Source organism: Odontesthes bonariensis, chromosome 10 (assembly GCF_027942865.1).
Source record: "Odontesthes bonariensis isolate fOdoBon6 chromosome 10, fOdoBon6.hap1, whole genome shotgun sequence".
Lineage (NCBI taxonomy): Eukaryota > Metazoa > Chordata > Actinopteri > Atheriniformes > Atherinopsidae > Odontesthes > Odontesthes bonariensis.
Window position 1 is genome coordinate 10,634,449 of NC_134515.1, and position 144,179 is coordinate 10,778,627.

General features: G+C 41.6%; 4 protein-coding genes and 1 long non-coding RNA gene across 7 annotated transcripts; 2 read left to right on the forward strand and 3 right to left on the reverse strand.

Moving 5' to 3' along the window:
- The first annotated feature begins 11,427 nt into the window (after nucleotides 1–11,427).
- snphb (syntaphilin b) lies at nucleotides 11,428–52,338 on the forward strand. Of its 3 annotated transcripts, XM_075476216.1 has the most exons (6): nucleotides 11,428–11,561; nucleotides 24,189–24,322; nucleotides 36,034–36,213; nucleotides 36,725–36,832; nucleotides 38,180–38,326; nucleotides 38,430–52,338. In XM_075476216.1, the coding sequence occupies exons 2-6, from the start codon at nucleotides 24,273–24,275 to the stop codon at nucleotides 40,426–40,428; spliced, it is 2,484 nt and encodes an 827-aa protein (XP_075332331.1). In that variant the 5' UTR covers nucleotides 11,428–11,561; nucleotides 24,189–24,272; the 3' UTR covers nucleotides 40,429–52,338. The 3 variants fall into 3 exon arrangements, with proteins under 3 accessions (XP_075332331.1, XP_075332332.1, XP_075332330.1); XM_075476217.1 differs by lacking the exon at nucleotides 36,034–36,213; XM_075476215.1 differs by lacking the exons at nucleotides 11,428–11,561; nucleotides 24,189–24,322 and adding an exon at nucleotides 28,092–30,685.
- Nucleotides 52,339–53,310: 972 nt separating this feature from the next.
- sdcbp2 (syndecan binding protein (syntenin) 2) lies at nucleotides 53,311–75,020 on the reverse strand. The gene is made up of 9 exons (XM_075476218.1): nucleotides 74,876–75,020; nucleotides 68,779–68,830; nucleotides 68,070–68,166; nucleotides 64,457–64,557; nucleotides 63,194–63,358; nucleotides 61,239–61,414; nucleotides 57,737–57,908; nucleotides 56,459–56,550; nucleotides 53,311–54,891 (listed from the first exon to the last, which is right to left on the reverse strand). The coding sequence occupies exons 2-9, from the start codon at nucleotides 68,827–68,829 to the stop codon at nucleotides 54,837–54,839; spliced, it is 909 nt and encodes a 302-aa protein (XP_075332333.1). The 5' UTR covers nucleotide 68,830; nucleotides 74,876–75,020; the 3' UTR covers nucleotides 53,311–54,836.
- A 1,317-nt stretch (nucleotides 75,021–76,337) lies between these two features.
- On the reverse strand, nucleotides 76,338–87,024 carry fkbp1ab (FKBP prolyl isomerase 1Ab). The gene is made up of 5 exons (XM_075476220.1): nucleotides 86,860–87,024; nucleotides 86,685–86,732; nucleotides 80,954–81,066; nucleotides 79,193–79,353; nucleotides 76,338–77,706 (listed from the first exon to the last, which is right to left on the reverse strand). Exons 1-4 carry the CDS (start codon nucleotides 86,894–86,896, stop codon nucleotides 79,225–79,227), a joined length of 327 nt encoding a protein of 108 aa, XP_075332335.1. The 5' UTR covers nucleotides 86,897–87,024; the 3' UTR covers nucleotides 76,338–77,706; nucleotides 79,193–79,224.
- Nucleotides 87,025–91,615: 4,591 nt separating this feature from the next.
- Nucleotides 91,616–103,922, reverse strand: nsfl1c (NSFL1 (p97) cofactor (p47)). Its single transcript, XM_075476221.1, has 9 exons — nucleotides 103,797–103,922; nucleotides 102,962–103,062; nucleotides 102,750–102,824; nucleotides 99,050–99,215; nucleotides 98,834–98,929; nucleotides 96,632–96,741; nucleotides 96,363–96,500; nucleotides 96,006–96,176; nucleotides 91,616–92,603 (listed from the first exon to the last, which is right to left on the reverse strand). The coding sequence occupies exons 1-9, from the start codon at nucleotides 103,896–103,898 to the stop codon at nucleotides 92,441–92,443; spliced, it is 1,122 nt and encodes a 373-aa protein (XP_075332336.1). The 5' UTR covers nucleotides 103,899–103,922; the 3' UTR covers nucleotides 91,616–92,440.
- Nucleotides 103,923–114,203: 10,281 nt separating this feature from the next.
- On the forward strand, nucleotides 114,204–115,543 carry LOC142390194 (uncharacterized). The gene is made up of 3 exons (XR_012770434.1): nucleotides 114,204–114,294; nucleotides 114,428–114,550; nucleotides 114,894–115,543. It is a non-coding gene; the product is annotated as an uncharacterized LOC142390194 (long non-coding RNA).
- The last annotated feature ends 28,636 nt before the right edge of the window (nucleotides 115,544–144,179 follow it).

The window sequence follows — 144,179 nt, forward strand, 5'->3', positions numbered from 1 at the left end:
GAGGTCTGACTTTTTCCGGGAGAACGACAGACACATTTAATGTTTACCTGACAAAAAAAACAACCAACAGCTGTATGTTGTTAGAAAGCAACGGTTTGGTGATGCGGCTCTGTCACAAGGCAGATTTAAAAGTCAGTCTGGGAGGCAGCTCTCACCTCGCCTGCTGTGTTAGTGTGTGGAGGACACACCAGACATGCTGTTTGTAGCTCATATAAAGCCTATCGATGAATAGAAGATGTTGAAATAATCGTTTTGTTTCTATCAACAGAAAAAATCAACTGAACACATCAAAAACCATGGAAAACATGCCCCAAGCACAGAAAAGCTTAACAGAAAATGGGTTTTGTTTGCTACAATTTAAACATGATACTTACTGAATTACTTACAGATTCCATCCATCCATCCATCCATCCATCCATTATCTTCCGCTGGTCCGGGGATCGGGTCGCGGGGGCAGCAGCTTGAGCAAAGAGACCCAGACGTCCCTGTCCCCGGCCACTTCCTCCAGCTCTTCTGGGGGGACCCCGAGGCGTTCCCAGGCCAGCCGAGAGACATAGTCTCTCCAACGTGTCCTGGGTCTTCCCCGGGGTCTCCTCCCAGTGGGACGGGCCCGGAACACCTCACCGGGGAGGCGTCCAGGAGGCATTCTCACCAGATGCCCGAGCCACCTCATCTGACTCCTCTCGATGCGGAGGAGCAGCGGTTCTACTCCGAGCCCCTCCCGGATGACCGAGCTTCTCACCCTATCTCTAAGGGAGAGCCCAGACACCCTGCGGAGGAAACTCATTTCGGCCGCTTGTATTCGCGATCTCGTTCTTTCGGTCACTACCCACAGCTCGTGACCATAGGTGAGGGTAGGAACATAGATTGACCGGTAAATCGAGAGCTTCGCCTTCTGGCTCAGCTCCTTCTTCACCACGACGGGCCGGTGCAGAGCCCGCATCACTGCAGACGCCGCACCAATCCGTCTGTCAATCTCCTGTTCCATTCGTCCCTCACTCGTGAACAAGACCCCGAGATACTTGAACTCCTCCACTTGGGGAAGGATCTCATTCCCGACCCGGAGAGAGCATTCCACCCTTTTTTTTTTTCCGGCCGAAGACCATGGTCTCAGATTTGGAGGTGCTGATGGTCATCCCAGCCGCTTCACACTCGGCTGCGAACCGCTCCAGTGAGAGCTGAAGGTCACGGCCTGACGACGCCAACAGAACCAAATCGTCCGCAAAAAGCAGAGACCCGATTCTGAGGTCGCCAAACCGGACCCCCTCGACGCCCTGGCTGCGCCTAGAAATTCTGTCCATAAAAATTATGAACAGAATCGGTGACAAAGGGCAGCCCTGACGGAGTCCAACCCTCACAGGAAACATGTCCGACTTACTGCCGGCAATGCGGACCAGACTCTGACACCGGTCATACAGAGACCGAACAGCCCATATCAAGGAGTCCGGCACTCCATACTCCCGGAGCACCCCCCACAAGAGTCCCCGAGGGACACGGTCGAACGCCTTCTCCAAGTCCACAAAACACATGTAGACAGGTTGGGCGAACTCCCATGCTCCCTCCAGGATCCTGCCGAGGGTGAAGAGCTGGTCCACTGTTCCACGGCCAGGACGAAAACCACACTGCACCTCCTGAATCCGAGATTCGACTATCCGGCGGATCCTCCTCTCCAGTACCCCCGAAAAGACCTTACCAGGGAGGCTGAGGAGTGTGATCCCCCTATAGTTGGAACACACCCTCCGGTCCCCCTTTTTAAAGAGGGGGACCACCACCCCGATCTGCCAGTCCAGAGGCACTGCCCCCGATGTCCACGCGATGCTGCAGAGGCGTGTCAACCAAGACAGCCCCACAACATCCAGAGCCTTGAGGAACTCAGGACGGACCTCATCCACCCCCGGGGCCTTGCCACCGAGGAGTTTTTTGACCACCTCGGCAACCTAAGCCCCAGAAATGGGAGGTCCCACGTCCGAGCTCCCCAACTCTGCTTCCTCATCGGAAGGCGTGTCGGTAGGATTGAGGAGGCCCTCGAAGTATTCCCCCCACCGACTCACGACGTCCCTAGTTGAAGTCAGCAGAGCCCCGCCCTCACCATACACGGTGTTGACGGTGCACCGCTTCCCCCCCCTGAGCCGCCGGATGGTGGACCAGAATCTCCTCGAGGCCGTCCGGAAATCGTTCTCCATGGCCTCCCCGAACTCCTCCCAAGCCCGAGTTTTTGCCTCAGCAACCGCCGAGGCTGCGTTCCGCTTGGCCTGTCGGTACCCATCAGCTGCTTCCAGAGTCCCACTGGCCAAAAAGGCCCGATAGGACTCCTTCTTCAGCTTGACGGCCTCCCTCACCACTGGGGTCCACCAGCGGGTTCGGGGATTGCCGCCACGACAGGCACCGACCACCTTGCGGCCACAGCTCCGGTCGGCCGCCTCAACAATGGAGGCACGGAATATGGCCCATTCGGGCTCAATGTCCCCCACCTCCCTCGGGACATGGTTGAAGCTCTGCCGGAGGTGGGAGTTGAAACTCCTCCTTACAGGGGATTCCGCCAGCCGTTCCCAGCAGACCCTCACAATACGTTTGGGCCTGCCAGGTCTGACCGGCTTCCTCCCCCACCAGCGGAGCCAACTCACCACCAGGTGGTGATCAGTTGACAGCTCCGCCCCTCTCTTCACCCGAGTGTCCAGGACATACGGCCGCAAGTCCGATGATACGACTACAAAGTCGATCATCGAGCTGCGGCCTAGGGTGTCCTGGTGCCAAGTGCACATATGGACACCCTTATGCCTGAACATGGTGTTCGTAATGGACAATCCGTGACGAGCACAGAAGTCCAACAACAAAACACCACTCTGATTCAGATCGGGGGGGCCGTTCCTCCCAATCACGCCCCTCCAGGTCTCACTGTCATTGCCCACGTGAGCATTGAAGTCCCCCAGCAGGACGAGGGAGTCTCCCGGAGGAGCACTCTCTAGTGCCTCCTCCAGGGACTCCAAAAAGGGTGGGTACTCTGAACTGCCGTTCGGTGCATAAGCACAAACAACAGTCAGGACCCGTCCCCCCACCCTAAGGCGGAGGGAGGCTACCCTCTCGTCTACCGGGGTGAACCCCAATGTACAGGCGCACAGCCGGGGGGCAATAAGTATGCCTACACCTGCTTTACGCCTCTCACCGCGGGCAACTCCAGAGTGGAAGAGAGTCCAACCCCTCTCGAGGAGGCTGGTTCCGGAGCCCAAGCCATGCGTCGAGGTGAGTCCGACTATATCTAGCCGGAACCGCTCAGCCTCGCGCACCAGCTCAGGCTCCTTCCCCAGCAGAGAGGTGACGTTCCACGTCCCAAGAGCCAGCTTCAGTAGCCGAGGATCAGACCGCCAAGGTCCCTGCCTTCGGCTGCCGCCCAGCTCACATTGCACCCGACCCCCATGGCCCCTCCCACGGGTGGTGAGCCCGTAGGAAGGAATACTTACAGATTGTACTGTTTAAAGAGAATGAATTCGGATTTGATTTCATGAGGGTTTGATAAACTCTGTGTGTGTGTGTGTGTGGGGGGGGGGGGGGGGGGGGGGAGGGAGCTGGTGATGTTTGTGTGCGCTGCAGATTCTTACATAGACAGCTCTGCTGTGCTCCTGCAGAGGGCGCTCTTTCTGCCGTCTGACAGCACAGGAACCGATTCCAGTACAGTGGAGGGGCATGACTGTCTGCTCTGCCCTTTATGAAATGCTGGCATCTTGTTAAACTTCAGTGTAACACTTAGTTTCACAGAACCTAAGTCTTCTATTCTCTCGAGTTGACCGTACATCTAATTCTGCCCTGAGAAGTTGTAGAGATGAATCATTTGTACGTATTTGCACTCAAATGATTTATTATATAGAATATTTAATGCTGCAATATCAAGTAACACTCACTTGCCAATATCAAGTAAATTTTACTTACCATGAAACACAACAGTTTTGAAGATATTAAGTAACATTTACTTAATTAAATCTAAGTTTTAAGTTATATTTAGTTAAACAAATTAAGTAAAGTCTACTTGTTTTTCGTAGGCAGGAACATCATTTTACTCAAAATTTTAGTAAATTTTATATATCTGTAGTATTTGCTGTTATGAAGTAAATTAGTAGATTTTAACGATACACTTTCAGAGTAAAGTTTATGCAGTATTTCTAGGTTTATGTACATACAACTATTAAACATTTAAATTGTATGAGGAAACCTAAGTAAAACTTACTCTTCCCGCATAATTCATGTATTACGTTAATAAAATGTTTAATTTTACTTAAGAAGCTCTAGTTCTTACTGAATCTTAAAAATACGAGGTAGAAATTATGACAGTTACTCTAATAGAGATCACTTTTTTCAGTGTGAAGGTGAGCCCCTGATATAATCCTGTAAACGGCTGCAGGTCCACAAAGTTTAAAAAAAAAACAGATTCATCTCCACGTTACTGTCTGGATTTAGGCATTGGAACAATGAGACGGCACTGCTACCGTTAGGTGGTGAGAAGCTGCTTGGATGCCTCTGAACACACGAACATTTCATCGCCACAAACGCAGCCAGCAGGCAAACTGCTGGTGATGATTTGGGAAATGTAGAGCTTAATTGGAAACAGAATTTTAGTTTAACGGGTTACTTGAAAGGTTATGCTGCTCCCGGTGAGAGCGTGTGCAAGTCTGTATTCAATATTAATCTAAAAAAGGAGAGTCTCCAGCCAAGTTTAAACGATTAATCTTCGAAAACAGATATTCTGAGGAGAACTTCTGAATCTCTGAAAGCTCTAATGTTCGCTTCATACAAAGCAAAAATTTTTTTTTTTCATTCCATAAGACTCCTGTATGATGTTGTCTACAATCTGTTGATGGGATTTCTTCACAGTACCAAAATAGCATATTGTCAGTGTCATTCTGACATCTTGGCAGGCATGCAGTTTTGTATTCTGCACGCATAAAGGCAGCTGATTGTAAAAGCACCGGATTTAACCCCATGGTTTTGTTGGAAGCTTGGAGTAAAAACGTTATGGCATTGTTCCGTTGCCATCTTTCCTCCACTTACATCTTCACACTTTGACACTGCAACATAAAGAGATAAGTAACACCCATCAAAACTGTTTTGTCTGAGAGAAAATAGACTCTTTTATTCCATGAAATGGTATCCATTTTTTTTCCCCCAGCCAGAATTGGCATCTGCTGCTCCCAAACAATCAGCAGTAAGAGAACAAAGCAGTAATGGAAACTGTTTGTGTAATATGAACAGAAAAGCTTGACATGTTATCGAGACCACCTGTAGCCTGTAATGAGCATCACGGCTTTCTTTTTAGCCTCACATGTGCCCAACTAACTGCCTTATTTTTGCTCATGAGATGTTCCTTTCTGAAGGTATTTGCTTTCCTTTATTTCACCAGCTGGGCGGATGGAAAATAGATAGAAAATAGATTTAAAATAGATGGAAAATAAATGGAAAACTGTGTTCATGAACGTGTAAAAACAATGAAACCGATAAGGCGGTATTACAGTGGCTGTAAATTAGTCTTTACATAACTGTTTTGCTTAAAAAATGCTAAAAAGTGTTAGCAAAAGGGTCAAATGAACTGTTATTATTGATGTTAGATGTAAGAAAATCTCTTTATGTCCTGGTTCAAATGTTTACACCTTAAAGGAGAAGTTTGTTTTTTTGGGGGTTTTTTTAGGGCTGGGAGAGTTAACTCGTTATTATCGCTTTAACTCATCGATTATTAGCGCCGATAAATATTTTATCGCGCATTAGCGCAGGTTTCATTATTTATTTTATTATTGTAAAAGTCTGTTGCTGACAGGCTTTTATTTTGTAAAAGTCTGTTGCTGTCTGCTGCGGAACCGGAAAAGAAAGTAATCTTCAAACATGAAGAAGGGTACGGAACTTTTACTCGGCCATTTTCATTTTAAAGTTCTTCCAGGCGGCGGAGTCGACAGAACCAAAGTCATCTGTAAACACTGCCAAGTTGAATTGTCTTCTCAGCGTAGTAGTTCCAGTCTAAAATATCACTTAAAGGCAAAACACACAACTGATAGCAGCAAGTCATTCAAGGAAACAGACAGTGGAGCGAGGCTTCTACATAAAAACTACAGAAAGATGCTGATGTTAAAAGTGTGTTTGCACAACAAATGTTATGGCACTTTCATTCATATGGCAGCACATTTAAAATAAAACTAAATGCTAAAGGCTATACACTACTTTTGAATGAATTTTTGGATTTTGCGTACAAATGCGATTAATCGTGATTAATCAGGGAAATCATGTGATTAATTAGATTAAACATTTTAATCGCTGCCCAGCCCTATTTTTTTTAAACTTGGACCTTATTTCTGGCACAAAATATGTTCATCTACTCACCGATAACAGTTAGATCACTTGAGATCCGCGTATATCCATATAACGGGAGAGAACAGGGCAGAGACAATACAGCCTCTAAATAAGGCATTATCTGTCTTTATTTCACCAATACTTTAAGACCAATGAATGAATGAACGCGTACTATTGCACTGTTAGCTCAGAGCTGCCGTGTTGTTATCCGGGGCTTTCTACACCTTTTTAGCATCGATTCGTGGACGTGCAGCGGTCTGTTGTTCTCTGGCCAGCTGTTCCTCTCTCTACTTCTGCATCCTTTTTTCCAGGAGCTCCTCATCCGTAAACTCTGGCTCAAAACAGTAAGGACGTCCATCGTACTCAAAGTCGTCATCCACGTCGTCAAAATCTGATAAATATCCTGCCATGTTGAACAAAGCTAGCAGCAGCAAACTCTGTGTGAAGTTAGCCGACCATTCAGATAGAGAATGCCTTGTTTAGAGGCTGTATTGTCTCTGCCCTGTTCTCTCCTGTTATATGGATAAACGCGGATCTAAATATCGTCCAAAGGACGCAAACTTTCACCAAAATGTTATCGATGAGTAGATGAACGTATTTTATGCCAGAAATAAGGTCCAGGTTTAAAAAACTGAACTTCCCCTTTAACAACTTCTCTTTAACTACTGATCTAAGCACATTTTAGCTCTGTTGGTGGAGTTATGGCACTGGTAAGTGTCACGTTGGGGGCCAGTCAGGTGGTCCACGTAAACTGAAAGCCTGACAATATGGCTTTCAAACAAAGAAATTCAGGAATTAATCCAAATCCCAGTAAAGATTGCACTTCAAACCTGAGCGAAAGTTAGTTTTAGTCACAACCGCAGTCTCTCATTGGTCCTGGAGGCCCATCTCCTGATACAACGATGATGTCAGTCAGGTTATAAACATCCCTGCACCCGCAGCAACTTGATAAAGAAGGAAGAGACTCTTTTTTTTTTTTTTAAACATATGTTTATTGCACATTTTGTTCATTTACAAATGGTGAACAACATAGAACAAGAATGTACATACAAGAAAAAAAAGCAACGATAATAATAGCAATAATAATTATTAAAATGAAATTAATAAATAAATAACTGGAAGGAGAAAAAAATATATATATATATAATAATTTTTTAAAAAGACGTTTTTAACCACAAAACAAAATATAATTGCTTGTGTAAGAATCATGGTGGTAAAGAGATAAATAAATTAAAAATATGTGAATAAATAAATGCGTATATCTATATGTACACATATGATGCGTATATGTAAAGGTCTAAATGTGTATACTAATTCAGCTCTTCATTCCAGCCATCTACTTCAATGTCATTTTTCTCAAGGAAATTACAGAAAACCTTCCAGATTTTTCAAAACTTGTCAAGCTTATTTTTTGTGGTGTAGCTCATCTTTTCTAAAGCCAAGTAAAAAGACATCCCTGTTAACCGTTGTGAAGTAGTACAAGGTTTATCCCTTTTCCATGAACAGGCTATACATCTTTTAGCTTCCAGAAAACAAATATTGAGTAGGGATTTTGGAAAATTCTCTATGCCCTTTAAGCAATCCTAGGAACAGAACCCAGAAGCAACACTGCTGTATTCCTGAGGAGATCACACACTTTGACCACTACCAAGAGTGATCCCAAGTAAGAGGCCTTTGTATCCGGGCTGAGACATTTTAGAGAGTGTATGTATCACCATGACCTCTGTTCTCATTTCCATTGCCTCGTACATTTAGAATTGGACCCGTCGTAGTGTTTATTTTCTTGTTACTGCTTTGTCGCTTGGGATTGTTGTTTTTTTATCTATAGTGGAAGACAGAAGACAAAGTATCAGTGCTTCAGATTCATACAGCACTGCATTCTGACACCATGTCTAAGAGGAGTATGGACCACCATCTGTTGTAGTTTACATTGATGTCTCTACATTTTTTTTCCTTTTGCAAACTGGAGGGTAAGGAAGATTTTTTTAAATTATAATAATGCGATGATTTATTAATACGTTGTTTACGCTTTGGAGGATGATGAAAAACCATGTATATATCTGTCTGAGGGAAGCAGAACACATAAAATACCCACATGGAGATGCTGGTGATAAAGTGACCTCTGCTGGTGGAGCTGTAGCATTACAGGCAGTGGACCTGAGTGTTTTCACATAATTTATTACATCTTTACTACACAACACATCAGGTTATGGTGAAGGCACTCCAAAGCTTTTGAAAATCACAATCCTATCGACAAAAAGAACACACATCTTCCATGCAAAAAACATGTGTCTTTAAGCCACATTTGTACATCCATTTATCCATAATAGACTAAATTAAAAGCAGTAACAGATGGACAAAAGGAAAAAAAAAAACTTTTTTATGACAATGGGATGCATTAAAGCAAGCCTTATCCACTGAGGCCCCCCGCAACAACCTACATGTGACCTACAGGCCAAGCTTTTTCTTATTGTTCATTGTTTACTTTAAGGCTTCCTTAATAACACCGCTTGATAGGAGAACTGAGAAGAGGAAGACATCCAGGTTTCACATTACTCAGTGTGTGATATGCAGATCTCTGACTATCTTCTCAAGAAACTAACAACATATTTTGCCTCAATACCTGGATAAAGATCTGAAATATTACATTTAACTACCCACATAAATTACATAGTTAAATGCCCCGCTGTAGCTAAACTATGTCTACTTTGGCACGATAATGAAAATAATTGTTTTTCAATTGAATTCATGTAGTTACTTGAGAAGTTTTAGTGGTTTGTGTCACAAGTATTGACGATATGTTTAAGCTACGAAGATGAACAATTGAATTCTCTCATGTCTTTACTGAACACACCCTTTACATAGTTCCAATGCAGGCAACAAAGGGAAAGAAATTAGGACTGTTTTTCCCTCGCAGACCTTTTTCAGCTGAGGAGCACTTTCACGAGGAGCATCTCTTTAAATAATTCCACATCATCTCTTTAAGGAAGGTGTCTGGGTTTTGCTGAAGCCCCTCTAAAAAGAGGATTTTCTATGCTTTATATTATCTGTGGAGCTTTCATCTTCATGTTTAAACTATAACTTTAATCCATGTGAGACAGTCTGGAGGGTCAGTTTAGGGAATACAAGGTGTGAACTACAGCAACTAGCTGAACTTTTTCAGGAACAGAGCGCACGCAGCTTTTGGGCCTGGTGTTTAAGCTACGAGTGCAGACAGAAAAGCCTGAATACTGACAAGAACCATTTCAGTGAACCTTGTGCTGTGTGTTCAGGCCTGCTATTACCATGCATCATTGGTATCAGGAGCTCACAACTGGACATCTTTAAGTACATGTGTTCTAAAATGTGTTGCTAAACATGTTCTGAACGGTAATTTATGATCAGATCTGTTGTGTATACAAATTAACACAGAGCCTACAACACGAAAGAAATGCGAGACAAATACTATTAATTTGTGATGCCGCAGCTCAGTGTAAGCATTCCTCTTCTAATCCAAAGATACAGGCTGTTACAGTTTTAGCAAGTTGTCTTGACCACCTCTACATGCCTAAATGCATTGAGTAGGCGGCCATGCGATTGGCTGATTAGCTGTTTGTGTGAACAAGCAATTGAACTAATAAAGTGGCTGGTGAGTGTGTGTACATATGTATGTGTGTATATATATATATATATATATATATATATGTATGTATATATATGTGTATATATAGGTATATATATAGGCACTTTCAGGACAAACTGAGTTAATTAAGACAAAAACATGACCTTGATAGCGGGGTAATGGAAAAGATCTTAATGGAATAGAACAAGCAAAAATAAAATTTGAGATAATCAAAGTTCTATCATGTAAAAGTTTATTTGGAAGTAGAACTACATCTTCATTAAAATCAGACGATTGATATTTTAGAACCCCCTCCATCACTTCCAAATTTGACAGTAACAAAACAAGTTTGTGCTGGGGGGATTGTCACCAGATAGGAGACCACACACACATATTTTGGGACTGCCCAAAGTTGAAAAACTATTGGGAAGGGATTCAGAAAGAAATATTCTCTATATTAAACATTGATTTACCTCTGACCCCACAATTTCAAATCACAGGAGCACTCCCTAAGGGAAGATGGGAAAAAATGAAGCTGCATCTATTACATGTCCTATTATTAATAGCTAAGAAGATGATATGTGTCTTGTGGTTAAAACCGCTCCCTCTCCCTCAATACCCCAGTGGCAGGAGAGAGTGAAAAGGGTTTACATGATGGAGAAGATAACAGCACACCTTCATCTCAAGATGGACATTTTCTCAAAAAGATGGGCCCTGTAAGCAAACACTTAAACCTGCCAATGTGAAACATAAACAATCTATGCTATCTCAGAACCGCCCAAGTGTGAAGATTGTCAGAAACAGTCCAATGACTGAGTGTTTGCCAAACTGTTATTTCTTTGATTGTTCAGTTTATACATTTCTTGAATAACATTGGAGTTTTCTTTTACATATGTATGTAACAGAAAGAAAAATCTGTTGTAAACTAAAAGATATGAAGATGAACAAAGTCAATAAACGATGAAGAAATTTTTTTAAAGTAAAATGGATGAACATTTGACAGTGAGAAGCAGGAGATCCTCCAGCAAATAAAGATGGACATGGACAGACGAGGACTTAAGCAAAACTTTCACAAATCAAGTGTGGTTGAAAGAAATTACGCCCTCTGCATAATAATTCAGCTCATATTTGATCAGTTTTCATACAGGTGCTTGGTTGTTGTACATGCAGATAAAATGGCCCTTTGTGGGCTTCATTATGTTTCATAGATTCATTCATTATGTTTTAATGAATCTGCACCCCCTGTAGAATAATTCAGTCTGGATCAAAGCCGTGAAATGGCCCTTAATGCCCATCCCTTTAATTCGAAAATCGGAAGCTGTGAATCGGAAGCCAACTTCAACGTCTAATGGCGTATCCCTTTAAAAACAAATCGACGTAACGTGACGCAGATGCATTCGTCCAAATACCCTTGTGCGTCTCCTCACCCGGTACCCATCTAGCGCACCTCCTGCATCCCCCCCTGGACCCACCCCTCCCTCCCTACTCCGCTCCACTCTTTCCCCGGGCGTGTGAGCCAAGATCCCCGCTCCATCAGGAGGAGCTCTTGGCGAAGAACTACGGGGGAAACGATGACAATCGAGGCGATGGAAGCGTGAACGGATAAATAACGCCACAGAAATTAGGGGCGCAGGTGAGCGAGTCCGATTATGTTCTGTTCATTGATGCCATGGGTGCCATTATTGGCCGCGGCAGAGCAGTTGTTCTGTGGAGGACAGGCAGTGGTCTGCATCAGTGACTACAAATAATGGACGCATGGAGTAACCGTGCAGAAAAGGTGCGGATTGTGGTGTTTATTTGCAGCTGGTTGTTCAGTAGAGGGCCTCCACAGGCGATTTCCTGTCTCTGTTTATTTTGGTGCAGCTGATGGAGGGATGCTGCGCAGTGCGCTCCGGCAGATGTTTGCGCGTCTTGTCATCCTGTGCGCCAGTGTTTGAGCGTAAAAGTCTGAGCCTGTTTTTTTCCCCCTTTTTTTCACTATTTGCAGCGTCACTACAGGCTATATTTAGTTATACTTTTCTTTAAGACTAAAAACGTCTCAGGCTGCTTCCTTGGCTGCGTGTGAGGAAGCGGCTCGCTGTACCTTAAACACCAAGTGTCATCCATGTTTGCACGCAGCAAAGTCGTGACAGGTTGCCTGGCGCTGCAGTTTGACCTTGCAGCATTTCTGGTTTTCAGCGAAGAAGCCTGTGTCGCACCTGCCGGATAAAGAGTCACTTCATTTTGTGTGTGGCTTTTATTGGAGTCATATCGGCTTTCTCCAGCTTCAGGGAGGACGGACTCAACGTTTGTTGATGGCTGTTTCTTCCTGTGTGTGAAAGCTAAAAGCTGAGATATCTTTTTTGTTCATCTGAATACAGAGTGTGAAAACATAAAGGACAGAGTTGGGATGAATAGGCTACTGTCATATAGCCTGGGTTCTATGATTCTATATGAGTTGTAATGCAAAATACACACAGATTGTATTAAATTATTGGATATAGACATTAATGAACGCACTGTGGGAAAGGGGTTAGAAGGCCCCCCTCCCTTTTTGTTTTTTCTTTAGTAGAAAGATAAATTAAATAGAATGAATGACTGGATTAAGTTTTAGAAAATGCATGGTTACGCTGTTTTGTTTTGGGGTTTTTTTGCCTAAGGTGCCTGTTTATTTATTCATCCGTCCCTCATTTGGAGTGTTTTGTGTTGTTTTAAATCTGTTTAGTTTTTTTTTATGTTTGTGTAGTTCATCTTTGTGGTTGTTTTTCCATCTTTTCTTATTTTTCGTTTTGCGGTAAGTTTGCATTTCTTTGTCGCTTTCTCTCCGGTTCTTTTGTGACTCCTGCAATCATCAGGCTGACAGACCCAAAGGTCCCTGACTACATGGGTGCTAGGCCCCTTTGGCCTGTTCAGGAATCCCACCGTATGAACTCTTTCTTATCAATGAGCTCAGTTACAGTCTGCACAATGTCGCCACACAAGGGCGAGGAGAGTGAAGTCAAAGCTCTGAAGTCAAAGCTCTGTGCCGGATTCTGTCCTCTGTGTTCAGGACACCTTTCCTGTTGCAGCATGGCCGTCTCGTCAGCTGCAGACTCCCTCCCTCATCCTGCTCCCTAGCCTTCTCAGCCAATAGTATCGCTCCTTCTGCTCACATTTGTGGCGGACACACTGTCGCCATGGTGACGGTCGTTTCACAGCATGGCGTTAGCTGAGATGCACCTGCTATGGGAAATTCTCTAATCCTCCTTGTGTTGGTTCGTGATTACAACCAGAAACAGAATCATGGATCGGTAAATGTGTGTTCTGGCAGGATGACCTGCTTCTTTTATTGTTTATTTCTGCAAAATATTCTTGTTCATTACTCTTGAGTGCTGAGCTTGTGGCTAAGAAGTCCCTGCTGGACAGTTGGTTGTGAAGATAATTACACCATTTAGCTCGATGGCAGCTTTTGCTGCAGAGGATGACGCAGGATGTCTATCTGTGAGCAGCAAATATACGTCCCTGACCCTATCTATTGCAGCTGTTTTCACTATACGATTAATAGGCGAAGGTTTTACTACTAGCAGAGTTGCTGGGAGGGGAAAGATGAACGAGCTGGTTTGGGAGCACCAGACATTTGAAAATGGCTCTAGGCTTAATGAGACAGAAGAGCTTCCTCTATGATATCAGAGATGTCTTTTGTCCCTAACTGACAGATTGTTATACATCCAGCTGTGAAGACAATCGTCAAGCGAATGCAAATATGAGCCAAAAAGAGAAAAAACACATCACTTAAGCATGTGTTTACATGTGAACATGTACAAGCTGTTCATGAGGCAGCTTTATCCTTGTTTAAAACAGGTTTGTTTGAACTTTTTGGGGCGAATTGAAGTCTGGTTTCAGCTGCACCACAGTATGTTCACTGTCTGGCTGCTGACTGTATTTGTCTGCTGTTTTGTGCTCAAACAGAGTTTAATAAATGGACCAGCAGCCTGTTGCTAGAAAAACAGCACAAAACTCTGTGTGAGTCAGAACAGGAAAGGTAAGGAATGTAAAACCAAAATAAGTTTATTAATGCTTGTTTGGAGTTGAGGGATATTTCATAACACAGCAGGTCTCTATAGGCACGTCACATCGAGCAAGTCTAACAACCCAATCCCCATTTCTATCACACGAATGCTGAGCTGTCAATCTTTAAGCTGCTACATTCAATATGTCTGTCCACACAATCACACTCTATTCAGCTCTTCTTAGAGATGTAATATGACAGAAATCCAGTCTCCTTCCCAACTCATTACATGCTGCTTGGTTAGGGACCCTTTGCCTTTGTTTTCTACACCCTTTATCTGCATTTTTTTGATGGATCTGCTCTGCAGCCACACTGATCAAGGCTGATGTTGCTCATATGTCTTGTAGCACATAAAAAACATGCTATTGAGATGTTGACAAGGTTAAAAACTTGATGTTTTTTGGAGTCTCTACTTCTACCTCTTTCTTGTTGTCTGCTGTATGGGACACACAGAGAGGAGAGGCCATGTTGAAACGAGTACATTGATGTATTTGTATAGATTACCGTCATTGTTTATGTAGAAAAGAGACCACGATGCCTTCAGATTCATGTCTCAAAACAGTTATGGTAACACAACACGCAGCTCTTAGAATAGCAGCTGTTATCCTCGTCAGCTTGGATAAATTGGCACTGCATGGAGAGAAATGAGTGGATCAATGCAGGTAGTCTTCAGTTTCCACCCACACTATAGATACAGAAGTAAATATTGGTTTCCTGTTTTCATTGATGTTCTTTTCTTGTCCTGTCTTTGAGTGAAATAGTTCACACAGAGGGTTGTAATGATCATGTAGGCCGCAGCCCCCCCTGGCATGCTTTCAGTCACTGCTGCCTGACGAGTCCACAGTGTATTTGGTATTTTGGGCGTCTGGCCTGATTAAATGCAGATCAGAAGTGCTCTTTACCCAAAGACTAATGAGAGCTAAATCCTATGCAGTGAGTGGGTGGAAGGAAACTGTGAAACAAACCCTTAATAGCCCCTGCTGGGACTTGAATCAAAAAAATTAGACCAAGTCTCTTGGTAATAATTGAAGATATTGTTCATATTTGAATACAGATACGCTCCTTACCCCTCTTTATTCTCTGTGATGGTTGATTTATAGTCCGGTAAGAGCTGTGCAGTAGCTTATTGCTGGGCTCTGCAGGACGCTAGCTGAGCTGCTCTGCATTCACTGCAGCAGTAGGGTGACTCTGCAGGATTGGCCTGATCTGTTTATGTCGTTGGAAAAAAAGAAAAAGAAAAATCACTGGATAAAGTCTATGCTTTCATTCGCAGCCTGCATTTACTGAGTGTTGGAGCTATTTATTCCTTATCTTCATTACTTTGAATTTTGTTCAAATTTATTCTTGGGTTACTTTATATTTTGGGGGGTTATTTACAGAGTTTATTTTTAGGTTAATAATTTTTTGTTGTTTGTTTTTTGTTTCTTTGTTTTAAATTAGACAGGAAGAACGGTGGGTTCATTCCCTATAAATATAGGGACTGGTATAGGACCAGGATGGAATGGGATGGGGCCTGTGGTTTTTTTTACCAGAGAAAGAGAAGAAGCAGAGGACAAAGGAAAGTTGTATCTGTATTATTTGCTTGCTAGCTGGAAAAATAAACCGACAATCTGTAGGTATTGGACATTGGACTTCTTTTTTGCCTGCGTACAAAACCCAACCCCAGTTACATAGTCGGAGTACAAGGATGTCCAAGGAGCAATCGTCTTGTTGGATGGAGTTTATATTCTGTTGTCCACTCTGCTTGAGTGCTGCCTCTTTAGTTTATTCTATGATTGACAGAGTAACTGACATTGCACAGCTCAGCTGCCTTTACTGCAGTCTATGTGCAGTCCACATGTTCCAGCATGCATTTCCAATGAACCGCTTGAAACAATGCCAACTCTTCATCAAGCCAGTGTTTGGATCATTCATTCATTTTCATACCCGCTTTAACCTGTTCCAAGCTGTCCCAGGATGAGAGGCAGGGTACAACCCGGACAGACAAACAAGCGTGCATACTCACACTAAACCCTTTAGTCAACTTAAGCCCTATTCGGACGGGACTAGTTCAATGGGGGGACGTATGGTAATGTTGGTTAACCAGACGACGCCAGGGAGAAGAAATGACCAATTCGGACGGGACAAGTAATCCCTGTAATATTCATCTAATATGGGAGGAGTTGTTGGTTACGCACAACCGTCACATCCTGGATGCTATGCACGTCTTCATTTCACTTCCGTAAACCCCATCTGTAAACAGACATGGCGCCGACCATGCGTGCTTGCAAGCAGCGCTTCATCCAGAACCTCCATGTTTGCAAACAGACACACCTAATTGTTTCTCTCTTTAAAAGGATGTGACGACATATTCCGTACTTATTACCGAAGGTCGCATTCGCACGGGATTAGTATTACCTATGGTAGATACTCCGGACCGTTTCACAGGAGGTAGAATTCTCGGCAAAGTTTACCGACATACTCCGCTATCTTTACTGACATGGCGCGTTCAGACGGGACTAGATTTCCCGGTTATTATTACTTTACCCCAGGTCCCCCCATTAAACTAGTCCCGTCCGAATAGGGCTTTAGAGGCACCAATTAACCCAACATGCATGTTTTTGGACTATGGGAGAGAACCTACACGTGCACACAGGGAGATGCCAAAGCTCAAAGAAACCGTGTACTTGTTATTCTTGATCACCGGCTACAATATACTGTAGATTTTTAAGGGTGCCGTTGTCCAGTTGGGGATTTTGGGGCTTTTGTCTGTTGATTTTGCAATATTGCAACCAACAACAAATCAATATAGCGAAGTGACACCACTGTTTGCTGCTCTTTTTAAAACACAGAAGTGCTCTTCTGTGAGTGTCTCACTCACAACTCTGCAACACCACTTGTAGCTCAGGGGCCTGAGCACTGAAGCATTTCAACATAACCAGTGTATCTTCTGGTTATCTGGGTTAACTAACCCTAACAATAAGCAGTGTTACTAAGCAGTATCATGAGGGTGGTTATCAGCTCAGTATGTCAGCCCCGGTTGTCTGGCTCTGGATATGTGCACATTGATCTAAAACAGGTGGAGTCAGATAACCAATCACAATTGTGGACCTGGAGCTGCATGAGCTGAACATTACGCTAACTGTAAGCAGAAAAAAAACTGTAATACCAAACGAAAACGATAATTTGATTACTTCCAGGCTAATAAAGGCTGAAAGCAACACAGCTGCTGCAGCCAAAGCAGGAAGGACAGCTGGGGGTGGGGTGCACACTATGTCAATCAATCAATCAGTGTCACTTCCACATCATTAAAGCACAAATAAATCTGAAAATGTACATATTTTATCAAATGAATGTGTTGCAGGCAGGGATGGGAACCGGCTCCCAGTAGTTCGATTCCGTGGAATTGTTAATGCCTGCCTAACGATCCCGTTTATATGTTCCGCTGACGTCATGTGCACACTTCGTATTTTGGCTCAGAATGTTTCCAACATGGCGTCGAGGCAGAAGCGCTCCAAAGTTTGGTTATATTTCACTAAAAAGGACAATACTAAAGCCAGCTGCAACACGTGCAGAGCTTTGATCCCATCAAAGGGAGAAATACCATCATGCTGAAACATGTGACCACACACCATGCAGTTACTTTGCACGAATGTAAAGTCTTTGACACGCTGCTAAGCGGGGGAGCTTGTGGCGCAGCGTCTTTCGTCTCAAAAGTCGAAGGTAACGCAGCGCTCTCAAGTCTCACGCATTGAGCGTGACAGTCACGCTTTTCGGGCTTTTGTCATGCACTCCCGCCACACATTGTATTTCTCACTCTGAAAGAAAATTATAGTATAAATTTCTCTGGCGCGCCACTATCGCTATGGAAACGGCAGGAAACAAGCATGTCTGCCATGAGTCTGGACAGGCTCCCGCATACCTGTAGCTCCCCCTTTCATCGAGGCAGGGAAAAGTAAAATGACAGAAAATAGATAAAATGTCGGTGCATACTTGAAATTAAAGTTTTACTGCAACCAAAGCCATTTGTACTAAATATAAGTGGATGAGAATCGATAAGAGAACTGATAAGGAACCGAATCGATATTGATATATGAACAATTCCCATGCATAGTTGCAGGTGTATTCTTGAAGAACGTGTAAAAGATTCAGTTTTTCTTCTGTCAGATAAAACCGAATAAGATGACATCCATATTATAATGCTGTTGTGTCTCCATGCAGAATGTTTTGCCTCAGTTTGTTTCATTTGCCCTTCAGCAGGATAAAACTTTTAGGAACACACATTTTCCAAACATTAAGATTGGACTTCCTATTATATATTCTGAAAAACTTAATAAAATAGCACATAATCTGCTGATGTCATGACAAAAAACAGAAGATCTGTAGCTTAATGACCTCTGAGTTTAATATAGAGCCCCATTTGTCTTGTTTTCTCCTTTTAGCCGCACTGCAGACTGCAGTGACCAAACTTGGCTACAGTTCACATAAAAACACTAAATTCACTAAATTCCAACATTTTCCAAAGCTATTTTTTTCAGTTTTATTACACCAGGGTTCATGCTATTTTTAACTTGTTGTTTACGTGGAAATTATTCATAATCACTCATAAAATTCCCTCATATAAGGAACTTCTGTCATGATGAAATAAGTAAAGTCACCTTCACACTCATTACTTTAACCTTCTCCTGCTCTGCCCAATCCTGTGAATATTTATAGACGCAGTAATAGAAATTGCTGACTCTGCAGTGTATCTAAATATGAGAATGAGTCATCATCTCATCGAGTGGAGAGATTTGCAGCGCTGCGTTCATCCCACAGATGCATTTAAATCCAGATGAAAGCTCTTTCCTTGTGGAGTTTGGCACTTTGTGTGTAGAAGCAGGATTCATTTCAATAACCTACGACCCGGCAAATGATCAATACACATTTCTGTCATAGATAGACTGTAGAAAAACTGGAAAAGTCTGGTTGTTCTGACATTTTAAGAAAAAAAAGTAACAAATTTAAACCCATTTTAAACATTGTAGATACAGAAATATCTGACTGTAAATGTTATGATTGATCATAGCTTCACCTTCTTATGATGACCGATGTGAAAACTTGGCGACACTGTTTTTCTTTTATTAGTTTTGATGGTTTATTTAGCTGCTGCCTGCCTTGGACAGCACTGCCGAAAAAGAGATTTTAAGACTCAAGAGTTTAATCTGCAGGTTAAATTATAGTTTAAATAAGATTTGAAAAAGAACAGGGTCAGTAAACACAACACAACATGTCAATAGGCAAAGGGAAATGAGACGGCTTGATGTAAAAGTTGACGTTTAAAGAAGGAAGGACAAAAGTCTTTTTGAAATGATTTTAATGAAAACTGAAATTTAATTGTGTCAACCGCTGTCATGTTTCTAAAAAAAGGTTTGGAAGATCCACATCCGATTTATCCTTCTCTGTCTCTGCGGCTTTTCTAACGCTCACATCTGAAAAAGGGAAACTCAGAGGGAAACCTTCAGCACTAGTGTTCAACATGCCAGATTCATTTTATTTTAAACGAAACCGTTTTGCCCGAGCACAATCGAGAAATTTTGTGACTTTTCATCGTCCCCCATCCGACCAACTTATGAGGACAACTGGTTTATTCTTTGGTAAACTTTGTGGGATAAATGAAAACATTTGCTGTCAGCATTTAGTAATGGCATGATGGGTGAATAAGGGCACCGACTGCAAAGGACACTGTGCACTTCTCAGAGACACTGAGGGATCCTGACAAACAGCAGTATTTGAAACCCTCGGGTTAGAGCAGATTCCTCCGGATCATTGTTTCAAACTCGAGGCGCATAAATGGATGACTCAACCAATCTGGCAACCTCTGGACTGTGGGAGTCAGCATGTTCTGTCAGCACAGCTGTGATTAACGTTACATTACTTCCTTGTTAAAGGATTAATATAATGCTACAAAAACAATAAGCTTTCATACAGTGCTTATAGGTGTCCTGTAAACTAAATTGAATTACTATTGAGATGCAGTCTGAATCCACTCTGAATGCTCATAGATTCTTTTACATTTCTATATTTGTACGACACAACTTTAAACTTGAATGTTATATTAAAAAAAACAATAAAAAAAAGCTTGTGTGAGCTGATTTTTCACTTTTGAAGAAAGCCTCCTACTTCAAACTAAAAGCTAAGTCATTTTCATCCAGCCATAGCTGCATTCCCACTGTAGGAACCTTTGGCAGTTCCTATGACCTTTTCAGGAACGGGGCCGTTTTTTTTCCCCGCATTTGCACATACAGGAACTAGGGACCACGGCCCTCAGTTCCTGGAACCATTTCAGCTCCTTCTCCTCAGCTGGGTCTGATCTGGTTTCCATAGGAACACATCTGACGGAGGTGTTTGGTGGTCAGTAGCTACGCCCCTTGTCATGTTGTCACGGCTGAAATGTTTCCTCATACGACACGGACACAACCGGCGTGTGTTTAATAAGTTAAACTGAACTGTCCGAATGCGGCTTATGTCAAACTGTTCCTATCAGCAGATACTTGATGAGACTTAGTAGTACCAAAGAGATTGGATGAATAGTTTTGTTCCAATGGAACAGGAGGCAATGCAACGGTCACATTACAAGTCACCATCTCATCCTTCTTACGCAGTGAAATATTGACCACCTGCATGATATAACACGACCACAAACACAAGTCAGTGCTCCTTGTTGACAGACACCAAACAGAAAGCGAAGCGTCGGGACTCAGGATGAGCGACGCATACCTGCAGTCCCTGAAGAGCTGTCTAACAGTTTGTAAACCTCTTTTTGCTGACATTCGGATGGGATTAAGACTCCTGAGCATTGTGTGAGTCACACTTTCACGCGTACACGCCTCCTCCCTTCCTATGCAGTGGAAGTCGTGAGTTGTGTGTTTTCGCTGCAGTCTGCTCAGTGCAAACACTGCCCCTCCACCCTTTTCACACATTATGCATGTTTTAAGTCAGTCCCTCACTGTTTTACTCATATCACTTTGGCACCATAGCACCAAGCTGCAGGACTTTCAGGGATTCGTGAAGGTCACATTGTGCTTAGAAAGCTAGGCCACGCTGCAGCGTCTCCTCTGCTGCAGACATACAGTGAGATTAATAACTGTGCAGAGTTTGTGTGTGTGTCTGTAATCATGTCTGTCTTCAGTCTGCATAACATCTCCACCTCTTCTGCTCCTCCTCTTCCTGTCGTCCCATCGGCTTCCCCCTCTTTCACCGTCCTCTCTCCTTCTTGTACCTGTTCTGTTCTTTCTGCCTGGTCAGCGTACAGCCTGCTTGCGTGTGACATCTCTCTCAGGCTGTGATGGTGTTACATAACTTAGTAAATCCTGCATGCTTGTGCTCTGATGTGGGTTGATCTAATGTGTCAGCAGCTGGGGCAGGAGATCCTGCCGCCTTTCTGTGTCCAGTTCACACAATGCAGAGAAAAACTGTAGAAGGAATACCAATACTACACAACACATTGGAAACAATCTAAATCTTACCAAGTATATTTGTCTCATTGAGTGTCTCATTACACTTAATATAAGACACAACTGCCTAACAAGTACCATTTCAGTAAGATATAGGAACTTGTTTAAAGACAATACATCTTGAATATCTTCCATCCATCCATCCATTGTCTATACCGCTGAATCCGTCGCTCGGGTCCGGGGGGGGGCTGGAGCCTATCCCAGCAGTCTCTTGAATATCTTGTTAAGTGAAAAAGTCTTGAAAACAAATTGTTGTGAGTCATATTTCACATGAAACAAGCTTTTTTTTTATTTGAAGAGGTTTTTAAGCTATTTTCAAGATCACTTTTAACTCAAAAGTCCTAAATATCACATTTTATTTCAAGAAATCTTGACAAACCGATTTTCACTAGTTCCATTGGCAGATTTTTTTGCTTATTTCAAGCAAAAACGTCTTGTATTTGTTGTTTTTTTACTTATTTTTGGAGGGGCATTTTTTCCAGTGTGTCCTGCAAAGTCAAGCTTGCTTGAAGGTTCTTAGCTTAACTGTGCTTGCTCTGAGGGTGTCCTTTACACAGATGCTTCATTCTAAGTGTTAATGTGCTCAAATTGTAGGATAATCTTCTAAAATCATATCTCAGTTATTTTATACTCCTCATAACCAAATGCTAAACAGATCTATTCTATTAAAAAAGTTTTTAACGGCTCTCAAAAGCAAAACATCTTTATCAAAATAGTGACTCATGCAACCCACAGCCTTGACCATAGAATTAAACGTACCTCTGAATGTATTTGGAAGTATGATGATTAATTTACTCCAAAAAGGGGGTGGGAGTGGTTTGACTTTGCAGGAGGATCAAATGATGGACCAGCACTGATTGTTGATTAGCATTCAGCAGCATGCCTCGTCCCTTCTTTAGTCCAAACAAAAACCAGCCAGGCACATGATGCTAAACAGAGCATTCCTTGGAAGATGGCGCTCCTGTCCCAGCATGCATGGGACATGCATGAGACATGTTTAGGATATATGATTATACCAGATTTCCACACAGTATCTGGTCATCTTTTCAACATGTGGCTGATTTTATGGTGAAAGATAGATTAAAGCATATGAATAACAAGAAAGGAAATGAATAACTGCTCTCTGGACGATAAAAAGAGCTTTTTGAGGGGGTCATGGATGGCAGAGAGAAAGCACAGCTGATTACAGCAGGAAGCTGACTCCCAGCAGGTGCCTTGCATTTACTCACAAAGATAAACTTGGCACTTAAGGGTCCATCAAGTTGTGTGATATATTATTGATGAGAATAATCCTCCTCTTTTCCCTTCATGTGAATTTTCCTCTCGTAGCCCGCTTGTCCTTCCTGAAATAGACCGGATGTTTTTTTTGGGTTGGCATACATCCTCGGCTGTGGCAGGAATTTGCAACATATTTGCGTCGTCTTGCTTTTTAAACAGACTGAGTGATTGTTGGGTACAGACGGGCTCCATGATTAAAGGTACGAGACAATCTGCCTTCTGTCCTCGGTCAGCTACAGAATAAACTTTAAAGTTCTGCTACTCGTCTACAAATCACGGAACTGTTTAGGTCCAGAATACATGAATGACATGCTGGTAGAGTATAAACCCAGTAGAACTCTGAGATCTGCTGACTCAGGTCAGATAGTGGAGCACAGAGTTCAAACGAGACACGGTGAAGCAGCTTTTACACTGGAAAAAATGCCCCTCCAAAAATAAGTAAAAAAACAACAAATAGAAGACGTTTTTGCTTGAAATAAGCAAAAAAATCTGCCAATGGAACTAGTGAAAATCGGCTTGTCAAGATTTCTTGAAATACGATGTGATATTTGGGACTTTTGAGTTAAAAGTGATCTTGAAATTAGCTTAAAAACCTCTTCAAATGTAAAAAAAAGCTTGTTTCATATAAAAATCCGACTCAAAACAATTTGTTTTCAAGACTTTTTCATTTAACAAGATATTCCAGATGTATTGTCTTCAAAAAAGTCCCTATATCTGGCTGAAATAATACTTGTTAGGCAGTTGTGTCTTATATTAAGTGTAATGAGATATTTTAACGAGAAATGAAACAAATATACTTGGTAAGACTGATTTTTTTCCAGTGTAGCTGTTATGCTGCACACAACTGAAACACACTACCAGCAGAACTGAAATCAGCCCCAACTGTAAGCACTTATAAATCCAGGTTAAAAACATTTCTCTTCGGTGTGCTTATGGTTGAGTTTATATTTTTCTTTTTCCCCTCTTCTTTGATTGCTTTTAACTGTACTTTAATTTTATTCTTTTTTTTGTAAATTGCTTGTTTTTATGCTGTTCTTTTAAATGCCTTGTCTTTATGTAAAGCACATTGAGTTGCCTGTGGTATGAAATGCGCTATATAAATAAAGATGCCTTGCCTTCTTCCCTGCACCATCACAGTTAGATTTGGGTTTGAACCAAAGAGGCACACACGAGCGCACACACGTGTGCAGATGCAGGTGCAAATGTCAGTTCCCAACACTCACCTCAGCCAACAGTATTTGGCCTGAGATGAGAAAGATTAGCGTTGATTGGTTCGTCCTTTCCATAAGGCTGGGAGGTGATTGGCTGCTGAACTCTGATGTCCAGCCAGCTAAGTGTCAGCTTGAGTCAGCAGCTCCAGCCTGCACGCTGAAGCATCCGGAGCCTCAAACACGGGGGATGATCACTGCAGTTATTGTTGCCCACTCTTCTTTCTGAGTGTCTGTGTTCACTCACGGCTTATTTGTCTGTTTCCCTCCAGCCTCCAGGCTCTCGGAGCTGAAGATAAAAGGGAGAGAGTAAGAACAGAAGAAACACAAGGTTACACGAGAGCTTGTCTGGCTCCATGTCTGCCTCTGCTCCAGCCAATCGGAGGTCTACGTCGGGGTCTCGCCGGTAGGTTGTCAGCAAGGATATTTAACCTGTTTTTGGGTGCCTGTGTTCACTTGTGATATTTGAAGTAATTTTGCGCACAGTTGACTGTCAGGAACATCTTTTATTGCTTATTTGTCCTGACAGAGGAAATATTGAGTCTAAACGAAATCCATGTGTGCTAATATTTAGCCAGCAGATGTAGACAGAAACATGCACATAATATGTGCCAGTAGAGACTGATTTTATGTTGATTGTCCCTCTAAACCTCCACTAACAGGAATATGTGGAGTTGCAGCAGAGATTAGGGTCTTTAAAGTGCATTACAGCTGTAACTAACGGGCACTTTGAGACTGCAGTCCTTGGCAAAAGCCAGGTTCTTGGATCTGCGCCATATCCAAATTTGGAGCTGCACCACATTTAAAGGATTCTTCCTTTAAATTTGGAGCTGCACTTTTTGCTGCATTTTTTTTTTTTTGGTCTACTGATAGAGAGTGAAGCTAAATTTTCAGTTTATGCATCAATGTCGACTCTCACCTTTGCAGTTGAACAAATCTAATTTTAATTTTGGTCAAATTGTCGTGCTGTTTCTCCCAATATGAGATCACATGCCCACTGGGTGCCTGGCTGCCAAATGTGAGCCACAAGTTCACAGAATTAAACAGAAGAGGTGACACTGACACACACGTGTCAAAAAATAATTATAATTAAAAGTATCCAACCATTTCTTTCCTTCAAGGAAGGTGCTACTTCCTTACGTTGGGCCAGAGGTGACTGCACCCTGGAGAGGTTGGCAATCTATCACAGGGTACAGAGACGGATAACCGATGCAGGCTCACACCTTCAGATAATTTACAATCACCAATTAACCCACATGTCTTTGGACTGTGGAACGAAATGGGAGCATATGAGCAAAGGTTGAAAACGCAGACAAGGCATCATCTGACCACCAGCTTTGAGGCAGCAGGGGTTTTATTTTTTATATATTTATATGTATTTTTATCTGTTAAAATCATTGAACTTTTAATGGCCTTTTCTTTGTTAATATTTAGCATTTTCTCCAGTGTAGAAGAATAAACTCCAGAGTTACCACCCATTGCTTTGTAAACACTATTTCGCAATTTTCTCCTGGAGCTTTTCCAACAGTTTTGATGGAGTTCCCTTTAAACTCAGTCATTTTGGGACCGACTGACAGTAAATTAAAAAAGCGGAAGATTTTCTGTCTTTACTTAGCTTAGGGGGAGGCGCTTGCTATAATATGGATTCCCACAGTGTATTTACTTGGATAAGTGATTGTCTCAAATGCACTAAAAAAGTTAAACCACTGAATTTTTGACGAGTCTAAACTGATAATTGCAGATATGAGCAAAGCTGTAAAGGGACTCTCATATTATCAGTTTGACTAATCCGCATGTGTTTGCATTTTTCCCTGTTCCATTGCGGGTTCTCTTCATGTATTCTGGTATTTACAAAGTCATGCGCGTTAGGTTAATTGGTGATTCTAACCTGATCACCGGGGGCTCCGTGTGGTCCCGTGGTGACCTCTCCAGGGTGTCCCCTGCCTCTATTGCCAGATGGTAGCTGTGATACGCCCAGAAAAGGGTTTGCAAAGTTAATAACAGTATGAAATCGCTCTCATGCTTTTCTTTGTATACCACATGTTTGAATTAGTTCATAGATTTGGTGCCAATATTACAAGAAAATGTTGAATTAGTCAGTTAGTCCACACCATGCTCTATTTTCCCTCAACCAAACATGGATTTCCAGTGTTTATGTGAAGACCTCAGTGAAAATGGCTTTGTATTCTCATGACTGTGTCATTTTATTTAATGTATAACTACTGTAAACCTTACTCATATCATGTCTGATAATTCACACTGCAAATGTTAAAAACTGAGTCCCATATTGTGCTTGTTCACAGCTTTACAGTTTTAGTTTTATTAGTAGAATGTGTTTACGTGATTTGATATTAAAAAAAAAACACTTTTTCAAACTGAACTCAACTCTTGTTACTCTGTCTGTAACCCCCTGTTTTAGCTTTTGCTTCCTTTCTCTTTAAGGGCTTCCTCTTGGTCAGCTCAGTTAAAAAATGTTGTTGTGTTTCGTGCTGTTTCATTCATGTCATTCGGCAGGTATTAAATGTATTTCATGGTGACGTCATCAAGTCGAGGAAGACGAGCCTGGATCAGAAAGCTGCTTTCCTCTAGGCGGGAGTTCATCTCTCTTTGGTGCCACTTTGGGTTTTGTAACTTTGAGTGTGTTTTACTTGCACTAAAGGCTATATTACACTAAAGTAGACAGATGCACCCAAAAAGCAGAGTGTGACCTCATTAAAAAGGCAACATCGCAATCCACACCTGAAGGGCATGAAGCTTAAAGCTTCCAATGCAGCTGAAGGTCTTACTGAAGGTCAGTGCAGGACGCTCTGTCAACAACTTTTCCTGCAGAGAGCCTTGCAGTGAGATGTTGGATAAATATCTGTATGTGTCCCTCAGCACGAGGGCCCAGCTGCACTGATGCAGTAAGAGTTCTGATGCATTGCACATTTTTTCCTGCAGACTTTTTTTTGTTGTGGCTCAGCATATACTCTGGACCTGGACTCTTTGTCTTCAGCCCCAGTGGCATACAGCTGGGTGCTCTGTATTTGTGTCTTTATATTCCAAGGTTAAGGTTCTTCAACCATGGCTTTACAAGAGGTTAGAGTAAGGTTTAGGGTTGAAATTTACGGAAGCCCAGAGCGGACGTGGTACTTTTTTTTGATCGTTTTCTCGAGATAGCGAGTTAATTTACCGATGGTTTTCGAGGCCACTTTTTCTCCCCAGTCCGCCCCTTTTTATATATGTTTATATGTATTTATGGCAAAGGTGTATCCATTTTTACCCCCCTTTCCTTGAAAACTCACTGGAAAAAATGCCCCTCCAAAAATAAGTAAAAAAAACAACAAATACAAGACTTTTTTGCTTGAAATAAGCAAGAAAATCTGCCAATGGAACTAGTGAAAATCGGCTTGTCAAGATTTCTTGAAATAAGATGTGATATTTGGGACTTTTGAGATAAAAGTGATCTTGAAATTAGCTTAAAAACCTCTTCAAATGAAAAAAAGCTTGTTTCATATGAAATATGACTCAAAACAATTTGTTTTCAAGACTTTTTCACTTAACAAGATATTCAATCTGTATTGTATTAAAACAAGTCCCTATATCTGCCTGAAATGATACTTGTTAGGCAGTTGTGTCTGATATTAAGTGTAATGAGATACTCAATGAGACAAATATACTTGGTAAGATTTAGATTTTTTCCAGTGTGAATCAAACATGGAATGTGGAGCGTTTGTGTAACAGTTCTGCTGTGAAAATGCACAAAGTAAATCTCGCTGGTGTGACAAGCATTTGAAGAATGGAATCAGGTTCAACACACACCAATCACACCAATATCGTTTTCTCGAGATAATGACATAATGGCACCTCTCATGCATCATTCGGTAACCATGGAGACGGCCTGGTCCCCTCAGCTGGTCACTGATGAAGTTGACTATATCAGCAGGATCACTTTGGTGTAAACGCCTATTGAGCTGCAGTCAAGCCGGCCGTCTCCTTAAATGACGCGGGCTGATATGAAAGTTATCTCTACAAGACAAACAAGTTGTAATTTCAGCCTGTTAGACCTCGAAGTAAAATCTGATGCGACGCATCAGAAGTAAAATCTGATGCGTTGATCTATGTCGGGTTCTTTTTTTCAGCTCGAGTCCGATCTTTTAAAGGCTTTAAGAACACTGAGAAACTGATCATGAGCATTCAAGAAAAGACAGTCATCTCGTGGCCTCGAAAACCATCGATAAATGAACTCGTTATCTCGAGAAAACCATCAAAAAAAAGTTTATACGTACCACGTCCGCTCTGGGCTTCCGTAGAAATTAGCCATTCGGTTATTATGGTTAAAGTTAAGGTAAGGGGTCAGGGACAGAGATGAAACATTTCCACACACATTTCCCTCGATTCAACCAGCTGTTTTAGGGACTCTTGTTCAGATTCAGGTGTAATTTTAAGGCGTTCTAAACAAATTTATCAATTCAAGCCGAATTTCTGCAGCTGTGATGCAGAAGTTGTGGGGGGAAAAAAAAAATCAAAGTGGAGAAGAAACCCCTGCAGGATCTGTTCCTTTTCATTCTATTGTTTTATGTCCATTAGTGATTTCTTTTTTTTTGTCAATGTGCATTTTGCACGTCACACACAACCAAAGGTGAATGGAAGCAGCAACATCCTGCAGTCTTCTTACAGTTCAGCTAAAGTTTTTACCGTTTGAGGTGTACCGACGACAGAATAAACGGACCCAATTTAAACACGTCTGAAGACATCTTTATGTCTGTTGTTTTATTTATTCCTCTAAATTTGTGTCTGAGCAGCAGAGATCTGTTAATATAATTATTATTATGGGGCTGCGCGGTTACTGGTGGTTAGCACTGTCATAGCAAGAGGATTCCAGATTTAATTCCCAGCTGGAGCTTTTCTGTATGGAGTTTGCATGTTCTCCCCGTGTATGCGTGGGTTCTCTCTGGGTACTCCGGCTTCCTCCAACTGTCCCAAAACATCCATGTTAGGTTCATTGGTGACTAAATCATATGCGTCAAACTCAAGGCCCGCGGGCCAAATGTGGCCCGTCACGTCACTTTATGTGGCCCGTGAGAGCTTAAAAGGTCTGATTGTCTAAAAATCAATAAGTCAAATACGTGCAGTGACAGAAAACTACATTTCCCACAATGCATGCCGATTATGTTACGCGCGAAGTGACGGCATCCCGCCACTGGACTGCAATGTTTCCAAATTGATGCGATTTTCCTAACAAGTGGAATTGAGAAATACAAATGATGATCCCAAAATGTCCAGGGAGAGAAAAACTGATGCAGATGCCCTTCCATCTGCATCAGTTTTTCTGTTTAAACAAAGAACAGAAGGCGAATACGTGTTTGTGCTTCAAGGAGAAAAAATGGTGGCGGTTGTCAAAGCGTACGATCTACGTCGGCATTCTGAGACCAAACACGCAGCTGAGTATGCCAACATCAAGCATCAAGAAAAACAACAAACTGCCCAAGAATTAAAAGGCAAACTGCGATCGCAGCAGAATGTGTTTCGCGAAAGCCAAAACCGAAAACAATGCGGCAGTAAAAGCTAGCTTTGTTTGATATTTCAAGTTTTTTAACAAAGTAAACGTTATAACTTGTGTTTGATGTTATTTTTCTTTATTCACTTGGATAGTTTGATCATTGATTGATGGAGTGATGTGGGTTTCACAACCTGACAAATTAAAAGGATTTATGATATAATAACAGTACGGAAGCCCTAAACGGCCATATATACATACATTTTATTCCATCCGTTTTCCTGTGATAACGAGATAATTAATTTGAGATCTCGAGAAAACGATCATTGTTTTCTCGAGTTAACGAGTTAATTTACCGATGGTTGTCGAGGCCACTTTTTCTCCCCAGTCCGCCCCTGTTTACATGTGTTTATATGTATTTCTGGCAAAGGTGTACCCATTTTTACCCCCCTTTCATTGGAAACTGATTTTACTTCTTTTTTTTTTTACGACTCTTGTCTGTGTCCCTTTGCAGTCACGTTTCATGTCAATGTTTTTACAAGAGTTTGTTTCCTCACATTCATCGATTGAGTCGAAGGATCCTGGAAGAGCTTTGGTATTATTTACAAGACTATCGGCTCGAGTAAACTGTCCCACACACAGACAGGTAACAGGATTTATGGAGAGTATCGACATGTTTTCCCCTGCAGTTATTGAACTTCCTCGATCTAGTTTCTCGACACAGCTTAAAGGATAAGAAAGATCTGTTGTCTGACAGGATCAGAGATGCTCTTTGCAAACCAATCGCTGCAACAGTAGATGCTGTTTGTGTCATACTTTGTGTTTCCAAAGATTATTGGACATTTGGACTTATTGTAGTGGTTGAGTTTAAACATCGCTTTAATGCAACTGAGAGCCAGGGTGACCTTGCTATTGGCTGGTGGGCTGAAAAATCTGTATGCTGCCAAGATGTGTTGAAATCAGTGTTTTTGTCCAGGTGCCAAAGGCTATAGTTTATGTGCGGGCCACAGATTAATAAATGCTCTGTCTGCTTATATTGGCTGGGACTGTTTTTAATCGGACTGGCAAAAGATAATCACAGATGGCTCGGTCTGTAGCTGTGGTGTCCTCCTCTCTCTCATTTCTCCTCTTTCTCAGATTCAACCCTCTGAAGGCGCTGCAGCCCAAACGCCGCTTGCAGCAAATACTGGCGTCCTCTCCCGTGCCGGTGCCCAAGCCGGCTTCGGGATCGGGGACAGCTGCAGCAGCGGCCACGGCACCAGTGGCAATTCCGGTGCCTGCGCCCCCTGCGTGAGACATACTTCAGTTATAGTCTCAGAGAGCATGCTTCGTAGCTCCATAGCTCCACTGTAGCCACTAAAACCGACGCTGCAAAGTAAATATCCAACAAAGGCACAGAGATCACTTTTTCTGAGCTTTCTCTCGTATTATTCAGCCTGTCAAGCTTTCAATTCGAACTAGATTTGAAATATTAATGGTAGAAATACACAATATTGTTTTCACAATATGGATTACTGAAAGTTTCCAGCTGTTATTTTGTCAATGACGCCTGCACTGGAAAAAATCTATGTCTTACCAAGTACATTTCTAGTCAAAATATCTCATTACACTTAACATAAGACACAACTGCCTAACAAGTTCTATTTCAGCCAGATATAGGGACTTGTTTAAAGACAATACATCTTGAATTTTTTCACTTTTATCTCAAATGTCCCAAATATCACATCTTACTTTAAGAAATCTTGACAAGCCGATTTTCACTAGTTGTATTGGCAGATTTTTTTTGCTTATTTCAAGCAAAAACGTCTTGTATTTGTTGTTTTCTTACTTATTTTTGGAGGGGTATTTTTTCCAGTGTGTCATTGCTAGCTTTACTATGTATATGTCACACCCATGGATTCACGTTTTTTAGTTTCATGTTTTAGGTTATGTTTTTGTGTCAGTTCATGTCTTGGTTTTCCCTGCACCCTGGTAATTAGTTCACTCACTGCACCTGTTTATTCCCCTCCAGCTGCACCTTGTCCCAATCACGTTCACTCCCTATATATGTTCTCAGTCCTTTTTGTTTGGTCTGAGATTCTACCATTTCCCATGTTTCTTACCCCACGTTACCTAACCTTCCTGGCTTGTTTCCTTTGTTCCATGTTCCATGTTCCATGTTCCATGTTCCATGTTCCATGTTCCATGTTCCATGTTCCATGTTCCATGTTCCATGTTCTGCGTTCCCTTCGTCAAAGCTAAGTATTTATTTATCCCTTGCCATGTCAAGTCTTTTTGTTTGTTGTTCATAGTTTTGATTTTTGAATCCGGCCCAGCCGCGCCTTTTGTTTGTTACTTTGTTTTTTTTGTGAAATAAATCACCCTTTTGCCTTTGAAGTCCGCACCCGTGTCCTCCCTAAAAACACACACCCCTGACAGTATAGACTTTGATGTAAGGTGACCACTTTCTGGCACATCAGAACTGAAGAAATCCAAAGCTGAACAATACTAAATTATGGTTGCCACACTGGAAAAAATCAAAGTCTTACCAAGTATACTTGTCTCATTTCTTGTTAAAATATCTCATTACACTTAATATAAGACACAACTGCCTAACAAGTACTATTTCAGCCAGATATAGGGACTTGTTTGAAGACAATACATCGGGAATATCTTGTCAAATGAAAAAGTCTTGAAAACATCTTGTTTTGAGTCGGATTTCATATGAAACAAGCTTTTTTGACATTTGAAGAGGTTTTTAAGCTAATTTCAAGATCACTTTTATCTCAAAAGTCCTAAATATCACATCTTATTTCAAGAAATCTTGACAAGCCGATTTTCACTAGTTCCATTGGCAGATTTTTTTGCTTATTTCAAGCAAAAACGTCTCGTATTTGTTGTTTTCTTACTTATTTTTGGAGGGGAATTTTTTTCCAGTGCATGGTTACTTTTTTTCAGAGAAAGGTGAATTTCTGCCTATCCTGTTTGAGTTTTTTTTTCATTTTAATTATTACACCTCGTAGTTTTCTGTTAAATTCAGCATAAATGCGTGTGTTGTTTTGTCACCTCTGAGTCTAACCATGTGGTGGCACTAATGTGTATTTATTCATTTAAACACACAAACCAGAAAACTGGTACCCTTCATGTTGATTTTTATAGCATGGTGTTGTGTTTAGTGGCTACGGTGGGAATAGACACTTGCCTTTATACTGTAAAGGCATACTGTGATCACGAGTGATCACTGGTTCAGCACTCACTGCTCACCCAGCAGCATCCTGTGAGACTCCGGCGTCACCTCAAATGAGAATATGCTTCTTCTAAACCTGAGGTGTGGTTTATCTTGAGCAAAGTTTCCGTCTCTTAAAGGGGTATTCCTGCTCTCCACCCACTCACGCTCACTAATGCCTGACGCTCAGCTCCACCAGATAAAAACCCAAATGCCCAACAGGGTTTCCATTCCAGCCGATGGATGAATTCAGCCCTTGAACACTGTTTCGCTGTGTTTTCTGTCACTCCCCAGGCTCACTGCTTCAGCTGCTGCCCTTTGCTTGTTTCTGCTCTGTTAATGTCTTGGCTTTTGTCATATATTGATCTTCAAAGCACTATTGAGTCTTCAATATCTGGCGTCTTCCCTTGTTGTATCACACAGGACACGCTGACTCAGCACGGTGGCACAATTAAAGCGGATATTGAGATGTTTTGATACACTTATTTAAGCATTATTGGTTCAGTAAAGCAACACTAGAGAAGTGTGTGAACCTTGAATCATTTTTTGCATCACACTAACAACTAAATGACAACTTTCACCATCACAGATAAGGTTAATGAAGTGCACAAGCGAGACGCGGGATAACAGTAAACATCAGATTGGATATTATGGCAGAAGAGAGCTCAGAGAAAAAAAGCAAGATGATAGCTGAATGCAGACTTTTGCTCTTTGTTGTTATCATGAAAAGATCACAACCATAAGGATCAATAGGAGCAATAAGAAAATGAATGAGGACATGAAGAAATTAATTAAAGAATAAATGTGGAAATAAGAAGAATGCCGACGAGAGAAGAGAGAAAAACGTTCCAAAGTCTCTAGTGTTGCTTTAAATGCCCAGTTTACTGGAGAATGTTCGGAAATGCTGTCAGTGTCTGAACGTCAAATAAATAATCTAAAAGGAGGACAAGGTGAAGAAAATCATAATTCAGCTCTCACAAGTGTGTGTTAGTAAGTTTGAATGTTTGTAACTTAGTAAGTTGGTAAGAATAGATGTTGGAAAGTAACTTATTATTTATGAGAGCATGAATGTGTGTGTGTATGTATGGATGTTAATGTCTCTACACGTATGTAAGCATACATCTTAGAATGCCCTTTGGAAGCATGCATGTATGTATCATGGATGAATGGATGCACAGAAGTATTTTACTTGATGTTTGTATGTGTGCATGTATGTTGGGAACTTTACGACTTGAATAAATTGTCATTTTGATAACAGAGTGCTTTGGCGTGTAGTTTCCGTGTCCTGTGTGCAAACCGCTCATAGTTGCTCTGACTGGCCCTGCTTGTGCCCTCCTCCACCCACTGTGGAGGTCAGTGATTGGACAACAATCATATTCTGTTCAAGACCTTTTAAAATTTCAGATAAGCCAAAACATGCGACTATTTATCGAACAGTGTATGTACAACATGTATCGCAAATCAGTGAAAGTCTTGACAGAAGTTGCCCATCACAGATAATCCTTCCCTTCCCGTCTACCACCGATATACCTGCACTCCAATACTAAAATGTGTTTCTTTAGCAGGACAGTGGCAATGTCTTAAGGTGCAACGATGGATCTGCAGGAGGTTGGATATTGAGCATTGTTCAAACAGCAAACAGTTGAAGTCTCCTTGAAAACTCTTTGCAACATTTAGTGTGACATCATGAAATGTCTGCTACAGTCAGAGGTGGGCAGAGTAGCCAAAAATTGTACTCAAGTAAAAGTACTGTTACTTCAGAATAATATGACTCAAGTAAAAGTAAAAAGTAGTCCAAATAATTACTTGAGTAAGAGTAAAAAAGTGCTTGCTGAAAAAAACTACTCAAGTACTGAGTAAATGTTGAGTAACGTCTGATTTATTTGTTAACACAAGCATTCAATCAGACAGACAAAAATACTAAATAATCATCTTTAGGCAAATTAGAGTTCATCCAATTGATAAAATGAATTAAAATGAATCCAGCTAAATTCAAGTACTTCAATAAAAAATAAGAGACTTAGGAAATGTTTAAAATATATGTAACCTAAAAAACAAACATTAAACCTATCCACAGGGAGAAAAAAATAACTAATTTAGGAAACTTTCCGCTACATGTTTCCTCAAGTTAGATGTTGAGTTTCTGCTGAAATGTCCGTTTGTTTTGGTTGACACAGAAGACACATAATGTAGCTGCTGTTTTGCACTCTTTGTAAGGTAAACATGCTCACAGTATGAGGCCTCGTCTGTGTCTTCATTTCCCACCGTTGATTCTGACATTTTTCATCTGTTTCTTTGTTTGTTTGCTACGACTGCTAATGCTAAAGCTAACCCGTCCCGCCGCTGAGATTGAGTATGGTCACGTGACCAGACTGCACGGCTACGTCTGATTGGTGGAACACAGTCAGGTGGTAGAGCCTTTGGCGGAAGTCTCTCTCTGTCAGAATAAAACATTAAAATGAGGCGTATGCGGGGGATAAAAATAATGAGGCGTAGAACACCAAAGAGGTAAGAAGAAAAGTAACAAGCTCATTGTAGCCTAATGTAGCGGAGTAAGAGGACAGTTTCTGCTGCACAAATCTACTCAAGTAAAAGTAAAAAGTGTAGAGATTTAAAACTACTCCTAAAAGTACAATTTTTCCAAAACATACTCAAGTAAATGTAACGGAGTAAATGTAACTCGTTACTACCCACCTCTGGCTACAGTGCTTCAGTTTTCATCCAAAGCTAATTGTTTCACATGTGCCAAGGAGAGAGCCGAGTTCAATTTGACTATAAACCTTCAGAAGAAGAAAGACTTTTATGATGAGGTTTGGAGAGAAAGACTTTTTCTTTTTCACTTCATGGATGAATAATCCCAAACATCACTCAACCATGTGTCCTGAGGAAGTCCGCCCAGATCTATAAACACTCTGTTGCCCTGTGATGGCCATCATTTGTACTTTCTTCATCAGGTTGAAAATCTGTCTGTTTTTAATGATCTAATCTTTGTAGGAGATTTCCTCCTTGGGGAAATATTTGTTTGAAAGCTTGCTTGGAGTTAATTGCTCTCCTATGATGAGGCTGTTTTAAAGAATTGCCAGAAAGAGCTTCAGACCGGTTTTTCTCCATTTGCACATTGTATTTTAGAGTGTTACTTTACGTCTTCCAGTAAAGGCCTCATAGCTGCAAAGTGTTTTCAGTCAAAGTGAGGAGCCTCGACTATTAGTGCAGGGCCTTTTAGGGAGTCACCTCTCCTGGGCCACTTCAGTGCCTGAGTGCTTGTTGATATTTGACATCTGCACTGCCTGCCAACACATGCTACCAGCCTGACAGCTTTGCCTCACCTCAGTAACACTGTGCATGCATTCACTGCATGCACAGTGTATTATTCAGGTGTGATGCATGGTGCCATCCTCTGTGATTTAACACGCTCTTGTCTCTGCCTGGTCAGGTTTGACTACTGCAGGTTCATAGAGCTAGACTACGTTCCCATGGAGACAGGGTATATGGTCTCAATGCGCCCAACTAAAGGCTATGCACCAACCAAGTCGCCTACCAAAGGATACACCTCTACAAAGTCTCCTGATCGCCACAGCCGTTCAACAAACTCTCCCTCCACCCCTCGTTGCCGGTCTGTCCCGAGTCCCTCTTCTTCTACCCTACCGATCAGTGTTGGTCCTCTAAAGCATGTGAATGATGAAACCCTTTGAACTGCCGATGTCTCATGATGTCACGTTGTGGGAAAAATAATTGTTTCCACACCACCATGTCAAATCTGACCTTTTTGTGTCCTTCCTTTCTCTGTGTTTGTTCTTTTTTTCCTGCATGCCTCTTGCTGTTGTGTTGAATTGCTTTTGGAAATCTGCAACATAACTGCCAGTTCCCAGAGGAGCGTGCGTTCATGTTTCTCAGGCGGTAGTTGCTGTCTGCTCGCAGCCACTTTGACCTTTGTGTTTGTGATGTGTCTGTGTGTATCTGTGCTGTATCGGCATGTTAGCGGACATGGATTAAAGTCTGCTTCATCTCTATTTTCATCAACAACTACATGATGGTTTTGCTCAACAGCTCACTTGACCTCTGGACTGTAGTTTTATGACATCACCAGGTAGAGATGAACATGTCTATCTTTTATTTTGGGCCAGGCGGACACCGGCCACAGCCAGTAATAGAGATCCCTATGGCAACCCCTCCCTCAGCAGCGGCAGCAACTCAGGCTCGTGTAAGGGCAGTGATTGCAGCCCAACCAAAGGGTGAGGCCTCACACACTGCTTGGGTTTTTATACGATGAAGGATTTAATCTTCTTTGAGTTCCCATACACTGATTGATTGCACTATTTTCAAATCTAATCTGAAATCTAAAGATAGATCATTTGTACAACTTGTTTACAGACAAAACATATAGTTTTACAGTGTAAAAAGTGCAGCAGCTTAAGTTTTAAATTAGGGCTGGGAGAGTTAACTCGTTGTTATCGCGTTAATCGTTGATTATTTAATGGCGATAAGTATTTTATCACGCAGGTTTTTTTAAATTTTTTTCATTTTTTGGGGGGGCTTTTGTGCCTTTATGGATAGGAAAGTTCAGAGAGACAGGAAGCAGGGGGCCGTGAGAGGGGGAAACATGCAGCACAGGGCCGTCCGATTTGGTACTCAAACCGGGGCCAGCTGCAGCGAGGACTATAGCCTCTTGTAAACGGGATGCCTGCTCAACCCACTACGCCACGGACACCCCTGTTTTATTATCTATTTTATTATTGTAAAAGTCTTTTGCTCACAGGCTTTTATTTTGTAAAAGTCTGTTGCTGTCTGCTGCGGAACCAGAAAAGAAAGTAATGGGCGGATCCACCAAACTTGGAGAAGGGTACGGAACTTTTACTCGGCCATTTTCATTTTAAAGTTCTTCCAGACGGCGGAGTCGACAGAACCAAAGTCATCTGTAAACACTGCCAAGTTGAATTGTCTTCTCAGCGTAGTAGTTCCAGTCTAAAATATCACTTAAAGGCAAAACACACAACTGATAGCAGCAAGTCATTCAAGGAAACAGACAGTGGAGCGAGGCTTCTACATAAAAACTACATAAAAATGCTGATGTTAAGAGTGTGTTTGCACAACAAATGTTATGGCACTTTCATTCACATGGCAGTACATTTAAAATAAAACTAAATGCTTAAAGCTATACACTACTTTTTAATTCATTTTTGGATTTTGCGTACAAATGCGATTAATCGTGATTAATCAGGGAAATCATGTGATTAATTAGATCAAAGATTTTAATCGTTGCCCAGCCCTGTTTTAAATGAATCACTATCATTTTCAACAGCAGGGACAAGCTGTTTCCAACTGAAAAATTGTATTAAAATAGGAATAAAAATCTTATGAATTACCTTGAAAGCATCGAATTACAGCATAGCAACTTGACTTCTGATCTGTGCACAAAATCTAATTCATGTAATCTTTCAACCGACCCTCATTTTACTTGATCGAAGAGATTTTAAGATGATAGTTTACAGAAACTTTAGGTCTGATAACACTGTCCTATGACTTTTAAAACCTAACTTATTATCCTTTACTCTCATTTGGTTGTATCCTGTTTGTCCTAGACGTCAAAAGTACACATCGTGCACAGACAACCATGGCATTCGCCCCCCTCCACCAGAGCAGTACCTCACACCCCTGCAGCAGAAGGAGGTGTGTATCCGACATCTGCGAGCAAAGCTTAAAGAGACCATCAACACGCTGCAAGACAGGTGAGATACTGATCACCAATACTGCCTGAAAAGTTGGCTTTAAGTTAGTTTTTTTTTCCAAATTCCACATTCTGACCACTTTTCTCAATTTTCATCCTTTTAGGGACACGGAGATTGATTCGCTGCGAGGTCAGCTTTACAGGATGCAGGAGGACTGGGTTGAGGAGGAGTGTCACCGCGTAGAGGCTCAGTTGGCCCTGAAGGACGCTCGACAGGAGATCCAGCAGCTGAAAGAGGCTGTGGACACTGTCCGCGACAGACTTAGCGATGCCGGTGGGCTCAGCGGGGACGTGGGGGTCCAGAAGTACTTCCAGGACATCAACACTCAGAACCACAAGCTGGAAAACCTTTTGCTCAGCATGGAGTTGGCACAGGCGGGATTAGCAAAGGAGGGGGAAGCCATATCAAGCTGTAGAACCCGTGTTGGGGGTTCAGCACCAGCATCTGTTTCAGGGGAGAGTCCTGGGGGAGCGCCCAAACTCACAATAAGAGGGCGAGGCTCTTGCTCATGCGACGGCTCTCCAGCCCGTTCTCTGACTCGGAGCTCCACCTACACCAAGCTTAGCGATCAGGCACTGGCAGACCGAAATGGTAGCGGTACAGACTTTCCTTGTCTTTCAGGTGAAGGGACCCAGGATAGCGGTTTTGTGTGCTGTGGAGAGAACAGCGTTCCCAGCCGGGCCGACCTGCTGCTGGAAGCCGCCTTCCTCTCTGAGGAAACAGCGTCTTTACTTAACTCCTACACACAGACCTTTGCCCACTCTTTGCCCCATTCTCTTCCCAATTCTCTACCCAATTCTCTACCCAACTCCCTGCCCAACTCTCTGCCTCACACTTACTCCCACACTTTACCACATTCTTTCCCTCACAGTATGTCCCACCCAGTGCCACACACGATGCCGCACTCCTCCACCTACGAGAAGCTGTGCACAGGCGACCGGCTGGCACCCTTTCGATGCAGCCTGAGTGGAATGAGTTGCATGAGCCACCCCTGCTTGTCCCACCACCACTTGTACCTGCACTCCTTGAGAGAAACAGGAATTCAGACTGAGAGCTGTCCTATCCCTGCAACAGCAGGGTACCCGTCTGATCTGGATACTATTGCAGAGCAACGCACTTTCCGTTCTCAGGCCTGCAGCCCCACCTCCACCTGGATGTCTGATGAGGGGGAGGAGGATCTAGACTCCATCACCACCACGACTTCAGGGACTACAGCGACAGTCATGAGCACAGCCACAGAGCCAATTCCATTGTCCAAAACACCGCTTGTCCCTCCTTTACCACGGTCTGCCACCGTAGCGTTCTCCATGGAGAGTCCTTGGAGTAAGGAAAAGGATGGAGTTGAGGAAGAGGAAAAACAGGAGAAAGAGAAGGGAGAGAAAGAAGATTCTGCAACAGAGGAGCAAGCGGAAACAACTTTGATCCGACAGGCAGGGGAGGGACAGCAGGTGGAGGTGGAAGGTGAAGGTGCTGAAGAGGCGGAACCACAAGAAAAACTGTGTGAATTTGTGGGTACGTCACCAGAGACACAGGATGAGCTTAAGTTCAGTGTATGCTGTGGAGACAGCAGCCAAGGTGAAACAACACCCAAGAACCTGGTGGTGGTGGACGGGCAGCAAGAGGTTGTTCTATCAGCAGGATCCACCCAGACACAAACTGAGCTGAGTCCAAGCTGCGCTAGCTTATCTCCGGGTGCAGAACGGCCTCACACGTCCCAACCAAGGAGATCTACCTCCCACGAGGAGATAGCCGGTGTCACAGTTGTGGAAGTGCCCGTTGAAGATGATGATGAAGATGAAACTAAAGAAGAACAGGCCACGGGGGGCGCTGCTTCAGAGGACGAAGATTCTTCAGACTCTGGGAAAGTCCAAAAAAGCTACTGGAGTCGGCACTTCCTTGTTGATCTGCTCGCGGTGGCCATTCCTGTGGTTCCGACGGTGGCGTGGCTCTGCCGCGGTCCGGTCCGAAATGGACAGCCAATGTATCATATAGGGTCGCTTCTGAGAGGCTGTTGCACTGTGGCCCTGCACTCACTTCGCAGGGGAGGTGGGTTAAGGCATTACCCCGCGGGCGGGGGAGACCTGGGGGGATCACAGATATAAGAGGTCATCACCACTGTGGTCCTTAACTACGACTTCTCCTCTGGGTCTGGAGATTAATAAAATGCAAGGAGGGTAAGAGCAAGAACTTACCCTCTTCAGCAGGTTGATAGCTTCGAGGAGTGTTTGGAACAAGAAATAAAAATGTGCATCAGGGATGAAGATCTCTGACCGCTCAACTCTGTTCTGTTTGGTCCTGCTCCTCATAATCTCCCACTAAATGGTCCTTGCTGTTGCTACCAAAATTATTTGTCTACTGGCTTGTGCATACTGAACGGGCTGCTTGAAATGAATGATAAACAGTTGGATGTTTGAAGGTGATTGTTTTTTTGTTCTTAAATGCAGGGAAAATGTTCATTGATCTGTCAACTATCAGTTAGGACATGTACCAATGATCATGTTTAGTGAATGTGTGCATAAATACAATATGTATGTATAAGAGTGTGTACATGTATAACCAATTTACAACACAGGACTCTGCACATCGACCAATGACAGTGGAAAGATCCACTCTAACTTATGACTGCACAAACTTTCCGTTGTCCTTTGACATCTGCAAAAAGCCAGACGTAACTTATCTACTGTCAAGAAAGAACAATGTATACGGAGAACTCAGGTATGTTCTGAAGGTAAAAACACAGCCAACCCTGTGCGGCTGCCTCAACAAAGCCATCAAAGGTCCAGATCAGTTGAGCTGACTCCTCGGGATGTTTCTGTGTATGTCAGGTGCAAAGTGTACAGACAATAACCCAGAATCGTTCTAAATTTATGAGTCGGCTTATTTTTTTTGTCTGGATAGTCTGATTCAGCTGAGATTTTCATGGTTGTGGTTCCCCGATCCTGAGATACATTTTATGTTTTGTCATTTTTGTAGCCTTTAGCCCTCTTTGGTAACATCACAGGTGATCAAGTAGGACGAAAAGGGAAAACTCTCAGTTACTGACGGATAAAGATCTGTTGTGCAGGAGTAGATCGCTGCTTTAGTGATCAGCTGATCGCGCTCTTTAGTGGCAGCATGTTCACTGAGAAGTTGAATGTTACTCTGGGTACAGCTGACCTAACTGGATGCCAACTGTTTATTAATGCAGCTGTCACTACTGTTTATGTCCTGAGCAGCCATATTAGAGTTTGAGGTCAGGGCTGGTGAGGTTCCTCTGACTTTTCAGGGTTGGAAATCTGACTCTTCCAGAATTAACTTTCCGTCTTGGAAATCAGGAGCCATTATTGCCACCAAGTGGTCCTGATGAGTTAGCCTTAGGGAGGATTATTTTTTTTATCAAACCTTTATTTAACCAGGAAAAGGGTCCCATTGAGATTAAAAATCTCCTTTTCAAGGGAAGTCCTGGCCAAGACAGAACAGCAGCACAAACAAAGAACACGTCAATCAAAACAGACACGGCACTCAGATAATATTACAACAACAAAAAAGGCTAAAAGTACAAAGGTACAAATCATAAAATCAACAACAATTGCAGCTAAAACAACGACTCGATCTTTCAATTTGGATTTAAAAGCATTCAAAGAGATCAGATCTTTGACTAGGATGTCGAGCAGTGTGTCATATTCAACACTAAATACGGGCCAAAATGCAATAAAATGTTCATAATTACGCCGTCAATCGTGTGGAATCGTATAAATATGAGTGGTTTATTACCTCGGAGTGAGGATTTTGAAAAGACGGGATAACCTTCGGCCCTCCGCCCAACAACCCAAACATTTGCTCTGAGGCAGATCTTTCCTGTTTTTGTGGATACAATAGTTTGGGTTCATTCAATTGGTTGCAATGTGTCCCATTCGACATCTCTAAATCCTACATACGGGACCTTTAGTTTAAAAAGAAACGTCTATTTCAGCTTTCTTTTCAATTGACTTTGCAGTTGGAAGTGCTATTTCCTACAATTGCTTATCCAGAAAACCGTACAAAAAGGGATGTGATAGCTGGTGATTCGGCCTGCTTTGTCCCGTTGGCTGTGTTTCTACCCTAAGAGTGTTGGGATTAAATCTCTAACCAACTGAACAGGTTTTCCTTTTGTCTTTTCCATGTTGGAGCTTGAATGTGCAGCTAAAGCCCACACAATTTGTCTCTGTCACAGCTTTCCAAAACATATAAAACGAATAATTCAGCACTGATGGGAAAGCTTACGGTGTTTGATGAACTGATCGACACCACACTTATATCAGCGGGTCAAATATGAAGTCACCGTTAGTTTGAGGTTAGCTAAGTTCTGTCCAGAGATCACAAACTAAATTATTCAAACAAAATGAAAGTGTAAAAAGTTGGAGTTTTATGTGAAGAAATGGACTGGAACAATACCTTCTTCTTCTTTTTTTAAATGTGTGTCATTTCATGTTTTCTTTGTTTTTTAGCTCTGAGGAAGTGTTCAATGCGCAACATGCATATGAGAGTTCAGGGTGGAATATTTTCTATACATAATCATACAGTTGGTTCTTGAGCCCTGAAGCTTGGACTCAAAGAAAACTCACACTGAACTCGTTCAAAATGAATCTTTCTCGTTGATCGATAGAGAAGTCATACGATGATCAAAATGTAGAAACTCAGTTTGACACCTTAATGTAGATCTGAAGGAGGTGAGCTGTGTTTAGTCTGTGATCTGTGCTGTATATTTCTGCTAAACTTAAAGCTCTTGTGGTGTAGTCTTTAACTGTCACTCTAGTAGCGTGTACCTCAAATCCACTGTACAAGAGTTAGTCTGTCACTGCAAATAAAGCAGCTTCATTTCTTTAGAAAGAATCACCCTCAAAGCATTTTCTAAACATTGAGCGTGACGTTTTAATGGACCCTGTAAATGTACACGAGAAGATATTTGGTTGCATTTTTCGATTGATTTCTTTTTCTTTGTGTCCATGTGCTATTTCTACTGTTTGTTGATCTCATTCATCGAACTTTTTGTGTAATAGGAAGAAGTCAGAACATTTTCTTGAAGTGACTGTTAGCATCAACAGTACTGTTGCTGAAACGTTGAAAATCAGGATTCCCAATTTAAATCCTAAGGGCCATTTCAGACCAGGGCGGCAAAGCGTGGCGGAACAGAAGCGATTTTCACCGGCGGAGGTGAAAATATATGGAAACAGATCTGTCCTTGCACACCGACGCGGCGGTAGTCGGGCGGTAGCGGCGCGGAGACGCCTCCGTCCCGCGCTGCTTTTGGAAAATAGAACTCGAGCGGAATTTGGACGGCGGCGGCCGGCAGTGTCCCGTTGAAATGAATGGGGAATGCAGACAGGGCTGGAGCAGAACTACCGCGGCCGCGGACTGTCCGGTGTGAAAAGCCAAGTTGAACACACCGCCTGATAACCGGCGTAAGACTAACGTCGTTTCGCTGCCGGCACGCCACGCTCTGGTCTGAAATCGGCCTAAGTGGGAAAGAAATTAGCTTAAAAACTTGGCCTATGTTGTTCCACATTGGTCCCATGGAAGTTGCCCACCTGGGTTTGCCCAGATAAGGTGTCCATTTTGAGCCCATTCTCATTCAGAACCCATGCACTAGAGCAAAACCAGTGTGGGTAACGCACACGGTGTCCATATGGAAACTGTGGATTCCTTTTTCAGCCCAGTTACTGTATTACTCACTTAAGCCCTGCATACAAACACTGGCAAGAAATTGACAAAAGAACTAACTAAAAGAAAAAAATGATTGAAAGCTCTGAAAAAAAGATACAGGGAGGTAATTATAAAGAGATAATAACAGATGGATGCAGACACAGAAAAGCTGCACAAAGATAACCATACGTCGTCGACAAGACAACCTCGAAGAGATTTAAGAAAAAACAAAAACTGACGACAAGAAAGAACACAAAGAAACAGCAACTTTGCAAGGACTTTAAACAATAAAAGATGTTAAAGGAAAGCAAAACTACTACAAAAAAGACACAAAACAACTGCAGAGAGATGTAAAATGACTGCAAGGACTACAAAGTTTTCAGATTGTACAGCACGTCTTCCTCCTGTATGCTGTAGAAGGGGTCGCTGGTCTTTTACACTCCTGTGCCCACTTTAAGTTAAAGTCATCATCTGTCCATGAAGCAGCTGTTTTTACCCTAACCCTAACCCAGGGGCCTTTAAGTTAAAGTCACCGTCTGTCCAAGAAGCAGCTGTTTTTACCCTAACCCAGGGGCCTTTAAGTTAAAGACACCGTCTGTCCATGAAGCAGCTGTTTTTACCCTAACCCAGGGGCCTTTCAGTTAAAGTCACCGTCTGTCCAAGAAGCAGCTGTTTTTACCTTAACCCTAACCCTAACCCAGGGGCCTTTAATTTAAAGACACCATCTGTCCAAGAAGCAGCTGTTTTTACCCTAACCCTAACCCTAACCCAGGGGCCTTTAAGTTAAAGTCACCGTCTGTCCAAGAAGCAGCTGTTTTTACCCTAACCCTAACCCTAACCCAGGGGCCTTTAATTTAAAGACACCGTCTGTCCAAGAAGCAGCTGTTTTTACCCTAACCCTAACCCTAACCCAGGGGCCTTTAACTTAAAGTCATCATCTGTCCATGAAGCAGCTGTTGTTACCCTAACCCTAACCCAGGGGGCTTTAAGTTAAAGACACCGTCTGTCCATGAAGCAGCTGTTTTTACCCTAACCCTAACCCTAACCCAGGGGCCTTTAAGTTAAAGACACCGTCTGTCCATGAAGCAGCTGTTTTTACCCTAACCCAGGGGCCTTTAAGTTAAAGACACCCTCTGTCCAAGAAGCAGCTGTTTTTACCCTAACCCTAACCCTAACCCAGGGGCCTTTAAGTTAAAGTCACCGTCTGTCCATGAAGCAGCTGTTTTTACCCTAACCCTAACCCAGGGGCCTTTAAGTTAAAGATACCGTCTGTCCATGAAGCAGCTGTTTTTACCCTAACCCTAACCCAGGGGCCTTTAAGTTAAAGTCATCATCTGTCCAAGAAGCAGCTGTTGTTACCCTAACCCTAACCCTAACCCAGGGGCCTTTAAGTTAAAGTCATCATCTGTCCATGAAGCAGCTGTTTTTACCCTAACCCTAACCCAGGGGCCTTTAAGTTAAAGACACCGTCTGTCCATGAAGCAGCTGTTTTTACCCTAACCCTAACCCAGGGGCCTTTCAGTTAAAGTCATCATCTGTCCATGAAGCAGCTGTTTTTACCCTAACCCTAACCCTAACCCAGGGGCCTTTAAGTTAAAGTCATCATCTGTCCATGAAGCAGCTGTTTTTACCCTAACCCTAACCCTAACCCAGGGGCCTTTAACTTAAAGTCATCATCTGTCCATGAAGCAGCTGTTGTTACCCTAACCCTAACCCAGGGGGCTTTAAGTTAAAGACACCGTCTGTCCATGAAGCAGCTGTTTTTACCCTAACCCAGGGGCCTTTAAGTTAAAGACACCCTCTGTCCAAGAAGCAGCTGTTTTTACCCTAACCCTAACCCTAACCCAGGGGCCTTTAAGTTAAAGTCACCGTCTGTCCATGAAGCAGCTGTTTTTACCCTAACCCTAACCCAGGGGCCTTTATGTTAAAGATACCGTCTGTCCATGAAGCAGCTGTTTTTACCCTAACCCTAACCCAGGGGCCTTTAAGTTAAAGTCATCATCTGTCCAAGAAGCAGCTGTTGTTACCCTAACCCTAACCCTAACCCAGGGGCCTTTAAGTTAAAGTCATCATCTGTCCATGAAGCAGCTGTTTTTACCCTAACCCTAACCCAGGGGCCTTTAAGTTAAAGACACCGTCTGTCCATGAAGCAGCTGTTTTTACCCTAACCCTAACCCAGGGGCCTTTCAGTTAAAGTCATCATCTGTCCATGAAGCAGCTGTTTTTACCCTAACCCTAACCCTAACCCAGGGGCCTTTAAGTTAAAGTCATCATCTGTCCATGAAGCAGCTGTTTTTACCCTAACCCTAACACTAACCCAGGGGCCTTTAAGTTAAAGTCATCATCTGTCCATGAAGCAGCTGTTTTTACCCTAACCCTAACCCAGGAGCCTTTAAGTTAAAGTCACCGTCTGTCCATGAAGCAGCTGTTTTTACCCTAACCCTAACCCAGGAGCCTTTAAGTTAAAGTCACCATCTGTCCGAGAAGCAGCTGTTTTTACCCTAACCCAGGGGCCTTTAAGTTAAAGTCATCGTCTGTCCATGAAGCAGCTGTTTTTACCCTAACCCTAACCCTAACCCAGGGGCCTTTAACTTAAAGTCATCATCTGTCCATGACGCAGCTGTTTTTACCCTAACCCTAACCCTGGGGCCTTTAAGTTAAAGTCACCGTCTGTCCATGAAGCAGCTGTTTTTACCGTAACCCTAACCCTAACCCAGGGGCCTTTAAGTTAAAGTCACCGTCTGTCCAAGAAGCAGCTGTTTTTACCCTAACCCAGGGGCCTTTAAGTTAAAGACACCGTCTGTCCATGAAGCAGCTGTTTTTACCCTAACCCTAACCCTAACCCAGGGGCCTTTAAGTTAAAGTCATCGTCTGTCCATGAAACAGCTGTTTTTACCCTAACCCTAACCCTAACCCAGGGGCCTTTAATTTAAAGACACCATCTGTCCATGAAGCAGCTGTTTTTACCCTAACCCTAACCCAGGGGCCTTTAAGTTAAAGACACCGTCTGTCCAAGAAGCAGCTGTTTTTACCCTAACCCTAACCCAGGGGCCTTTCAGTTAAAGTCATCATCTGTCCATGAAGCAGCTGTTTTTACCCTAACCCTAACCCTAACCCAGGGGCCTTTAAGTTAAAGTCATCATCTGTCCATGAAGCAGCTGTTTTTACCCTAACCCTAACACTAACCCAGGGGCCTTTAAGTTAAAGTCATCATCTGTCCATGAAGCAGCTGTTTTTACCCTAACCCTAACCCAGGAGCCTTTAAGTTAAAGTCACCGTCTGTCCATGAAGCAGCTGTTTTTACCCTAACCCTAACCCAGGAGCCTTTAAGTTAAAGTCACCGTCTGTCCATGTAGCAGCTGTTTTTACCGTAACCCTAACCCTAACCCAGGGGCCTTTAAGTTAAAGTCACCGTCTGTCCAAGAAGCAGCTGTTTTTACCCTAACCCTAACACTAACCCAGGGGCCTTTAAGTTAAAGTCATCGTCTGTCCATGAAGCAGCTGTTTTTACCCTAACCCTAACCCTAACCCAGGGGCCTTTAACTTAAAGTCATCATCTGTCCATGACGCAGCTGTTTTTACCCTAACCCTAACCCTGGGGCCTTTAAGTTAAAGTCACCGTCTGTCCAAGAAGCAGCTGTTTTTACCCTAACCCAGGGGCCTTTAAGTTAAAGACACCGTCTGTCCATGAAGCAGCTGTTTTTACCCTAACCCTAACCCTAACCCAGGGGCCTTTAAGTTAAAGTCATCGTCTGTCCATGAAGCAGCTGTTTTTACCCTAACCCTAACCCTAACCCAGGGGCCTTTAATTTAAAGACACCATCTGTCCATGAAGCAGCTGTTTTTACCCTAACCCTAACCCAGGGGCCTTTAAGTTAAAGACACCGTCTGTCCAAGAAGCAGCTGTTTTTACCCTAACCCAGGGGCCTTTAAGTTAAAGACACCATCTGTCCATGAAGCAGCTGTTTTTACCCTAACCCTAACCCTAACCCATGCCTTTAAGTTAAAGTCATCATCTGTCCATGAAGCAGCTGTTTTTACCCTAACCCTAACCCTAACCCATGCCTTTAAGTTAAAGTCATCATCCGTCCATGAAGCAGCTGTTTTTACCCTAACCCTAACCCTAACCCAGGGGCCTTTAAGTTAAAGTCATCGTCTGTCCATGAAGCAGCTGTTTTTACCCTAACCCTAACCCTAACCCAGGGGCCTTTCAGTTAAAGTCATCATCTGTCCATGAAGCAGCTGTTTTTACCCTAACCCTAACCCTAACCCATGCCTTTAAGTTAAAGTCATCATCCGTCCATGAAGCAGCTGTTTTTACCCTAACCCTAACCCTAACCCAGGGGCCTTTAAGTTAAAGTCATCGTCTGTCCATGAAGCAGCTGTTTTTACCCTAACCCTAACCCAGGGGCCTTTCAGTTAAAGTCATCATCCGTCCATGAAGCAGCTGTTTTTACCCTAACCCTAACCCTAACCAGGGGCCTTTAAGTTAAAGTCATCGTCTGTCCATGAAGCAGCTGTTTTTACCCTAACCCTAACCCTAACCCTAACCCAGGGGCCTTTAAGTTAAAGTCATCGTCTGTCCATGAAGCAGCTGTTTTTACCCTAACCCTAACCCAGGGGCCTTTCAGTTAAAGTCATCGTCTGTCCATGAAGCAGCTGTAAAATCAAGATTTGTCGGAGCCTCCCGAGTCAAACATAGATCCAAAACTTCAGAAGAATTTTCTGACACTGAATTGCTCTTGTTGTTGAATATTTACACGACTTCCTACCCTTTGACATATTTTGCACTATTGTTCACTTTATGAATTTTAAGCAATTACTTGAAGTTGAGATTGTATGTGCGTCCAACGTGTTGTTTGTCCGCATAGTTCTGCCTGATTGTTCTGTTGCTGCGCAGTGTCAGTTACGTTTTATACAGTTCGGATAATGTTTAGGGCAAAAATGAAGCAAACATTTCTGATAGACCCTTAAAAAACACCATAACAATATATTTATGTGCGGTCCACATTGTAAAAACTATCCACAATAATGGTAATATCTAAAGTGCTGTTGGTAGCGGATGAGCAGAGCTTACGCTCTGTGGTTGAATAGTTTTATTGTCAGATGTCAATGACAATCATAACTCCTGTCTGTTAATGAAATCCATGAAAAGACTGAATGAATGTCTTTGAGACACACAGGGCTGTCTCTGTTTGCCCCTCTATCACCTTCCCTTATCACTACTCGTTTGTACTTAATGTGCTCCTGTTGCCTGCCTGTATGAAATATAAAGTGGATGAAGAGGCTGAAGCAATGTCCTGTTTTAAAAGAAGCCATATACTGCCCCCCCTTTGAGGGAGCAGGGGTTGGAATGTGGGATGTACTGTACAACAAAATGTCTAACGATGAAAGTCATGTGAACGATTATTACTGTATCAGAACTGTTAGCCTCCTGCTGTCATTAAACGCAGCCTATTGTGATGAACGCTTGGTGATTGATCGAAGGAAAAGAGGTTACATTTAGCCGACTTGTGAGGCAGTAATAAAAGGTTTGGATGTGTTGTGAGAAGCAGTATTTATCTTTTGTTTACTTCTATGCACAACGTATGTTGGGCTGTGATCATTTAATTTTATCGAGCCCCTTTTTGTAAAGTTGTGTCCCAATTTAATGAAATGTCTTATTACTGAATTACAAAGCCTCTGAAGTCTTGACACTTTGTTTTTCCATCCTTGAAACTTCCACAACTTGAGTGTACAAGGTAATGACAACACAAAAAGTTTAGTTTTTTCCTCTTTTGCATGTGGCATCGTCTTACTAGCACACGAGTAATTCCACCAAATAATGGTTAAAGATTAATAAAGGTCACATGTGTCCAATAGAAATGTGTGGAGACCAGAAGTGAGAAAACACCCCTGAGTTGAAGCTGCTTTGGACTGAGGAATGGGTTAAAATACCTCCCTGTGTCTGCATGGAGCTGATCAACAGTCAACAATCTGACACGTCCACACAGGCTAACAGGCCTTTTACACCAAGTATAAACTTTTAGACCAATTTGTTTCATTTAATTCTCCTCATTTTTGGGGGGGGACTTGAATAAAAATCTGAAGATGTTTCTTCAACTTTATGCAGAAACACAGGAATTCTCTAGAGTTCAAACTTCCAAACACCTTTTTTTTTTTTTTTTTTTACAAAAATCATCTTATTCCTGCTTGTAATCATTTAATATACTATGTATAAACAGTAGTTCATCTTTTTGAAAAGGGTTATTGCCTTGTTCATTCTTTCCATATTGTTTTCTTAAGTGATCGTGTGCACTCAGCTTATCATTTTATGTCCTTTGTGTACAATGATGTCTGGATTTGTGTGCATAAGTCATATTAATAATAACATTTTTGACACACAACTTATTATTATGCAAAAAACGAACCCCAAAAACAGCCGTTTGTTTTCTCTGTAGTTTCTTGTCTTATGTGTGAAAGTGTTTCTAACAGATGTTTAGACGGGCCTGTATGCATCACACTGTATTCACCTGTAATAATCATCCAAACCAGCTGTGGTTTGACAACATTCATCCTCACGAGGCTTTTCTCGCCCTTGTCTTGCTGCATTCTCTGTGTTTTGGATAATTGGAGTTCAATAATGTCCCTTGTTGAGTGTTTCAGTAGATGGTTCCACCTTCCTCCAGACAGTCTTTGCAATTACAGGACTTAATCAGAGTTTTCTTTATTCCAGATTATTGTGGCGCCAAGGAAAATCCCACGGTTTCCATATTAGTGTTGAAAAACTGTACCTGTGATTTTTCTTATTTTCTTCCCCTGAGCTGTAGTGTGAGGTTGTGTCTGAGCAGTTTATGGTGGAGACTGATTGATTATATTCTTCAGTCTTTGTCAGAATTCAGAAGGACCCCCCCGCCCCCCCCAAATTATTCATGTAGAGTACATCAAAAGAAATATTCTTGCATAATCAGAATAGCTGCCTGAAATCTTTCATGAAGGAAAACAACAAATGAATGACTTGCATATGCTTCATTTTCAATGTTCACATGATCTGAATGAACGGATCAGTGATGGTTATACTTCATAAAAGTTTATTTTTCACAATGGCAAAGAAAGGGCAGCTCTCAGAGAGCAATGAGACATGATTCTAAAGGCAAAGGGAATTAGCATGCTGCTCAGACAAAAGCAGCACACATGGTAGCGGTCCGCGGACGCCTCATCCTCAACGCTGTCGCTCTGCAGATGTGTACCGACGATGTTCTGGGCAGCGTATACCATTGAGTTTTGGGATCTTTCACCATTAGGATGTTCTCTGTGGAAATTTCGCTCGGCTTGGCTGTGCATACGTTTTACTAAACCTGACGTAATTTTTTATGTAAAGCCCTTGCACGGATCTGTTATCTGCCACTGTAAGAAGGAGAGGCGGAGACAGATGAGGACCACTTTTAGATGGTTATAAAATGATTAGAGGCTTTGAAGAGAGGCACGGAACCCCCTTCTGCTGTGTTTGATTCCACTGACATTAGGAAAGCTTTTCTTTTTAGTTGCCACACTGTAAAAAACTGTAAAATAACAGTAAAATACTGGCAGCAGGGACGCCAGTATTTTACTGTTATTTTACAGTGCAACTACTGTTATTTATTTTAACAATTTTTACAATATTTTAATTTATCAAACAGTATAATACTGTTTTTTGGATTACAGTACATGACGGTGTTTTAGTAATTTTACAGCGCATCTACCGTGATTTATTTAACAGTAATAATAACGTATTTTGGATTTGGACAGCAATTCATTACAAATACTGTTTTATGCTGTTAAATTACAGTTATCTACTGGTATTGTTCATGTAGATTTAACTGTTAATTTACATGTGAGGGATGAATATTCAACAGTATTTTATAATTATTGTAAAATACAGTCAGATACTGTTGTAAATCCATCGTAAATATACAGCAATTCGTTACAGTGCAGTTGTGCAAAATTGTCTCATTTGCATTTCTTCCTGAGAATGTTCTAAACGGTGGCTCGATACGCTCGAATGATGCTGTGGGATGCTGGTTGTTTCTCCTGGAAACATGCAGGGGTGCGAATGTTTGGCAAACTATTTGAATGTTAAGAAAGATTTGTTGCTTTGTGTCCGCCCCATCCTGTGTGACGCTGATGTATAACAGAGGTCGAGTTCTTTGAACATCCTGCAGACATTCAATGCCTTGTATAGAAATGAAGCTGACATCTTTAAATTTTCTTCGGCTAACGTCATGTAAAATAACTATTTTAATGGCAACAGTAGTGTGTACAGTAGAAGACATCACTGGCTACGTCTCCCACCACTCTGTATGAGAGAGAAAATAAATCCTCTATATTAAACAGCATGGAGGAAACCTTCCTGTCGTCTTCATCTGTGTGTTTGTCTTTTCCGTCTTTGGCTTCGTTTCTTGAATCATTTGTTGCATTTATTGCAAACTCACACAGGTAAAAATTAGGGCTGGGCAACGATTAAAATGTTTAATCTAATTAATCACATGATTTCCGATTAATCACAATTAATTGCATTTGTACGCAAAATCCAAAAATTAATTCAAAAGTAGTGTATAGCTTTTAGCATTCAGTTTTATTTTAATGTGCTGCCATATGAATGAAAGTGCCATAACATTTGTTGTGCAAACACACTTTTAACATCAGCATCTTTCTGTAGTTTTTATGTAGAAGCCTCGCTCCACTGTCTGTTTCCTTGAATGACTTGCTGCTATCAGTTGTGTGTTTTGCCTTTAAGTGATATTTTAGACTGGAACTACTACGCTGAGAAGACAATTCAACTTGGCTGTAAATGCAGGAGTTTTTTTTTTTAAATTTATTTTGAAATACGTGCTTTTATGTTGAAACAAGTAAAACAGGAAGTAGCGCCGATTAGCTCGTGAGCTTCACACAGAGACCGAGGAGCACCTAACGATGATGTTACCTGCTAGTTTATTTTTTATTTTATTACTCCATGCTTCGTGGTGTTTGCTGTAACTGTGTGAATGTGATGCATTCAACAGACTTTTACAATCATAAAACCCGCGTTAATGCGCGATAAAATATTTATCGGCGTTAAATAAATAACAAGTTAACGCGATAAGGTATGGAAGCCCATTTCCGCCACTTAATAAAAATAAATTTAGAAATATCTCATAAGATAATATCTCATAATTATGACTCAGTATTTTATAATTATGATAATATCTCATAATTTCGAGATAGTATTTCAAAATTTATTTTTATTAAGTGGCGGAAACGGGCTTCCATAATAACGATTTAATTGCCCAGCCCTAGTAAAAATCAAACAATGACTACCACACAACTTCTGTGAACAGAAAGACTTTATTTGTTTTACAATATTATCTTGGTTACATTCTTATATAAACTTAGATTTTTCTAGCATTTTTTTTTTTTTTTACAGAATGACAGCGATGTTTTATCAGATTGCATACCAAGAAAGTTAAAAGAGTACATGCATCCGAACATGAACAGCATTAAAAGGAGGATTTTTCTTTTATATTGAGAAGAAATTCACAACGGTGAGCGCCGCTCGGTTCGACTGCGCTCACCGGTCAAGGAAGGAATATTACCGAGGGAAGGCCTCTAACAACACGTAGCAGAGGACAACAGGTTCATCGTTTAGACCCATGATGTGGAACTGACATGCCATAATCTGAGCAGCTGCTTTTCAGCATCAACTTTAAGCTTTTTTATTTTCTGTTAAACATACAAGTTTGTTTCCATGAGTTCCCTCTTTAACAGGAGGCACCACAAACACAATTATTTAAAAAAAAACAAAAAAACAAACAAACTCAATTGCTGAAATGTTTACAGAAAAGACAACCTCTCATAAGGTTCATGGAAAGTGCACTTAGTGGGTCCGCCCCGGATCAGACCCCTCCAAACCAATTCCCTCCATTATCTGAAACACGAGACCATGAAATGCTTCACGACCTCCCGATCTGGAAACTTTCACTTTCTGGCTGCTCTGTTTTTGTAGGGCTGCTGTTCCCCAGGAATGTGCACACAGCGCTGCTTCTACCCGCAAACTCAACCCACCAGAGGCTGGAAATGTGTTGCAATATGTCGCCATCTGGTGGAGAAGGTGGAAAACTGCTAACATGTGACTATTCTGAATATTAGAATCTAGGGAGTATAACTGTCAGGGAGGGGGGGGATGCTAATAGTCACAATGCCAAAATAAACACTATCTTTTTACCAGTACATGGTATAAAAATAAAAGTTAAATCAATCCTACTGACACGGTAAAAATGGCTGTACACTGGAATCTAAGACAGACTTTTTCATACGAGGCCCCGGGTGTTAATTCAGCTCAGATTATTTACAGAGGCCGTGTGCAGGGGCTGAGAGCAACGCTGTAAATCTGCTTGTTTGGGGGCTCTGATGGCTGCCGGTCAGCTTTTTTTTTTTTTCTTTTTTTTACAGCATTCTGAAAAGGATGAACCGTCACTGACTCATCCCCTCACTGAGGAGGAAGCTCTGGACTCGCGATAGTGTGTGCATGTTCTTTTTTTAAAAGAAAACTTTGTACTGTCCTCGATACTGAATTTAAAAGAAAATAAAACACACAGACTACATATCAGACGACAGGGTAACCTATAGGCAGTAATAACGTCAAAAGAGAGGAGGAACAACAATTAAAAAAAAGAAAGGTCAAGAAAATATTGTAGAAAAAAGGCATCTCAAAAATATGTTAAAGATGAGGCAGGATGCAGAGGATGATTGTGATACAGGAGAGGTTTATGTGTAAGAACAGAGGGACAGAGAAAATATGACAGAATTATGTTTTCGTAGACATCCTGACAGTTTTCAGCCTTCCTGCTGGTCCTCACACCTCTGGGACAGAGTGATCCATGGCTGACCGCAGCAGACCGGTGGACATCCTGCAAAAATAACACCACACCCGTCAGCTTTCAAGGGAACGACCGCCCGCACAGTCCATCTTTAAAGGGCCATTTCACGCATGTAGCTCAGTTCAGCTTGTAAGTACTGAAGAAACGTTGAGCTGAACCGACAGGTGACCTGCTCCTTGGTGTTCTGTCTGTTAGATTCTGGGGACTTACGGTGGGTCCTTTTAAAAAAAAAACAACAACTGTCTTCTGGTGCTTCTGTAACGAGCAACACTGAGGTGTGTCTGCTTCATTTAAGTCATCCAAGCTTGTGATCTTTATAAGGAAAATATGTAGGTCTTCTTTTAGCTTCGGTTTATTACATTTGGTGCAAGGCTTCGATACAGATTGATTAAATATGGTGGTGGGCGCTGAACTTTGAAGAAATCAATAAATCAAATGAGACAATGATCAGATTAATCATTAGTGGCTGACTAACAGCTCAACCTCCTCTTTCAAACACTGAAATACTTCATGCCTGCTGTAACACTGAGTTATTCAGTTAGTTTTCTCTGAGGGTCTTTTATTTGTTAATAAAATCAAAAACACATCAGGTTACAGATATTTATCAAGTAAAACCTCCTGCGCTGGTGATCAAAAAAAGAAAGTTCAACGTGGTTATTCTGCCTCCTCAGCAGCATCATCCGAATCGAATCTGACCTCAGATATATTCACAAATCTAAAGTAAAAGAGGACAAACCCAGCGATGTCGTCCTCTGTGAGAAACGTATAAACTCTCTAACGCCTCTCTGCTCTTAATTGTGCTTTTTTTTTCAGTTTATATATCAGCGCTACTTTGCTTGATGATTAAACTACAACAGATTTAAACGTTCGTTAAATGTTCTGATCGGTGAGGCAGAGCGTTCGTGACAAAGCATTGGCAGTAAATGGTTAAAGGGATAGTTTGCCTCTTTTGACATGAAGCTTGTATGACATCCCATATGAGCAATATTATTTATGAACATTTTCTTACTCCCTGCTGCGTCCTGTGAGCCGAGTTCCAGCCTTGTTTTGGCGTTAATGAAGGTAGTCCGGCTAGTTGGCTGGGGCCACAAAAATAAAGCGTTTAGCTTCTCTAAATGCTAAATCTCTAAAATAATACATTTGCATCACAAAATCATTGTGCAGAAAAAAGTCAGACCTCACAATCACTTGGCGCTATTTTCTCTCCCTTCGTATCACTGCCTGCTGTGCAGACCGAGCAGCAAACACCGTAACAGGAGCAGCTGTCGGCAGGCGGCAGCACGCAGTGATACGAAGGGAGAGAAAATAGGGCAAGTGATTGTGAGGTCTCACTTTTCCCTGGAGAACGATTTTGTGATGCAAATGTATTACTCTTTTGAACGCATATTGTTTTGAGAAGCAAAACGCTTTATTTTTGTGGCCCCAGCCAACTAGCCGGACTACCTTCGTCAACGCCAAAACGAGGCTGGAACTCGGCTCACAGGACGCAGCAGGGGGTAAGAAAATGTTCATAAATGATATTACTAATACTGGATGTCATACAGCTTCATGTCAAAAGAGGCGAACTGTCCCTTTAAGGACTCGGCTAAAGTCTTACCTCTTAATCATGTGCTCATAGACGAACTTGGGCATGATGGTGATGGTCATGGTGGCTGAAGATGTGTTCAGAATGTCTTTGATCTGAGAATCCTGGAAGAGTTGGACAGAGACAGGTTGTACCATTAGAAACACATTCATTTTTTTTCTCCACTCATGTTGCAGTAGCAGCTCACGAGCTGTCAATCAAATGTACCCGCTCTACAGTTTTAAAACACAGCTGAAGATGTTTATTCCCCAAGTGTTTTTATATCTATTTTAATTTGATGTAATTCAAACCAACTTCATCACCTCTCCCAACGTGGAGCTAAACACCGCCCTCTAATGGCCGAACTCAGAAACTACACAAACAAAGAAAGCTGACAAAAACAGCTCGCCCCCAAACTTGTAACAGATATAACTTGAGGAACCCAATTTGATTTTAATCTGAAGTCTCATAAACTCTGTGTTACTCATTAGTTGTAATAACGAGCTTTGAGCTGAACTAAAAAAAAGTGCTTCAATTAACCAAAACTAGCAGCTAGTTTTAATTTTCCTGCTCACTGATGTTTGCTTATTATCAGTGTTAATGCTTAAAAAAAACATTAAAAAAAGCTTAAATAGTCTTTTGGAGCTTGAATGTGGACAATACGAAGCTTTTGTCTGCTTGGTGTTTTTTAACCAATTTTCTTATTTACTTGCTTTTAACTGTGTGTTTTAATTTTTATTCTATTTTTTTATTATCTTTAAATTGCTTGTTTTTATGCTGCTTTAAGCTGTTCTTTTATATGCCTTGTCTTTATGTTAAGCGCATTGATTTTCCTGTGGTATGAAATGCGCTATATAAATAAAGATGCCTCGCCTTTACATCCGTCTACATCTCACTGCAAAACATTCAAACTGATATAAGCTTTGGTGAAAGTGGTCGTTTTGCACAAGAGGAAGCATAGATGCGATCTAAGAAAAAGTCTAAGAACTAATAACACTAACCCGCAAACTGCAGCTCACTTTGAAGCTACTCAAACACCTTTACTGATACACAGAAGCTTCACAGACTCGGGTGTGATGAGAGCTGAACTTACTGAAAACTGCTGCAGGTTTTAGTCATTTCTGCTATTTTAGGAGGAATCCTCCTAATGCAAGCTTTTAAAAGAACAAAGTCATCCGCCGAACATGAGAAGTGCAAATATTCTGGACACGTTTCCGTTTTATTTTGTTGTTTTGGGTTTTTCTCTTCATGTTTTAAAACATGACAGAATACAGAAATGATGAACAATCTGCCCAAGAACAAGTGTCTCACCTTGAGTCCGATCACGTTCTGTCCGTTGATTTCACAGATGTAATGTTCAGTCAGCATGCCGTTACGGGCAGCGGAGCCGTCTTTGACCAGCGAGGTGATTCTACCGGACTTGTAGATAAAGCCCACGTGTCCAGAGCTGTCTTTGTGCATGGTGATTGTGCGCTGAAATGGTCTGGAGAAACACACACACATGCAGAGTGAAGCTTTGCTTTGAAATGTTTCCTGTAAATTTACAGAAAATGGCCAAAAAAAATAAATAAATAAATTGTGATACTTTCAACCCTACAGAGGCTAACAAAAGTATTCACCCCCCCTTGACATTTTTCTCTTTTTTGTTGCCTTAGTCCAGAGATACTCATTGCTTAAATTGGCAGCTCGCACAGTAGCTTATAACAATGTGGTAACAATAACAATACATTTTTTTCAAATAACATACAGCGAATGCTGCACAGTATTAAGTATTTTTATTAAGTTTGTGTTTTTGTAGTATTAAGTATTTTTATTAAGTATTAATTAAGGCTTAATGGTGTTTCCTAAAGGGGGCTCTGTTAAACCTGGCAACACAGCCCGCTTAAACCACCTCACACTTGACCGCAGAGCACGCTAGCTCCTTTAGCCAGCGAGAGATGCAGGCACCATGGATTGGTTTTTAATTCAAAAAGGGCAAAAACCAGAACAAAAACCATGCTCATCTTAAATGTCTCACTATGATTACAACAACAAACTACAAATACAACATGAAGAAAGTCAAGGACATGCATGCCAGCTTCCGCTCATCCCAGTATTAAGGTAAATGTGGTCTTAATTGAAAATGTATTGGCTGTTGTTTCTTTTTTGTGGGATGTTTTATATGTAGAAATTCATATTTGCAAAAGGGGGACTTAGTATGTTGTGGTAAAAGTGGCTCTTCCCTTGATTTTGCTCTGCCAATGTGGCTCTTGTGAAAAAAATAGTGAGTATCTCTGCCTTAGATCCTGGAGTCAGCTGCGACCCACTGTTCCACCAGGAAGTAAGGAATGCCCCGGAGGAAGACATTCAACAAGTCTGATAAAAACCGATCAGCAGCAGGCTACACCAGGCAGCCACATGGAGCAACATGGCCGACATTCGGTCGAGAAAATAGTGACAAACGTAAAAAAAAAAAAAAATTTAAAAACTCTACAATGTGCTCAACTGCTATTGAAATGTGAGGGTTTGGGTTGGTTTAGATGGCGAATATTGCCATCTTCTTCCATCTCTGCTCTCAGTAGCTGTTAGCTTGCCTCCCCCATAAGAATTCCTCCCAGCTTCTCCGAACAGAGAGCGGCTCCGACAGCCGCAGGTAAGGTACCACACAACCCAAAACTAGAAAAAGAACTGTCCCTTTTGTTCATTCTGCACCAGCTGCTGGTGAACAGGGATCTTTAAGTCCTGCCACAGATTCTCAGCTGGATTGAGGTCTGAGCTTTGACGTCTCCCCTTAAAGCACTCGAGTGTTGCTTTTAGCAGTGTGCTGAGGGTCATTGTCCTGCTGGAATGTGAACATCCATCCCAGTTTTTCCAGGTTTTCCTCAGGAAGTTCCCTGTATTCAGCACCATTACTCATCCCGGGAACTCTGACCAGTTTCCCAGCCCCTGTGGATGGAGAACATCCCCACAGCATGATGCTAACACCACCATCCTTCACTAGCCTCACCTCTTCCATACTCTATGTTCCTCTATTTATCTTAAATAAAAGGCAGTTAAGAGAATTAATAAGTTATCGAGTGGGAAACTATCCCAAACACATTTCCATTATTTGTAGAATCATGATCAGGAAAAAAAATAATGGCAAGACTAAAGGGAAAACACAAGTTCAGAAAACAAAAGAATAAAGGGAGCTGAGCTGCATCAAACATCAGCAGAGGGAGACAAACTGTTCTGCTGCCAATGAGTGACGGTAGCTGACAGTCACATGACTACAGACATCTGCTTGCAAGATGAGTCGTTAGCTCATGACCTCTTTTCTTTCAATCAACACTTATGAGCATTTAAACATTATTACTTTGAACTCGTTTACAACTAGATTCTAAAAGTAGGCTGTCAGCGAGCTTCACCTGCAGAGACTGTTCATGTCAACATTCAGGGTAGAATTTAAGATTCTTCTCCTCACATATAAAGCTCTTAATGACCGAGCTCCATCACATCTTAAAGATCTCATCGTTAGAAATTTTCCTAACAGAGCACTTCGCTCCCAAACTTGAGGTTCCCAGAGTTTCTAAACGCAGAATGGGAGGCAGAGCCTTCAGTTATCAGGCCCCTAAAAGTAGAATGGGAGGCAGAGCCTTCAGTTATCAGGCCCCTAAAAGCAGAATGGGAGGCAGAGCCTTCAGTTATCAGGCCCCTAAAAGAAGAATGGGAGGCAGAGCCTTCAGTTATCAGGCCCCTAAAAGTAGATTGGGAGGCAGAGCCTTCAGTTATCAGGCCCCTAAAAGCAGAATGGGAGGCAGAGCCTTCAGTTATCAGGCCCCTAAAAGTAGAATGGGAGGCAGAGCCTTCAGTTATCAGGCCCCTAAAAGCAGAATGGGAGGCAGAGCCTTCAGTTATCAGGCCCCTAAAAGCAGAATGGGAGGCAGAGCCTTCAGTTATCAGGCCCCTAAAAGCAGAATGGGAGGCAGAGCCTTCAGTTATCAGGCCCCTAAAAGCAGAATGGGAGGCAGAGCCTTCAGTTATCAGGCCCCTCTCTTGTGGAATAAGCTGCCAGTAAATGTCCGGGAAGCAGACACCCTTTCCACTTTTAAGACCAGGCTTAAAACTTTCCTTTCTGATAAAGCTTATAGTTAGGGATGGCTCAGGTGATCCTGAAACATCCCATAGTTAAGCTGCTATAGGCCCAGCCTGCTGGGGGAGCTCATCTGTCACACCTTTCCTCACTTTACTCTCTTTTTCCCCCGTTTAATTTCTCAAATGATATTATGTACATGTGACATTATTGCTGTCATTAACTCGTGTTTCCCTGTTCCAACAGGTATCCTTTGAATGGTGTTACAGTGGGTTTTTCCCTCTTTTCTGTCTTCTCAAACCCCAGCTGGTGGAGGCGGATGGCCACCCTTCCTGGTTCTGGTTCTGCCAGAGGTTTCTTCCTGTTCAAAGAGAGTCGTTCCTCTCCACAGTCACCTCAGGCACGCTCAGGACGGGAGATTGGACTGAAGACAAGTTTCTGTGCAATCTGTTGGTTTCCTTAGCTAGGAAATTGTTTTTGAATTGGCTCTATATGAATGAATTGGATTATTTTGAAATTAATCATGATTACAATGAATTGAATTCCATTTGGCTTGAATTGGACTTTATTATTTAAGTGCCTTGAGATGACATTTGTTGTATTTGGCGCTATATAAATAAATTGAATTGAATACTGCCTTCATTTTACTGCATGTTAATCTAACAGCAGGACAATGATACCTGTGATAGGCCACAGTGGAGGAAGTGGGTGCTTTTCTTAAGGCTGTTCTAATTTTTCTGCCTCGGTGTATTAAACGCTCACCTGTCCCTGACCACCATCTCAATGCGGGTCTCGGCCGCGGCCTTCAGAGCCTTGTGGGCCTTATCCACACTCCATCCGGCACAGTTCTGCCCGTTGATCTGAAGGACCTGGTCCCCGAAGCGCAGCCCGGCTAGGGCAGCGGGGGAGTTAGCCTGCACCAGCTGGACAAACACTCCCTGAGAGAGAGGAAGCCAATAAAACATCAAAGCCAGTCCGGGGAGGAAAGTGAGTAATGAAGGCAAAACGAAAGGTATTCCAGAGGAGGGAGGCAAGGACGCAGAGAGGGAAGGAGATAAGAGGTTCGTATGAAAGAAGAAAAGATGGTGAATCCCTGATTCAAGGTTAAAGTTTAAATCAAGTTTCTACAGTGTTTAATCTGCTGTCCGTGCATTGTAACAAACGATCTTACTGAAATGATTCAATTATCTGGACTCTGTCCTCTGACTGTACCGCAGTACAGTAAAAAAACGCATGTTTGCTTTGTGCCTCATGCTTATTACAAGCATTTTCAGAGTCAAGGTAAATACTGTCCTGTTGCCAACAGGATTTTATACTGAGTCACATGAACAAATCCAAAAAAAAAAAATCCTGATTGTTGTTGAAACGTTCAGTAAAGTTTCTGCACGAGTTCAATCATTTTCAAACAGACCTACACTGTAAATGAAACACAGGATGTTTTGGGCTTCTCATCCAGATTATCATTATTACACTTAAAGTAACATTGCAGAAGTAAAACTGGATCATTTAAAAAAGGAAAAATCTTGAAATAAGCAATTAATACCAAACATTAACTGTTCAGATTGAGGCCTGAATGCAGCGCTACCGTTACACGCCTCTCTGGAACATGCTGCTGTGTGTTGTTTAATTCATGCAAGGAACGCATGTGTATATGCTGTATGTTATCAATGAGATGCTGTTAAATGGCTTTGGTAATGCGTCGTATTGATATGCTAATAACGCTCGGCTGATGTAAAACAGATCAGAGGCTGAGTTGTACTCAGTTACCCGATACCGATCAATCAAAAAACCCTGATCACATACTTGAGATTGGATCGGGACACAATCAGTGGGGTTACATGGCACTGAAAGGATTGGATAATTGGCTAAATTACAATAAGAAGGAGTTGAGCGAGGGTAATTATCCTTGGATATATGGTGGTGAATGAATCGAATCAAACTCGGCATTTGAGAAAATGGCGAACGCAGAGCAAGATGATGCTACGTCCCTCTACATTTGGTCTGTGATGAGCTGCTTGTTGCACAAACGCGTTGCACAACGGAGCATTCTCCATCGCCTTGTTTGTTTCTTTCTGACGGCGACAACAACAGGAATATCATCTCTTCCGATTTCCGGTTCCCGACCCCGGGAAAAAATCTCGAGCATGCGCAGAACGCAAAGTCTAATTCACCACGTGCTTTCAACCGAGTTATCTCAGGGTCTTAATCCGATCCGATCCAATTTCTTGTCAGATTAAGGTGTCTACATGCACTTAATAACTCATTCTTATTGTAATTTAGCCAATTATCCGATCCTTTCAGTGCCATGTGACCCCACTGTGTGATACACATTATAAAGGAAAGATGATCAACACCAGTTACATCATGCTATCAGAAAATAATCTGGTGTATTGAAGCCAGTAAATTAACACTTTTATTATCGAGAAGACTGAGTTTAGAAACTTTTCAAAAAACTTAATTGAGTTTTAACTAAGAAACAAAAGCCAACATGTATTTCAGAGGGTAAAGAGACTAAAATGCTATTGATCAACATTGTAGTTGACAAAATGCACCGGGCGGACTTTAATGCACAAGATTACTGAGATCTGGGTCAGAGTGGAAGATGAGGGGGTGGATTTCTTCAGTCTTTGGCGTGGTGTCAAAAGACAAAGAAAAAAAACCCGCCTGCGCTGAAAATTATAACGAACACGAGTGCATGTGAACGAGCGCCGACTCACGTTATCGATGGCCCTGAGCCGGAGTCCAACCTTCTTGTCCTGGTCCTTACAGAGAATGATCTCTCGAAGCCCCGGACGGATCTCTGCCCTCCTGATGCCAATGTCTGCCCCGGTCACAGGCCGCACCATCCCCCCGACGCCCGAGCTGGAGGGCACCGCCACTTGCTGAGGTGGTGGAAGAGGGGGCAGAAAGAACAAGTGAGGGTGGCGGAGAGAAAGGGAGGTTTAAAAATTAAAGGTTGCATTAAAATTTGGCTCGAGATAAAAAGGAATGTTGCATGAAAAAGAGCTACGCGTGTGGGAGGATTCAATGTCATCTCCTCCTCCACCAGTCAATGTGATCACGGGTGCTTCAGGCACCTCTTTTGAAAAACTTCGACATGAATGTGCTTTGCAATTTAGGATGAAACAAATGAAAATATCAGAAAAATAACTGCGATGGTGTGAACAAATAGCTGAGGAAAAGATGATGAAATGCAGGCCGACAAGCTTGAGTGATGAAGGCTGCACACGCACACACGGGCTGCTGGAGGGGAGTGAAGAGCCCACACTCTCCCACACACTGCTCCAGGCCTGCAGTGAGTCATTCAGCGGGAACACACTGTTGTTCTGCTCCAACGACCAACTGAGAGGAATAGCTAAAAAATGCATTTCTCATCAAACATGGGCTGATTTGGGGCTACTAGTCTTCTCACTTTTTTTTCCTTTTTCGTTTGTTTAAAACCAAAAATCAAATCTACACAAAAGATAAGGATGTTAAAGGGATAGTTCGCCTCTTTTGACATGAAGCTGTATGACATCCCATATGAGTAATATCATTTATGAACATTTTCTTACCCCCTGCTGCGTCCTGTGAGCCGAGTTCCAGCCTCGTTTTGGTGTTGACGAAGGTAGTCCGGCTAGTTGGCTGGGGTTTAAAAAATAAAGCGTTTTGCTTCTCAAAACAATATGCGTTCAAAAGAGTAATACATTTGCATCACAAAATCGTTCTCCAGGAAAAAGTCAGACCTCACAATCGCTTGTGAACTCTTTTGAACGCATATTGTTTTGAGAAGCGAAACGCTTTATTTTTTAAACCCCAGCCAACTAGCCGGACTACTTTGTCAACGCCAAAACGAGGCTGGAACTCGGCTCACAGGACGCAGCAGGGGGTAAGTCGAATTTAATAAATGATTTTGCTAGTATGGGATGCAATACAGCTTCATGTCAAAAGAGGCGAACTATCCCTTTAATGATACTTCAAAGACACGAACAAATGCTTACGTTATCGGCCACGGGCACGAGGGCGAGGTTCCTCTGGACTTCATCGCTGTTGAGGGCCAGCCCCATGTAATCCCCGAGCTCCTCCAAGTTAGGATACAAACCTGTAGGAATGAGGAGACGGGTGAAAAAAAAGGAAGGAGATGGGGGCAGACAGGTGGTGAAAAGGAGAAAGAACATAGAGGAGTGGGGATACATAGAAGTCTTTCTAAACCACAAGCTAATCTGCCACCGACTCAAATGGTTTCTGTGAGCTCTTATTCAAAAACACATCTAGCCTCCACCCTTAATTCACAGAATCACAAACACTGATGCATTAGCCACACATCTGTAGCATTTTTAGATGATCTACTTTACCAACCACTTTATATTTCATTCCCTCCCTCCATCAGCATGCTTTAGAGCATTAAGCTCTCTGCTGGAGGACTGGTCAATGAGCAAGTATCCTGGCATCAGCATGAAGGCAAGCCATTAGAATCTAATACATCTATTAAATGTTTGCTTTGTTGTGTTTATGTGCGAGTCCACTCCTTCTGCCTTCCTGTTTATCCATTTAAAATATGAGACAGAGATTTGTGCTGCTCGTCATGGCTGTCTTTATTATTTTATCCTGGCAAAAGTCAAAGAAAGCACATATAAGGTAGGATATCAGATCTATATAATTCAGCTATTTAGAATTTACTGGAGAGTCACTGAAAGCTGATATTCAACCCATCAGTCCAGGTAAAAACTTTAAAAAAAAAAACATAAAATTTATCACCAGTTTCTTGATGCCACACAGATTAAATCAATGAGTTAATGACACAAATAATCATCTGATTAGTTTAAACAAACAACTGGAGCTCTACGTTTTTAATCCAGCACCATTATCGGAGTAGGTGTCTTGTCTTCAATTTTGTTTTTACAGGTGTAGCAGCTGGTTGTCTGATTTTTCATTGTTTTCTATGTTTGTCTCTTCATATTTCTGTTCCTTTTTTCCCCCTTCTTTGCTCTCCCTCTTTCTCTGTCCCCCGGTCCGGTTCGGCACTATCATTTGTTAAGTATTGTAACAAAAATAAATAAATAAATAAATAAATAAGGAGTTGATGGGCATCAAGGGGGAGCTTTACATTCATAAAGCTTCCCTTGGCATGGCAAATGTGTTTGGCATAAACTGTATTCAGATTACAATTCTGCTGCCATAATGCTGGACAGGACAAGGTTTTTTTTTTTTTTAAATGTGCATTTATAACCTTAAAATAACAACTGGGTGCTGTGTTAGAGAAACAAAATCTCAAGCTGGTTCCAAAACTCAGACCAAGACCTTCGGTCATTTCAAAGGGCTCCGTTTTGGGAAATCAAAAGCAACACCAGCTCTGGTCTCTTCTCTCTTTTTGCTGAAGGCTTTTTAACCAGAGAACATATTTTATTTGTAGAATCCAACATTTCAGGCTGCAGAGCAGGGACTCACATACACCAACATGCACACAGCTACCAAAACACACAACACTAAAGCTCAGATTGCAACACACACACACAAAGCCTTCCTCTTATTTCCTAACAGACGAAGGGGGCTTTAGCTTCAGTTCAAATCATGATAATTAGAATTATTATGAAGTAATGGTGGAACCGCTGACATGATGACTGTAAGTTATTGTTGTAAAGACATTTTACTGTAGAGAATCAGCTCAGAGACAACACTGCTTCAAAGATCAGCTTTTAAGGGAAATATATAAAGATCATCGGCCCAACATGGACGTGTCCACATGCATTTCTCATTCATGTGAATTGTGTTCTAACTACTCGATATATTCCAATTTGACTGTTTGAACTACCCAGAGCAACTGTAGACAGGAGAGGACTTCACAGATGGGAAGCGAGTTGCATTAGAAACAACACCGTGCAGAAAAACAGTCGAATTATTGTTTACATTGGTGGTCTGTGACCAGTGATGATAGCCCCCATCATTAAAGGGGGGAAAATCCTGCAAACTAGTGCACTTAACAAGTCAACTCAGCATATTATTCAGAATGGAGACGGCAAACACTTTATATCAACAGTTAGCCGGTTGTTCACCACCTGAAGTCTCCCTTAAAAAGAGACAAAAGCAGAAATGATATAAATCAGCAGTTACATAACAGTAACAGGAAGTAGATCTTTGTCAACACATTATTAATGTAACAATCACTTGCTATGATGTAGACCCATGTCTTAAAGGTATAGTTTTCCTCTTTTGACATGAAAAATCGTTCTCCAGGAAAAAGTCAGACCTCACAATCGCTTGGTGCTATTTTCTCTCCCTTCGTATCACTGCCTGCTGTTTAGACCGTGCAGACAGAAGTGCAGACCGAGCAGCAAACACCGTAACAGGTGTGGCTGTCGGCAGGCGGCAGCAGGCAGTGATATGAAGGGAGAGAAAATAGCGCCAAGCGATTGTGAGGTCTGACTTTTTCCTGGATGAACGATTTTGTGATGCAAATGTATTACTCTTTTGAACGCATATTGTTTTGAGAAGCAAAACACTTTATTTTTGTGAGCCCAGCCAACTAGCCGGACTACTTTCGTCAACGCCAAAACAAGGCTGGAACTCGGCTCACAGGACGCAGCAGGGGGTTAGAAAATGTTCATAAATGATATTGCTCGTATGGAATGTCATACAGCTTCATGTCAAAAGAGGTGAACTATCCCTTTAAGTCGAATAGATTTGAATTACTACTCACTTGAACCACAGATTCACTCCACCACAGCTGCCTAAAATCTGCCCCCAAACATTTACACATAGTTCTGGCGACGGTACGGAAAATGATGAGCAAGGAAAAACGTCCAACTACACAATCACTGAAAAATGCAGAGTGTTGTTCAACTTGTGCTCCTACAAAGCCCCCAAATTCAAAACTAAGATGTTTTAGAAATCTGCTCTCTGAAGCTCTGATGTCAATCTGAACCCCCCCATTTCACCTCCCTCTCCGTTACTATCCTCTTTTTGCCTCTCCAGCTCACTCAAACACCCCAGGGTCTCGCCTCCGCCCCCTCTCACCCTGTCCCGGCTCAACTGCCAGAGCCAGTTGTCATGGTGACTCAAAGCGAGCTCTGCCGAGATAAAAACAAAAGAATAAAAGCTCACAGGACTTTGCATCCAAATGGGGAGAAGCTAAACTGAATGAGTGGGAGAACGGGAGACGGGGGAGAAGTGAATGAAGACAGGCAGAAATCCTGCAGTCTGTAGCACCGTTGCACGTCTTTTGCCTATTTTTGTTCTTTTATGGAGGTTCTTATGTGGCTTACTGCAAGTCTACTTTCACACAAGAATTATATGGGGAAAAATTACAATAAGATAAAGAAAAGAAAAGCCATAAAAAAGGGAAACAGGGAAATCATATTAGGTGAAGGGCGTCCATTTCTTTCTCTCATCTCCCAGATCAGTTATCACACTCAACAAGCTTCTTATCCACTGCCTCCCCCTCCTTTTACGGCAAAATTTTAAGACAAACAGCACAGAATCAGAATCACAGACACTCTCAGCAAGAAACATGATATCAGTTTAAACAAAAAGATAACAGGAAAGGTGGTTCTGTAGCAAAATGTCAACAGTATCAACCAGAAAATACTTTATGCACACAGTATACGTGAGACTCACCGGATCCTGGCATCCCTGCAGCGGCAAGCTGAGGTTGGTAGGTTCCCTCAGTGATGGCTGGCATGGGGGTGGTAGTCTGGGCAAACTGGGCCTGAGCCTAGAAAATAATCAGAAGCACCAGTCAACTGGAAGCACTCTGGAATGATGGTTTTCTGAATACTGAATTAAATCAAATTCTCTTTAACACAAATACAAATGAGAAGATAAACAAATAATTCAACTCTGTGAATGAATCTTTTTTGTTTCTTACAGCCTGAAAATAAATGGAAAACCGTCTTTTCTATAAGTCAAGAGTTAAGATCTATTGTGGTGCTCAAGGCTACACGCTTTCATACACAGCATATTCACTTTAGAATAAGTGGATGTGAAATCTGAGATATAATCTGAGACATTTTCTAAACTTGTATAAAGGCCACAGCCTCTGAAATCAACTGCTTTTAGAGGCTGTGATGTGTTGACAGAGCAAAAATTTGAAGAAAAAAGGGTTATTTTAGGGATAATCTGTGCATTCTGAATGGGCCAAATATTTACCCATATATTTGGAACATTTCTCAGTTTCAAAGATACAGCTGCTTCCTTTTGCCACGTGTTAAAGAAGCATCCATTTCTTCTTATAATCACGCCCGAAGGCAGTGAGATAGTCAGCAGCCAGGCTAATTATCTCCCCGTAAAAGGTTCAAATAGATTCACATCAACAGACTCGTCTTACCTTGATGACCTTGTCGACCTTAAGGTCCTCGAGGGATGGATACAGGGACATGCTGAGGAGAAAAACACAAACAAACAGCTGTGAGTGGAGAGCATATCTGCAAGAGATAGCAACCCCGCCAGATGAGCCACACCAGACTCCCAACAAGCAACTCCTCGCATTACCTCTAAACTTAAGCTATATTTTGTGACAGCTTTAGATCAAATTACTCTGCGAGAGCATGAAATCAGGCATGTACTTTAGGGCTGTAGCGATACACTAATCTCACGATACACTTAGATCATTTTCTGGGGGAAAAAAAGGGGACAGTGTGATTTGACATGAATCGTCCCTGATTGGACCGGTGGTCCGTCCTTTGAACTGGAAGGAAAACACCGCCAGTCAAACAGAAACAAACGCACGTCACAAACGTGAGAGCTGTGCACTTTGTAACATTTTTATGAAATAATTTATCACTGTTTTGTATAATGTGACCCCCTGCCATTGTATTGTATTACCTTAATGTTCTGTGTTTTCACTAATTGTAACGTCTGACTTTTCAATAAAGTTTGCTTTTTAAAAAAAATAATTAAAAATCGATACTTGCGGCTGATTTTTTTAAAATAATTTTATAATAATAATATCAATATATATCTCAGTATCGATAAAATTGCTCAGCCCTAATGTACTTAAAGAATGTTTGACATGCATTCGGCATGAAGTAATTTCAATCGAGTTAAACTTTAAAATAAATCAGGCCACGTTGCAGAAATATCCGATAAATGATTAATCTTTTCAATTATCTCTGACCTTAAACACTCTCTGACTGCGGCTCCTTCTGTGAGGAATTACTGCTCGCCTTTATCGTATACGACAGTAAATCAGGTACGATTACCTCTTCATTTTTCTCGTCGGTTTCTAAATTTATGACATATTAAGACAAAATAATCAATAATGCAAAATGATCTGCAGATCAGTCATTAACAAGCTTAAATTTGAGCTGAATTTACTTTAAAAATGTTTAATGCGCTACAACTAGAAGTGAGAATTACTGATTAAATCTATTTTAGGGATCTTTAAAGATCAAATAAATTATTTTAAACCAGTCAGAATTAGTGCTACACAGGACCAAACATCTCACACTTCATATCATAATACTGGTTTAGCCTTTGTACATTAACACAGATCTATAAATAGAATCTGTGTACCTGGCAAATGCATCCAAGATAAGACAACCCAAAGCCCACATTATCAAAGTAGAGTTAACTGCAAAGAGGAGAGGAGTGGCACAAAGTCAGGTGCACGTCAAAGTCTACAACTTCATCCTGACGTCACCATGGCTGTGTTCGTAACCACATACTTCTCCTACTACTCCTAGTAACTTTTTGAGTTATTATGCAAGTTTTAGTAAGAAGTTCCCGGATGCATACTAGATTCGCCGAAATGTTGGGTATGCATCATGAGGTTACTACTCATACTCAAACTACCCAAGGGTAGGTTCACTTCCTGTTTTCAAAACAAAAGCACCGATTGTATCTTAATGGCTTTGCCTACGAGAAAAGGCAACAGGTATTTTATTTTGTGAAAATAACCGGAAGCGCGTTGCTCACTGCGGCTAGCTTTAGTAGCGCCGGATTCGTGGGAACAAAATAGTAAATAGCCGGTATTTAGTCAGATTTTCAACACGTTGGGGATCTAAACGACTACTTTCTCGCCTGAAACTGTTTCAAATGTTGCAAAAGTTTACAGAGTTTAGAGCTTAAGAGAAATCAGCTTCAGGCCGGCTGATCTCGGCTCGGGCAGGAGCGAAATGCATTGTGGGTAACGCTCTGCATACTGTCTGATCGATAAGTATGCAGAATGGAAGTATGTAGTATGCGGTTTTGAACACAGCCCATGTCTTATTTCTTCCTGCTGTTGTGCAAAATAATAAATAAAAAAAAGGTGAACTTGTGTGTTGACTGGACCTGAAGTGCTTTAAATCAGGTGGTAGGAACATGTAGGACAAAGGACAAACGCTCCGCAGAAGTAGGACAAGAAGGAGGGGACATTCTTCTTCATGAGGAGACAGGCTTGGTAATATAGGCAGCTTACACAAAGCACAGGCTGCCTCAAAACATAATCCATAAGCAAACAGGGGTGGAGGGAAGAACAAACGCATTAGCAGCGGGTGATGGCTCGGGGTTCTGTGATGCTATTAACCAAGATGATAATGCATCCAAGACAAATTAAACCCAGAAGTCATGAACGCAGACGGCAGCCAGGAGAGGAATGAGGAAATGAAAGCAAGCAGCCAACTGATCGAGGTTATGAAACAGCGCAGCAGAACGGGGTGTGACACCCAGCAGGATGATCACAGGTGACAAAAACAAGCATGTCTGACGTCTGTTAATGGAGTCAGCTCATTCGCTTTGATGTTCTCTAACACTGAGGCTCACGTTTCGCCCTGGATTTAAAATGAAGGCAGCGACAGCTTCCAGAAAACACAGGGTTAGCATTAAATAAATAAATAAATCATAGGTCCAAAGCATAAGAAGCACTAGAGGCAGCATCCTGCTTGTTTAGTGACCTTTGTCCTGGAGCATGAAACAGGCCTTAAAAGTCAGACCCGAACCGGCCTGTGCCCGAAAGAACTCGACCCGTGCCCGGCCCGTTTTGATTGACAGCTTTGTAGAGCCCTGACCCATTTTTAGCCCGACATTTTTCAAATGTGCGAATATCTTATCAGTCAATAATGAATCATTGTATTAGTTATTCTCATCGTCAATATGGTCAAAACTTTTCCACACCTCCGACCTTGCATTTGCTTGCTCAACCAACACGAAATCACCACTAGCTAATCGCCGTTTCACTTCTGCGACATCCATTTTGCATCTATGCGTATAAATAGAACTGTGGCGTTCTCACAGCCACTGCGGGTTCTTTCAGCTGTTAGACTATGGATGACTGAGACCTTGTGGCAGTGTCATGCTTTTATTCTTTTCTTTTTGCTCGGCGATCGGCTCTTTCAGCGCGGCCTCCTTCCTGCGCTTTGAGCCAGTTTGTTCTCCTTCTCTTCCCTGTCTGGTTCCAGCACGCTACTGTGTTTTATAAAGGAGAGTGATTAGACAAGTGGATGCTGGTGTACTAATCACTCACCTGGTGCCGCTCCCCTGAGCTCTCTCCACACCTCTCTCCTGCAGCTGATGCACCACGCCCCCTCCACAAGAACGTTATCACACAATTGTTTATTTACCGCGCAAATAACGGTTTTTAGCCCGGCCCGATTAAAATAATAAAAGTAGGGCCCCGAACCCGCGGGTCCCGTCGGGTCCCGTCGGGTTCGGGCAAATATTCCCAGCTCTACTTTGTCCCCTTTCTCCACTTCTTTTCAACATACCTCTGCTTTAGAAACATAAACTTCTTCCTCTCTTCTAGTTAAAGCTGGGTCAATATATGTGTGTTATATGTAAGATTGATGGGATGACAGAGGAGTAAAAACTGTCCAGAGCATGAATAACGCGTGTCTCTGAATCAGTTTAAACCTCCCGAGACATGTTCAGATGAAATAAGTTTAAAAGCTGTTCGTGTTCTTCTTTTAACACAGTTTTGCATCAACTTCCTTGTTTTGTCATTTTCATAAACAAATTAAACTCATACCTATAACACACAGAATGCACAAGCTTACCTAATTCTTCTCTTTCTTGACTCATTAATGTAACTAAAATATAATTCTTATTTTTCTAATTAAATCAAAATGGCTCGTGTGGCCCCTGTGAAGACATGAAAACACGACCTCAGATGTGAACACATGTTCACACGGCCAAAGCATTAGCCGTGTAATTATTTTTCCCCACACTACGCCTCACTGACTTCCAGCAACAAACAATTATTATGTTGCGAGCTGCGCAATGCTCACTACTTTAAAGACTGTGAGCTCCATGGAAGTTAGAAAAGTGGTTCCTGTAAGTTGTTTGTACAGTGTAAAAGCTGACCAAACCACAGAGGAACTCAACTTGGCCAACTCTGGTGGCTGAAGCAGGAAAAAAAGCTAGTGCGGCAAAAATAAAATGTAAGTTTGTAGCTAAAGTAAAAGGCTGCTGGAACGTCTGCAGGTCTAATCCTACCTGATTACTTTGAAGAACATTGAAGAACAGCATCCTCAGCTTAGTTCTGATATAAAATATGTTTATTTTCTGGTCACAAAAGCATACTCTTATCACTTTGTTATCTACAGCCTTACAATAGGGTGGAGAACTTAATTATCACCTTTTAAAAGACAAAAAAACGTGGATACCAACTAAAGTCGCCACACTATGACGACACAACACATACGGAAATACTTCTATGTAAATATTAGTTTTTCGCCTTCTCTCTATGCTAATAAAACACTGCCACTGAAGTTGTGCTACAAGAGGAAAACAATACCAGCAATGCCAGGCAAATTAAGATTTCTGTGGATTACTGAATAGTCGGTCAAGTCAGCACTGTGAAAGACACCAAACCGATAAGATCAGGGTTTCTAAAAACAGAGGTAAAACTTGCCCACACTTCGACGACCGTGTGCAAGGATCACAAAACGTGTGGGAAGATCTCTTCCTCAGTAAGAAAGAGGAAAAGAAAGCAACGGAGGGGGGCGGCGTAACATAAAAAAACAGACCGAATGTGTCAAGTTAGAAAATTAAAGACTTGCTGTCCTCCATATTGACTAAACCAAACAAAGTGTTTCAAAAAAATACGAGTCCACGTATGTGTCCAGTGTGTACACAACGGCGTCATGCGTGGTGGGAGATTCATTTTCACACCACTGGATAAAAAAAATGCGTCGAGTTCCTAAAATAAGCAAACCACTTGCCCACAATCTCATCCCTGTGCCACCTCACTCTTCCAGCTACTTCAGCCACTACTCCATTCTATTCTTCTCAGTCCTCACAGACAAGTGCATCATTGTGTTAGTGGACACAGAAGGAGCATTTTAATACGTCCTTCTGTTTACTTTGCAGCGATGTGTTTGCTTGCTTTGTATTCCTCTCTCGTACAGACCTGCAGGCTGGACATGAATAAGTCTGACATACCCTTATCCTGGAGTCTTTTTTTCTGCAGCTGCAGTGGACGAAACACAGTGGATGCTAATATTACTTTAAATGTAAGGGTGAAATCAGGGGAAACGGTGTCATTCCTTGTTGAAAATTGTTGCGCTCAACACAAGAAAAACAAAGAACTTCATCCAAGTATGACTGTGAACCGGAAACAGCTGCCACTTAAATGCAGTGAAATATAGTAGTAGAAATACTCTGACAAAGTGCCTCCGAGGATCAATTCAGTTTTTTTCCACTGCTGCTACTTAGCCTAGAAAGTGGCAAACCAATCCAGAAGCTGTGTGCAAAGTGGAAAACTAAATTCAGTAAGCTTGAGCGAATTGGTTTCATCCAAGAATGTGGTCCTTTTGGCAGCTTTTTCCAGCCTAATGACACGGCTGGGAAAGAGAGGGTAAAGGAAAGAAGAAGGGAGGAAAACTGACCCACACCTTCCCTACTGTACCTGTTAAATATAACCTACCACGTTAGATCATATGAAGTTCATAACATACATAACATCCTTTATATGAAAAGGCAACCTAAGCTGCGGAGTTATTGCTATGACAACCCGGCTCAGAGATAATACGAAGGGCGTTAGCTTGATTACAACAGAATACAACAGAACAAACTCACATCTTTAACACTCTTATAATCATTTTATTAGGGCGAACATCTGCGTACAGTCTAATACAAAACTACTGTTGCCTCTCAGCTATTTGAGACTGGAGTTAAGACCCCAAAAATGTTGCAAATCACCGTTAGCTAACGTTACTGCAGTCATTAAAAATTAACGGGCTTCCAGGTAGCATAGCAAGACGCACTAATAGTGTACAGTGATGTGCCAGCTAGCAAGTTACTGAAAAAAAGAGAGCGGTTTAAGGTCTGTAAATGAGGACAAAACGAGCCGAGTTCCGGAGCAGACCGTCTTTGTTCCGACATAAACAGCAGGAAGGCGGAGAGCTAGCCGTAACGACGTTAGCTTTTTGGGTAAACGAAACCCCCCATATAAGAGTTATCGCCAGTAAACATTCGCCACCATAATTGGGTCAAAGCAGACTCACCTGTAAAATTGAGGCGGTGATGTCGGCTCAAAAACTTCTCGGAGAGCAACGTATTCCTTTATTTCTCTGTTTGTTCGTGGCTACGGTTCTCCGTCGCTGAAACCTGAGGGGGACTTCTGGAAAGTGATGTCACTGCTGGTTTCCTGCTCGTACTGACCACGTCAATCAGTGTTGGCGCCCTAAGACACGCCCCCCGTGTCGGTCACATGAACCTTGCTCGCGGTTACGCTCTTTATTTGTGGCAGACTCGTGACTGTGGTCACCATTTGGACTTATTTAATGCTCAGATGAGGCTTGTGAATCAGCAGGTCTGTAAGTACACATCACATGTCTCAGTTCCATAACATGCTTCCTTAGAAAACACGTGTTTGAAATATTTTAAAATATTATTCCCACTGGGAAACTGGGCCAGTAGTAAAATTGAGCTGTGTATTTCTTTTTGTGACTTTAAATATAAAGTGCAATATGAGCACAGATGTGTTCTGATCAATCTTTTTTTTTTTTAATTTACCAGGTTACTGGTTAGTTTCTGCTGTAGGTCCCGAGGCAAACAGTCACTTGCAAACAATATCTGCTAGTAACATGAATGTTGGGTCTAAAGAACCTCAAAATGATCTGTTCAGGGATGTTAAAGGGATATGTTTTCCTCTTTTGACATAAAGCTGTATGACATCCCACAGTAGCAATATCGTGCATGAACATTGACTTACCCCGGGGGTAAGTCAATGTTCACAGGATGCTGCAGGGGGTATTACCCCCTGCAGCATCTTGTGAGTTCCAGGCGCGGCTGTCGGCTGTGGGCAGCACGCAGTGATAAGAAGGGAGCGAAAATAGCGCCAAGCGATTGTGAGGTCTGACTTTTTCCTGGAGAACAATTTTTCATGTCAAAAGAGGCCAACTATCCCTTTCAGACATGGGTCCACATCATAGCAAGTGATTGTTATATGAATAATGTGTTGACAAATATCTACTTCCTGCTACTGTTATGTAACAACTGATTTGAATTTGAATTTGAATTGAATTTCCGCTTTTGTCTCTTTTTAAGGGAGACTTTAGGTGGTGAACAATATGCATTCAAAAGAGTAATACATTTGCATCACAAAATCGTTCTCCAGGAAAAAAGTCAGACCTCACAATCGCTTGGCGCTATTTTCTCTCCCTTCGTATCACTGCGTGCCGCTCGGAAGCAGGGGACTGCTTGAGAAGCAAAACGCTTTATTTTTGTGTCCCCAGCCAACTAGCCGGACTACCTTCATCAACACCAAAACTCGGCTGGAACTCGGCTCACAGGACGCAGCGGGGGGTAAGAAAATGTTCATAAACGATATTGCTAATATGAGATGTCATACAGCTTCATGTCAAAAGAGGCGAACTATCCCTTTAAGGTTTAATTAAAAAGCGTGACACATACTTTAAAAGTCAACCATGCAGTGTAGAGAGGGAAAAAATATCAATAAGCAGGTGGAGAGCACTTCTTTTATTTTAAATACATCATTGTTGGTTTAGCCTGCATACGATAACGTATCAGCACATAATTACATGTACAGAGGCGGTCTGCTGCCACACCGGTCGCAGTTTTGCCAATATGTAACATCAACAGCCACAGTCAATATCAGACAGCTAGTCCAGCATATTCCTTCATTTAAACTCCATTTAAAACTATTTATTTTAGATATAAAAACCACAAGGATGCCTGTGTGTCTGTGTTGTTGTTGTTTTTTTTTAGCCCTACCAGAACATCATCTTCTGTTTGGCAGAGTGGTACATTACTAAGAGTGACTAAAAAATTGAAAAAACAACAAAAAAGAGGAAACCTCTCTTGATAGTTTCTACATCATCTTCAATGACTCTCAAAGACAAAAAGGTGGCATCCAAAAAAAATACATGATTCAAGTTGTCACACAAAATAAGGTCGGGGGAAGTCAGAATGTGCTTCCTCAGCCCTCTTTTGTAAATTTCAAGCATCTCAGATCATTTTCGAAGAAGATCAGTCTCCAATTGTGTGCGTAATCCTGTCTTTGCACTGTTTGACCTGTGTATGGTTTTAAATGGGGTTTAAAGAGATGAGAAGACAATAAGAACGCAAATTGGATGCAAAGCTTTCAGCGTGTACACACCAAATTCCCATCAGGCCTAGAACATGCAGACAGGGCAAGGTAGTAACCACATTTAGGCACAAATTAGAACTATCCACAACTGTGATTGGTTCCTCTTTGTGACAGTTACCCCTCTCGCTCTGCAGTTAGCAACTTCCATTAAACATTAAACAGAAATGTCCATTTTAAGCAGCAAGTTCAGTTATTGTGTTGCACCGTAATATTTCACTATAAGCCACCATTATCTATCCAACAGAAACTAGTTTTATTAAATCAAATTCTAAGCTGGAGGGGGGATGCAAACGTGTGCTTTTTCGACTCTTTTGTACACTTCTGTTGCTGAGATATAACAAGCTCTTAAACATTATAATACCAGTTAATACACATGGACTCATAACAGATAAATGTAGCTGCTAGTGGTTCGTTGGTATTTTTGTACTTCTCAAGTGTAATCTTACACAACCAGCACTCCCAAAAAAAAAAAAAAAAACACAATGAAAAGCAATTATAAACAATTAAAGATTAAGAGCATGGAGGTGTGTAAGGTTATGGCCCATGGTTTGAAAAAAGAAGAATATGATAGAAAAAATATTATAAACTCAGTCACAAAAACAAAATAACACAAACTGTCATCGTTTGGATGAAATAAGTAGTGGAACAATAAACTCAAACTTCTTAAAGAATCAAGTGCAGACTCTCCAAGCTTCTCCCCAGGTCACCCAGGTGTGAAGTCACCTGTGCAGACAACACAAAGATTATTTTCATTAACACAAGTATTCAGACAGCATCGTGAATATTACCTCATGTAGAATTGCTGTGCTCAGTGTAATTTTACATGTAAAGTCACCACTAAAGGGAAATCTTTTCAATTAAGCGAGTAATCTAATCAAGTGTATTACTAACAACTAGGGCAGGGCGAATTAATTTGTTATTATCGCGTTAACTCGTTAGTTATTTAACACCGATAAATATTTTATCGCACATTAACGCAGTTTTTTTTTTTAAAGTTTAAATATAATTTTTTGGGGCTTTTGTGCCTTTAATGGATAGGAAAGTTCAGAGAGACAGGAAGCAGGGGGCAGAGAGAGGGGGAACGACACGCAGCACAGGGCTGTCCGATGCAAGACTCCAACCGGGGCCAGCTGCAGCGAGGACTATAGCCTCTTGTACAGTGGAGCGAGGCTTCTACATAAAAACTACAGAAAGATGCTGATGTTTAAAGTGTGTTTGCACAACAAATGTTATGGCACTTTCATTCATATGGCAGCACATTTAAAATAAAACTAAATGCTAAAGGCTATACAATACTTTTGAATTCATTTTTGGATTTTGCGTACAAATGCGATTAATCGTGATTAATCAGGGAAATCATGTGATTAATTAGATAAAAAATTTTAATCGTTGCCCAGCCCTACTAACAACATGATTTACACAGTACGGTGCAGCAGTCTTAAGCCTTAAGTCTGTTTCCAAGCAGCCACTTTTACCTCTACTCTTTAAAAGTGGTCTTGAGCAACAGTTCTCCAGGCTTTCTGAAGGTCTTTCAAAGTTTTTCTTTGGACATTGGCTGCTTTTTTTTCATTTCTTTTTTTTTTCTATTACTAATGTTGAGTCCACTCGTTGTACCTGGTCATTTTCAGAAGAACGTGTTTGTACTTTAAGCCACTTAACTCTGACCTGTGAATCATTCTAAACACAAAACTCAAGGGATGAACCAGCATTGTGTCTACATATAAAGGTCTACTTAGCAAAGAGTCATTTTTAAATCGTGTCTCCAGATACTTTGTTACAATCAGCTTGTAGCAAAGATGCATAACTTGTTCCAATTTCTGTAGTCAAATCTATGATAAAATGCCCAAAATAACAAAGTTTGACAGACAAAAACACTATTTTTGAACCAACAAGATGATTCCCAATGAGTTCTGAGCCAGAAACTGATCACATCTCAACTTTAAAATTTGTTAGAATTGTCTGTTTTTACCATATATCCTTGTTTTTCCATTCAAGTTTGTACGTTTCAACAAATCACTGCACCTGTTTCCCATTTTCTTGGTAATACATGGAGACATTAGAGATGTTTCAAGACTTTTTTTTGCACAGTACTGTTTACAAATTAAAAAATAAGCAATGTTAGTGCACTAACATTCCAGTAGGTCATCTCGCTAAATTTAGCATGACCAAAAAGTAACCAGCAGAGTGTCATTTGTTGTTAATTACTTACGCCACACACAACAAACAGGCTGCAGGTTGGCTTCATTCCAAACCCAGCAGCTCAACATCAAAGATGAGGGTGGCATTAGGAGGGATGATGCCTGGGTGGCCTTTGTTTCCATAGGCATAGTCAGGCGAGCAGGTCAGCTTGGCTCTCTGACCAACACTCATCTGGAGGAGGAGGGGGAGGCAGATGACGCAAAGAGAGAAAAGGGGAAGAGGAAAAACATAATGGAGGTTAGTTATCGAGCTGCTGGTCTACTAAAGCAGTCAGATAATACACCACAACTGAAAACATTGTTCACTCATGATCCTTCGGCATGACTTAATTCTTTATTGTTCAACAGTTCAATTTACAATCGTCAAAATCTTAGTAAAGATATGCCTCATCAGCAGGGCCGGTTTTTGCTATGGGCAACGTGGGCGACCGCCCAGGCCGCACTCACACAGGGGGAGATAGACTGATCCCAGGCCACACAAGTTGCTTCCAATCCAAAGAAACTGTATTTCATTCCTATAATTTTTATGTATACTTTCATATAATTAATTGGGTTATGTGAGAAATGTGAAAAAAATAAAATAAAATAAAATCTGTGCAGTCATCTACGTGAATTTGTTTACGTCACGTGACTCCGTTTGATTGACGGGTGAACGGACGGTGTTAATGGGAAAAGCAAAGGTAACAATGTGTCATCATGGATCATCATCATGGTAAAAGACCAAAGAAGCCATCAGGTGCCCAGTTCAGAAAGAGAAGAAGAGAAGAAGAAGAGGAGAAACGGGCAAAAGATAAAGGGATGCAGATTTCTATGAGTGACGTGGGCTATCTGTTAGCCTCTTGCTAATATGTTGCTATTAGCCACGACTGTATTTGATTTTTAGTTTTGCTGAACAAGAATTAGAATTGAGGCATCATGTCACTTACGCCCAGGGCGTAAATCCAGCCAGGTCCGCCGCTGCTCATCAGGACACAGCTAGCACACAGGATTTGAACCGACCTCCAGGCAGCAACAGTCGAAATGAGCTTCTTCCTCAGGGGGTCGGGGGTCACCCTGAGGGGTTAGGGTAAGGAGCCCTGGTCTTCCTGGGGCTCAGAGCAAAGTCGCTGCTTCTTTGCAATGTAAGGAGCCAGCTGAGGTGTTTTTGGGCATCTGGTCTGGATGCATCCCAAAGGAGAGGCGGTTTGGACGTGTGCTATCAGGAGGGCGCCAAGGGGCAGATCCAGGAGTCACCTAAGAGACGATATCACTTGGGAACAACAGCGTATACGCTGCGGCTGTAGGGCTTGTGTTCAATTCGGTTGCACTGCAGCGTCTGGAGGGTGGAGACTGTGAAGCCTGCCAGTCATCGCAGTTGCCATGGCAACGATGGGGGGGGGCAAAGTAGCCAGCTGGGATTAGCGGAGTACCTGTGGGGGCTCGGACTGGGCTGAGAGTCTGCTTCTTCCAACTCTCTGTTGCATCTCCTTTTTGTTTTGTTGAGGCTTCCCAAAAAAAGTCTGCAATCCGTCCATCGGTGGTCAGTTAGCTTACGTGTGGTCATGTGACCAGCATGGCACGAGTTGTATAATGAACAGCCAAGACCGCGACAGTTTATAGTTATTAGTGTTTCCAGTTTATTTTTAGCATTTTCTTTTTTTCCCACTTCATGTCATGTATTTATTTTTGGGGTGCAGCGGCGCCCCCAGCAGGGGTTGCTGCTGCCCCCCTACATCTAGTTAAATATATATATGATATACATCTAATCATACAAACAAAAATACAAAGCCTACCTGAACTACACCCTCTTCCCAGCCCCGGATCACTTCCTGCTTGCCGATCTTGAAGCGGAAAGGCTTTTCCCTGTCACGAGAGGAGTCGAACTTCCGTCCATCTGTCAGGGAGCCTGCGGAGAGCGGCACAGAGCCGTTAACCTGGTTTTTATACACACTGTTTACTGCATACAATTTCCAAAATGAAAAAAATAAACTATTCTACAAGCAAATGTCATCAGGCTGGAAATTACATTAACATGTAGCATTCATGGCAAAAATGCTGGGTGCTTGTCTATTGTGATGGGAAATTAAGGCCATTATTTCCCTGACAAAGGCAGTAATCATAAAGATGTAAATAAAACATCTGTTGCAAAGTGGCCTACCTATTAGCCAAAGAAAATGTCACAATAGATTATTTTTGGAATAATAATACGAATTGTACGTATTCAGATCCATTAAAATGTTATGCAGACATGTAACAACATAAAATACTGATAATTTAGACACAAAATACACATATTGGTTAAATGATGACAGTATCCTGTCATTATGTGGGGCCCCGGGCCCTCTTTGCTGGCTTCTTGGATCTGCCTCGCTCCTCTATGTGGAGCTTGGTAGTATGGGCTGTGATCTATAAGAACTGGCTGGTTTCCCACAGAATTATTTTAGCCCTGCACACCTACGAACGCACCACACCACATGCCTAGCGTTGGCTTTTTGTCCCCGTTTTGATTTGCATTCATGACACACTCCTCATACATGCAACAACATCCAAACCTCCCTTCATTGCTGACACTTTATGCTTATTTTGATCATTTTCCTAAGGTATAATAAAGGTAATAACGGTTAAATCTGCAGTGCATCTGCCCTGTTTGCTGTGCCGCTGCAAGCTGATCTTACCATGCAGATGGTGTTTTTAACTTTTCACAAGATCACTGGAAATAAATACATTTTCTAAACTTGTCTAACATCCATCATCCCTGCTGTGTATATACTTAGTGCACAAATGAAAGGATTCCAAGGATCACAGAAATAGGCACTGCAGCTGTCTGTAGGGGTGGGTTTCAGTGTGCATTTGGAAAACAAGCATCAATCTGCAGAAAAGTAGCCCTCCAAAACAATTTATAGCAGAGCTATTATAGTTATTAGCCCCAACGATCGACACGGGAGTGTGTAGGTGCAATGCTGCGCATGTAATTAGACACATCGGGGGGGGGGGGGATTCTGTTCTGTTTTGGACATCTAGAAGACAGCCAAAAGGAATTATCTATAAGAGCTGAAAGGCCTGATGTAAGCACCTCAGACAAGGAGCATCAACACCCTGCTTTTCACATCTTATTAGTAAAAAAAACAGTGATTCTCACAGTGACCATTTTCTACACGCAGACCCTGTCAAAAGAACCAGAAAGTCCAAGAACTATTCCTCACGCTGCACTGGGGGAAAAAAAGGCTTGTTTTTCTAATGCAGTATCCTGTTTAATGTCACATTTCAGGCCTTCTTGTGAGCTGACAGGAAAAGAGACAACCCAGACAGGAAATCCTGCAGATTACGCGATATTTCTAAACAAAAAAGAAAAAAAAAATCAAAGAGGGGGAATAAAGGCGAGCTCCTAAAGAGAAATATCTCATGGTGCCAGACTCAAATCAGGCCTTACTTCAAGTTACATAAGCTTGAGGCAAATAGGCTTGTGTTACAGAGTGAGTTATGCCTGTCGCACTAAGCATCAGGACTAAAAAACACTTTGCCAAACGGAGAACAAGTGCGGACAAATGTGAATACTGTCCAGCTGGGATGTAAAAAGACGTCTGAAATCCAATTTGGCTGCTGATGAAACGGGTTTTGTTGTTTATGCTTGTTAGAAACGTTGTTGTTTCCAAATGACTCTGATGACGCACCAACTACGGTGTGAGGTTCACATGTGCGTTTTCAATGGATTACGTGAACATTTCGAAGCCAATCCTGTCCCCTTCACAGTGAATTGTAGGAATTTCACTTATCCTTTTAGCTTGGGGTATTTACTTTTACTGTGGTCAGCATCCAAACCGCATTAAAACACAATGAAATGAGTAAACATTCTACCTTTCTGCGTAAAGAATTAAATAAAGTGCGTTTACAGTGTTACACAAACGTCTAAATTGATCATATTTTCATATTCTGGCATTTTAGCATCTTTATTTGTAAGCTGTAAGCTGCACAAGGCAGAGCATTGATAGGCAGAAGTGCTGCAGGGCTTCAGCAGGGAGCTACGGAGCAAGATACAAATCACCTCCTTCCATTTCAGGAAAACTGAGAAAGGGTTGCGTCTGAACATCTTTCATACAAAGATTCCTGTGTTTATTCGTGTTTATGAGCGTATGAAAGCATCCACTTCCCCAGGAGGGTATTTGTAACTGATAATATTGGAGTAGTGTGGAAGATTTAATAGAAAAATGTGTGCTCTAATGCCTTCGGCACTGGCACCCATAATCATCTGATGTCAGACAAACGTAGCCACTTCAAGCTAACCGATGACCGTGCTAACAGCAAACATCACTGTATTATAGGAGCTCATAGTTTATTTAACTGTTTTTATTATATCGTGAACAAGCTTTTGTAAACATCTGTGTTTGCTTATTTGCAGATGTTTCACTTTAAGTACTGTTTAGTAAAAACTCGACATGATCTCAGTGTTGTTTTTGGTTTTATTCCCCATTTAATCCAGATTATCTCCGGCTAAAATTAGACCATTTTTAATGCAAGCAGTTTAGCTCATTTATACATCACACATACAGCTGAAAATATCTGTAGATCATGTTAAAATCCCAGACAACGCAAACCAGAGTGTTGGTGAAAAAAAAAAGACTGTTTAACAGCTGTTTTACCCACATTTCGTCGCTTTTAGAGCATCAAAAACAGTTTGTTCAGTCGTAAGTAGAAGGAGACAACGCTGGTTAATATGAAGATATTTTTCTAAATTAATGTTCCACAGATGGACTGAATGTGGTCTACACACAGATGTCATTTTAATGCATTTGATCTTTCATATAACATGTGGAACTATAGAGGCTGAATGCCGCCAACAGGATGCTTCTGGGACATTTAGCATGATTTAGGAATTTCAGCTTTGACAACTCAGCAAGATGACAAGGTGGAGGTGGGACTGTTAGACTCAGTGAGTTGTGCTAAGGTAAAGGTAAAGGTCTTGACATCAAACTCTAATTAAATCTGTGAATGCCAGCATTTAATCTGGTCTTCAAATAAGCTTAAACAGCCACCAAACTTGCATTTCTGAAACAATTCCAGCCTAGATGTCCAGACCAGCTACATATTGTTTAGACTTATTTACAACTAAAAAACAATCTGGGTTTGAATTTTAATGTATTTCTTTTCTAATTCAAGAGAACAATGTACATAAATCCAAATATAAGCAAGTTAAATGTGAACGAGCCATGTTGTCCAACTGACTGATTGGTTGCATGCATTGGTAGTAAAGCAGTAGATTTAAAATGAACTAAACCGAGCAGATTCTTATAAACTAAACAAACATTGAATATTCACATCCATGCAGAGGAAATTTAGTCAAAATGTGACAAATTAACTGTACCGGCGTTTCTAAACCTACTGCCAATGTGGACTATTTGTAAACATCAAACCAATGTCTCAGAATAGATTTATCCCAATTTTAGCCAGAAAATCCATCCATGTTTTCCAAACCAACAATACTCTGTATAATACAAGTATTCCCTTTTTCCAGTGTTAGCACATGCACTGCAAAAACGTGATGCTACCTGATGTCGGTGGCCAAGTGTGCTCAGATGTCATAAACTCATATTGAATCCAATTATGGGCTTGAGGGCTAAACATACCTGCTTAAGAACATGATCCACATATGATATTTTTATGGTTAATAAACACACCGACAGACACACACACCCATATATATATATATATATATATATATTAGGGCTGGACGAGTTAACTCGCTATTATCGCGTTAACTCATTGATTAACGCCAACAAATATTTTATCTCACATTAGCGCAAATTTTATTATTTATTTTATTATTGTAAAAGTCTGTTGCTCACAGGATTTTATTTTATTTAACATTTTGATTGTGGCACAGGATTTTGTGTCAGTTTTTTTCTTATTTTTCATAACGAACAGGAAAACATTAATGCCCTGGCAGTGGCAATGAGCTTTAATTCTGTATTTGCTTTGATAACATTGTTTAAGTTGAGATTTACACTAAATATTTTTATTTAACTGCTAGCTACATAAAAAAAAATGCTGGTGTTAAAAGTGTGTTCTCACAACAAATGTTATGGCACTTTCATTCCTATGGCAGCACATTTAAAATAAAACTAAATGCTAAAAGCTATACACTACTTTTGAATTCATTTTTGGATTTGCGTACAATTGCGATTAATCGCGATTAATCAGGGAAATCATGTGATCAATCACGATTAAAAATTTTAATCGTTGCCCAGCTCTAATGTATATATATATATATATATATATATATACATATATACACATACATACATATATACATATGGGTTTTGGTGTGGTGGTTTTAAGTATTGCCTAGACAAAATGTGACATTTTAAGATGTAAAGATGGGCTCCATATTTAATGGGCTTCTTCAATTCTACATTTTATTGGCCAAATGATTAAGTGACCGATCAGGAGAATTGGAGCATGAGTCAAAAATGAACATAATCATGAGTCACAACCCTTTGAAATGCCACTGTACAGTGTTCTGGTCCCGTTGCTGTAGCCTGGTGGCGCAACAACGATGCTGAGCATTAAACGATATGACTGATATCATGAACTCCTGCGGGATGAATCCGGTGAAGCTGTGTCCATGGGGTGCAGTGGGAATGGGATCATTTATCACGTGTCTCTGGAATACTAAATATTACAGGAGTAACCCAGTGAGGGTGCCATTATTCCAGTCACCCAGACGGTTATAATCCGCTCAGCTAAACGCCACCGACCCCCCCACGACCCCAGAGAAACTCCAACAAAGACAGAAAAGCGCTGGAAATCAGACGGGATTTAAAGCCCCGCTGTCTGGACGGTCAGTCTGTCTGAGCCTCTGAGTAGTTAACCCTGCCCCGGAATCCGTCTCATTCCCCATTACCCCCCCCCCCCCCCCCTCCCTTCCCTTCAGTTAATGCTCCAGACAAGACAAAACGATGACATTACCCAGTGGTCTTCACTGGGCTGTGTGAGCGCGGAGCGATCGGCCCAGATGGGCGCGCATTATTTTACGCAGTGGTAAATCCAGAGCGCTGTTCCTGGGACACACCGGCACAGATACAGCAGCCTCAGGAGCCACAGCAGACACAGCAGCCGCCGCTGTGGCTGCTGTTTTTGGACGTTTTTTTTCCTGCCAAATGTACGAGGAACAAATGCGCTCCACGGCAGTGAAAAAGCAGCGAATGGGTTAAACTGTCAAGCAGCCCAGTCTGTGACTGGAAGCCCCCGTTTGCCCCACTGCGAAATCCCTGCCTGGCAGGTTTGAGGCTGGAAAAAAATCTCTGCTGTGCACATTAGTCCCGACTCCGACGCGGTCCGTGCGTGTGCTCCTGACGGTATATCTGCTGCTGGGGTACTTTGAGGATTGCCATTCTGGGCCATGTTTCATGCGGCTGTGGCAGACAGTTGTCCGCAGCCGTCTCTCCACTTGAACGGCCTTCGCGAGGAGCCAAATCTGCATAATCTGTCCACGCATGCACAGATACAAGTTTCTCATGTCAAACTTACCCACATAATGCACCACACACGTCTGTCCTTTTTTGGGGAAAGTCCTTCCTGTGGAGAAACCAAAGAGGCGCTTAATATAACGGGCGTGCGACGCAGTTAAGGCGATGTTTATGCGTCTGAATTTGGATACATGTACAAAAGTGAGGAGCCGCAACACGCCCCTTAGTGGCTTTACCGTCACCCGGGGTGATCGTCTCGATTTCGACTCCCATTTCAGCGGTGTCTGTTCTGGAGCTGCTGCGGTCCCTGCGCCCGGTGCTCTCCTCCTGCGGTCCGTATGTCTGCTCCCCGCTCCAGCGGATGTTCTCAGTTTTCTATTTCTGCTCCGAGACCCGACCATCAACCCCTCACGTTGAATAGCAACACTTCCGCTTAAGACCTCCAAAATAAAACGTGCTTCACGCGGAGGAAAAACGCCCCCTGGCTGCAGGAGAAGCCTAGCCAGAAGCCCCCCTCGCCACCAGAAATACTTCCAATCGAATAGAAGTCGTAAAAATCGATGAATAAAGCAATAAAATATACTGTTTTTTGTTTTTTTTGTTTTTTTGTACTGATCAATCGTCTTTAGCCAACCCAAATTTGATGTTCAAACATAAATGTAAATACAGTTTTTAAAGCAGAGTTTTTATGATTCTAAGCAGCTTTAAGGTGAATATCTGCTCTGAGCTCCTTTATCCTCCAACACAGCCTGAGCCCTCTCAGACAGCTTTCTGTCCTTTCTTTAAGGAGTCTTCAGGAATAGTTCTCCAGGCTTCTTGAAGGACATCCCAAAGCTCTTCTTTGGATGTGGGCTGCCTTTTGTTCCGTTCTCTGCCAACATGATCCCACACTGCTTCAATACACTGGAAAAAATCAAAGTCTTACCAAGTATATTTGTCTCATTTCTAGTCAAAATATCTCATTACACTTAATAGGCTATAAGACACAACTGCCTAACAAGTACTATTTCAGCAAGATATAGGGACTTGTTTGAAGACAATACATCTGGAATATCTTGTTAAATGAAAAAGTCTTGAAAACGAATTGTTTTGAGTCATATTTCACATGAAACAAGCTTTTTTGACATTTGAAGAGGTTTTTAAGCTAATTTCAAGATCGCTTTTATCTCAAAAGTCCCAAATATCTAGCCTGATAAACCAGCCTAAATGGATTGGATGTCTAATTTAGTCTGGCACCGATCAATGGATACAACGGAACATTGTTGATGAGCACAACCCGTTGTCTTTCAAACCGCGTCTGTGCCTATAGGCCAACGCTCTGACCAATCAGCGCAACTGACTGTGACGTAGTAAGCGCGACAGAAAGCTTTGGTGGGAGGGGACTCTTCCAAAACTGATGCCAAGCACAGATTCTATAATAGGACAGATACGCCACTCACGGTGCATTTCCGGTTTCCAACGAGGCGATTTTGGTTGCAGTTCCACCCTCTTTCCACGTGGGGCGCTCAATTTTGGAGACCAGAATGAATGGAGTCCTATGGAGCAATACGCCCTTTCGTGCCCTTATCTCAAGATATAATTTTTTCTCTAGTAATTCGAATGTTGTTTTCGAAAAAGGGTGTTTAGAAAATACCCATGGCTGAGTTTTAGATTTTTAGAGCCACTCATTTGCTTAAAAAAAGGATTTGAAGTGTATATGACGTCATACATAGCGGGTCGACCAGCTGTCATTAGCACAATGCTAGCGCGTTGTGGACAACAAGAAGCCAACCAGTAAGAAATCAAAGCGATATATGTACTCGTTCAGTAGATTTTTTACTTGAAACCCATGTTGAGCTCTCAGAAACTACATTCAAATCTGAGCGCTCTTGAGGAGACTTAGGTGAAACTGACCATTTGTAGCATCTAGCTCCATAGGGCCCCATTCATTCTGGTCTCCACCGACGCTCCCAGTGGAATTCTGGTGGAACTGCAGCCAAAAAGCCGGTACAATGGGGCTTAATACAGAGTGGCAAGGCTGTTCGTTATAATGGCTGTGTGCCAAGGCTGAATCAAACGAGCACTGTTCCATTGCCGCCGCCATCTTTCTTGTTGTGCTTTCGCTTGTCTATGTTCGCTTCCACTGCCCAACGTCGCACTGCTCTGTCGTCACTCCCTCAAAACCCCGCACCAGAACCCTCTGGCCCGCCCGCGTTTATTCAAAACACATCTCTGCGTTGTGATTGGTTTAGTTGCCATCTGCCAGATTCAGGGCAGTATTTTCAAAATGACAAGTGGATCGAGGCCAGACCCAACCGCAGGCAAAACATTTTGCCGTCCAGCAGTTGGCGCTGGTTTTCCAGGCTACCAAATATCACATCTTATTTCAAGAAATCTTTACAAGCCGATTTCACTAGTTCCATTGGCAGATTTTTTTGATTATTTCAAGCAAAAACGTCTTGTATTTGTTGGTTTTCTTACTTATTTTTGGAGGGGCATTTTTTTCCAGTGTAATGTTGAGCTCCGGGCTCTGGGGAGGATTCATCCCTCCATCAGACCTGCTGCCACTGATTTTCAGCCCACTTCTTGTGTCCTTTGGCACAGCTCAGCCTTTTCTCCCTGTTTCCCTTCCTTAAGAACGGCTTGTTGACAGCCACCCTTCCATGGAGCCCATTTCTGATGAGGCTTGGGCCAACAGCAGATGGATCAGCTGAAGGTCCAGATGCATCTCTCAGCTCCTGTGTCAGGTCTTTCTTAAGGACATCACTTTCAGATCCTGTCCATCTGCTTTAGATAGTTCTTTAGGCCTGACACTTCTTCTTTTGTCCTCCACTTGTCCAGTTTCCTCAAATGTTTTAAGGACACACTGCACACCATGCTGAGATATGCCAAGTTTTCAGCTAACAGCTCTTTGGGAATCACCTTGTTGCTGCAGAAATCCTGTTTTCTGTCTGTCACACTGTGTTATCTTTGCTGTTTTTCACAGATGCAGCTAAAGAAATGGGAACAAATAATGTGTCTTTACTTCTAACAAAACCCCCAAAGATACAATTTAAAATATAAGTTTTTTTTTGCTAAGATGTCTGTTATGTGAAGAAATAACACTAAATAATCCATTTAATTAGGTACTCAAGACCACTTGAAAAAATTACATGAAAGCCGGACTCCTTGGAAGCAAAAGAAATATATAAAGATATATAAATATCTAAAGAAATGAGAAATGACTCAAGGCTTCTGCACATATTTGAAGTTTTCAAGATTCATGCAGGTAGGATTTATTAAAGAGCTTCTCTATTAGAGTTAGTTAAACTTCTGCAGAGCTAATCACAAATATAACATTATATTCAATGCTCATGCTTCCATGCTTCAGATCCTGTTCATCTGCTGTAGATAGTTTTTTTTAGGCCTCCACTTGTCCATTCTTAAGGAAAAAGGTGCTCATATAAAATATTAACCATCAAGCTAGTTAGAATAGAAAAACCTGTTTTTGTCTTAAATAGGGCTTCCATTTATGTTTTAATAAATCGTTGCACCTATTTTCCCATTTCCTTGGCAACATATTTTTTTAAAAAAGGAGGTGACTGAGGACTTTTTAATCAATCTGATCGAGTGGCTATGACATATGGAGTTCCTCAGGGGTCAGTTCTTGGACCCCTTCTGTTCACCCTATACATGCTGCCTCTGGGTCAAATTCTGAAGAACTCTAAAGTCAACTACCACAGCTATGCAGATGACACACAGATATATCTCGCACTGTCTCCAGATGACTGCAGTCCTATAGAGTCATTGTGCGACTGCTTAGAGCAAGTCAAAAAGTGGATGAACCAAAATTTCCTTCAGTTAAATCAAGAAAAAACTGAGGTCATTGTGTTTGGCCACAAAGAGAAGAGGTTTGCTGTCAGTAAACATCTTGAGTCACTGTCTCTAGAAACTAAAGACCAAGTCCAGAACCTCGGCGTGCTGATAGACTCAGACCTGACCTTCAACAATCATATCAAATCAGTCACCAAATCAGCCTTTTATCAACTTAAGAACATATCCAGAATTAAGAGTTTCATGTCCCAAACAGATCAGGAGAAGCTGATTCATGCTTTCATCTCCAACAGACTTGACTACTGTAACGGTCTTCTGACTGGACTCCCCCAAAAGAGTCTCAAACAGCTGCAGCTCATTCAGAACGCTGCAGCCCGAGTTTTAACCAGAACAAAGAGATCACATCACATCACCCCAGTTCTCAAGTCTTTACATCGGCTCCTGGTCAGATACAGAATGGATTTTAAAGTTCTGCTACTCGTCTACAAATCACAGAATGGTTTAGGTCCAGAATACATGAATGACATGCTAGTAGAGTATAAACCCAGCAGAGCTCTGAGATCTGCTGACTCAGGTCAGATAGTGGAGCCCAGAGTTCAAACTGGACCCGGTGAAGCAGCTTTTAGCTGTTATGCTGCACACAACTGGAACAAACTACCAGCAGAACTGAAATCAGCCCCAACTGTAAGCACTTTTAAATCCAGGTTAGAAACATTTCTCTTTCGGTGTGCGTATGGTTGAGTTTATATTTTTCTTTTTCCCCTCTTCTTTGTTTGCTTTTAACTGTGTTTTAAGTTTTATTCTCTTTAAATTGCTTGTTTTTCTGTTCTTTTAAATGCCTTGTCTTTATGTAAAGCACATTTAAGTTGCCTGTGGTATGAAATGCGCTGTATAAATAAAGATGCCTTGCCTTTTGCAAAGTACAGTGTGAACTTTTCAATGTCACCAGTACCTGTAGGTTCTATACAACCCACCCATGGGTTCCACGTGTAACTGTTAAGTCCTCCATCATCTGCAAACTGCACATTTGCCGTGTCTCGTCATTACTCAACAGGGAGGTGTCGAGACTGCATGAATGACAACAAGATGAACCCAGATCATCGGACCAAACAGCAGATATTCACTCGTATTCATGAAACGGGTAAATATTCTGCGTGTGAGCTGAAAATAAAATAAAAAAAATTACCACAAGACTGCAAGTTCTTCATACATCAACCATAAAATGGATTTATTTTACCGGAGGTCCAAACATTTTTCTGTGCTGCCCCAGGATGCATAGAAGATGTCAGTGTTATCATAGCAATTCAACTTCCACTACAATAAACCAGTGTTTACAGTCTATGTTCATCAGCTCAACCATCGGCTGTATCAAAAACGCCTCCGTCTATATCTGGGACAAGCCTACAATCGGTCAGGGGGAAAAGAAATAAGGAGGAAAAAAGACGAGTTTAAAAAAATAATTCCATCTGATTTTCAACAAAGGAAAAAGCGTGAATCTGGAGGTGAATAAAGGAGTAAGGCTACTGGTATCAGTCGATGTGGAGGGAGAAGAGAATTATTTGGTTTCATCGTTACACTTTAGAGTCGGTTTAGAGGGAGTCTGCTGCCGAATGCGTCTGATTCGAAACGTCGTTCAAAGGCCAGATTAGAGCTAACAGAATGAGAAAAGGTGAAACTCGTTCATGGGAAATGTTTAGTGGGCGTCTTTGCAACCAAAGTGACAAGTTTCATACAACTGGAATGTGGCTGCCAGGTAAACCAGGTTCATCGTTGTCTGGTGGCTTTCCGACAGGCTCGTCGACATTTCAGCCCTGAGGGCGGCGGCGGCGGGCGAGGGGGGCGGGCCTGGAGAGCAGAAGGTTTACGTTTCATTTTAGAAAAACAAAAATTCAGAAATTATAGAAGTCCGTATGCAAGTCCGTGTTTTCTCCTCTCTTGGAGGGGCCAGCAGGTTTCACAGGGCTGCAGTTGCTCCGCCACGCCTCCACCAGAGGAGCAGCAGGAGTCGCTCTCTCTCTCCCGGCTTCACTTGAACCGCTGGACGATGACGGCGTTCAGAAGGTCGGCCTGCTGCAGCGTCTCGCTCTCATCCGACAGCTCCTTGTTGGGGAAGGTGGTCATGAGAACAAACTCCCTGGCGGCCATGCCGGGTCGGGCCGCCACCAAAAACTGCCGCAGGTCGGACACCCTGAGAGGACGCAGTCACAGGAAGGAAAGGTTAGCAAAGCTGTTCTGATCATTTACAATTTATTCAACATCTTTTTTTTAATTTCTATTTATTTTAGTATTATTATTGTTTTAAATTATATAGCTGTTGTATGTCTTTTAATTTATTGTTGTATTTTATTCTTTTAATTTTTTTTAAATTTCTGCTTTTCGGGGACATTAGCACAATAACTGTGTGGATCAATGAGGAAAACATTAGAAAGCGAAACTCATGGAATATTTTACTTTCTAGCAGCACGGCGCTCTGCTCTACGTCTGGACCGACGATCCTGATTTTCTCACATTACCGGAGCAGGTTTGGTTTCCATAGTGACGTCCGAGGAGGTTTATTCAATTTGCACATGATAAGATGATGGAGTTCAGCAGAGTTCTGTCTGCAAATTCAATCAACTGCCTCTGCGGCCCGTTTCAACGCATCAATGAGAACTTTTAAGCCTTTTTTTCTGAAGCCGGTGAGATAACAGGTTAAAAGAGAAGACTTTCACTCCAGTTTGACATTCTTTTTGTGTTTTACTTTAACATTTTGCAGGTCTTTTGTCTAATTAAGGAGTAAATGACAAACATCAACCAATGGTTGAACAACAATTATTTAAACTCAACTCCAATAAGACCGAAACATTAATCATTGCACCAGATCACAAAATCCCTGAGATCAAGCAGTTCATTGATAAGGATCTAGGCTGGTCTGTTAAGCCGAGTCTGAGGAATCTAGGTGTTCATTTTGACTCGGCAGCACTCCAAAGAACTGACCAGAAACTGCTTCTTTCACCAAAGGAACTTTGCCAGATTAAAGGTCAGTGCTCTCGAAGGCTGAACTTGAGATGATTATCCACGCTTTTATCTCTTCTGGATTAGACTACTGTAACTGCCTTTTTATCTGTTTTAATAAGAAAGACCTGGATCGTCTGCAGACTGTACAGAATGCAGCTGCACGGATTTTAACTCGTACTAAGAAAAGAGCTCACATCAGCCCAGTTTTAGCACCCCTGCATTGGCTTCCAGTCCATTTTAGAATCCATTTTAAAATACTGGTCCTTACTTTTAGAGCCCTACATGGTCAAGCCCCTGCATATATCTCTGATCTGATTTATCACCGTACATCTTCCCGTACTCTGAGATCAGCAGGTCAGAGGCTGTTGGTTGTTCCTCACACACACTTCCACACTCGAGGCGACTGTTCCCTTCAGGCCCCCAAACTCTGGAACGCCTTTCCGCTTTCACTAAGGTGCTCTGAATCCGTGGACTCTTAAGAAGCAGCTGAAAACTTTTTTATTTAAAGCAAGTTTTTAGTTAGACAGTAGTGAACTTACCTATGTCTCCACTTATTTTTATCTTGGTATGGTCTCTTTCGTCTTTTATGACTATAATTATTCATTTGTTTTATTGGTGGCGTTTTCTTATAATTGTTTTTATGTATTTGATTGTAAAGCACTTTGTGATCTTTATCTGTGAAAGGTGCTATATAAATAAAGTTTACTTACTTACTTAAATAAAAAAAAAACTGAAACCGTTACTTTTCATCACCTGCTTTTGGAGTTTGTTCACAGTTTACCTCCACACTGCTTTTTATGCTGTTATTTTAGAGCCGTTGTCATAGTTTTACATCTTTCACATGTTTTAACCGTTTACGCCAGCAACAGTAGAAGCGATCACAATGAAAACGGAACATATTGGGGGGGGCGGATTATTACTTACACATTTAATTTGCAGCCATCTCCTGACACTCTTTCTGTATGGTTTATTCTGCTTTTGCAGCATTCGCTTATACACGATAAATCTGCCCTTTTTAGGACATTTTGCTTTTGCACGCGACACCTCGGCTCTTCCATACTTTGCTTTCCACTACAGATGGTTAACATGAGTGGGATCACATCTATTTAGAGTGAACAGCTGATCTCTGGTAAGCAGGTGGGAACAAAAATAGGCAAATGCACTCCTACAATGTTACAAATGTTTTTTTCCTGCTCACTTTTCTTACATTTCTTGAGGACTGGGTGGGAATCTCTGGTCGTGCTTTAATCTGGTTCAAGTTCTATCTCGAGGAAAGGAAATATTTTGTTGAAATCGGTAACTGTGTCTCAGACCAAATGGCTATGACCTGTGGGGTTGCCCAGGGGTCAATCCTGGGACCCCTATTGTTCAATCTGTACATGCTTCCATTAGGTCAGCTAATACGCAGATGACTCAGATCTACGTGTCACTGACAGCAGGAGAACACGGGCCTGTAGATACATTGTTTCGCTGCATCGAACAGATCAGTGTGTGGATGCAAAACTGTTTCCTCCAGCTAAACTCAGACAAAACTGAAATCATCGTCTGTGGCCCACAGAAACAAAGAGAAAGTGTTATCGGTCACCTTGAGACTCTCTTTCTAAAACCTAACTATCAAGTTAGAACCTGAACTTTAACAGCCACATTAAATCAGTAACATCAGCAGCTTTTTACCATCTAAAAACATTGCCAGAATCAAAGGAATAGTGTCTAAACCAGACTTAGAGAGACTGATCCATGCGTTTGTCTCCAGCAGGTTACACTGCTGTAACGGCCTGCTCACTGGGCTCTAAACGGGCTATAAGACAGCTGCAGAACATCCAGAACGCTGCTGCTCGAGTCCTGACTAGAACCAGGAAATACGACCATATTAGTCCAGTGCTCAGGTCTCTGCACTGGCTTCCTGTCGCTCAGAGAATAGACTTTAAAACAGCTCTGCTCTTCATGGTCAAGCGCCAAAGTACATCTCTGACATGTTAGAGCCATATGAACCAACTCGGGCTCTGAGAACCTCAGGGAGGGGTCTCCTGCTGGTGCCCAGAGTCAGGACTAAACAAGGTGAGGCTGCGTTTCAGTTTTATGCTCCTAAAATCTGGAACAGTCTTCCAGAAGATGTGAGACAGGCCTCAACTCTGACAATGTTTAAATCCAGGCTGAAAACAGTTCTATTTAGCTGTGCATATGACACCTGGAAGTGTCTGCACTATTTGCTTTTAATCTAATTAATTAATGATAATTTTTTATGTTTTTTGGAATGATTTTTTGCCTTCTTGTGATTTTATGTAGCTGTAAAGCACATTGAATTGTGCTCTACAAATAAACTTGCCTTGCTCTCTTCAACTGCGACGGTAACAAAAGTAAAGTATGCTTCGTGATAAATTATTAACAAAAACTTACACAAGACACAAAGCTGTCATTGTCGTCTGGGAAGTGAAGAATTTGTTGGCTGGGAAAAGCTGGAACCAGCAATCCAAACCCTCGGACTATCACCAGGAATCTTTTTTTATCCAAACACTTAATATTCTGACCAGAGAACATTTCCTCACACCTGCAGGATAACAGGTGCAGCTAAGTAAACAAGCTAATGAATCACCTGTGGGTAAGGTTGAACTTCTGAACCAGCCTGCCGCCATCGGCCAGTCGGATCTGAATGTTAGTTGTAGGTTGGGAGGGGTCGAGGGCCACAGAGGCGGTGGCTTGGGCCTCGTTGGCAGCTCGGTCCTGCTGGGAGGTGGTTGGAGCTGAAGTTACTTCTGGAGTGGCGCTAAAGGATGGAGGGAGGAAAAGATTAAAATGATTTAATCCACCTGAAACGAGCCTAACGGCCAAACAAAATATGACTCGTGTCCAAAGCAGCTGTGAGATCTACGCTTGGATTCCACGGCTGCCTTCTAACAAGTTCACCCGACACTGGGGAAAAAAAAAAAAAAAAAAAGGCCCACAATCTCACCTCCCTAATTTCTGCCCTTCGCCTCCAAAGGCTTTGAACGCCATCTTGGGTTTGCTGAAGTCCTCATCCCTGTGGTCCTCCATGTCGAGGTTGACTTGGCCCCCTCGAGACCGCTGCCTCAACTCGAGAGGAATCTCCCTGCAAGAAAAGGACACAACGGGGGCTTAAACTAGCTTGGGAAACATCCCTCTTCTTGTACTAACATTTGCATTTTGTCCCCTTGCGAATATAAAATATGTGTAACTTGGACCGAGTTGAACTCTTCTTACCCTCTTCTGATTGCCTCGAGGAAGTTGGCATTTCCAGGATCGCTGTAGTTTCTGAGTTCACCGTTATCCAGACTGAAACCCGTCTTCCACAGCTTGAGCACCACATGTACCTATGAAACAGACATTTTCTGCATTATTCATAGGGGTGGGACGATATGCTTTGGTCACGATTCGATTGCATCACGATTCTTGATAATTGCGATTCGATATAATCATTAATTGCATTAAAAAAAAAAAAAAAACAAGTTGAATCATACACTTCTAGAATGAACGTCGTTCCCATAAACAATGCACATCAGTCTGTGTCAGTCAGTCCAGCAGCTGACATTTATTTAAACTGAGACAAAAAGAAGTACTTAACATGTACAGCAGTTTTTAAAGTTTACAATTACAACATTAATTGAAATGTCCACACAGCACAAATGTGGGCTAGTTTTAACATAACTTAATGCAATGAATTGATGAAGTTTTTCTGGACACGGATATGACGTAATATAATCGATTTAGGGCAGAAAAATCTATTTTTAAAATCATTTCAAACTGATTTTTAAAATCAGTTTACTGCAAAGCCAGTTTGGACGGATTAGCGAGATGTGCGGCTCCTTAAGCCAGAGGTTTCAGTGTCACGGAGGCGGCTCCTTTTTAACCCGTTTCATCCCGACACGCGTGCCAAGCTCGCTGCTGCCTTACACAGCACAACTCGGACTCAGACGGATGTTTCCTTTGTCAACATGTTTGTGTATAAACACGTGTTTTGCATCACTGTCGCAACATGGACTGCGTTACTCCGATTCTGTGTAACCATCTGCTGTGTGGGGCTGACCTTCCGGTCCCGTCAAAGATAATCAACTCGTCTCGTTATCTCAGAGTAGTGATTAAACTGAGCCTGTAGGATACAGTGTAATGCCATCCCTCGTGTTGTCGTGGCTACAGGTTTGTTCCCCGGGAGACGGCGATAGTTACCAAACACAGAATGTGTGTAAAAGTCAACAAAATACAGTCACGTACACTGGAACCTCCAGCTCTATTTTCTTTGTGTTTTTTTGCGTCAAAAGTGCTTTAATGGCTGATTCGCTCCTAGCAAAACAGATAGAAAGAAGGAATATTTCTTTAAGACCAAGTACAACATACATGTGTGTCTCCCTGTCAAAACAACAGTTGTGTTTCATGCTGTTACCTGCAAGTGTGTGTGTTGCAACAGGCTTGACATTATTTTCAAGATGCACATTTGGTCCTAATGTTGATTAATGCTGAGGGTAGTTTTTCTTATTTCAGGTTTTTAGTTTAAGAACCTAAGAAACAAAAGGCTTCAGCAGACTTTCTATCCTCAGGTTGTGGGAGAATGTTTTGAGAATGATTTTAAAGGGCTCATTCGCTCCCAATATGGTAACATTACCATGTTTAGCTCACATTGAGTGATGAAGGTAACATGTAGGTAACACAAACTGTTCCTAACTTTACTTCCCAAATACAAAGCCGTGCAATTAGAGCAACATAGACTGTCTGATACTATTAAAACGTGTAAGAAAATTGGGTTGTCGCTGTTCCATCACAGAAGAGAATACATCTTAGTAATTTTCTTGTCGTTACTTGTTCTTTTCTTTCCTGAAAACGAGCCTTAACTGCTTGGTTACCGAAACATGACAAAATATTTTGACAAAAGAAATCATTTCACACAGATTCGGCTCGAAAACTAAACTAACCATCTCACATTTGACAGTGAACAGTTAACAGCCAGCATTACGCTCGTTCTGCCCATTTTCTTGATATTTTTTTGCTGTAATTTGTCACTTTTATTCTTCACGGCTTTGGCTGAAGGAGGCGGTTAAATGCCTCCTTTTACCCACACAGAGCCTGAAGAAAAGCTCATTTAGCAAAGAATGTTGATAACCACTGTGTCTGGCAGGACTTTTAGGTTTTGTCACACTAATTAATGCAAAGAAAGCCTGAATATGTCAAACCCATCAGATCAATCTCTGAGCGACATATTACTGATATATTCCTACCCAAAAAGAGCTAAAACGCCTTCAGCGTCGGATTAATAATGAGCAAATCTTCTGGAATATAACCGACTGCTCCTCTGTTGTGTTGCTGCAAATCGAGCAGCTAAAGCCCGAGGCTAAAGTCTACCCTGCAGGGAGTTAGGAACAGGAAACAAAGCAAGACTGCGAAATCTAAAAAGGAAGCAGGGACTGCACTCACATCCTGCTGGCTGCTGCCAGCTTGCCTCATTCCAGATACATAGGTCGACTCCTCCTCAGGTGCTGCCCCGAGCCTGTAACCTCCACCAACAAAGGCCTGAGAAAGGAAGGACAAGGGAATCACCAAGAGGAAGCAGAATCATGAACACAAAATAATTCATTAAAACACGAGAGGTGGCATGTAGCAGAAGAACAAGCGTTATCAGCTTCCTCTTACCCTTGCTCTGCTGGGTTCTCCTGGTCCTTTCCCGCTCCGGTCCAAAGGCACAGCTCCATGTTCCCTGGCTCCTTTAAAGAGATCATCCACCACTTCATTGGAACTCTTCTTCTTAGGAGGCCCGACGATCTGCTGCCCGCTGCGCTCCGATCCCCCCGCAAAAAACCTGAGAGGGTGTGAACGAAGACCACAAGATCATTTTACACTATTCAGATACCACAGAAGAAGAATCAAATACCAAAGGGCATCCTTGAGAGCGTGCGATAAGGTTCACTGCATGTCATAATGACTTAGAAGCAGACCTCTGCCAGGGAAAACCCGAGGGTCTAACTTTAATATGCTTTTACAAGTTGGATTCAAGTATATTGATTGATTGATAGATTTTTATTTTCAAACATGTATAAAAAAGAAAAAGTTATGTAACTATTTGTACATACAAAAGAAAGAAAAAGAGAAATTTAAAACAAAAATTTAAAATTCAATCACATAAAGTGCAAATACATAAAACACCACACATTGTTCGAAAAAGGAATGGGAAGAAGTACAATACTTTTTTAGTTTCCCACCCCCTACTCTTCAGTTTGTAAATGTCCTAACTACAATACACCTATATAAATATATGCCATATATACACTTCCTAAATAAATATATCCTACACACATATCCTTGTAAATATAAATATGAATATATATATTTTTTTTTAAACAGAATTATATTTGCACATATTAAATTATATCAAATCATGTAATGTCAAACCAAAGAGTTCAGGTCCAGATTTGTCTTTGATTGTTTCTTAATTTCCTCAGATTACTGACAGTCTTTTGACTGACAAGTAAAGATCTCACCATATCCCTCACAGCTGTTGCCTTTCATCAGAGGCAGCCCACAGTCGCACTCTGTAAGGGAATCTGTTAACATCACACCTTCCATCCTTTTTAAGGCTGATTCTTACTCGGCGCAACCTCGCTCTTACTAGCTGGTCGCAAATGGCGCAAACGGTCACGTGACCCAAAATTCCGCCACGCCCCCCGTCGCAAGCTACAAAATCCTCGCGCGTCGCAAGGGCGCGCACACAACTTTTTTTCTGACTTCGCGCGCGCTCAACCGGAAACAGCTGACCAAGAAAAAGAAAACATGAACACTACAGAGACCGCGGTGACCGAGAGGGTGCGCCTCTACAAACATCTGTACGACACGTCTATGAAGTTACACTGGGACAACGTTTGACAAAGTTCGTCTTGTTGCAAAGGACGAACATTCCACCTTCTCTTCTGTTTTTGCCGCAGCCGCTTAGCTCTGAGATACATATACAGTTCTACACCCAGAGTAAATTCATTCCGCATCAGCTGTGCCAGCCTCTGCTGACGTGACACCACAGGTGGCATTGTGTATGCTTTCTTCGTATGCTTTTCTTCGTCCGGTTCTTCAGCTTGTTTCCTCAACAGTGACGCCCGCTGGTCTGGAGAGAACTGCAAATGTGATGCATACTCGGCGCAAACTGCGCTTATGAGCTGAAGGAACTGTGAAGGGGCTGGCGCCTTCGATGGCGTCATTAATGGTTCTCGAGCCAGAACAGTTGCGCGGTTGCGCCGAGTAAGAATCAGGCTTTACGGTAGGCGTCCACTATTCCGGCACGTCAAGCCGTATCCAACGCATTCTATTCATTTTCAATGAAATCCGGCCGATCGTTGTCGCCGTGCTCGCAAAGCATGCTGGGATTCCGGCACGGCGAGCGGCGGACCTGCGGCACGTCAAAAAGTTGGGCTCGGCCAAACTTTATGCAAATTTGCCACGGCACACGGAGTGCGTTATCCAATGACAGTAGATCATGTGTTCTCCCGTGTCGCAGCAGCAGCAGCACAGCAGCTCTCCTCGCTCGCAGATCCACAGCCATGGTGAAATACGAAATAATGTTCCATTGCTGACGATTTATACACATTAATTTCCCTCCAAAACTCCAATTTTTAGAGGGAGAAACTTCGGTTGGTTAAAATCACAAGTTATTTACTTTCCCCCGGAGCCATTCTACACGCCCCACACACCCACTGTAGTAGCAACACGGCGACAACTAGGCATCCAATCCGGCGAGTTACGTTGACGTGCCGGAATAGTGGACGCCTAGCCTTACTCCAACAACTGACTGCATGGATATACGAGGTTTAAAACTCTGCATCTTTATTCCACTACATGTTTTCACTGAAATAAAAATAACACAAAAAGCAACAATCGTGTGTCCAGTGGGCAGAGATGCTTGTTTCAGCAAAGCTTCAAAGGGCTACATTAAGGTCTAAATGTCACTTGTGCCCCACTGAGCCACACCTGTGTTATAGCCTAAGTGGACAACAGCAGATACACACAAGGACCGAAAGAACTGAGATTAGAAACACTCAATAGTGGTATATTCTTCTAAAGGCTGCCACCTTTAAAGGGCTGTTAATTGGTGGAATTTCTTGCCTTCCTAATGTGTTGGTATACAGCTGAAGGCCCCATTCAGCTACTGTAGTAATCCAAATTAAGTCCAAAACAGATAAACTAGGGAATAAAAAGAAATGTGACAGCCTTCAAGGTCAGACAGACTGGGCTTTGCTTGTTGCATAAAGGGCAGTTTACAAGAAAACAGTGAAACTTATGATAAACCCGTTTATCAATGAGACTGACCGGTAAACAGAAGATGAGTTACCTGCCTCAGGAATCAACTAACAGCAGCTCAGATCTGAAGCCCACATCAAAACTTCCCTGAGTCACGATAACCGACACGCCAACATAAACAATCCGAAGGAGACTGTTAGCATGATGGTCAAACTGCTGCCGTAATGTCTGGGGAGAGGTCGTCTTTGCTGGTGAAATCAAAGCAATATTTAACCAGCACGGCTACAGAAACCCACCTCGAGGTTCTGTGACTATCAGACAAAAAAGGGAGAGTCATAGCTGCAAAAATCTGCTGAATAGTTTAATTAATCACACCAGGGTTGACTGGTTTTCAGCATATCTGCACTGGAGCCCAGCGAGTTCCTCGTTCCAAGTACCGAATGTGCAGTGAACATGTAGAATAAATCAGAAACAGTAGCCCTGAGCAGCAGAAAGTCAACTAGCCAGGAAAGACTTATTAAAAATACATCTGCTAATCCTGTCCTTTTTGTTATCAACCATAAACTAACTATTAAATGCAGTAAATATTAAAAAGCCAAGATTACTGACTCTGGATACAACTTTAGTTTGGTGGCTGGAGGTATTATAAAGGGACTGGAGAACTCTACGCAGTCCCTTAACAACCACTCCACTGCACTGCACCGGCAGCAGAATCTGTTCACGCAGCAGAAAAGCAACCAGCTCCCAGTGAATGAGGTGAGACCAAAAATAGTTTGGTGCATTCTGGAATCAAATCTCCTGCCATCCTGGATGACTCATAATGCCTGGGGATGTGCATCTTGGACAGACAGCCGTGCCTAAAACGCCACAACCATTTCAGAGAGAAAGAAAAGCCCCCTGAAGGGTAACTGAAACACAAAATCAATTGGTTCAGTCCTCGCTAATAACAATCAATCTCTAAGCCAATAAAAGCGTTCCTCTAAAATCACCCTTCAAGCATCAGATGGAGCAGCAGGCACATATCATCCGTCTGAGGTTACGTTTTCATGTGGCACTTTTAAATGGAGTGATATGCCCTCTTTAGATAAATACAACTCAGAGGTAAACTTACCTTTGGCCTTCCTCCTCATCACTGTCATCTTCTGCTTCATGCATCAGATCTCTGAAGGAGGTCACTCTGGGCTGACTACAGCGGATAAATTATATGTTTGAGATGTCATGTTACAAAGTCGTAAAGTAATATTTGCTGCACTGTGTTGTTGGACATTACTCTTTCACGAGAGCAACATTTTGAATTAATAAAAGCCAGGCTGGGGACTCTACCTGGGCCCTGCTGATCGAGACACCGAGGAGCCTCCCTCGGGCTGAGGAAGCGTCACTATGTCGTCATCAGCGCCATCCTCAAAGAAACTGGCGAGTGCAAGCTGAGGAGGAAACAACAATAAGGCAACGTGACATCACCAATAACACCTCAGCATTTAAATGTATGTCACACATTACAGTCGGCCTTTTATTTAAACAACTCTGCCAAAATAAGTCTGTATGGCACTGTAGGGCAAAGGGAAAACTAGATAATTAACTCCTTCTACATCTGAAGGACCTTCGTGTCAAACACTTACTTGGAATAACAGCGTCTCATTGATTGAGATCAGGGAAATTCCAATAACGTCCATCTTTTATTTTCACTTTCTTTATACACTGAAGTCCAAACAACTCGTGTGACCGGTTCATGTTCAGTTTCCAAACAATATAAAAGTTGAACGTGACAGTCGGCACTGCAGCAATAGAAGCTAAGAAGTTAGCCGCTTTACAGCGTCAATTAACATTAATCTAACCTTACGAGAGGCTAGCGCTAGTTAGCACGGATCGCTGGACTCACAACGGACCAGCGTTAGCCAAAACTGAATGGACGACCCGCTTTGTAGGGGCACAAAAGCCGTGTCTGTGGTCGTGATCGTGACTGTTCGACAGCGTTTCTGCTGGTGACAAAAACCGGCCGGGCCATTGTCAAACGGTGACTTGCACAAATCACCGGCAACACAAGCTAATGTTAGCCGGCTAGCTATTCGTCAGACACATGCCATTAAACCGCAGCTGTCTTTGGGAGAACCGCGTACAGTCCACCTCAACTCTATGAGAAAACACAAAAGAGCCGTACCTGCAGGTTCCAGCCGGCGGACTCCAGGAAAAACCGGGCCCTCTCCTCGTCCACATCAGTTACAGCGACGAACTCCCTCACAGACTCCTCTTGACTCGCCATTTTGATATGCTCCTTCAACGTTCCGTCCGTTTCCACCTGAGGAAACAAGCAACAGTTGATGGTTCCTATCTGGATTCAAAGCGGCAACCTGAACAAAAGTCTCATTAAACACAATGAAATAAATTATCTTGACAATGAACGAATTTTTACACACTAGTATTTTCTTGAAATTATATAATTATACATTTTTTTAAGACATTACACGGTGTCTTGTTGATAAAATGCACTCAATTGCTCACGTTGACCACAAGGGGGCAATATAAGCTTTTTAGAAACAGAGCCGTGTATGTATATATATATATATATATATATATATATATATATATATATATATATATATATATATGGCTCTGGTTAGAAAGACAAGGAACTCGTAAACTATTGAGGGAAAATGCCAGCTGCAACCTTTTATGCCCACGTTTTTTTTAAGTTTAAAGCTTTTTGGCACTACCAAAAGAAGTAACATATTATTCCACATCTTAGCACCTTTGTTGTACCAAGATATGTGCTTCTTTGGTTGGTTGTGTTTTCGTGTTTTTGTCTTTAGCCTACATATTTCCATGATTTTCATCTCACCCCGTGCCATCATCTGATTTAATCTTATTCATCAAGATAGTCCAGGTGCATGGCTCCTCTGTGTGGAAAAATGAATACGGCCATCAGATAGTAATTAGCCTGTCATCACAGATTTCAGCTCCTATCTCTGTTTGTGACACTTCAAACAGACACGCAATGTCAAACAGATGCCAAAACTTTGCAAAAAAAAACTGCTCAGGTAAACATGTGCCTGTGATTTTAACAGGATAAGCAGATGGTGAGAATATTCCCATGGGAGATACCTTTGCACCCTTGGTAATGTGTCATAAAGCAGGCAGGTCAGATGTAATAAAGCAGTGAGTGTGAGAGAGATTGTGAGCATCCTAATTGTTTCTGGGGGGGAAATGGGTCTGTGGGGTTTTAATACATTCTGCTGTTGATTGTTTGATCTTCAGGGCTAATTAATCTGAGGCAAAGTGATAAAACCATGTTGTCACCTCACCTCGTTCAGCACCACAGCCCCCGCCTTCCCACACACAAAGATTAAAACAGAAGAATTCAGTTCATTACAATGAGTAGGTTAAAGCAGCAGTGATCATATATTGTTTCCCCTTTGGATGCTTTGTGCTTCAGGGTCTCTGTGATGAGGCAACAACACCCAGAAACAAGGCAAGAGAGGCAAGGCACAAAGAAGACAAAATAAGCAGGGGGAAGATATGATAACCTGCACAATGGTGCATTAAGAGCAAAGAACAGTGTGTAATTGGAAGAAACTGAGAAATAAACAAGAACAGATTTAAGTATTATTCAGTTATTGTGAACTTGGAGCCTGTGACACACCTTCAGTATTAGCAGACAAGATAAAACAGCAGTAACAGCTGTAAATCAGCCATAATCTGCATGACAGCTTGGCATCAATGATTGTTTCCCAAGGAAACCCCTAAAGGCGTGTGTTGAGGTATGTTAATGTGTTTTTTGTCTTCCCGTCAGATCTTAAGGTTGATATTGAAGTGTAGTCTTTACCGAGAGCGTACAGTCACAGAATCTTAGAGGCAGACACTTGCATGCCAGTTGAGAGAAAAGCGCCTGAGGAGAAAAGAAATAGAAAGTGCCAAGAACCGCGTCCATCAATTTGGCAGCAAAAGAAAATGAAAGCGTATGAATATGATTAAGTGCAGTCATTAGGTAAGTCAGTTAGACATGCCTTCAGATGTGATATTTCTACTACAGTTTGTTTGCATACTTCCACTAAACTTTAAAGGAATACTTTGCTATGTAAAGAAAGGCCCATATGCTTTTTCCTTGCTGTTATGGGAGGAATTATTATTCTCCTCATAGCTATAGAGGAGAAACTGACCTGGGACAAGAACACTAGGCACAGCAGAGACTCTACTTCCTGAGAATCCTCAGGAAGAACAACATCAGCCAGAGACTGCTCGTGTCTTCTCACCGCTCCACCATGGCGAGCATCCTCACATACTGCCAGCTGCACAAGTGGCAAACAGGAAAGAACTCCAGAGGGTCACCAAAATGTCTGAGAAGGTCATTGGGGGTCCTCTACCGACACTGGAGGACCTTCATGGCTCTTACTGTCTCAGGAGAGCCAACACCATCCTGAAGGACTCATTCCATCTGGGACATTTCATGTTTGACGGTACAGGGCCATCAGAACCAGGACAAAGAGACTAAAAGTCAGCTTCTTTCCAACTGCTGTCAGAGCCATAAATGCCTCTTTACGGTGAAGTGCAGTATACTGGTTTTCTGGTTTTCTCATAAGTGCAATATTGTGTTTAATACATAATTATATTGTTTTTATATTGTTTTTTTATTTAGTACATAGTGTCCCTTTATAGTTATATTGTTTACAAGTTGTTATATGTCTGCACTGAAAGGCCTGTACCTTACTTTTCGTTGTACTCGTTACAATGACAATAAAGAAAATCTGAATCTGTTCGTTAAAGCTGTGAATAACTCACTACTAATTATACCATAAAGCATAAAGTGAGTTCTCCATGTTCCAGCTTTGTCCAAATGGATACACACAAACATACATACATACGTACTCTATCTTGTGCACACAAAGTATCCCACAGTGAAACATGAAAAGTAGTACAGAGTCGACGGTGCATTGTGTCAAAGTGAAGATGAATTACAATCAAGCAGACCAGCTGCAGGGCAAAAATACAAATGCAAGTCAAATCTTAACCAAATCACAACTTTGTTGTGCCAGTTTCTTGACAATATAAAGTCTGGATTTGCATCACTACTATATACAGTATTATATGAGTAAAAAGTACGTTGTGTAAAATTACAGATTTGAATGTTTGTTTTTGCCAAAAATATCCATCCATCCTTCCTCCGTCCATTTTCTATACGCGCTTAATCCAATTCAGCATCCCAGGGGGCTGGAGCAGTTCTCAGCTGCCATCTGGCAAGAGATGGGGAACACCCTGGACAGATCGCCTGCCATCACAAGGCAAACACAGAGACAAACAACCATGCACACTCACGCTCACCCCCTACGGTCAATTTAAAGACACGACTTAACCTAATATGCATGTTTTATGGCTGTGCAAGGAAGATGGAGTACTCAGGGACAACCTGCAAAAGGCCCCAGTCAAGATTCACACCAGCAACAATGCTAACCTTGCAGCAGCTTTTAGCTGTTATGCTGCACACAACTGGAACAAACTACCAGCAGAACTGAAATCAGCCCCAACTGTGAGCGCTTTTAAATCCAGGTTAGAAACATTTCTCTTACTGTGTGCTTATGGTTCAGTTCCTTTAAATAATTTTAAAGCATAATGCTATAAATCCTCTTAATTGTTGTATATTTTTCTTCTTTCCCCTCTTCTTTGATTGCTTTTAACTGTGTGTTTTGATTTTTATTCACTTTAAATTGTTTGTTTTTATGCTGCTTTATGCTGTTGTTTTAAATGCCTTGTCTTTTTGACACATTGAGTTGCCTGTGGTATGAAATGCGCTATATAAATAAAGATGCCTTGCCTAACCTGTGGCCTGCGTAGCGTTCAAGAGTGTTCTGTATATATGATGACGAGCTCACTAGTCCTCACTGTTAGTCCTACACATGCACCACCATGAGCAATCAGTAGGAATCAGTGAACGGGTGCGTTACCACTCACTTAGCTTAGCTTGCTGTAAAGATGCAGCAGGAAAAATCCAGCATCTCTTTATCTCTAGAGTTAAAAAGTATATCAACGATACTCTCTAAAGCTTGCGGGTGTTACATCTAGTGAAAATGTACAACAAGTTGTGTTATTTATAGGGCTGGGCGAGTTAACTCGTTATTATCGCGTTAACTCGTTAATTCTTTAACGCCGATAAATATTTTATCGCGCATTAACGTTTTTTTTTTTTAAATTTAAAGAAAAATATTATTGTAACAGGCTTTCATTTTGTAAAAGTCTGCTGCTGTCTGCTGTGGAACCGGAAAAGAAAGTAATCGGCGGATCCACCAAACTTGGAGAAGGGTACGGAACTTTTACTCGGCCATTTTCATTTTAAAGCTCTTCCAGACGGCGGAGTCGACAGAACCAAAGTCATCTGTAAACACTGCCAAGTTGAATTGTCTTCTCAGCGTAGTAGTTCCAGTCTAAAATATCACTTAAAGGCAAAACACACAACTGATAGCAGCAAGTCATTCAAGGAAACAGACAGTGGAGCGAGGCTTCTACATAAAAACTACAGAAAGATGCTGATGTTAAAAGTGTGTTTGCACAACAAATGTTATGGCACTTTCATTTATATGGCAGCACATTTAAAATAAAACTAAATGCTAAAGGCTATACACTACTTTTGGATTCATTTTTGGATTTCGCGTACAAATGCGATTAATCGTGATTAATCAGGGAAATCATGTGATTAATTAGATTAAAGATTTTAATCGTTGCCCAGCCCTCGTTATTTAGAAATATTGTTTGTATTGTGGCAAGTAGATGATAAGGTTAAAGCTGTCAAATCTTTATGTAAAGGACTTGGGTTCAGCTAATTCAGTCCTGGCTGCATCACCAGTATTAAATTCTAAGAGTGCATCCTGAAAAATACTTTCTCAGCTCAACTTTGTGGAAATGACTTTGATGATGACTGTGTTTGTGTCAATATCAATTCCACATTACTACAATAATCAGGTGCACAGAAATTTGCAGGCAAACAGAAAATATTTTTAAACTGAAAGTCTCATCAACATACGCACTGGAGGCTGTAAATAATCCAGAATGTTTGTTTCTGTAATTTTGGTCCGACTCGCTGATTTTCTGAAGTTAAAACTAGGCAGCTGGGTGGGTAATCCTTGTGAAAAGTACAGGGTGACGGTTGTGGTGATTTGTGTCCTCACATGCAGCCGCTCACGAACATGTCTGGGAAATTTCAAGGCCGCACTTCAGATTTGAAAACCGCTTTAGTTTTATCGCTAATCCTATCTCTTTTACTGCATCTCTGCATGCAGCGCAAAGTTATGAAAGCAGCGTCGACTCTTCACAAGAAATCAAACTGAAAAAGTTACCAAAACATCAAACTGTTTTTATGAATAAACAAGTCATTTGTTTGAAATATAATCTATCATTTTAAAACTGTTTTCAAATGTAAGAACTGGTCATCTGGCTTTAGTATTAGGATTATCTGACCTCTTGCACTTTAAAGGGATAGTTCGCCTCTTTTGACATGAAGCTGTATGACATCCCATATTAGAAATATTATTTATGAACATTTACTTACCCCCTGCTGCGTCCTGTGAGCCGAGTTCCAGCCTCGTTTTGGCGCGATTGTGAGGTCTGACTTTTTCTGGAGAGATGATTTTGTGATGCAAATGTATTACTCTTTTGAACGCATATTGTTTTGAGAAGCAAGACGCTTTACTTTTTAAGCTCCAGCCAACTAGCCGGACTACCTTCGTTAACGGCAAAACGAGGCTGGAACTCTGCTCACAGGACGCAGCAGGGGGTAAGAAAATGTTCATAAATGATATTGCTAATATGGGATGTCATACAGCTTCATGTCAAAAGAGGCGAACTATCCCTTTAAGAGCTTTAAAAGGGAAAACATCCCCCTGGTTTAAGACATTGTAAACGCACAAGCACTGAACTTAAACCCAGCAGCCTGCAAGAGGTCAAAAACCAGCAGATCGCGATGCAAATCAGGTGAAAATAAACCTCGTAAAAGTGAAGCAGTCGAATGAGGTCATTTAGGACGAGCAAGCTGAAACGCAGAGACCCGGGAGTATCACTCCATCTCCGTGTCCAACACCTCTGTAAATTACATAGTAATGCAGATTGCAATTATCTTGCTCTTCTTTCCTCCCGCTGGCAATGTTCCCGTGTCATAAAGAAAACCACAGCGTTGTTGACGATTTCCGAGAGTGAAGAATGCATCTAACAGTTTCAGAAAAGCACCAAAGCTTTTGTTGGACCACTTTACAGCAAGCAAAGAGCTTCTTTTTTCTTTTCTTTCAAACCACTCAAATATTTAGTCTTACTGCAGCAACAGAACACTTTTGTTGCTTTCCTCCTCCTGTTGCAGAACTGTCAAGCAGTGCGATTTATCTCCTGCCCTCCAGCCAGGCTGTAGCTAATAGTGACAATGATGTCAATGAGGGTCAAGGCTTCGTGTTAACTCCCTTACTGAAGGTCAACGGCGTCACAAACAATTAGACGGATCCTAAAACACAGACAGCACACTGGAAAAAAATCAAAGTCTTACCAAGTATATTTGTCTCATATATAGTCCAAATATCTCATTACACTTAATACAAGACACAACTGCCTAACAAGTCCTATTTCAGCCAGATATAGGGACTTGTTTGAAGACAATACATCTCGAATATCTTGTTAAATCAAATCAAATCAAATCAAATTTATTTGTATAGCACATTTCATGTACAAACAGTTCAAAGTGCTTTACATAAAATAAAAGCATTGCAGCAGGGAGTGCAAGAAGCATTAAAAATACATAAAATAATATAAAGAGAAACAAATAAAATCATTTAAATGAATTTAAAATCAGGCAACAGTCTAGATAAGTTAAAAGATATTTCATGCACAGACACATGAGAAAAGAAACGTTTTTAACCTGGATTTAAAAATGTCTACATTTGGTGAAAGTTTAATCTCCACTGGCAGTTTGTTCCACTTATTTGCAGCATAACAGCTAAATGCTGCTTCTCCATGTTTAGTCTGGACTCTGGACTGGACCAGCTGACCTGAGTCCTTGGATCTAGGAGCTCTGCTGGGTTTATATTCTCTGAACATATCACAGATGTATTTTGGGCCTAAACCGTTCTGGGATTTGTAAACCATCAGCAGGCTTTTAAAATCTATTCTGTGACTGACTGGAAGCCAGTGTAAAGATTTTAAAACTGCTGTGATGTGTTCAGATCTCTTAGTCCGGGTTAAAACTCCAGCAGCAGCGTTCTGGATGAGCTGCAGATGTTTAATGCTCTTTTTGGGAAGTCCAGTTAAAAGAGCATTACAGTGATGGAGTCTACTGGAGATGAATGCATGGATGAGTTTCTCCTGGTCTTTTTGGGAGAGGAAACCTTTAATTCTGCTGATGTTTCTGAGGTGGTAAAAAGCTGCCTTGGTGACAGCTTTGATGTGGCTGCTGAAAGTCAGATCTGAGTCTATCAACACTCCGAGGTTACCAACTTGGTCAGTGATTGTAAGGTCCCGAGTCTCAAGATATTTACCAACGCTGACCCTCTTCTCTTTGCTCCCAAACAGAATGATCTCAGTTTTGTCTTCATTTAATTGTAGAAAATTCTCTCTCATCCAGGTGTTTACTTCCTCCAGACACTGACACAGTACGTCTGCTGGGCTGCAGTCGTCCGGTGACAGAGACACATAAAGTTGTGTATCGTCTGCATAACTGTGATAATTGATGTTAAAATTCTGCAATATCTGACCCAAAGGGAGCATATACAAGTTAAACAGAAGAGGTCCAAGAATTGACCCCTGGGGGACTCCACGAGTCATGGCCACTCGCTCAGATACATAGCTCCCGATGAAGAAAACAAATTGTTATGAGTCACATATCAACAAGCTTTTTTTTTCATTTGAAGAGGTTTTTAAGCTAATTTCAAGATCACTTTTATCTCAAAAGTCCTGAATATCACATTTTATTTCAAGAAATCTTGACAAGCCGATTTTCACTAGTTCCATTGGCAGATTTTTTTGCTTATTTCAAGCAAAAACGTCTTGTATTTGTTGTTTTTCTTACTTATTTTTGGAGGGGCATTTTTTCCAGTGCACATAATGTGTAACAAAGGCAGTACTGGAGAGGTGCTAAAAAAGATTAAATCAGAGCTTTTTTTTCCTCTAAATGTATAGAATTCATGTGGTTTTAGAAGTTTTATACAGTTTCTAGCCAACAGGCGTTTACGATCCTTTGTTATATTTTGTAATAAGACGCTGGAGAATGTTTGGACTCCCATGGAATAATACTGACTCTGCTTGTCATCCATCACCCAGATCCCGTTGGGAGAACTTTTAAAACCACCTGACAGGTGCTGTCATGCAAATCTAGGTGAATTCGCTCTAACAATGGCCACCCTGAGGGTCACTGTCAACACGGGGATTTTCTTCCACCCTTCAACAGCCGTGCCGTAGTTACAAAACTGCCAGTCATGTTTCTGAGGATCTGGATGACACAACCGGGGTGCGTCTTACATTTGAATGGGAATGTGAATTGGTGACTTACTGTAGGGGCCCCAGCAGAAGCATTTATGATGGCTGCCGTCATGTAGACCAAGAAACAGGATTAGGAAACCAGAGATCTCTCACCAGCGATCCAATGCCATTTATAAGTGAGCTAAATGCAGAAATTGCTCTTATTCTTCACCTAAATAAAAGAGCAATGCATCACAACTTCCCCTATACCTTTATGCCCTAAGGTATGTATTTTAGGCATTTATCCAGATGACTGTTCTTTATCTTGGAAGGAAAGAAAAATGGTCGACCTTTGTTTATAACAGGCCAAACGCTGTGTTGCATTATGCTGGTAGCCTGGGAATTCCCATGCTGCTTTGCGCACGATTTCATTCTCACTGCAAAGTCAGCCTGGAAACCACCGCCCTTATATTTGCCTTAGTTTAGGAACCAATCACAGAACGGGGGGGGGGCAGCAAGACGAAGACGACGTCTATGCGCTACACCGAAGCTTGTAGAGTGTTAATCTAACATGACAGCGGACACAACGTTACCGTTCAATGCAGCCTTAGAAAGTGTTTTAAGTAGCTTAGAGCGCAAGTTTACTTTTATTTTACTTTTTTTCTTCTTCTTCCTAGTCAAATTTCTGTCGTCATCTGGTATAAGTGATACAATTGGCTATGAATCGCGCGCAAAGCAGCATGGGAAGAACCAGACGCCATTTGATAGACATTCGTAGCGCCCAATAAACGGCTCTAGGCATTCGTAAACCACGCCTCAAATACGAGAAAATGCAGTTCCCAGACCACCATCTCATAGAGATTGTGGACGCGTCAGCCAGGCTATTATGCTGGAAGAATGTTGGTTGCCTCTCTTTTACCCACTGGTTAAATAACTTAACATCGTGTTTGGCTCTTGAGAAACTGACCTATATTGTTAGAAAAGAGGGCTTCTGAATTTGATGATATTTGGAGGATATTTCTGGAACTGTTGAGGGAGGGAGAATGAGATAATGAAAATGATTTAATTTGTTGTTGGGAGTGCAAACTGTAACCTACATTTTGAATACTTTTTAAAATGTATTTTTATTATTATTATTATTATTATTATTATTATTATTATTATTATTATTATTATTATTCATATATGTGTTTATTTACTTATTTATTTTTATTATTTTCATTATTTCATATTCATTGCACGGTAATTTGCTGTCTAATTACTGCGGTTTATTGTATCTTTTTTAATCATTTAATTATTATTTTCTTCACTGCCATATGTTTTGGATGTTTAAATTGTTGGATGTTGTTCTATTAACATGAAAAACCAATGAATATATGTTTAAATAAAAAAAAGTAAAAAAAAAAGAAATGCTTTAAAAGTCCTTTTGTGACTCGATTTTCAAAAATTGCCGTGCAAGTTATTCTCTCTTAGCAAGACCAAGATGTGCATTGCATCACCTGTGTCCTAATCCAAGTGCAGGTAACAAATAAAACTCTGACTTTCAGGTATAAAAAAACATTGCATAATCTTGCAGGTGGCCCAAACTCTGCAGACAACCTTCAAGTGAAAGGATGAAAGATTCACCAGTAAAATTACTGTGTAATCTTTCATTTTTTCAAACACGTATTTCACTGTGTTTTGTTGAATTCGGGGAGCACTGCTGGTATCTCGGGACTGATTAGTAGGACGAGCGTGCCAATATGCTAAACTAAAATGATAGAAAAAAATGAGCATTAACAGCTAATCACCAGCATTGTTGATAGTTACTTAGCATTTGCCCCAAAGCGTGGAAAGGATGAGCAAATCAAGAGGAAAATCAATTCTGTGAGGAAATTTGAAGGCATCACTGAGGAAAAGGACATCTTCAGAAAGGCACACAACTCGTGCACGATGTAATGTTGCTCTGTATCTGCTAGTTGTGGAATTAAAAAATACATCCAGTTAAAAAGACAAGCACAAAGGGCTCGATCTTGTGTGGGTTTGTGTGCTAATTTCTTTTCTCCTCTGTCAAAACCTGGCAGAGAGAGAACCATTGCTGCCCCCCTGTAGGTAAACGATATCTTTGTTCTCAATCATTACTCTGTTTTCCCTTGAGCCATGTGGGCAGGGCGCATATCCAGACCATATCATCCCTTCATTTCTCTTTGCTTTACTTTAGCCTATGAGTCTGCAAACAGGCTGGTATCAACAGGAAGAAGGTAAGAGGAAGGGGCTCGTTATCTCTGTGGCCATTATACTGTTAGTCCGCCGCTATCTTAATAGATGTTTCTCTGCATGTGCACGTTCTTGAAAACCGTCCGCCTGTTTGTCTCTTCAAAAAACCAAACCCAGACCCAGAGCCAGCTCCAGTTTTATCTCCATGGCAGCAGACAATCACCTGATACGGTTGGCAGAACCGGGTCTGCGGGGACCGGAAGAGAAGCCACTGACCCACATATGACAGGAGTGCAACCGGTGAGGATCACAACAGATTAAATGTTCAGCATTTTATAACGAATCATCGAGAAAGTACAGCCCATCATCATTTAGCCGTGGTGAGCTCACTGTGATTCTAGCTGCAGGTGCTACAGCGCCAAGCAAAGGATCCGATCCATTCTCATATTACCCCAACATGGAGCCATAAATCTGGCCACAGCTCTTTCCTCCCTCTTTATTACCAGAGAGAGATTTACAGCTATGAACATACTGCCTCCCCCTTCCCTCTGCCCTCTTCTTTTCTTTTCACAGCTTTTGAATCATCGTTTCTCATTTGAATTTTTCTGACCTGCATTTCCCATTTTCTCCCTCCACATTGCAGGGTCATCTGGGGTCAAGCATTCGCCACCTCTTCGCTGTAAGCGAGCGACAAACACGGTGCACGTGTTTTAATGAAGCCCCGCGAGGATTTACGGGTCGACAGACTGGTTGCAAATGAAGGCAGCAAGAGATGCAAAGCTGAAAAATCAATATTTTCCATTAAATAGAGAATTTCCCCTTGTTTTTTGTTGTCTTCTGGACTCTCGAGTCTAAATTTAGATGATCTTTCTTTGTATTATTTATCTTGTGTTCATCAAAGGATTATAGCTCTAAACATCTTTGGACACATCATTTTTTTAAACTACGCTGTGTTTTCTTTCGATTTGTTATATTTATTTTGCTTTGACCACACGGAGATGGCACCAGATCCCTTTGTACGCAACAGAAAAGAGGAGTAATGGCTGAAAAAATGGAAAACCATCACCAGGACCTGTCTCATGGAGCTTTTTCTGATAATGAATTAATTTCCCAATGTATACAGCAAACACATATCTGTACAGGTGAAGGTTTCTGAGATGGGACACAGTGTAGTTTTCTACTGATGAGACATCATAAGTAGCTACTGAACAGAGTCAGTTAGCTTGTATACATAAAATATAGCAATGAAACACTTGAATACACGGCATTTAGTGTTAATACATATACATCATAACTAGGGCTGGGCAACGATTAAAATTTTTAATCTAATTAATCACATGATTTCCCTGTTTAATCGCGATTAATCGCATTTGTACGCAAAATCCAAAAATTAATTCAAAAGTAGAGTATAGCCTTTAACATTTAGTTTTATTTTAAATGTGCTGCCATATGAATGAAAGTGCCATAACATTTGTAGTGCAAACACACTTTTAACATCAGCATCTTTCTGTAGTTTTTATGTAGAAGCCTCGCTCCACTGTCTGTTTCCTTGAATGACTTGCTGCTATCAGTTGTGTGTTTTGCCTTTAAGTGATATTTTAGACTGGAACTACTACGCTGAGAAGACAATTCAACTTGGCAGTGTTTACAGATGACTTTGGTTCTGTCGACTCCGCCGTCTGGAAGAACTTTAAAATGAAAATGGCCGAGTAAAAGTTCTGTACCCTTCTCCATGTTTGGTGGATCCGCCGATTACTTTATTTTACGGTTCCACAGAAGACAGCAACAGATTTTACAAAATAAAAGCCTGTGAGCAACAGACTTTTACAATAATAAAATAAATGATAAAACAGGAGTGGTCTGTGGCGTAGTGGGTTGAATAGGCGCCCCATGTACAAGAGGCTATAGTCCTCGCTGCAGCTGTCCCCGGTTTGAATACCACATCGGACGACCCTGTGCTGCGTGTCGTTCCCCCTCTCTCTGCCCCCTGCTTCCTGTCTCTCTGAACTTTCCTATCCATTAAAGGCACAAAAGCCCCCAAAAATAATAAAAATAAAATAATGAAAAAAATAAAAAACTAAGTTAATGCATGATAAAATATAATCAGCGTTAAATAATTAGCAAGTTAACGCGATAATAACGAGTTAACTCGCCCAGCCCTAATCATAACATATGAATAGGTAAGCTTTAGAGCTGCTGGAAGTTTAATTTTGCTCCTCATCGACAGAGCAAGACCGAGAGTATGTGGCAGAGAATTTTTACCAATGAACTAAGCATTTACTTTAGACCGTTCTGGTTTCCACTGTTGCCTAAAGTACAAGGAATAGCACCTCCCGATGCTTTAAAACAGCAGCAAGCCACCAGCTGCTGTTCCTCTGTTGGAGGAGTGAATCTGAGCTGCACACAGGACAGTGAAACCAAAAGTAAGTCAAATGGAGGAAGCTCAAGTCTCACAAAATCGGTAATGTGGCACCTTCCTACAGGGCCATGCTGAGGCGAGGGTATTTCTATTTGCACTTTACAATGTAATTAAGGTGACAGAATCAGTGATGGTTTATTTTTCGGACTCGTTACTTTGTTCTTATGATCGTTGCTCTCCCTTCTTATTCGTTCAGTAGCTCACAGCTCATGCCGCCGTCTCTCCCTGTCATTGAAACAAGTAGAAAACAATTAGTTTGAATCTTGTTTTTAAACTGATTAGCTGCCGTCTTCGCAGCACAACCTCAAGTTAACAAATAGATACTTTCAATCAGAAACGTTCAGAGCTGAAAATATAAAAATATCTGCAGAATATCTCCCTTGTACTTTGTTTAGCCCCGGGTCCTGTGCTTTTCCCAGTCTTTGTGCTATTTTATGCATCCAAGCTAGTAGCAATGCAATGCTTTAAAAATGAATAAATAAATGTTTTAACGCTTAGATGGGTGCGTTGGGTGCAGGCTATCAACGGAAGTGAGTAAAAGAAGGGGCCACGTGTGCCCATTTATATACCATCGAACAACATCCATCCATAGTATGTCTGCATCCACACTGGGACTTCCAATGAGTCAATAAGCTTGTGTAATCAGTGCATAAAGCCCCCAGGCGATGTGTGCTGCTGTTAATGGCTCCTAAACCTAAATTAAATGCTCATAAAAGAGAAGGAAAATGTCTATAAACATACATGAACCACCGAGTCTCTTTGTCTGTGTTTTATTAGCCACTAGAGCCTCAGCACAACCTCTGAGGCCCTTTCAGACCCTTTATCCAACACATACGCAGTACACGTTCCGTTTGAGGTAATACCACATGACATTCCCCTAAATGCCTTCCAGGCAGTCCCCCCCTCTTTGCAGCTTTTCAGCATTTTTTATTGGCAGCGACGGGGAGAGGCCACGGTCACCGTGGTAACCACATGCTCAGCTGGATGCAGGAGCTCATCTGGCTGCGTATGGGCATCCACGCCATGCCCGCGAGGAGCCTGGCCCAGATCTCAGTTGACATTTGGCAGCCTTTGGTGTCTGCTGCGTCTGAGTTAATGTACGGTAGATGAAGGAGGAGGGGCCGGCGACTCTGATCCGGTTCATTTCTTTCATGACTTGAGTCCAATGACAACACTTGGATGCTCATGGGTCATGGTTTTCATGCTCTGACACAGTTTTTAATGTTTGTTTGTGTGTTTTTTTCCCCACAATATCTCAAGCTGTGCGACCTGATTCACTGCTGGGATGAGCTGTCAGGGTAACACATTTGTTTGCCTTTTAATACAAAAAAAAGGAGGGAAGGAAAAGTCTCATCTTTATCAGAATTTGTAAGAAAAGGGAATTTTGTGTGTGTTTTCATCTTGTGTTTTCCTCCTCCTGCACGAGCTCATATGAGTCACTGACTCTGCACTGTCACCAGAAATGAGAGCAAGAGAAAACGGGGAAGACGGACAGCGATTAACACGATTATGCAGATGCATGACTGTTGGTAAAGCCCCACGAATCACTGTTCTCACTGATGAACTAGACAGATAAGTAACTCAATCAATTAATACCTCACAGCAGCTGCAGGAAATTTGCAATAAATCACTACAAAGGCTTTGCTTTAAGTACAAGTTTTGTCAATTTATATGACGGCTGAATATTTTTAAAAAAAGAGTCAAATTACCCTCATTGTCTCTTGTGGGAAATGTGTTTAATTCTTAAATGTCACTCATAAGTCACTTAGTTTTGATTTAACTTTTGATTTGATTAACTTAACTTAAAAAGATCATTTTTAAGTAGGGCTGGGCGAGTTAACTCGTTATTAACTCTTTAATTATTTAACGCCTATAAATATTTTATCGCAGGTTTTATTCATTTATTTAAAAAAAAATAAAAAAAATTAGGGGGGGGCTTTTGTGCCTTTAATGGATAGGAAAGTTCAGAGAGACAGGAAGCAGGGGGCAGAGAGAGGGGGAAAAACACACAGCCCAGGGCCAGCTGCAGTGAGGACTATAGCCTCTTGTACATGGGGCGCCTGCTCAACCCACTACGCTACGGACCACCCCTGTTTTATTATTTATTTTATTATTGTAAAAGTCTGTTGCTCACAGGCTTTTATTTTGTAAAAGTCTGTTGCTGTCTGCTGCGGAACCGGAAAAGAAAGTAATCGGCGGATCCACCAAACATGGAGAAGGGTACGGAACTTTTACTCGGCCATTTTCATTTTAAAGTTCTTCCAGACGGCGGAGTCGACAGAACCAAAGTCATCTGTAAACACTGCCAAGTTGAATTGTCTTCTCAGCGTAGTAGTTCCAGTCTAAAATATCACTTAAAGGCAAAACACACAACTGATAGCAGCAAGTCATTCAAGCAAACAGACAGTGGAGCGAGGCTTCTACATAAAAACTACAGAAAGATGCTGATGTTAAAAGTGTGTTTGCACAACAAATGTTATGGCACTTTCATTCATATGGCAGCAGATTTAAAATGAAACTAAATGCTAAAAGCTATACACTACTTTTGGATTCATTTTTGGATTTTGCGTACAAATGCGATTAATCGTGATTAATCAGGGAAATCATGTGATTAATTAGATTAAAACTTTTAATCGTTGCCCAGCCCTGTTTTTAAGCATGATTATCTGTTGATTAATCACATATGTAGCATGTGTCGACAGCTTTATGATGACTCCTTTGATGCCCCACGAGAAGCTCAGCAATAATACGTTTAATGATGTAGCTAAGATTTCATCAGGGCGATCAAATGCTACAAAGTACGTCGTAAGCAGGAGGTCGAAACACAAACGTACGCTGTTGTGTTTTTAGGTGCTGCCTCAGGCTCTACGGGAGAAACAAAAAGCTGAAAAGTTGTTCGGTTAGATGGAGAATGACAAAAGGCAGATTTTGCTCTGTAAGCTGCTTTATTTTTGTGAGGTCAGTTTTAAATGTCATTTCAGTCTGATGTGGGGGGAAAAAACAGCATTTCAGAGGATTTTTTTAACTTCCCAAAAATATACTGAAATGACTAAGACAGCCAAGGAAGAAGAAATGAGTCAAACACAGGCAGAGGACAGTTGGTACGTTTCCATAGCTCAGCCAGACCATTTAATTGGACTACTGTCCTTCTCCCTGCAGACAAGCACGGGAGTGGAATAGATTTTTTTGGCCAAAGTATGTCCAACTCTACTGTAATAGAGAGCGATATGTTTCAGTTTGACCTATTACGCCACAAACTGAAAGTACACCCAACATTCAGGGCCAGCTCAGTCACTTCCACTGCTGTCCAGTGCTTATAGATGACTTTAGGACGTACACAAATTCAGGATTAATGATGTTAGCTGTGAGATTTTAGAATGATACACCAGTAATGAGAAGGGAGAACAGCTTCAGCCTGTATGTTTTAAGCTGCATACTAGTAGGTCTAATAGGTCTGTGTATGTTCACATCTGTCACAGCTGTCCTGATATCATTATCAAACACGGTTTAAAATAAGGATTCAGTGACAGGGAAGATAACTGAATGTTACAGGTTCATGAAGAGAGGTCACAAGCTTCCCAGTTTGAGTGTAAGGGAAAGATTTCACGTTTTACAGGTTAGTGTTTATCGGTTAAAGTTTCAGTTCATCATATCGATATGATGAACCTTGTACAGCTAAAGGTTTCTGTGGATATTTGATACGTGCTCCCAGAATGAAACGGTGATGCGATAACAATCACAGGGAAATGTATGAAAACTAAGCACTTATTGACACAAAGGCCAAGATAGGAGGTTTATCCCCACTGCAGCCAGCGTGCATGTAGCCTGTTGACAGGTGCCAGGTCATTTATTTTTACTAATGAAATGCATTCTATTCTTTATGGTTATTCTCTATTGTTACCAGCTTCTTCTTCTTCTTCTTCTGTGTACCAGCTTCCTCCATCAGGCCAATTTGCCAATCGAAGCATAGTAGGCTGTATGAACCACTACACATTGATGGATTGCCGTCATCGTGGTCATGGACATAAGGAAATTCTCACAGAGGAGAGTCAGAGAAGCAACCAGGAGAACTGAGAATGAAGTGGAGGGAGGTGAGACATTTGTTTTCTCTATTGTGTCGACACCCACTTCTACCTATAGGCCACTGTAATGTCTTACACCAAATACACAACGTTTGCCTTTAGGCTTAGGTGTCTGGTGCCATGTCAGATGAAAAACACGAGACAATATCCTATTCTGCCTATCATAGCTTATTTACTAAACTACCTTAGGCATTATAAAATATAAAATGGGTAAAATGTAGGTAGGCTAGTTTAAAAGGCTACTCAATCAGGGGAATAACTTATCAGACCCTATCAGGTACTCTTAATTTAAGATTTTGACTTTTTATTTTGCAATATTCCCTCTTGTAGAAGTAGTTGTTGACTATGCTACAGTACGATTAAAACATGTTCAGTACCTGGACTGAAATATTGTTCATTATTCAGTATCTGTTGAAAGTTCTAACATATTGTGTTTTTAGTAATATTGCTTCTTGTAAAAAGCTTACTTGATTATGTTTGATGAGCTACAGAAGGAGGAATTGAAAAGCTAAATGGTTGAACTCAAAAGTGTTTTTAATTGCTTATTTGCTTAGATAGCCTGTAGCTCTGTTAAACCTGTAGAGGTTCATGAAAAATTTGAATAAATGTTCTTATACATCCAGTACAGGCTCATTTTCTGTATACAGTAAGGCAGTGTTGGGGGGTGGGTTTCTGGCTGGGGGGCCTAGGCCCCCGTGCAGCTGTATTCCCAGCAACGTCCCTGGTTTGAGTGCCACCATTTATAGGTAGGAAAAATTGGTCTCCAAACCCGTCAGTCTGACGTTTTCTGACAGACTGAGACGTTTATCCACACACTTACTGGATCCTGAGATGTAATTGAGAGGCATCAATCTTTAAATATCATTTTTATTGTTCTACCATATAACCATGAATCAGGTGCTTTGGCTTCAACAAACACACTCCTTTTCTAACCCGTTTAAAAGTGAGAGCTTCATATGGAGTGATGATATTCAAATGCTTACACGTGTGGTAGGTCAAAAATAGATATAAGCCAGAGAACTATAGAGCTGTTCTTGTCTCAGCTTTTATTCAAATCATTTTAGACATGAGAGGCGGGCTGAGGAAAGCAGGCCAGAGTTAGCTGCAGACAGTCAGTGTCGGCTCCAGAGTCAGCCAGCGCAGAGAAAGCGATAGCCGGCCTGTGTGCGGAGATAACGAGGAGACGGAGGCGCAGCCCCAATCGCACATTAAAGGGATTTTTGGAGGCTGAGTGGAGGTTGGTTCTCCCCAGAGTCCCCCCCCACCCACCCTCAGTCAAACACACATCAGAAATCACACACTTCTTCCCTGTCTTTCACACTCTCTCACACACGCAGCGTCCGCCTCCCTCCTGCTCATCTCTGATTCTCACAAGACAAAACAAGTCCTTGGATCTTGTGACACCGTTATCTTTGTCTGTTTTTCTTACTGTCTGGATCTTTTAACTGCCTATCATCCCTATCCTGTTGTCTTCTCATCCTCCCTCATACAGGCATCCGTTCAGTTTTCTTCGACCTTTTATCTGTTTTGATTTGACTACACGGCAGCGTGAGAGCTTCCACTTTCACGTGCCATCCATGCAGCAGAGATGGGGACTCGAGTCACTGTGACTTGGACTCGAGACGACTTGTGACTTGACTTAACAAAAAATAAAAGACTTGAGACTCGACTTGGACTTGAAAGTTAAAGACTCGGCACTTGACTTGAGACACGATGACTTGAATGACTTGAGTGTTAAGCATCTAGCATAACTTCGAACTTTGTTCGTCATTTGAAGATCCATTCTGAGCAGTAAGTGCTGTCAAATTAGCTAATATTATCCTGTTAGCCTAGTCGGTAGTTAGCTAACGTTAGCTTGATATGATACGGGGTGGGGGTGGGGGACAGTTACTTATATCTTGTCTTTTCACTTTATTAAGATCAGATTCTGCAGGTAAAATTGCAACACAGTAATAAAGTGACTTTGACTTGCCTAAGAAAAAATGACTTGGGACTTATTTGAGACTTGCACATGTGGGACTTGGTCCCATCTCTGCCATGCAGTAACTGAGCAGTGGCAGTAAAGATCTGCCTTCCTAAGCACCCTCTGAGGTGGAGCTCTTCTGTTTGTGTTTCAGCGGGCAGGCAGGCAGCCTGATGCCCCACCTTTTCTTTTCCCCAGCTGCTGTTTCCTCTGGTGGGGTTTCCTCCAGGTCTTTCAGAGATCAGTGTTATCAGACAGGATGTAGCAGAGAATGGCATCCTGTCCCATATACCCAGCGCAACATAATGGTGCCAATGTTAAAAGACAAAGTCAGACTGTTTATTAAATATTCAGCACAAACAGCCAAGAGCTTGGTACAACACAATATCAATTTTTAATCGAGGCCCTCAAGAGGCGTCCTTTACTATTTCTTTATTTGTGTGTGTGTGTGTGTGGCTTTATGTGTTAATTAGGGCTGGGCAACGATTACAATTTTTAATCTAATTAATCACATGATTTCCCTGATTAATCATGATTAATCGCATTTGTACGCAAAATCCAAAAATGAATTCAAAAGTAGTGTATAGCTTTTAGCATTTAGTTTTATTTTAAATGTGCTGCCATATGAATGAAAGTGCCATAACATTTGTTGTGCAAACACACTTTTAACATCAGCATCTTTATGTAGTTTTTATGTAGAAGCCTCGCTCCACTGTCTGTTTCCTTGAATGACTTGCTGTTATCAGTTGTGTGTTTTGCCTTTAAAGCGATACAATGTAACTTCTCAAAAAGCCCACTCTGGAGCTCCCCCTACAGGCTTGGAGGTAATGTACGGTTACACTGTCGTGAATACAACACCCTTTCACTTTCACTTTTCACGTTTGTTGACGAACCGGCGAGGAGTTAGAAGGTGCTCAGCTCCCGGGCCGCTACCGGGCCGCTCCAGCAAAGTTACATAGCGCAGTTTTTCCAACTCAGACCCCCGAAGGGCATAGGAGACAGGCCAATCGTAATATTAAAACTCATTCTAGCCACACAAATTTTTTCAAGCTGTTATTTTAAGGTAGAAATGTTTCATAGTATTGCTTTAAGTGATATTTCAGACTGGAACTACTACGCTGAGAAGACAATTCAACTTGGCAGTGTTTACAGATGACTTTGGTTCTGTCGACTCCGCCGTCTGGAAGAACTTTAAAATGAAAATGGCCGAGTAAAAGTTCCGTACCCTTCTCCATGTTTGGTGGATCCGTCGATTACTTTCTTTTCCGGTTCCGCAGCAGACTTTTACAAAATAAAAGCCTGTGAGCAACAGACTTTTACAAAATAAAACAAATAATAAAACAGGGGTGGTCCGTGGCGTAGTGGGTTGAGCAGGCGCCTCATGTACAAGAGGCTATAGTCCTTGCAGCAGCTGGTTCGAGTCCCGCATCGGACAGCCCTGTGCTGCGTGTTGTTCCCCCTCTCGCTGCCCCCTGCTTCCTGTCTCTCTGAACTTTGCTAACCATTAAAGGCACAAAAGCCCCCCAAAAATATGTTTTTTTCAAAATAAAATATTGAATAAAATATTTATCGGCGTTAAATAATTAACGAGTTAACGCGATAATAACGAGTTAACTCGCCCAGCCCTGGTGTTAATACTTGAATAATTACATCATACATTCCAGCAAGTTAAAATCAATACTTCTGCTGACATGTGTATAGACTATGAAGTAATGTGATTTATTGATTATGAGGAATAATATTGTATGAGACCTGCAATTTAGTTCAATAAAAGGTGGTCCAAATGACCTTCTGTATCGTTCTGTGTCGAGGCAGAGCTGAAGAAGCCTCTGACTGAACTCACTCTTGTCGGTGTAGATTCTCATTCATCCAGGTCTTGGTAATGCTAGGAGCCTGGATTTTTTCTCCGAACATGACATTCCAGTGCACTTCAAACCCCAAAAACACCCTCAGACAGAGACTGGTTCACCCGAAGGACAAAAAAAGCCCAAACAAAAACGAGTGGGTCGTGTATGCAGAGCAGAGAGAACAAACAACAGCCTCACAGGCACATGGTACAACACAGGAGTCAGCTCTTTGGGTCAAGACTCAGCAGTTCATCTTAAGGAGAAGTAATGTCTTTTTTTCTGGCTGATTCAGCCCTTTTACTGTCCAGAGCATTCTGAACAGAGAAGACAGATGAGGGGAGTCAAAGAAGCCATCTATCAGTGGGGTTACATGGCACTGAAAGGATCGGATTATTGGCTAAATTTCAATGAGAATGAGTTATTAAGTTCATGTAGACACCTTAATCTGACAAGAAATTGGATCGGATCGAGTTAAGACCCCGAGATAACTGGGTTGAAAGTCACACTAAACCTGCTTGTAGACGGTGAAGCACGTGGTGAATTAGACTTTGCGTTCTGCGCATGCTCGAAATTTTTTCCCGGGGTCATGAACCCCGGGAAAAGTCAAAAGGAGACGATATTCCTGTTGTTGTCGCCGTCAGAAAGAAACAAACAACGCGATGGAGAATGCTCCGTTGGGCATCGAGTTTGTGCAACAAGCAGCTCATCACAGACCAAATGTAGAGGGACGTAGCTTCATCTTGCTCTGCGTTCTCCATCTTTCTCGAATGCCTGAGTTTGTTGTTGTTGTTGGTGGTGAGGAGGTCAACAGGAAGTGGCTCTATTAGCAATAGTAGAAATGGGTACAGCGCCACCTATCATACCGGGGTATGACACGCTTTGTGCTTCTGATCCGATTCATTCACCGCCATATATCCAAGGATAATTACCCTCGCTCAACTCATTCTTATTGTAATTAAGCCAATTATTCGATCCTTTCAATGCCATGTAACCTCACTGATTGAGTGTTAAACTGGATGAAGAAGAAGAAGAAGTGGTCTCAGGTATCACCTTCACAGCCAGGGCTGGACTGACAGTCTGGCATACCTTTTCCCGGTGGGCCGACGCCCCTCTAGGGCCGGTGATGTTTTTTATTTATTTATTTATTTATTGGCCGTGACGGTAATTGCAACACAAAATGCGGCCATTGGTAGACTTTCTCGAAGGACAATGGGCTAATCCAATGAAATCTCTCAGCACCTCTTTGGCCCGCCCCTCCCCTCACCGTTGACACAGGTCATCAATCCTACCATTTGGGCTGAACGGACTAGGAGAGAACAGTCAAAAACGAAGCTGCGAGATAAAAGGCTAAAAAGCCTACAAGCAGCAAAATGTGTGAAGCTTACTGACATGTTTGCAAGTGCTTTCACCACGACCACAGCACCGGGTGCAGGGCCATCAAGTGCAGGGCCAGGGCCGTCAACATCCTCAGCACTGCAGCCCCCAGTGCACGAGTGTAGAACAGTGTAGGCCAAATACAGAGGAAGAAGCTATCGTGGTGGATTCAGAGGTGGAGGAGGAGGAGACAGACGTGACCCAGGGACAGATTGAGGAGGTCAGAATAGCCAGCCCGGTAAGAAGTAGGCTAATGTTAGGCGTAATGTTAGCAGAATGACGACATGTTTTTATAATGGGAGGACTGAGGGCTCTCCGTGTGCGTGGAGACTTAAATTAGGTATTTATAGATAAACGACTGGTAGGCTACATCTTCACTACATCAGTATGGGGGGAATTGATCATGCTGAAATTATTACTTATTTTATCCAGTCAGGCTGAAACACGAATAAAAAGCCTAGCCTGTTTTTTGCACAACCTTGTTGGTTAGGAGGTGGTCACCGACTGTGGTGTGTGTGTGTCTGTCTGTCTGTCTGTCTGTCTGCGCGTTTCTGTCACAGAGATCATTTAGATTTACTTTATTTGAAGGTGTCAAGTGACATGCGCCTGTCATTAGCATTGCAGTACTTAAACCATCATTAATGTAGGCAAGGCTATTCGTATCTAGTGCCATTCCATTTTGTAGGCTTATGTAAAGTTGACTGGTGTGCAGATATTGCAAATACCCAGTGACATCAGTCATAGATATCAAGTGTGTCATTAATGTTTATGAAACTCTCATGTAGACACCAAAGTGTTCAGTGTTATTTTAGCTTGTAATAACTATATTGTTTTGCAGGTGTTACAGGTTACAGTTGCCCATGTAATATTAGTGAATCATTGCTTTGCTGAAATGGATTGGTAGGTAACCGGAGAAATACGAAATTAATATTCCTGCCTCGGTCATTTTCGGTCATTTTCAACCCACCGCTACATCAAACACAGACTGAGGAGTTGTCTTTCTGCCAGCAAACTGGAAGCCTTTATGTTGATGGCCACCGAGAAAGATGTTCTTGTGTCCCTTGATACTGACACAGTGAATGACAGAGTGGCAGAGAAGAGCGATTTAATGAAAAAACTGCTTTTGTAAGGTGAGGAGATTTATGTAAATGAATACGTTTGTGTTAGGATTTAATTGCATTTTTCACAGAAAGTGATGAGATTACTTGTGTGATCATACAAATATTCATGGTGGGCCGCCATGGCCAAAAAATGCCCGGGCCATGTTTTGGTCCCAGTCCAGCCCTGTTCACAGCCCTTACAACGCAGCATTATCTCTCCTCCCCGAGCCGTTTAGCACCTTAGATCCTGTGATAAAAACACGCTCTCTCAGCAGGTAAACAACTTGTGGGTGAGAAAGACTTACGGGACCCACACCGTGGTCACGTGGTTAAGGGATATACACGTGACTTTAACAACCCATCAAGTGTGAACGGTCCCTCTACTACTCATAAGCAGATACTTCCAACCGACTCATTTAGAAGTGAAGAAGCCTTTTGGATGAGAGGTGAAACAAGAAAAAGTCCAGCTGCAACTTTTTTAATCTCACACAGTTTTATGAAGAAGGTGGTCAGTGTTGTTCTTTATGTTCATAAACTGATCACCTGCTCAGACATGCAACCCAAACTGTGATCTGTCTGTCAGATTGGGAGGGCAGCCGCCTGTATTTTCAGTAGTTTATTCCAATTTTTCTAAACATATCTACCCAATGCTAGTGTTGTTGCCATTTATGTTTGTAAATCATAAGTTCTATCAATTTAGTTTTCTTTGGACAGTTAGAACATACTTTAGTTAGTTTTGAATCAAAATCTGTAATTCATTTTTATATATGAAATTGTTTAGATTATTTTGGTAACTTTTAGACCCTCCCATTAATTAGAGAGATTAAGAACACACGGGGGGGGCGTGTTGGAGGAGCTTTTTGTTTGTCAAATGTCCGGTGTGAAGACGGGAGGTTTTGGTAAAATGATTTTTTTGACCACTTTTTGAGTTTGTAAAATCAGATTAAGTTAACTTTCGTTTTTCATCTAAGTTGTAAGAGATTTTTAGTTATTGTTTTGTTCATATTTTTTGTTGGAAATAAACTACATATATTTTTTAAACAATCAAGTCGAAAGTTGTTGTTGCCACTCACGGCCTTTCTTAGAAAATATAGTTTGGAAACTTAGAAGGCTGCGACAGCTAGTTAAGAACAATTTTTGTAACAAGTTCTGGGATTTTACTTGCAGATTCAGACCACTGGAGAAATGTATTCACGCTGCTCAGCTCATGTAAAAACAGATTTAGACATATTTTCCTAACACGGCATGTGATTGCAGTACAAAATATAACAAGCACACAAGGAAGGACACTCCTCCTCCACTGGCCAAACAGGGTGACGTCTGTGTGTGTTGATCAGATTTCATGACATTAGAGAATGAGAAGTGAACTCAGACGGAAGAAACAGACACTGGAAAAAATCAAAGTCTTACCAAGTATATTTGTTTCATTTCTAGTCAAAATATCTCATTACACTTAATACAAGACACAACTGCCTAACAAGTACTATTTCAGCCAGAAATAGGGACTTGTTTGAAGACAATACATCTGGAATATCTTGTTAAATGAAAAAGTCTTGAAAACAAATTGTTTTGAGTCACATATCATATGAAACAAGATTTTTTTTTCATTTGAAGAGGTTTTTAAGCTAATTTCAAGATCACTTTTATCTCAAAAGTCCCAAATATCACATCTTATTTCAAGAAATCTTGACAAGCCGATTTTCACTAGTTCCATTGGCAGATTTTTTTCCTTATTTCAAGCAAAAACATCTTGTATTTGTTGTTTTTTTACTTATTTTAGGAGGGGCATTTTTTCCAGTGGAGGAATTACCGACTGAATGACCAAACAGGAAGATGGATGCTTTTCAGAAGTTATGTTGTGTGGAGGTAAAGGTGGTTAATGATTTAGGGCTGATAACACGCCCTGAGGTGGAGTGGTGGTTGTTTTTGTGTGGGGGTGCATGTTGGCACACTTTCATTAGAGCAGCATACGTGCAGCTTCATGTTTGTGTGTGATTCAGAAACGACTCCCTGCAGCTCACGTCACAGTGACGGACGCCGGTGATTCAGCGTGTGAAAGAGCGTGTTTGATTCTGATCGGGCTTATGAGAGGGAGACAGCACTGGAAAAAATGCCGCTCCAAAAATAGGTAAAAAAACAACAAATACAAGACGTTTTTGCTTGAAATAAGCAAAAAATCTGCCAGTGGAACTAGTGAAAATCAGCTTGTCAAGATTTATTGAAATAACGTGAAATTTAGGACTTTTGGGATAAAAAGTGATCTTGAAATTAGCTAAAAACCTCTTCAAATGTAAAAAAAAGCTTGTTTCATATGATATGTGACTCAAAACAATTTGTTTTCAAGACTTTTTCATTTAACAAGATATTCCAGATGTATTGTCTTTAAAAAAGTCCCTATATCTGGCTGAAATGGTACTTGTTAGGCAGTTGTGTCTCATATTAAGTGTAATGAGATATTTTGACTAGAAATGAGACAAATATACTTGGTAAGACTTAGATTTTTTCCAGTGAGGAGAGTATTTCAAGTAGTCGACAGCTCAGTTGGGATGAAAAGTGCAAAACTGTTTCACTTCTTTCGGGAACACTGAAGGCTTCAAAACGTGTGACTTTGGCGTGAAAAAAACCATCACAAACCAGACCTCTGACTTTAACACAATGAAGCAATCTTCCTATGAGAAAAAAAAAAGCTTTTAGTGTCTGACCATCTGGGGAAACGTTTAATCACCTTTCAGGGGTAATGAAATAAAACCACAGCGGAAAATCCTAATAGAGAAGTGATGTTCGGCTATGACACCCACAGCAACTGGATCGGGCCTCCTCTGGGGCTTGGGTGACGTGGGAATACGATAGAGGGAAGTCGAGAGAACAAGGCCCTGCAGTGTGGAGAGGATGACAGCATGACAGGCTGTAATAACATGCATTAAGTCCTGAGCAGGACAAGAAAGCACCTCCCTGTGACATTAGCTCCTCTACGCCTGAAGGAGACCGTAAGAGAAGCACAACCTCGTCTCCAATCCACACCAAACACACACACATGTAAAACCTAAAGAGAAAAGGATTCAGCAGCCAGTCACCCGCACTCCCACACACACACAGACATATATACTCTCTTCAGTGAAATTCCACACCAACCCTGTGTTCTGCCTCAGGTTACACTTTGGTGTATGAATAGCTGCTGTTACACTGATACAACTGACTTGAAATAAAAGAGAACTTTTCCATCAAGCCTGCTGCCATGGGTTTAGTGGGATTTATCTTTCAAGGAATAAGATTTTGAGTTAGAGAGGAGAAAAATGTAAAAACATAATGTCATGTTCGATGTTTTCATCTGATGTGCTTCGCACAATATGTCATGTAAATACGGTCCAAACTATGACAAATTCATATTCCAAAGATTTGCCACTTCCTGGAAAGGAAAGGCATAAAACGACTCTGATAGCTGTACTTGGGGGCGTGCATTAATTTTCCCTCCAATTACATAATCTTCTATATTTTTATGTCTTCTCCTCATGAGTGTGAATTCTGTCACACACACACACGCACACACACACACACACACACACACACACACACACACACACACACACACACACACACACGATTGGACTCAAGAGAACAAGGCCCTGTATGTATTTTCTTGAATTGTTACATTTTTTCAAGACTCAAGCAGAGTGATACACTGGAAAAAATCAAAGTCTTACCAAGTATATTTGTCTCATTTCTAGTCAAAATATCTAGTCATTATTACACTTAATATAAGACACAACTGTCTAACAAGTACTATTTCAGCCAGATATAGGGACTTGTTTGAAGACAGTACATCTTGAATATCTTGTTAAATGAAAAAGTCTTGAAAACAAATTGTTTTGAGTCACATATCATATGAAACAAGCTTTTTTTGACATTTGAAGAGGTTTTTAAGCTAATTTCAAGATCACTTTCATCTCAAAAGTCCTAAATATCACATCTTATTTCAAGAAATCTTGACAAGCCGATTTTCACTTGTTCCATTGGCAGATTTTTTTGCTTATTTCAAGCAAAAACGTCTTGTATTTGTTTGTTTTTTACTTATTTTTGGAGGGGCTTTTTTTCCAGTGTACATCCCTTATTTTGCCTCTCTTCAAGAAAAAGAAGAGCAACAAGTGCCACTAATTGTTTCACGGTAACTTTAATTGTAATTTTAATTATGTTCAGCACTTCAGGTGGACACTGAAGCGGAGACTACAGATTGAAAAAAAATCCAAAGCTTAACAGATCTACTTGAGCTATTGGATATAAAGTGTTTTCTGAACTAGAGGTCAGTTACTAAAGGAGATGAACACTGAGCACAAGGCAAATACTTCCGCTAACAGCAGTAGAGGATCTGCAGATAAATGACTGAATCACTAAAGGTTGACTAATGCTACTTGGCTTAGATTGAAGCAACAACTGACTGGAGGTAAAAAGGTGTGGTTGTTTTTGCTTGCTACCCCGGGTGTGGTGGCTAATGCGACCAACGGATCGCAGGCTTTAAACATCCAGGGATGTGGTCCTCATGTCTGAATGCATAAAACACGTCTATGCATTGAACAAAAGTAATTAATGTGTGTTGCGTGTGAATGTGAATACAGAATAAGATCAGAGCTGCTCATCACAACTGACCCATTGTGCTGTTATGTTGTCATTACTTTGCAATTTAGAGGGGGGAAGGTCATACATGGGAGACGTTTATCAGCTGGAGATTATTAAAGGAAGCCTTGCAAACATGTGAATAACATGGTGGAAGAGTATGTTAACCCAAATTATGATCTTTTCCTCAATGAAACGAACCGACCCAGTCACTACTACTACTTCTTTATTTATAAAGCACTTTAAAACAACAGTAGCTGCGACAAAGTGCTGTACAGACGAAAATCAATAAACATGCAAAATATGGAAAAGACAACAGAAACAATAAAACACGATAACAGAAGTAAGAGCAAAAGTCTAAACATGTGTTAAAAGCCAAAGAATAAAAATGTGTCTTAAGATGAGCTTTAAAAGTGGACAATAAAGGGACACTTCTGATATGTAACGGCAGATCGTTCCATAGTTTGGGAGCAGCAACACTAACAGCTCTGTCTCCTCTAAGCTTTAGTTTAGACCTCAGTACCTCCAGGAGCAGCTGATCAGCTGACCTGAGGCAGCGAGCGGGAGAATATGGGTGAAGCAGCTCGGAGACCGTGTAAACTTTTAAAAACAAATAAAAGAATCTTAAAATGAACCCTAAAATACACAGGCAGCCAGTGGAGAGAAGCCAGGATAGGGGTTAAAAGCCGAGCAGCAGCGTTCTGGACCAACTGGAGACGCCTGAGGGAAGACTGGCTAACTCCAAAGTAAAGAGCGTTACAGTAAATGAGCCGAGTTGTAATGAAGGCATGAATTGAAGTTTCAAAATCTTGTCTTAAAAGAATTTGCTTAATCTTTGCCAGCTGCCTAAGATAATAGAAACAGGACTTGACCACTGCTCCAACCTGGCGATCTAATTTAAGATCACCGTCTGTTATAAAACCCAAATTAGAAATTTTGTGCTTCAAATAAGACGTCACTAAGAGAACACTTCATCACTTTGCTATGTTTTCATTTAACCACAACTGTGTACAATGTCTGCATTCATTATGCTGTTTTATTTACTGATCAGCTTTTGGGTCAAGCAACAAAAAGCTCCTGATTAAACCATCCTTCTCCTCTTCTTGTACCTGAATGTGATGGCAAGCCACACAGGGTAATAGCCACACCCTACCACAATTTGGTTTTCTTTAATTTACTTTGTAATTAGTACTTTGAATATTCTTTAATTAAGAAATGTGTTATAGTTTGTTACTTTATTACCTTGCAAGGTTTGTATGGAGTGCACACATGTTAACACTGCAAGGTAAATTCAGTTTTATGTTGTATTAATACTTTCTTTCTTTGTTGGAGTTACCTGGGTTTGGTGTTTGGGTTCCCCTTCCTGATGGGCAGAAGGTGTGGCTACAGGCTGAGATTCATGAAGTACTGCTGATGGCTTGACTGGACTGAACCAATGCTTCATGTCAAGTGGGGGGAACTGAAGGGGGTGTTTAGATGTATCTCAGTGGGGTTGTGTTAGTAGTTATGTGGCAGCCTTTTTCTTTTCCCCTATTGTGTGTGAACGGTTTAGCTAAACAGTATTTAAGGGCCCTTATGTGTCATTTCATTAGGTCAGTTTTGTTTGTGTCTGTCTGTCTGAGTCCTGTCAGTGATGTTTTTTGACTTTAGTATCTTGAGTTGACCTCTTTTATTGGCATGCCGGTTCAGTTGTTGATTTTGTTAATCTTTTTTCATGTTTGGGTAAATAAAAACCCACTTTTGAACTCAACACCTGTGTCCTCCCCTCTGTACTGCTTGGCATCCTGCACACTGAAATATCACTCTTTCACGCTGTGGTAAGTCCTGTAACTGGCTTTCCTTTTCGGGTGAAGAAACCCATCAAAGCCACTTAGTTGGGTTTGCAAAATTGAAAAAAAATCATAGCTTAAGTGTTTAATACAAAGCTTACATAACCTGCATGCCGTTGGACAAATCATCACTATGTCACATGCTGGGTGAGACACAGAGCTTCTTTGGCTGAAGAATGATACGTAATTGTGATTTCCAGGAACATCACAGGGTTACAAAACTCTCAGGGGATTGGGATGAATGAACTTTGTCACTGTTTAAACCACTTCTCACACTGCCAGACAAGGTTTATATATAAAAAGAGCCAGAATATCATTCAATGAAAAACCTCTGAGCAGAATATTAATGAATTCTTCTGTGAGTTTTCCTTCAGTTAGAAAACCGACTATTTGTGAAAGCGCTGATGTAAAATTTACAGAAACTGACAGGTCACACTCCTCTGCTATTGATTTTTCCTGCCTTGTCTGTAACCTTGGGCTTTCACAGGGAAAAATGTGGGAAAAGCACCTCTGATGATTCACGGTACGCCGGAATGAACCGGCCTGGAAATGCCTCCATGAGTCAACGGACAGAGTAACAGCTCCACATAAAGTCGGAGCGCAGTTATTGTGTGGATGACGGATGATGAATGTAGCATGCTGACCCACAGACCTTACATGAAGACCTCTGCCATTACATTTCAGCTTGATTTGTAAATAGAAAAAAGGATTCTGAAACACAGATATGGAAAAAGAATTGAAATCAGGACCACTCAACTCATAAGAAGGGATGAGAACCGATTAGGAACCGAATCGATATCGATAATGGAACCGGAATTGCTAAATTCTTAACAATTCCCATGCCAATATATAAGTCATATTAATGAAATGTTACATTCAAAAGTATCAAATAGTTCAATCAATATTTTTTAGGGCTGGGCAACGATTAAAATATTTAATCTAATTAATCACATGATTTCCCTGATTAATATTGATTAATCGCATTTGTACACAAAATCCAAAAATGAATTCAAAAGTAGTGTATAGCTTTTAGCATTTAGTTTGATTTTAAATGTGCTGCCATAGGAATGAAAGAGCCATAACATTTGTTGTGCAAACACACTTTTAACATCAGCATCTTTCTGTAGTTTTTATGTAGAAGCCTCGCTCCACTGTCTGTTTCCTTGAATGACTTGCTGCTATCAGTTGTGTGTTTTGCCTTTAAGTGATATTTTAGACTGGAACTACTACGCTGAGAAGACAATTCAACTTGGCTGTAAATGCAGGAGTTTTTAAAAAAATTTATTTTGAAATAGGTGCTTTTATCTTGAAACAAGTAAAACAGGAAGTAGCGCCGGTTAGCTCCGTGAGCTTCACACAGAGACCGAGGAGCACCTGTAACGGTGACGTCAAACTTTAAAATGAACCCTTTGGTGGTTCCGCAGCAGAAAGCAACAGACTTTTACAATAATAAAACATTCATTAATGTGCGATCAAATATTTATCTGCGTTAAATAATTAATAAGTTAACGCGATGATAGCGAGTTAACTCGCATGTATGGCTGGTGTTAACTGATATTTTTACTTAGCCATAAGATAATGTAAAAATATATGGGTGACTTGTATTGATGATCTACGGAAGCCCAGAGCGGACGTGGTAAGTATAAACCTTTTTTTTTATGGTATTCTCGAGATAACGAGTTCATTTAGGCCTACCGGTGGTTTTCGAGGCCACTTTTTCTCCCCAGTCCACCCCTGTTTATATGTGTTTTATGTGTTCGCAATTGTTTGTCTTGTAGAGATAACTTTCATATCAGCCCGCGTCACTTAAGGAGACGGCTGGCTCGACTGCGTAGGCCTCAATAGGCGTTTACACCAAAGTGATCCTGCTGATATAGTCGACTTCATCAGTGACCAGCTGAGGGGACCAGGGAGTCTCCATGGTTACCAATAGATAGATAGATAGATAGATAGATAGATAGATAGATAGATAGATAGATAGATACTTTATTCATCCCAATTTGGGAAATTGTTTTGTTGCAGCAGCATACAGTAAAAGATTTGGAAAACAATTAAAGTAAAAACAAGCAAATAGAATAGAATAGAATAGAATAAAATAAATATAAAATAAAATAAAGATAGCGAATAAACATTCGCTATGTACAAATCTACAGTATGAAGAGTCTTTTTTTTGTTATTGTTTTTTAGGAGAGACTTCAAGCCTATTGAGCTTGAAGTTCTCTTCCAGCCAGAGGGGAGGTGTTATAGATGGTGATGGCTGCTGGTAGGAAGGATTTCCTGAATCGGTCCTTGTGACAGCGGAGCTGGATGAGCCTTTTGGAAAAGGAGCTCCGCTGTCCAACCAGCAGCTGGTGGAGAGGATGGGTGGGGTTATCCATGATGGATAACAGTTTGTTCAGTGTCCTCCTCTCCACCACAGATTCAAATGAGTCCAGTTTGCAGCCGATGACAGAACCAGCCTTCTTAATGAGTTTATTAAGCCTGCTGGTGTCACCGGCTCTGATGCTGTTCCCCCCAGCAGACCACAGCGAAGAAGAGTGCACTGGCAACAACAGACTGGTAGAACATCTCCAATATCTTGCTGCACACGTTGAAGGATCCCAGCGTCCTCAGAAAATAGAGTCGGCTCATCCCCTTCTTGTAAACAGCATCGGTGTTGGTCCTCCAGTTCAGTCCGTTGTCCAGGTGCACTCCCAGGTACTTGTAGTCCTCCACTACTGCAACGTCCTCTCCCAGAACGACAGAGGCTTTGGAGCCGTCCTCCTCCTTCTGAAGTCAATGACCATCTCTCTGGTATTTGGCACATTCAGAAGCAGGTGATTTCTGCCAGACCAACCCACAAAATCCTCTACCAGCGCTCTGTACTCCCCCTCCTGTCCATCCCTTATACACCCAACAACTGCAGTCATCCGAAAACTTCTGCAAGTGGCATGACTCTGAGTTGTATTTAAAGTCTGTGGTGTACAAGGTAAACAGGAAAGGAGACAGCACAGTCCCCTGAGGAGCTCCTGTGCTGAATGATGCACGAGAGGTGCCGTTATCATTATCTCGAGAAAACTAAATGTTTGTCACACCAGCGGGATTTGCTTTGTGCATTTTCACGAGCAGAATTGTTACACAAACACTCCACATTCCCATGTTTGATTCAAAGGCTACTTTATTCAGTTTCCAATCAAAGGGCGGTAAAAATGGGTACACCTTTGCCAGAAATACATATAAACACATATAAACAGGGGCGGACTGGGGAGAAAAAGTGGCTTCGAAAACCATCTGTAAATGAACTCGTTATCTCGAGAAAACGAGATATTGGTTTATAAGTACCAAGTCCGCTCTGGGTTCCGTAATGATCCAATGGTAAAATATATCTATAAATATATAGAGTTTACGCCTCTTTTATGTCATAGTTTTGGTTCCAAATCTCAAACAACACAAAGAAATAAAGTGGAGGCCAAAGAAAAACCTAGCAAAGAGGGGTAAATTACATTGAGGTAGACGCAAACAACTCTAAATGAGTGCTAATACTGTTCTGTTTGTCTAACATAAGCAACTATTTATTCAGTTTGTTTGTCCTTTTAACTTAATAAGTGCATCAGCAGTTAGAAAAGCTTAAATTTATCCGAAGCGCCCACTAAAACAAAGGCTACACACATAGCTGCTCGTATTGTGAGAATTTGGAGCATCTTTCATAAAATGAGTTTCTCAGATTTATCCTAACAAGTATCAGTGGATTAATAGAGCTGGATGAAAACAGGATCCACATTAGGCCAAAGGACATATGACTCGTCGGAACTACAACTACATTTAAGTGTCACACAACGGTCAAATGATCAGACACCTGGGGATTTCTACCAGCACATATCACACACCTGCTTTAAGCTGGTGAGATTCATGGGAGACAGAGCCCATCACCGCAGCATTTGAGTGAGAGGCAGGATGCACTCTGGGACAGATTGGCTGTTCATCACAGGACCAGCACACTCATAACAATTCACAATCCCTAATGAATCATGTATACATGTCATTACAATGTGGGAGGAAACTGGAGTAACTGGATGCAGACCCACACACGCACAAGGAGAACAATCAAGCTGCACAAAAAAAGGCCCAGAGGTTTGAACCAGGGAACTATTTGCTTTGAGGCAATGGTGCCAACCAACGTACCACCGATCATACATCATGCAGAGGGCAGAATTATGGTACAAATAGAGTGATTACAGTATACCGGCCAATGGTAAATACAGCATTAGTCCTTTCTTTGTCATATTCCTTTAACACTGTTGTATAGAAGGAATGTAATGGGGCTTTTTGCTTTCTTGCCATGGTTAAGATGAGAAAATCCCAGCAACTCATACTACAATTCCCCAAAAATATGTAATTAGAGGTGATCTTAGCTTGGCTTCACATGAGGAAGCAAGCAGAAAACAGTTGTTTTGGGCAAACATATCTTTGAGCCTTGGACAACAGCAGGTAATTGTTGAATCTTTCTTTTAATTTACACTCTGTATTTTAGTCTAAGTGAATCAACTCCCGGCTCCAGCTTCATGGGCAACCGAGATGATGGCATCATCTCGTCTCAACCCTCAGCATGAGATCAGACTAGCATATCTCCGATGTTGTTTCAATGTGTTGTTTACAGCTCAAAATTAAATGTGTCAGTGGGGCATGGTTACGGCAGACTGAGAGCCAAACGCTAGAAGTAATTAGAGTTTTAATGACTGTTTTTTTTTACTCCAGTATTGATCAGTAACGGCTACAAGCACTACAAATGCATCTTTAACAGCTGCTGCCGTGTGTACAGCAAATGCTTTCAGCGACAGTGTTTCTGATCAATAACTGATGCAGGTTGGGTAAAACTCTGCGCTGCTCCATGATTTTTTGCGGAGCTGACTGGGGATAAGAGACTATGGATTAGATGGATGCAGGTCGGATACATGTAAGAGGATTGGTCGTGTCCAATAGTCTGTGGGGGAAACAGACAGATGAACAATCAACCAGCTGTAAGCCTGGAGTCAAAAACAGTTTATCATAATCTGCCTTCATCTCTTTCTCTGCAACTAACCAGCTATGCTTATCTCTTTTTGTTTTTATCTGGTTCTCTCCCCCTCAAACTTTTTTCAACAAACTTTATCGCTGCATTCCCAGAAATGATTCCTCACGTTACATCCTTCATTGCTTTGTGGTCGTCACCTCCTGGGTTTGCTTTCCCTCTCGTGGCACCGCCTCTTCTCGTACTTCTTCTAACCCCTGCACCCTCACAACCCCCCTTCCTCTTGCGCAACCAGCAGACAATATGAAAGAGGTTTACTATAATCATTTCTCTAATCGCCCTTTGACTTCTGAATACCCCCCATTCTCTTCTCAACGATGAGGAAAATTGTAGGTCATCGTGCAGAATTCTGCAAGCTAAACCAATCAAGACAGGCATCCACATACAGAGGACCACGACAGAAAGCCCCACTGTGGATGTTTTAAAATGGAGAAATTACGTAATTTCTCTGGGCGGATATAAAGAAAATCATAGTTTTGAAGGGAAAAGATATTTGTTCTTTTATACACATGGTCATTTATACTTTTTTACAGATGTTATCTCAGTGATACAACAGAATTTATAGCATATTAGCGGTCCAAAAATCTTTTTTAGAGCAAAAAACTAACCTGTAATATCGTTGCTTTATCTGCCAGCAACAAACCAAGCAAATAATAAGACTAGAAAAAACACACTTCTTTTAACTGTTTTAAATTTTTCTCAAGCAAACTGACGAGCAAAGAGCTCAACTCATTATCTTAAAGCATGGATGGCTTACTGCACGGGCCTAAGGTTCATGGCATCGGTTGGCACCCCCCTAAGTCAGACCCTCTATTAAGTGATTTAATATTTCCTGCAGCAAAGTCACTAAGCTCACTTCAAAGCAAAGCAGCTACAAAGACGCACAAATTAATCCCAGAGGGACACAAAACAGCCACACAGGCATGTGTGACACTTAAGAGACACGAATGTCCTAAAAGAGATGCTAAACAACTCGACAAACACAAATAACCACAAGATAACATAAAACAGTGACATGGATTTGCAAAATGACCACAAAAGGGACCAAACAAAGATTGAAAAATGAACAAATACAATGCTAACATAAAAAAACAGTTACAAACTGGTATTTAAAGCAACAATTGTGTTCACAGAAGTCAGATTTTGGGTATTCTTCAAAGCTATGGATGCACAGCTCTATCGGCCTAACATCAGTATTGACCATAATCTGGCCAGTTGACAGCAATCGACCAATGAAAAAAAAAAGATAACAAAACGATGGCATTAGCAGTTATTTTTCATAAAATGTTATTTTTTTTTCTTACATGAAAGACGATTGTAAAGGCTGCTTTATACATGTTTGTATGAAATAATTTGTGCTCATTCAAAGATGAGCGCGATGAAAAGCTGAATTACGAACCATTATTTTCTTTTCTGATGCATATTTTATTGTTTCACTGATTAACTATTAAAACAATGGCAAAAAACAAGCAGTATTTTCTCAATGATTATTTTTAACATAGGTAAGATTTAGCTCATAATTTCACAATCGGTACATCTCTACTCAAAACAAAAAATGCTTAAAAGCTAAAGACAAGTTTCGGTTAGCTTATCATGAGGATGGATAATGGGGTGAAGTGGGTAGTTAAAGAACCTATGAAATAGTACTTTTAAAAGTACAATAAAAACAGCTTCTAATGTATTTCACATGTTTAGAGCTGTAGTATTCACAGCTATTAATGCCTTCAGTCCGTATGTTAAGCTAAACTAAGCTAAACTAAACTACGCTAAGCTAGGCTAAGCTAAGCTAGGCTAAGCTAAGCTAAGCTACGCAAGTTTTGTCTTAATATCTAAGATACACACACATCAATGATCATCAGTGTTATCATTATTATCAACAAGAAAACAAATAAATTGCCATTAAATAAAACAATTTCATAAAGAAAAACATTGTAATGTTAAGTAAAAATTATTTTAAAATTAAAAACTCAATTTATCCATTAGACTCTCAAGGGGCAGCTTGTAAATAAGGGACCTCATCTTTTCCACTAAACAAGCTTGTCTAAATATCAAGCTGTGTTAGCAGTTCAAAACAGATATGTAGATGAGTCACTGCCACACTGCTCTCCCTGCAGGGTAAAAATCTACAAGCAATGAATGCTGCAGATCCTTTTCATTTAGACCCAGATTTACGACTCCATGTTTACCTGGCCTCTTTATTTATTCATTTCCATTCTCACACACGTGCTGCACGGTAGCTCAGACATGCACAGCACAACATGCCCTACCCCCCCGTATGTTAAGTGCAAGCAGACAGACTTCTTGCACGTGTTCTATTGTTCAAGCAGCTCCTTTGATTTTCACAACCTTCATTTTGTGGGAAAACATGTGGCTAAGTCTTCAAGGGACATGGCCAGATCACCAAGAACTTGGTTCTATTTTCATGTGACAAAAGGAAAATTTAATTCTTCCACATGGGGCCCATGGCCCACTCCTTTTTCTCACTAATCCTCTCTGATTTGACCCTCCTCGCCCCACCCCCATTCCTTTTATATGTTAATGGACTCCCTTTCACCCCTAGCTTTGTCCCAACCTCCATCTTCTAAATATTCAGTTTGATCTCCATCACTGTTTCCCTTTCAACAGAACTGCTAGAGCAGAGGTGTCATCAGGTGTGGTATGGATTTATCAGCTACTTTTTCCACCTAAGTTGAGGTTCCAAACTAACCGAGCAATGAGGCTAAAACACAGCAGGCCGCTCATTTGTCAGAGACTATTCTCACCTTCACGTAACGATGGACAGCTCTGCAGCTACGGATACACCTGCTTTCATCTTGTTTGATGGATACGGACTGTAAAACACAAAATAGGCTGTGTTCGAAACCACCTACTTCTCCTACTACTCGCACTACTGACTACTCCTACTAACTTTAACTTTAAGTTCCCGGATGCATACTAGATTCGCCGAAATGTTGGGTATGCATCATGAGGTTACTACTCATACTCAAACTACCCAAGATGCAACACAACGTTTCAAGCTAGCTGCAACGAGGGTAGGTTCACTTGCTGTTTTCAAAACAAAAGCACCAATTGTATCGTAATGACTTTCCCTATGACAAAAGGCAACGGATATTTTATTTTGTGAAAATAACCGGAAGTGCGTTGCTCACTGCGGCTAGCTTTAGTAGCGCCGAATTTGTGGGAACAAAATTGTAAATAGCCGGTATTTTGTCAGGTTTTCAACACGTCAGGGATCTAAACGACTACTTTCTCGCCTGAAAATGTTTCAAATGTTGCTAAAGTTTACAGAGTTTAGAGCTTAAAGACCGGCGCACACCTTTACGATGTCATCGTTGCATCGTTTGTCGGGTGATCGGCATAACAATTCGGACCGTATTTGACACGCTCGCACGTCCACCACACACACTTGCGAACCTACGAGTTTTTTCACCGAATGTTATCACATGACCGAAATAGGAAGCCACAAATCACGTGACTTTCAAACTGGAGGCAGCCATGTTTGTGTCGTAGTCGGCCAACGTGACTAAGTGCGCTATTCCCATTGGCTGTTTAAATAATCCTGCGCGATGACATCGGAACAGAGACCGCACACACATACGATTGTATTCGGCACAAGTAAAATCCGTACGGAAATATCAAACATGTTTGATTTGATCCGATGAAACGACAAACGACAAAATCGTTTGTCGGCTGCTACCGCACACCTTTACGATTCCCATGCGAAGTCATCGGGCTGACAAAATCGTACACGAATCGTAAAGGTGTGCGCCGGCCTTAAGTGAAATCAGCTTCAGGCCGGCTGATTTCGGCTCGGGCAGGAGCGAAATGCATTGTGGGTAAAAGCTCTGCATACTGTCTGATCGATGAGTATGCAGTATGGAAGTATGTAGTAGTGTTATTTGAATTTCCCCCATTGGGGGATGAAGAAAGTATTTTTTTTAAAAAAAATGTATATTCTAGTATGTAGTAGGCGGTTTCGAACAGCCATAGACTTCCACTCTGTGCATCGATTATATATCCATGTGCTTTACATCCCAAAACAAACAGCATCGTTTAATATCTGACAGTAAAATGCTGATGCCTCAGTCCCACAGAGATTTAACTATGCTGCACAAACTGAGATGTTTTGTGTCCTGCACACCGATAAGAAGCTAATCACATTAATACCGTTTGAAGTGGAACGCAGAGTAGAGTAGAGTGAAGTCGAAGAGTACCATGACATGAAAAAGCAGCTTTAGATGATGCCCCAGACGTTTCAGTGCCTCAGTGTGTTGAAGTGAAATGTTGTGTCACAGAAAATGTGCCTACGGTATTCATGACCTAGTTTTAAACAAATAAACGATAAAAGTAAACTTCAAAAGTAAACCTCAAGGAAAACGAGACAATCGATCCATACGTGAGGGAAAAATGGAAAGATTGCTTTAGGAATTATGTGATTATTCTTTCATTTCAGTGAGTATTGGCCATATTCAGACAAAACATTAAAGGCTTCATTAGTCTGTTAAAGCAGATGCATTCAGTTATTCAGACATTAGTCCCTTTTTTGTTAATGTGCCTCAGTTTTATTCAAACATGCCTGTAAAATTAACTGCACTTCTGTAAATCAAATCAAATTAAATTTATTTGTATGGCACATTTCATGTAGCCTGGGCGAAAGCCGACTGTTGACTCTGTCAAACAGTCTGGGAAAACCCAAGAGGAATCCGTTTCCATGGAGGGCGGGACCTTACCCAGCAACTTAAATTCATTGGAGTAACGGAGTTCCCTTAACCAATCAGTAATGTTTAGAAATGACGTTGGTTATGCGCCGAGGTTCATGCTTACTCTCGCGAGGCTCTAGCTCGCGAATCACGCTTCCCACATCCGCTTTCATTATACCGGTACCATTTGATAAATCAAACTTTTCCCAAAGCCAGTTGGAAGGAGAGCTACGACATCCTTGCCACTAACAATATTGAAGAGGCATTCCTCTTGCTCTCGTTTTAATTGTGTAATGCTCTCCAGAGTTGAGACAAGTTCATGGATAGCTTCTAGCGTTCTTCTGTCGCCATGTTTATTTCCGCTGCGGTTGAACTACAATTATATGGACTACAATGGACTCCGCGCGTGAGTTCTGCGTCACCACTCGCAACTGTTTGCTGATTGGCAAAACACTGAGCAAACCGAGGTAGGGGGATTTGGCCAGACTATGTGCGGAGCCAAAATCTTTGGGCGGAAGTACGTAGGATGGCGTCGCCAGGCTACATTTCATGTACAAAACAATTCAAAGTGCTTTACATAAAACAAAAGCAGCAGGGAGTGGAAGAAGCATTAAAAATACATAAAAGAAAATAAAGAGAAACAAATAAAATAGTTCAAATGAATTTAAAAACAAGCAACAGTCCAGATAAGTTAAAAGATATCGTGCAGATTTAATGCATAGACACATGAGAAAAGAAATGTCTTTAATGTTGTGACGTTCGCGAACGAGCCGGTTCTTTTGAACGGCTCTTTGATATGAACGAAGGGAGCCGAGTCGCGGCGGCGCGGGAGCCGTTCTATTTCTCGTTCTTTTTTTTTCTTTTTTTTTTACTCATGCATGTTTCACGCAGCTCCCAGGGGACATCTAGTTGCGGATTCCCCCCACATAGGACAACTACGAGTAGGGGGGGTAGGGCGCA

Bases quoted from the DNA above. Each gene is read 5' to 3' on its own strand.
- snphb (XM_075476215.1), top strand. From the start codon at position 30,477: ATGGCTCGGTCTGTAGCTGTGGTGTCCTCCTCTCTCTCATTTCTCCTC. The intron at 36,214-36,724 runs GTCTGTCCCGAG...ATTTTGGGCCAG, and splicing joins CCCTCCACCCCTCGTTGCCG to GCGGACACCGGCCACAGCCA. The intron at 36,833-38,179 runs GTGAGGCCTCAC...TGTTTGTCCTAG, and splicing joins GATTGCAGCCCAACCAAAGG to ACGTCAAAAGTACACATCGT.
- sdcbp2 (XM_075476218.1), bottom strand. From the start codon at position 68,829: ATGTCCCTGTATCCATCCCTCGAGGACCTTAAGGTCGACAAGGTCATC. The intron at 68,167-68,778 runs GTAAGACGAGTC...ATTATTTTCTAG, and splicing joins AGGTCGACAAGGTCATCAAG to GCTCAGGCCCAGTTTGCCCA. The intron at 56,551-57,736 runs GTGAGACACTTG...CAACTCTTCCAG, and splicing joins AGAACGTGATCGGACTCAAG to GATTCTCAGATCAAAGACAT.
- fkbp1ab (XM_075476220.1), bottom strand. From the start codon at position 86,896: ATGGGAGTCGAAATCGAGACGATCACCCCGGGTGACG. The intron at 86,733-86,859 runs GTAAAGCCACTA...GTTTCTCCACAG, and splicing joins GACGATCACCCCGGGTGACG to GAAGGACTTTCCCCAAAAAA. The intron at 79,354-80,953 runs GTAGGCTTTGTA...CTCCTCCTCCAG, and splicing joins GGGAAGAGGGTGTAGTTCAG to ATGAGTGTTGGTCAGAGAGC.
- nsfl1c (XM_075476221.1), bottom strand. From the start codon at position 103,898: ATGGCGAGTCAAGAGGAGTCTGTGAGGGAGTTCGTCGCTGTAACTGAT. The intron at 103,063-103,796 runs GTACGGCTCTTT...TTTCCTCCTCAG, and splicing joins CCGCCGGCTGGAACCTGCAG to CTTGCACTCGCCAGTTTCTT. The intron at 92,604-96,005 runs GTGATTCATTAG...GCGTCCTCTCAG, and splicing joins AAGTTCAACCTTACCCACAG to GGTGTCCGACCTGCGGCAGT.